The 122666-nt window shown below is 32.7% G+C and overlaps 17 protein-coding genes and 1 long non-coding RNA gene across 27 annotated transcripts; 7 read left to right on the top strand and 11 right to left on the bottom strand.

Annotated features, from left to right (window-relative positions):
- Window positions 1–2746: 2746 nt before the first annotated feature.
- LOC107930200 (uncharacterized) lies at window positions 2747–4276 on the top strand. Its single transcript, XM_016861790.2, has 3 exons — window positions 2747–3458; window positions 3544–3795; window positions 3904–4276. The coding sequence occupies exons 1-3, from the start codon at window positions 3102–3104 to the stop codon at window positions 4180–4182; spliced, it is 888 nt and encodes a 295-aa protein (XP_016717279.1). The 5' UTR covers window positions 2747–3101; the 3' UTR covers window positions 4183–4276.
- Window positions 4277–11827: 7551 nt separating this feature from the next.
- Window positions 11828–18321, top strand: LOC107930288 (ATP-dependent zinc metalloprotease FTSH 11, chloroplastic/mitochondrial). Its single transcript, XM_016861910.2, has 17 exons — window positions 11828–12612; window positions 12713–12866; window positions 13093–13185; window positions 13385–13470; window positions 13588–13711; window positions 14095–14214; window positions 14649–14699; window positions 14922–14983; window positions 15125–15182; window positions 15288–15413; window positions 15524–15604; window positions 15960–16089; window positions 16182–16330; window positions 16694–16975; window positions 17118–17207; window positions 17293–17346; window positions 17799–18321. Exons 1-17 carry the CDS (start codon window positions 12038–12040, stop codon window positions 17949–17951), a joined length of 2388 nt encoding a protein of 795 aa, XP_016717399.2. The 5' UTR covers window positions 11828–12037; the 3' UTR covers window positions 17952–18321.
- Window positions 18322–19463: 1142 nt separating this feature from the next.
- Window positions 19464–21600, bottom strand: LOC107930169 (abscisic acid receptor PYL8). The gene is made up of 3 exons (XM_016861750.2): window positions 21095–21600; window positions 20047–20262; window positions 19464–19891 (listed from the first exon to the last, which is right to left on the bottom strand). The coding sequence occupies exons 1-3, from the start codon at window positions 21212–21214 to the stop codon at window positions 19655–19657; spliced, it is 573 nt and encodes a 190-aa protein (XP_016717239.1). The 5' UTR covers window positions 21215–21600; the 3' UTR covers window positions 19464–19654.
- A 6976-nt stretch (window positions 21601–28576) lies between these two features.
- LOC107930231 (probable trehalose-phosphate phosphatase D) lies at window positions 28577–30818 on the bottom strand. 4 transcript variants are annotated; one of them, XM_016861821.2, is made up of 10 exons: window positions 30578–30818; window positions 30338–30485; window positions 30062–30202; window positions 29858–29929; window positions 29683–29772; window positions 29535–29588; window positions 29350–29451; window positions 29174–29251; window positions 28936–29076; window positions 28577–28834 (listed from the first exon to the last, which is right to left on the bottom strand). In XM_016861821.2, exons 2-10 carry the CDS (start codon window positions 30470–30472, stop codon window positions 28667–28669), a joined length of 981 nt encoding a protein of 326 aa, XP_016717310.2. In that variant the 5' UTR covers window positions 30473–30485; window positions 30578–30818; the 3' UTR covers window positions 28577–28666. The 4 variants fall into 4 exon arrangements, with proteins under 4 accessions (XP_016717310.2, XP_040932912.1, XP_040932913.1 ...); XM_041076978.1 differs by having other exon boundaries at window positions 29671–29772; XM_041076979.1 differs by having other exon boundaries at window positions 29671–29772; window positions 30062–30196; window positions 30578–30745.
- Window positions 30819–37454: 6636 nt separating this feature from the next.
- On the bottom strand, window positions 37455–42447 carry LOC107930259 (uncharacterized). Its single transcript, XM_016861863.2, has 2 exons — window positions 42237–42447; window positions 37455–40091 (listed from the first exon to the last, which is right to left on the bottom strand). Exon 2 carries the CDS (start codon window positions 39954–39956, stop codon window positions 37884–37886), a length of 2073 nt encoding a protein of 690 aa, XP_016717352.2. The 5' UTR covers window positions 39957–40091; window positions 42237–42447; the 3' UTR covers window positions 37455–37883.
- Window positions 42448–45420: 2973 nt separating this feature from the next.
- On the bottom strand, window positions 45421–47448 carry LOC107930197 (protein phosphatase 2C 51). Of its 2 annotated transcripts, XM_016861787.2 has the most exons (4): window positions 47316–47448; window positions 46399–47208; window positions 45914–46019; window positions 45421–45832 (listed from the first exon to the last, which is right to left on the bottom strand). In XM_016861787.2, exons 2-4 carry the CDS (start codon window positions 47149–47151, stop codon window positions 45519–45521), a joined length of 1173 nt encoding a protein of 390 aa, XP_016717276.1. In that variant the 5' UTR covers window positions 47152–47208; window positions 47316–47448; the 3' UTR covers window positions 45421–45518. The 2 variants fall into 2 exon arrangements, with proteins under 2 accessions (XP_016717276.1, XP_016717275.1); XM_016861786.2 differs by lacking the exon at window positions 47316–47448 and having other exon boundaries at window positions 46399–47282.
- Window positions 47449–49204: 1756 nt separating this feature from the next.
- On the top strand, window positions 49205–55650 carry LOC107930276 (splicing factor SF3a60 homolog). 2 transcript variants are annotated; one of them, XM_016861890.2, is made up of 13 exons: window positions 49205–49571; window positions 50004–50212; window positions 50307–50420; window positions 50609–50713; window positions 50829–50971; window positions 51102–51198; window positions 51446–51610; window positions 52213–52284; window positions 52852–53010; window positions 53162–53242; window positions 53853–53981; window positions 54663–54809; window positions 55249–55650. In XM_016861890.2, exons 2-13 carry the CDS (start codon window positions 50039–50041, stop codon window positions 55393–55395), a joined length of 1533 nt encoding a protein of 510 aa, XP_016717379.2. In that variant the 5' UTR covers window positions 49205–49571; window positions 50004–50038; the 3' UTR covers window positions 55396–55650. The 2 variants fall into 2 exon arrangements, with proteins under 2 accessions (XP_016717379.2, XP_016717380.2); XM_016861891.2 differs by having other exon boundaries at window positions 53165–53242.
- Window positions 55651–58234: 2584 nt separating this feature from the next.
- Window positions 58235–61815, bottom strand: LOC107930277 (protein BOBBER 1). The gene is made up of 6 exons (XM_016861892.2): window positions 61195–61815; window positions 59847–60019; window positions 59723–59771; window positions 58866–59032; window positions 58580–58663; window positions 58235–58445 (listed from the first exon to the last, which is right to left on the bottom strand). The coding sequence occupies exons 1-6, from the start codon at window positions 61550–61552 to the stop codon at window positions 58407–58409; spliced, it is 870 nt and encodes a 289-aa protein (XP_016717381.2). The 5' UTR covers window positions 61553–61815; the 3' UTR covers window positions 58235–58406.
- A 3128-nt stretch (window positions 61816–64943) lies between these two features.
- LOC107930222 (E3 ubiquitin-protein ligase SINAT5) lies at window positions 64944–67675 on the bottom strand. Its single transcript, XM_041076981.1, has 3 exons — window positions 67039–67675; window positions 65698–66084; window positions 64944–65481 (listed from the first exon to the last, which is right to left on the bottom strand). Exons 1-3 carry the CDS (start codon window positions 67303–67305, stop codon window positions 65119–65121), a joined length of 1017 nt encoding a protein of 338 aa, XP_040932915.1. The 5' UTR covers window positions 67306–67675; the 3' UTR covers window positions 64944–65118.
- Window positions 67676–69584: 1909 nt separating this feature from the next.
- LOC107930269 (CLP protease regulatory subunit CLPX1, mitochondrial) lies at window positions 69585–76510 on the bottom strand. 2 transcript variants are annotated; one of them, XM_041076982.1, is made up of 16 exons: window positions 75647–76510; window positions 75211–75272; window positions 74738–74838; window positions 73953–74032; window positions 73252–73302; window positions 72838–72912; window positions 72660–72737; window positions 72359–72415; window positions 72059–72129; window positions 71840–71939; window positions 71644–71748; window positions 71243–71305; window positions 71003–71125; window positions 69925–70080; window positions 69766–69829; window positions 69585–69648 (listed from the first exon to the last, which is right to left on the bottom strand). In XM_041076982.1, the coding sequence occupies exons 1-16, from the start codon at window positions 76226–76228 to the stop codon at window positions 69626–69628; spliced, it is 1791 nt and encodes a 596-aa protein (XP_040932916.1). In that variant the 5' UTR covers window positions 76229–76510; the 3' UTR covers window positions 69585–69625. The 2 variants fall into 2 exon arrangements, with proteins under 2 accessions (XP_040932916.1, XP_016717366.2); XM_016861877.2 differs by having other exon boundaries at window positions 69585–69829; window positions 75647–76502.
- Window positions 76511–83132: 6622 nt separating this feature from the next.
- On the top strand, window positions 83133–88418 carry LOC107930206 (starch synthase 1, chloroplastic/amyloplastic). The gene is made up of 15 exons (XM_016861799.2): window positions 83133–83569; window positions 84671–85041; window positions 85175–85252; window positions 85344–85468; window positions 85612–85693; window positions 85818–85991; window positions 86201–86282; window positions 86604–86695; window positions 86794–86856; window positions 86944–87033; window positions 87181–87305; window positions 87399–87507; window positions 87591–87646; window positions 87823–87862; window positions 87971–88418. The coding sequence occupies exons 1-15, from the start codon at window positions 83245–83247 to the stop codon at window positions 88127–88129; spliced, it is 1971 nt and encodes a 656-aa protein (XP_016717288.1). The 5' UTR covers window positions 83133–83244; the 3' UTR covers window positions 88130–88418.
- Window positions 88419–89832: 1414 nt separating this feature from the next.
- Window positions 89833–92536, top strand: LOC107930172 (protein ABIL2). Of its 2 annotated transcripts, none has more exons than XM_016861752.2 (10): window positions 89833–90120; window positions 90223–90359; window positions 90653–90735; window positions 90851–91001; window positions 91086–91185; window positions 91301–91393; window positions 91489–91552; window positions 91629–91717; window positions 91794–91912; window positions 92013–92536. In XM_016861752.2, the coding sequence occupies exons 2-10, from the start codon at window positions 90279–90281 to the stop codon at window positions 92181–92183; spliced, it is 951 nt and encodes a 316-aa protein (XP_016717241.1). In that variant the 5' UTR covers window positions 89833–90120; window positions 90223–90278; the 3' UTR covers window positions 92184–92536. The 2 variants fall into 2 exon arrangements, with proteins under 2 accessions (XP_016717241.1, XP_016717242.1); XM_016861753.2 differs by having other exon boundaries at window positions 89836–90120; window positions 91641–91717.
- A 343-nt stretch (window positions 92537–92879) lies between these two features.
- On the bottom strand, window positions 92880–94634 carry LOC107930173 (uncharacterized). Of its 2 annotated transcripts, XM_016861755.2 has the most exons (5): window positions 94507–94634; window positions 94344–94416; window positions 94109–94181; window positions 93964–94019; window positions 92880–93239 (listed from the first exon to the last, which is right to left on the bottom strand). In XM_016861755.2, the coding sequence occupies exons 2-5, from the start codon at window positions 94394–94396 to the stop codon at window positions 93125–93127; spliced, it is 297 nt and encodes a 98-aa protein (XP_016717244.1). In that variant the 5' UTR covers window positions 94397–94416; window positions 94507–94634; the 3' UTR covers window positions 92880–93124. The 2 variants fall into 2 exon arrangements, with proteins under 2 accessions (XP_016717244.1, XP_016717243.1); XM_016861754.2 differs by having other exon boundaries at window positions 94344–94634.
- Window positions 94635–95180: 546 nt separating this feature from the next.
- LOC107930237 (kinesin light chain 2-like) lies at window positions 95181–99604 on the top strand. The gene is given in 11 exon segments (XM_016861827.2): window positions 95181–95270; window positions 95467–95685; window positions 96069–96220; window positions 96223–96341; window positions 96962–97112; window positions 97202–97424; window positions 97503–97594; window positions 97711–97846; window positions 98193–98373; window positions 98375–98525; window positions 98743–99604. Coding segments are annotated over 11 exon segments (1722 nt in total). The 5' UTR covers window positions 95181–95223; the 3' UTR covers window positions 98994–99604.
- A 249-nt stretch (window positions 99605–99853) lies between these two features.
- Window positions 99854–104828, bottom strand: LOC107930238 (importin subunit beta-1). Its single transcript, XM_016861828.2, has 3 exons — window positions 104466–104828; window positions 101112–103533; window positions 99854–101005 (listed from the first exon to the last, which is right to left on the bottom strand). Exons 2-3 carry the CDS (start codon window positions 103517–103519, stop codon window positions 100807–100809), a joined length of 2607 nt encoding a protein of 868 aa, XP_016717317.2. The 5' UTR covers window positions 103520–103533; window positions 104466–104828; the 3' UTR covers window positions 99854–100806.
- A 615-nt stretch (window positions 104829–105443) lies between these two features.
- LOC107930251 (importin subunit beta-1) lies at window positions 105444–110048 on the bottom strand. 2 transcript variants are annotated; one of them, XM_016861843.2, is made up of 3 exons: window positions 109509–110048; window positions 106524–108935; window positions 105444–106418 (listed from the first exon to the last, which is right to left on the bottom strand). In XM_016861843.2, the coding sequence occupies exons 2-3, from the start codon at window positions 108929–108931 to the stop codon at window positions 106220–106222; spliced, it is 2607 nt and encodes an 868-aa protein (XP_016717332.2). In that variant the 5' UTR covers window positions 108932–108935; window positions 109509–110048; the 3' UTR covers window positions 105444–106219. The 2 variants fall into 2 exon arrangements, with proteins under 2 accessions (XP_016717332.2, XP_016717333.2); XM_016861844.2 differs by lacking the exon at window positions 109509–110048 and adding an exon at window positions 109374–109485.
- On the top strand, window positions 110021–110801 carry LOC107930252 (uncharacterized). The gene is made up of 2 exons (XR_001692994.2): window positions 110021–110385; window positions 110516–110801. It is a non-coding gene; the product is annotated as an uncharacterized lncRNA (long non-coding RNA).
- Window positions 110802–112288: 1487 nt separating this feature from the next.
- Window positions 112289–116026, bottom strand: LOC107930256 (acyl-CoA-binding domain-containing protein 1). The gene is made up of 6 exons (XM_016861860.2): window positions 115206–116026; window positions 114682–114787; window positions 114447–114547; window positions 113425–113516; window positions 113215–113312; window positions 112289–112938 (listed from the first exon to the last, which is right to left on the bottom strand). Exons 1-6 carry the CDS (start codon window positions 115733–115735, stop codon window positions 112762–112764), a joined length of 1104 nt encoding a protein of 367 aa, XP_016717349.2. The 5' UTR covers window positions 115736–116026; the 3' UTR covers window positions 112289–112761.
- Between the last annotated feature and the right edge of the window lie 6640 nt (window positions 116027–122666).

A 122666-nucleotide genomic window follows, 5' to 3' on the forward strand; every position in this document is an offset into this window, starting at 1 on the left:
TATCTAACTTGAGCTTTGTAATGGTGTACATCTCAAACTACTAACTATATAAATATAAGCAGTATCCTTAAAAAAAATGAGTAGAGAAATCAATTTTGAACAAATTAAAGTAAAAGAATTTGTATAATTGGGATTTTATTATACTGAAAGCAGAAAATCTCTGCTACAGATACATTTCACAGTTCATGCAAACCCCAATTCCTATAAAGATTCTTACCAAGAAACTCAAATCTATTAACTTTCTTCCCTATCAATCTAGGCCTGTACACTTTCCTTAACCTTCGCCAGCAAACCATCTCCATTAGCATGAGATATACCAAAAAGGCTGCAATTCCTGATTTCAACTCCCAATTGCTCTTCTGATATCACAAAGCTGAAAAATCAGTCTCCAAAGTTGTTTTGAGAAATCACATTGATCTCAGCTTCGCTGGAACAAAGTAAGCATGTACTTTCTGTATTCATGTCTCTACAAAGTAATCTCTATATCTTTAGTCTGAAGCCTGTTAATCACAACCATCCAAGCAATAATAGAGTGCTTGGGAATATGTAATGGAAACCAAATCATCTTTTGCCAAGTAACCTTCACTCCTTTATCCCTAATTTCCTCCCACAACTTGGTAGTTGAGATAATATTACTACCATCATATAGTCTTGAAATGATAAGAGCAGTCTTCTCTCTCATCTTGACTTGTCTTTTCAATTCCAACTATTTAAAGAATCAATAGTGACATCCCAAAAGCACTTATCTTTCAGAACATACTCCATAATGAATCCTCTCCAGCAAGAATCGCTTTAACATTCTGTAAAATTCAAGCCTTATTCCAATCTTCAAGTTTTTTCAAACCTAATTCACCCTGAGCTTTAGGTGAACAAATCTTATGCCAGCTAACTCTTGCACCAAAATACCTGGAACAGATATGACTAATCTTCTTAAGAACTCCTTTAGGCAAAAGAACCTGTCGGCACCAGTAAGCTTGAATATTGTAAATTACAACTTCAATTAACTGCAATATTCCAGCATAGCTTAGTTTCTCAGAAGACCAACTATTAGTTCTAGCTGTAATTTTCTCTATCAAAGGAGCACAATCTTTAGCAGTTAATTTCCTTGTAACCAACGAAACTCGCAACTATCTCTCAGGAAGCCTACCAAGCTGAAAACCAGTAACTCTTTTGATAATTTCCAACTCCTTTTTCAGAAATACCAGCAGAAAAAAGCTCATTCTTTGCCGCATTCAATTGCAAGCCAGAAAATAATAAAGCTCCTGCAAAATGCACCAAATACCCACCTCAAAATTAGCTGAACCTTTGGCTAAAACACAACAAAAAGTTAAATGAATATACCTGGAATTTCTTATCGCTAATTTCGCTCAATTAGTAATCCCCATACCTACGTCTCCTTTTGCTCAGTTGAGATAGTGAAGAAAATAAGAATGTTGATTGGATTACTAGGAATCTTCCTTAAAGTGACAAGTTTTTAGGTTCGGATAATCCTGTAATTTTCATCATCAAATCCCAAAGCTGAATGGATCTCTAAGCAATCAAGTGCTTTGCAACTAAACTCTTTGTCAATTTCTATGTGGCTTCAATCATTTTGCTTCCCAACACCTGAACAATTCCAAAAAATTCAACCCTATCATTAGAATTCAAGTACATCTCAATCTTTCCAGCTCTTTAATTTGGCCTCTACTAAAAGACAGGGTCCTTAACTGGCCATTGTATTCAAGATCCATTTTCAGTTCGTATCATGTCAGCTCTTCCACACTGTACATTCGCATTGTTCTCTATTCAACCATTATCATCTTCATCCTCTTCTTACTCTTCAATAATGTCAGTTGTTGTTTGGACATCCTTTTCAATGGCACAGTCTTTACCATATATCGTACTAAAAATTTTCAAATATGCAGTGTCCTATTCTTAAATTGGTTGTATTCTTATTACTCTACATACATATTTATATACAAATTATTAGATACCTTAAAGAATTCATTCCAAACTGCTTACTCATCTATCATCAATTTCTTTATGCTATATCATCCAAAACCGTTGGTGTGCTTGACATAGATCATGTCTCGTACAATTGACCACTCCTTATTAAATGCCTTTGACTATTGTCAATGTGAGGCTTAGCCTTGAAACTAACATTCTCTCAAGTAAAAGTAGATATACCATTGTCGAAAGTCAAAATCAACATTGCGACTACTTACACAGTACAATTCAGGAAGGCATTACACTAATATTTTGTCGTCCTCATCTGTCCGGTGTTCCCAAAGTATGGGAACTGTAAGTGCTCTTGTAAGACGGGGGGAGAGAAGCTCTCTCTTTCTCATGGTTCCCCTTTCCCCTCTTGTGTTGAGAACGAATGCCCCTAGTTGGGATATGGAAAAAGACTTACGTAGCTTCCAAGTCTAGTAAAACAAGTGTGGGGCGTGTAAGGATATATAGTACAGATATCTAAAACTATACAGCACTTGACGACAGTATCCCCAAAATTAATCAAAGGAAAGCTATGTACGTGTTGCAAACCTCGGTGAAAACATACACATATATATACATATCTCTTACACGTATAATAGGAGTATATATTCTGCTATTCATCAATGGTAATAGTAATAATATCGTGCGACAGCGTGGAGCACTGAAGCAAGGCTACGTCTGTGAAAATAAATATCTCCAATATCCATATCATTCTTTTAAAAAGGGTAAATAAGACAGATTAATGTTCCTCAATCCTCTCTCCATTTGTTTGCCATGTTTATTCTTTTCTCGGTTATCTCGATTGATTCGAGAGAGCAGCAAGACCAGAAGCAATTGAAACGCGCCATTTAACCAAATAGTTCCCCTTTTCCTACTGCCACGTGTTATAGACGACAAATATTCAGGACACGTATATACTCAGCCACGTCTCCCTCCTACACTTCGACCACTTCTCCTTCTCCTTATTCTCATTTCTCATTTCTTTTTCATTTTGATTTATCGACAAGAAAAGAACCCAAAACAAACTGATTACGCTTTTAATCTGAATAAAATTTTGATTTATCTTTCTTTTTTCTGGGGAAAGGGAAAAAAGAAGAAGAGAAGTTGAAGCGGTTCGTTTCAGAATCATGGTGAAACTAGCCTCAGCAAGAGAGAGTCGAACGTACGGTCCAAGGCTGGCTCAGAGCAGGGCCGAGTACATGAACGCAGGGCTATATTTGTTTTCAACCATTGTGTTAATTTGTGGTTTTGCAGCAGAGTTTTCAAGGGAACCCAGATCGGGTCTTGTTCTAATGCTTATTGCATTGGGTCTTATAATTTTGGTTAACATCCATGACCTTTTGGCTCATCTCGCCGGCATCGATTATCGTTTCACTTTGATGGGTTTCGATCCCCAGCTTGCTCTCGTTGAATTCTCTGTTCCACTGGTTCAAATCTTAGGCTCACTGCTTCTCTTTCTGGGAATTCTCTTCCTCTTCATTCAGGTTCACAAATCATTCCTAAAAAAAAAAAGGGCTACAAAATGGTAGATCATTTTGGAATACGATTGAATGAATTGTTTTGATGCAGGCGGAGAAAGGGTACGGGTTTTTTAAACTGGAGAGGCATGCTTTGGGAATGCTTGTTGCTGGACCGGTTTTATGGGTTGTTGGGTCGATTCATAACTCGTGTCAAATCTATGAGAGAGCCGATGCACATGTTCAAATCTTGCAACAGAGTGTCCACATCCCGTTTTTAATAGGCAGTGTATTGTTCATGGTGGGAGCTATTCTCAACGGCCGCGAGCAAACTGGAGTTATTCATCATGGTTTGCAATTGCTGGTAAGCTGATGTAGATAGTTTTTTATATAAAAAAGAACCAAGGAATGATTCATCATGGTTTAGGTTTTATTTTGCTTTGTAATTTGCAAATTGGGTGTAAAAATGCAGGGAAAAAGATGGGTGTGGTTAGGGATATGTGGGAGCGTAATGTTTATGATAGGGGGGTTGACGAATGTGGTAAAGGTGTTCAAGATGCGGCAAATGAACGGGATTAGGCTTGAGAAATTGCGTGGCGGAGCACAAAACGGGTTGATTGAAGGCAGGGAAGGGCAGGTGCCGCTCATTAGTGACGACGACCTGCGGAGGAAAATGGAAGTTGATGAGGTCAAAGCCGCCACTGCTGCCACGCCCACGCCTTACAAGGATGTGCTTCTTGCTCGGACTTGAATTTGAATTTTACACATACATATATATAATTAATTCAGAATTAGTGATCAGCTCCTTAATTAGTCGCTAAATAAAATATTATTCATTTCTTGTAGACGTTATTGCGAATCTCATCTTTCAAGCTATTTTCCCACAGAAAATATCTCGAAAATAGCACTTACCATTCTTATCATACCTTTTCCAAAATTTGTTTACCATATTTTTAACCCATTAGTTTTATTATAATAATAATAATAATAATAATAATTCTGTCAACAACAATAAAATTAATTTATAATTAAAGATTTAATTGAAAGCAATTAATAATAAAGCACGTGTATTATATTAAGGGATATAGATGCATTGTTGATTGTTTTTGTTATTTAACTTCAATTTTTATAACATTGAAGTCTACGTATGTATGTTTTATTAGTCTTTGATATTTCTTTAATTATCTTTCATTTTATGTTCTATTTTCGGGATTTTTTTATTAAATTCTAATAATGTTTTCTCCATGTTTTCAATATTCCGAGTCTCGTACTTTTTGAGAAGATTTTTTTTAGGAGAAGTTAACTTTTTTTTAAATGTTTTTGGGTCAAAAAGTGTTATTTAGATATTTCAATTTCACTGGTCAGTTGCCCAATAGATTATAATCTAGGAATTTTTAATTATTATTTTATTATATTCATAGTTATTATTTTATTCTAACTTTATCGCCGTTGAGTTGAATTTTATTACTACAATATTTAATTTTATTTTTATATCATCAGAGATAATCTCACAGTGATTTAATTATAATGTATTCTTTAAGGTAAAGTAATCTCAAATGCTCTAAAATTCATAATAAATAAAACCTTCAAATATAACACTTAATAAATACATAATTACACTTATATATAATAAAAAAATTAACCTTATGATTGAACCAATATGATTTGACGTAATTGCGGATTTAATTATTTTTGAAATTGTAAAACTTGTTTTTGTTATTAAAGTTGCACAACTATTGTATTATGGTGTGTTCAGTATTACTTTTAACAAGTATTTTAAATTCACCTATTATGTAATATTTTTTTAACTCATTTTAAGAATTTTTAAGGAAAAAGCTTCGAATCATTTTTATTTATTTAATTTATGTTTTACGATTCAGTGTTTGACTATACCAAATATTAGAGAAAAAGTTCTTAACAAAATTCCGCGTCAAATTTAATCTATTTTTTTTACAGAAAATTTTATTATTTCGTAATTTACTTTTGAAGTAAATATTTAATGATTTTTTAAAAATTTAATGATTTTTTTAGTTCTTTATAAAATACACATTACATGTGATTTTTTTTATAAAAACAAAAAATTAATTAAAATTTGAAAGCGGAGAACAAAAGTAATATAAGAATGATAAATAAATACAAATATGTTATAAAATAAATAGACTGAGAATAAAAAATAAAGTGAATGAGGGAGCAAAAAGAGAGCGTATTTTATTGATTAATTTAAAGTATATCAAAATTTATCTAGATCTTGACGGACATCTACTTAATAATATATTCATAACACTCCCCTTTGAATGTTCGTTGATAAATAGTGTGCCTTGTTAAAACCCTGTGGGATAAAAACTTAATGAAGAAAAAAGAGTACACAATAAGTTGCCTCGTTAAAAACCCAATGGGACAAAACTTTGGTTAAAGTAAAAGATATCACATACTTTCTCATATTCTATGTATTCAATCTTGAATACTAATTTTTCAAATGATTATTTGAATGCGCTTGCTAAGTATATATATCACCAATCTTTTGAAAGTTATGACTAAAGGAAAAACCGGGGGAAATATATTTTGATCTATTTAAGAATTTCAACAATAATTATAACGAACTTTAATCATGATCACTTTATAAAAATACAAATAGGTATTTTGGATTATTTTATAATCTTCTTTTAACTACTATTAACTAAGTCAATTTTACCACATATGTACAATTATTTTAATTTATATAAATGAAAAAATTCCCCATAATTTCAATATGTTTATGACATTCTAAATCCTTCAAGTATTTTAATATAAACTTTAATATATAGTGATTTATAAAAGTTTGTAACAACAACTATTAGACGCAAGTTAAATCTTTTATGAACTTCTAGTTTAATAATATATTTAAAGGTTATTATATCCACCACAAAAAAAAAATTATATCTTTTCATAATCAATGCTAGGGTTTAGCGAAAATTTTTATATTTTTATTCTGTTTTTGCAAAATTACTTTATTTGCAGTCTTACTGGCTTTATACCTTTAAATATTTGGACTATTGGTTCAAAAATTCCACAAATTTAATTACACTTGAGTTGCGTCTTTCTATTTTGACCAATTTATTACATATCTATATTTCTTAATAGATTTATTCAAGATCCTCCTTTTATTTAATTATTTCAACAATAATAATGCATGCAAAACCATTGTCAACCACTTTTATTATCGGTTCGATATTTTCTCAAAATGACATAACTTATCGAGATATCTTATTTTCACTATTTTAATCTTACCTAAATCTCTTCTGGAGTTTTACTTATTAGTTATGTCTTGGGTCTCTTCTAGAGCACTTGCCTCCACTATATGACCATTTAGAAAAAAAATCATTTTTGGAAATAATCAAAATTAAAATATTAGATGGTATATAATACTTGGTTAAGTTTGTAAATACATTTGACAGTTAACTTGTAATCAGTTATCTTTGTTGAACTTTTGGTTCAAATTACTCTCCCCTAACTCATTACAAGTTATTATTTCTCTCCCTCTAATGTCAAGAAAACTATCAAATCAAAATTGTAATTACAAATCATGTCATAATTGAATCTCCAATACATTCAAAACATCTAATAGTACAAAGAAACTTGTGATTAATATATATTCATAACTTTTTTTGAGGATTCACTCATTTTGTACATTGTGGTGGAGTAGTTGGAATATATTCGCACATACAAAAATTCAAATATGAGGAATATTTAGCTCTTAATCAAAAACTAATTGCAATATGGAGTATTTATAATTTATTAGTTTGATGCGTACAACACATAAATAAACATAATCTCATGTCGAAATAGGAAGTTTAGTTATCATAAGTAATGGTTTAGCTATTAGTTGGGGGCATTTGATAAATGATTCAAGTATATTGTTTTATGTGTGAACATGAACTATAGGATGTTCAACTTTTATCTTGATTGACATACAATATGTATTGAAAGCTTGGAACAAAACTCACTAACATAAGCAAGATAAATTGTTTTAATTGTATAATCTGAAATTAATCATTTAAACAAGCAATCTTGCAAACGACAGGTTGCGAGTTAATAATGCATGTGATTATTTTGTAGATGCATATACCAAAATTATATAATGTCAAAATCATCAGCATGGTGGATGAATGAGCCTATATTTATTTCAGAAATGTAAGACATTAAATCTCAACTTTAGCTAGTGAGTTTCTAGCAATCAATTTTTATTTAGAACAAGTAACAAATGATAATATTTTTAAAAAAAATTAAAGAATCATCTGGTTTTTTTAATGAATGTCCATATGAATTCTCAATTAATTTTTACTATCATATATGATCCAAAATGGTCTAACTGGTTACGCCAAGTAGTAAATTCATCTATATCAGTAAACTCCTGGTTTACTTTAACAGGTGTTCAATTATACTAAATTGTAACAAATTAATAATTTTACTATAATTCATTTTACTTTGTATCCACATTGTAATGGCCAATTTTTGACCCAAGCAAAAAATAAAATCCACATAACCAAATTCCAAGTCCATTTACAATGTTAAACAGCCCAAAAATCAAAACTACCCAATTACAATAACTAAACCTACCCAAACCCAATACCCAAAACCAGCCCAAATTAGAACTACCCAAACCTAAGCAATTTTCAGCAAAGAAAAGTGATGATGAACCCTAGCCGTCACCCCACCTTGGCCACCTACGCCACTACCAGTCGTCTACCACCAGCACACCCACTTGCCTCCACCACTCTATACCTGCAAAAGAAGACAAAAAAAAGGACAGCAAAGAAAAACACCAAAAAATAAAATTCTTTGTATTTTTTCTTTGGATTTTGGGCTATATAAAAGCCCTATGTTCCTTGTGCCAGGGGGGGGAATCGATTGTATTTTGGAGAGAAGAGATTGTATTAGAGGGGGTTGTATTACAGAGATTTTTGGGAGAAATCAAAAGGAGAAAACAAGTTCAAAAGGGAAAGAGGGAAGGAACTTACCGGTGTTCAGTTTTCCAACATCGTGGACGACCGAGGAAGCCACCGCCGAAGATCGGTGTCCGGAAACCGAATGGATTCTTGAGTTCTAGGTGCTTCTCATTAATTTTTGAAGGTTTTTGGGTCGTTTTAACCCAAATCCGGGCTCTACTCGAGAAGAGAAGCGAAAAAAAGGCCTCGGAAGATTTTCCGGCCATCGTAGACGGCGACGCGCCGTCGGTGGCCGGTGACCGGCGTGACGGTTGATGGCCGGTCCGATGACCGGAGGAGGGGAAGGGTTGAGAGAGTTGAGAGCCTTCTCTCTATTTTGAAAATTGAATGTAGGGTGGTAGGGTGATGTTTTAGCTCTTTTTTTTTGTTGTTTTTTTTTTAAAAAGGTTTTTTTTTATGATAAAGAAAAAAAAGAAAATAAAGTATGGTTTTAATTAATAATAAAACAAAATAGTATGTGGAAGTAGTTTTAATTAACAATAAAACAAAATAGTATGGGGAAATAGTTTTAATTAACAATAAAACAAAATAGCATGGGGAGTGTTTTTGATTATAATAAAACAAAGTAACATGGGGGGAGTGGAATCAGTTTTTTGCTTAGGACCATGCATGTTACTTTTAATTGGGTAATTTACGCAATTGGTTACCTCCTTTGTGCTAGCCTTCAATCGGGCCATATTTAAGTTTTTTATATTATTTTAAATTGGCCCTGCAGTCTGTGTGCTATTTCGATTTGCCCCATTTGCGCGGTATTTTAAGATTTGGGGCATTTTTAATTTTAGATCTCGGACATTTATACGCAATTAATTTTAGCCCAAAATTCTGTTTCAATAATTTGTTTTACTTGTAAGTTATCTCTTGGATTTTGTTTCTTCTCTCAATTAAGTTTCAGTTATTCTTTTTAGAATAAACATGTTTCTACATATTATTTTGATTTCATATTTTTGTAATTATTATTTTTCCCTTTTCTTTTTTTACGTGCATACCTGTTTATATGAAATACCTTTATATTATTATTACTACTATATGTATATATTTATAATATTACTAATAGTTTATTTTTTACATTATTATGTATATACCATGTAAATATTTTAATATTATATTATGTATACACTTTATATATATATATCTTTTAATATTGTATTTTTATTGTTTTGCATATGCCCTAATATTATATCGTTTATATATATATTTTTATTTCCCATATTATATTACTTTATATATTTTTTAACTATATCATGTATATGCTACTACTATATATCTATTTATGTAGTATTATTAATAGTTGTTTCTAATATTATGATTATTTTTAATATGTATATATTATGTATTTACCTTCAATAATATATATCGTATATTTCTAATACTATTATGTTATTACTACTATTATATTATTATTATATTTTTACCCATTACTCTTAAAATACACTTATTTTACCTTTTACTCTTCACTCACTATATATATTGTTTACTTATCTATATATTCACATACATATATATAATTTCACACATCATTCCAAAATTTTTACTTGTAATATTACTATTAATATTATTATCTTCACTATACAATCGTTCTTTAGTCTTACATAATGATTGTTTATTTATTACTAGTTTTTTTTAATCTCGAATATTTCCTAGCTTATTCGTTATTGTCTTTTTATTCGTTTTATTCATTTATTTGTTACCTCGAAATAAGATTTTTTGCAAAGAAGGCAATGCTTGGTGTTTGGAAATTTCGAGAAAGCAGTGCCCTAACTTATTGGGTTGCCACTTTTCTCGTTGAATTCGAATAATTAAGTACCCTTATAAGTTTTTTTTAGAGATTTTCTAAATGCAAGCCACTATCTTAGAATTTTAAAGCAATATGTTCTAACTTATTGGATATAGCGTTTTGCTGTTTCGAGATAAGAATTTCAAAAAAGGGATAACTTAATGTCAATACTTTAACGCTAGTGAATCCCAATTTTCAAAGTTAAAATATTTTAAAGAGGACTACATCTTAAATTTTTTTCTTTCGACATTAAAGACATTTGATAATCAATTAGGTACCAATTTTTGGGCGTTACGAGGGTGCTAATCCTTCCTCGTATGTAACCGATTCCTGAACCCGTTCTTTTATTTCGTGGACCAAAACTAATGATTTTAAAACAAAATATTTTAAAGGTGATCCAATCACACCTAAAAAGATTGGTGGCGACTCCCGTTTTCGTTTTTAAAATCAATTATCATTTTCCAAAACTCGATTTGAAAATGGTTTCGACACACATATAAGTGCTATTGTGACATTTACTACTGGAAATGTCTAAATCGATGTGAAGATTATAATGCCACTAAGTCAACAAAATAAATATAATTTCTAAATAATTATATGCAATATTCGCTTCAGGAAATATGCAAAAATCTTCAAAGATCTAAAAAAAAAATTACAATTTCAGGTGCATCCAACCATAACGAGCTTTAGATAGAATTATCATATTCTATTACTCATATTTTTCTTTTAAATTATTCCACAATTTAATTAAATATTTTATAGTCAAATATTTTGCTTTCAACCCTTTAACAGGGATGATGATAAAAAAAGATCACAAAGATTATCACAGTCAATTCAATTTAATAACAAGTGTAATCAATAATTCAATCCTCTTTTGATTCATATGAAATATAATTTTCCTCATTCACAATCTCAATACGAAATCCATTATGAATATCTTTTAACAATCATAATATATTAATATATTAGCTCTTTTGGAGCTTTCGACTAATTTTTACTACCAAATATTGAAATAATATTTGTTTGTTTTAGTATCAAATAAGATAAATATTAATAAAAACAAAATATTTAGGCATACGCTACATATGTGACAAATAATCTTTCATATCACATTCATAACATAAGTTATCTTTTATCTTTTAAAGAGTTATCTTGAGAACTTTCATTGTTTTCTTATTTATTATTATGTTCCACCTTTTAGTGGTTTATAATTATATATTTTTTAGTTTCTTTATGTTTGCATTCACTCCGCGGAATGCAATAAATCTAGTAAGACAGACTTCTAAACGTCTCCATTAATTCTTTATTTTATAATCATTATTGCAAACATGCGTGGATTTCAAAACAAAATCTATCTATTTATGTTGTCATGATTAATCTCTAATTATAATAAACATGATATAATAAATAAATTATAGTAAAATATACATGAAAATAGAAGTGATTAAAGGCTTTAATAATTATTCATAGTGTGCAGGCCTTAATTGAATATTAAAATTGTATTAATAACATAACTACTAAAATTTAAAGTATATCAAGATTTATTTATTGAGATTTATCGAGATGTTATGTAGGTAGACATCCTAGCATATTCATAACAAAATATTATTTATTGAGCTTATATTATAAGTATTATTAGTTTGATTTTAGAAATGGAAAAAAGAAAAAAAAATGAAGTTAAATGGTGAATGGAGATAAGGGGTGTAACTTTGAGTTGCACTCGTTCCTTTCCTTCGTCCGAATGATCTGGTGGCCGTGGGTGGCTCTTCTTAACTTGTTTTTGCTTTTGATTCAAGGCTGAAGACGAAGAAGAAGCCCCAAATCTTCTCTCGTTAAACCCTGAAGCAATGATCCTCTCCCTTTCTCTCTTCTGCCCCCATCACCCTTGTCTTTCTTCTCCTCTTCCTATCCCACGCTTTCACCCTCCTCCTCCTTCCCTCTCTTTCAACCCCACTCCCTTTTGCCCTCCTCCACTTTTCCTTTTTTCCCGATTGCATCCCCGTCCTTTTTCAATCCCTTGCTCATTGCACCCCGACAATGTTAACTCCGATTCCAAATTGGATTCTCATCTTGAACCTTCCATCCCTTTGGTTTCGGATGTTGATGGATTTGAGAATGCGGCCGAGGGGTTTGAAGCGAATAACATCAATGAGGAACCTGAGAATGCAGTGGACAACAATGGGCAGAGTGATGAATTGGCGGGAGATAAAGGGCCCAAAACCAAAATCCCTGTCATGGTGTTTTTTATGGGAATTTGGGCTATGATAAAGAATGGAATGGACAAGTTAGCTTTGGATTGGTTCAGTTGGTGGCCGTTTTGGCGTCAGGAGAAACGTCTTGACCGCTTGATTGCCGAAGCCGATGTCAATCCCAAAGATGCCGCTAAACAAAGCGCTTTGCTAGCTGAGCTTAACAAGCACAGGTTTCCTTTCAACTTCTTTATTGTTGATAAATTTCGAAGCATTTTCTTTTTTTTTTTTTTGGATCCCTCTGATTTTTATTATTAAAAAAAAAAAAAACAGTCCCGAGTCCGTGATTAAGCGATTTGAACAAAGGGATCATGCGGTAGACAGTAGAGGAGTTGCCGAATATCTTCGAGCGTTGGTAGTCACTAATGCCATTGCTGAATATCTTCCGGATGAACACGCTGGAAAGCCTTCTTGTCTTCCTACTTTGGTAAGAATGGCGCTACTTCGTGGCTTTGCTTTAATATTTGCATTTTGATTCAGCTTTTCAATTACTTTAATATTGTCAAACTTGGTCGAACAGATGTAATGTCTTTGACATTTGACTTCTGTTGGACGTATCAATTGGTGGATAAGTAGTTCTATACAAGTCTATGCTTTCTTATCACCGAAAGACTTAGAATATCTGATTTGGTCGATTAAAATTTAAAATGCAGTTGCAAGAATTAAAGCAGCGTGCATCTGGGAATGTGGATGAGCCCTTCTTAAGCCCAGGAATTTCTCAGAAGCATCCGTTGCAAGTCGTGATGGTAAGTCTCCTTAGTTTACTGTTTGTGTGGGAGACAATATGGTTTTCATGTTACACTTTTTGGATTAGTTGATGCTTGTACTACAATATGCGGAGTTGTGGACTATATAACTTGTCCACAACTTGGATTCATCTTCTCTCTCTCCTTAGATCCCTTTGTCAACCAATTTGATAGCAGTTCTGTTTTCTTTTTTTGTTAGGTTGATCCTAAAGTTTCAAACAGATCACGATTTGCACAAGAGCTTATTTCAACTATCTTGTTCACGGTTGCTGTTGGATTGGTTTGGTATGGATTCTGTGATTGTTGTTGTACTCCCTCTCTCTACCTTTTTCTTTGTTGAACTGCCCAGTCCTTGCTTTAACTTCCTGTAGTTCATTTTGTTAACATGAAAGCTGTTTTCAGGTTAATGGGTGCTGCTGCACTTCAGAAGTATGTAGGAAGCTTGGGTGGAATAGGAACTTCAGGTGTTGGATCAAGTTCCTCATATGCCCCCAAAGAATTGAACAAAGAAGTGATGCCTGAGAAGGCAAGTATCCTATGCTTCTGCTAGCTGTCTAAATTGAGTAGACTATGACATTGAGTTGCATTTGAAGACTTCATTTCTGTTTTCAGTATGCATAGATGGAATGGTTTAAGTAGATTATATTGGACTAGATGAGTAAGAAATGCAAATTTTGAGCACCGCCTGAATAATTGGAAAGTGTTCATGACTAGTGAGAAAATATTATAATTTGGTATCCTTATTAGATAAATGATGATCAAGAGCCTGTTCTGCTGACTATGCAAGTGAAATGCAGCTTTAGTTTTGGTATGGATGGGCTAGGGTTTAGGTCCCAGGGCCATTTACTGGAAATCTAGTAGATAATCCTGAACCTTGTTTTCTTTTCCTATTTAATACTTTATTTGCAGAATGTTAAAACATTTAAGGATGTCAAAGGCTGTGATGATGCAAAACAAGAGCTTGAGGAAGTAGTGGAGTACCTTAAAAACCCATCAAAGTTCACCCGCCTTGGGGGAAAGCTGCCAAAGGTTTGTGCAAGATAATATGGTTTTCGAAATACATCTCATTCTTTCTGTCTCCATTTGTTGCACTTGCTTGTGGATCTCTGTATTTCAGATTTTACTAAGGGCATCCTATAAAATAGGAATAAAATAGAAAAGATGTCAGTGACATCTATGCTAGGAGAACCAAATATATCAAGAAATTGCCCGAAGTCCTGTCAGCTCGTGTCGTAGGTGGGGAATTATAGATTCTAGGTTCTGCTTCTGAAGCTTTCCTTTATAGAGGAGAGAAAATAACAAGTGATTTAGGTTTTTTTTCCATTGTTTGGTCCATAGTGAATGATTGTGCATCTATTAGAACAACAAATTCTGAAATTAGTATCCTATGATTCATTTACTTCCAGAGTCTAAGGCTTTTTTGCTTTAATCTTAAGGCTGTAACATTCACAACTAAATTGCAGGGAATCCTTTTGACTGGAGCTCCTGGAACTGGAAAAACTTTGCTGGCCAAGGTAATGTTTCGTTTTTTATTCTCACTTATCTTCACTTACATATGTTGGGGTCTTTTTGTGCACTACATCTCAATTTAACCACCACAAAGAAAAGCTTATTTTGCTGCTAGTGGTTCAACACAAAGAAAAACTTATCTTCACTTACATATGTCGGGGTCTTTGAAGTATGTTGCATATGATCATATACATATAATAATGGAATTGGTTTATGTCACCCTGAAGGCTATTGCTGGGGAAGCTGGGGTACCTTTCTTCTATAGAGCAGGATCTGCATTTGAGGAAATGTAAGCCACCCTCTTGTTTCATCTTTGCTTGGCCACCCTTTTCTATAGATTTCCATGTGCTTATTGTATCCCATAAGGTTGGTTCTGGGGATTATGCAGCATTATAGGTATCTTGTCTGACATTCTCTATCTCTATGGCAGGTTTGTTGGTGTTGGTGCTCGGCGTGTGAGATCCCTTTTCCAAGCAGCTAAGCAAAAGGTTGATGCTCATAATTACTAGGTTGTGGGGATTATTTTGTTTGCTTGATACATTGTCCATCATGCCTTCTGGCCATGCCATTCAACAACATTTCATATTTTATAGGCTCCTTGCATCATTTTCATTGATGAAATAGATGCTATTGGATCCACACGAAAACAATGGGAAGGCCACACCAAAAAAACACTGCATCAGCTGCTAGTTGAAATGGATGGTTTTGAACAGAATGAGGTATATTTCAAAAGTTCGTAATAACGTTAATTCTGTATATTTCAAAAGTTTGTAATATCAGTAATTCCTTTTTTCATTTTCAATTTGTTTAATCTCTATCTATCTTATAGGGAATAATTCTGATGGCTGCAACAAATCTACCTGATATTCTTGATCCAGCTTTGACAAGACCTGGTAGATTTGATAGGCATGTAAGTGCTCCAATCATTAGTGTTTTGTTGAGGCTTGGGTGTTTGGTACTATATGCTCAAAGTTGTTCTTAGAGGAACCAACGATGACAAATAGAGTTGGTTCCTTAAGACTTAATCAGAGTATCCTCTGCCCTCACCTTCCTGCATCATGCTGCTGAAGGTTTTTGCTCATTGTTAGAAGTTGTGCTCTGATTTTGTGGATACTTTAGTCACTGAATTGTTCAGTACACAAAATTGCTTTCACAAGGGCTAAGTAATTTGGCTGTGGACTATTGTTAGTCTTGTAGGCTAGATATTTTCTTTTTTCATGTTCTATTCTCTTTTATAGAGAAGACTCATACAGCCCGTCTTTTAGATCGTTGTCCCTAATCCAGATGTAAGAGGCCGTCAAGAGATTTTGGATCTCTACCTACATGATAAACCTTTATCTGATGACGTAGATGTTAAAGCAATTGCTCGTGGTACTCCTGGATTCAATGGAGCAGGTAAGCTTTTCTGCATAAACCAAAACAGGTTTGTGTGAACAAACATTCAGATCTTCTTTATTATAACTTTTTCCCATTATTCTGTCAATCAGATCTAGCAAACTTGGTGAATATTGCTGCAATTAAAGCTGCAGTTGAAGGTGCAAATAAATTGACTGCTTCACAGTTGGAGCATGCTAAAGATAGGATACTCATGGGTACTGAACGTAAAACAATGTTTTTATCAGAAGAGTCAAAGAAGGTATTGACATTTTCTAGTAAAACTTTGGGTGTGGAATTCAGGTTGTGGTTGGTTGTATGAAGTGAATCATTGTGCAAATGAAAATGTAAAAGGACCATAATGATAACAAGATTACCCAAGAAAAATTTCCTAGTTCAGGATATGCAGATAAATGACCAAGAAACTTTAATGTAAGAAGTCCCTTGATGCAATTCACTGCCAGTTGTTTAATAGAGTTAGTTTTTAGCTGCAACTAGGCTGCATTTTGGTTCCTATTTGTGGACTATGTCAGCGTAGAAATTACTTCGTTAGGTTTTCAAGATAATCTTTTTTGTTATCTGAACTGGAGCATCCTTACTTGCTGACATTATTACACAACTTCAGCTCACTGCTTTTCATGAGAGTGGCCATGCAATTGTCGCTTTCAACACTGAAGGTGCACATCCAATCCACAAGGCTACAATCATGCCCCGTGGATCTGCTCTGGGAATGGTAACCCAATTGCCATCAGATGATGAGACGTCAATCAGCAAGAAGCAATTATTAGCTCTTCTTGATGTTTGTATGGGAGGAAGAGTTGCGGAAGAACTCGTTTTCGGCCAGGACCATGTCACAACTGGAGCAAGAAGTGATCTGCAGACGGCTACAGAGCTTGCTAAGTATATGGTATGTTTCAAAGTCTCCTTTTATCCATAATTCCCTGTTTCTGTATGCCTTTCCAGTTCATGGTAAAATATATTTATGGAACAATAAGGAAAGAATTAGCCAAAACTGGGCAATATCTAATGGCTTTCACTTACAATGCCAGGTATCAAATTGTGGGATGAGTGATGCAATTGGACCAGTTAATATTAAAGAGCGACCAAGTTCAGAAATGCAGTCTCGCATTGATGCTGAAGTATGTTTATGCAAGCTAGAGTTCTGATAAGCAAAAATGTCTTTTTCAGTCTTAATTTTTTTCTTTTTTTTAAATTGTTGTGCAGGTTGTAAAGCTTCTAAGAGAAGCATATGATCGTGTGACAACCCTGTTAAAAAAGGTAAGTTCATGAAACCCTCTCTTTTTTTTTGGTCAAGGAATAAGAAACCATATTATAGCAAATAACTATATATGATATTTGGACTAGGGTATGAGCATCTTCATACCCATTTTCGAAATATGTGAGACACTAGGTACTTTGAGAAGAATGAAGAGGTTAGCAACATAGAGAAATAATTACAATGAAACCTGAATCGTAGTCTCCTAGCATCTAAAATTTTAGGAATATGTTTGAAGAAATTCTATTTCAATGGTGTAATTTTTAAAATCACATCTTACCTTGCCAGTAGAAAAGAGAAATGACTCTTGAAAATCAAAATTTCTTTTAAGGGTATTTGAGGTTACTAGAGTTAAACCCAGGTAACTAAAAATCTATCACTCTTGTCAAAAAATCACATGTCTATTAGCTGCAAATACATTAGTTTAACACATTGCTATTTGACATATTTTCAGCACGAGAAGGCATTGCACGCATTAGCAAATGCACTTTTGGAGTACGAAACACTAAGTGCAGAAGAAATAAAGCGCATTCTTCTCCCACATCGGGAAGGAGGCTTTCCCGAACAGCAAGAACAACAGGAAGAGGGGGAGCTAGTATTGGCGTAAACTACAACTTGACAATCTGCATGATTGTAGGGGAAGCTCTGTATAGTGTATTTGAAGCAGCAGAGGTAATTTATTTATATAATTTCTTTCAATTCTTTGCCCCACCATTGTCATAAGATGTGTGTTATGGAAACTCTGGTTAAGAGACCGTGCAAATCCATCATCCTGATTCCCTGTCATAATATGCTAATGCCACTTTTAAATGTCCAGCAACACCTAAGACTACTAATTCAACATAGAACTTGTACCATTTGTGAAATCATGTATTATTTTGACTCTTACCCCCCATTTCCGGGGCCAAATTTTGAACTATGTAGGCATAATTTGACCTTTTCTCACTAATGAGAAAAAGTCCATATTTAGTTCCCAAGTCTCATTCTTCTAAAATTTTGGTACGTTGTATCTAAATATCATGGTGGTCAGTAGCATTCCGATGTCAAAATTGGATTGGACCAGTTAGTTAATCGAAAACCGGAGAAGTGTTGAATGGTTAAAAAACTAATTTAAGAACTGTTTGAAGTTTAAATATTACATTTCGCTGTAATATATGAAATAAATGTTTAAAGTTTTCGTATTATTTATTTGTGCTTATTAATTTTTTCTTTTAAAAGAAAAAGGTATTTTGTAATGGTTGAACCAACCATTCAATTGAACAACTTGAGAACCAATGGCTTGATTGGTTCAGTTTTTACAACATTGTTGATATATAGTTTTGATCTTAAATTGGTCCCAAGTGGTTTAAGCAATATGTTTTGGTACGTTTTAGTCAACTATTAACTTGTACTGCACATTGGTTGGTACAAGTCTTTAACTAATTTTTAATATATTTTCATCTAAATTATTTTTTATTTTTATAAGTATATTTGAAAATAAAATAATTTAATTAAGTTTAATAACTTAACTAATACATTTTTAAAACAATAGTGGGTATGGTAGAGAATGAGTTCGCATAATTTGAACTTGTGATTGAACTAATCAAACTTCTGATTTAGATGTTCTTTAATTACTTATTTTTTTTAATTAAGTTTAATCTAATAAATTGAGAGATTTATGAATAATAACGTATTTTTTGGTCTGACACTAATAGGCATTAATATTGACATATTATTTCTAAGTTTATCATATATTAAAAATATTTTTCATATATTATATATACATGCAATTATACATCTATAAAATTTTAAAAGTACTAATTATCTTGATTTGAATAAAACGTCAAACACGGCGTTAAACAACGTTACAACATCCTCACCCCTAATATTATATAAAAAATAATAATAATCATAATAATGATATTTAATTGAAAACCATTTAAATGTGAAGATTACAAAATAAATCTTTAGTAGAAGAGTTTATTTTATCAAATTTAAAATTAATCTACATTCATGTCAACATTTAGATGGATTTTATTAACATTGTAATTAATTTCATATACATACAAATACTCAATATTTTAGGGCTCTAAATCAGTGGATTCACTTGCTTTTGTAAGGAGTTTGTGAAATCGAAAGCTTAAAATCATAGTTGAATATATATAAAATACGAGCGTCAAAATATTTCAACAAAAATGAAAAACTAAATATGTTCCTTGAAGCAAACGAAACTCCAGCAGATAACAGACTGGGAAACAGAAGGAATGCAATGATATGTGTTGTAAATAGAAGAGGGAAGACCCACAATTGGCACTCCATCTATAGAGCCCTTTATCTTTCAGCTCCCAACTTTCGAATATCGATCCGTTCAGTCCGGTCCTGCATTGCCAGCCCCTCCGACACATCTGCAAGTGATTTGAGATTGCATTTGATCAATGCTTCAACAAAGAAACATGTTTCATCTTTGGTATTACCCTCCGGCACATCCACCACGAAGGATTCGATCACTAGTGTCCCAGGTCTTCCATCTATCATCTCTGGATGGACTGATATGATAGAAGAGTAGTTCTGTATCCAAAAGAATAAATTGAAGATCCAATGACTTAGTTGCAGGCTTTTTAATAATGCTTATACAATCAACAACTATCTTCATCTATAAACACCAAGGGAATGCATTAAATTGCTTACTTCATGTAGGATGAACTAAAATGATAGAGAAAAACCTGAAGTCGGTGATCCCCACCGATAATCCTTATGCTTAGGATATGCTCATTATCATCTAGGAGTTCCAGTCTTTCGGTACTCGTAGTCGCCGGGAGTCCCGACTTGACATCCACTTCTCTAAGACTCCCAATTTCAAGGTTTCCTGGCGCCACACACCGGCTGACAAAGGGTTTATACTTCTGAGGTTCATCAAATCTTCTCACCAAAGACCATACCTGTAATGAAACAAAGCAATTTATGCATATTCTTGAAAATGAAAACTGAAAACACCAAGTATCCGGACATGAATATGATATTAGACCGACCCTTTAAATATACGAAAATGAACTGTATCATACCCGTATTTGAAATGATGATAGATACCAAATTCAAAAGAAAAAGAAAGAGCTAAAATTATGGAAAAATGCATTGTTTGTAATCTACAGGATCAGAATATCCACTATTAGTTATTCTTGCCATTTTTCTGGCATATTCTTCTTCCACTGAACCCCTCTAAAATACAAACCATTCATTTCGTAAGTCCAAATTGGACTAAAATAAAAATCATTTTGTAGACCATTCCTTTTAGTTCAACTAAATCTTAATCCCCATTGTTCCTAAAAGTAGCATCTATGTATACCATCCAAATGAATAACTCAAATCAATCAAAACCCACATACTCGTTCACATGGTTTCAGTCACGAAAGTCTTGTAAAGGGGTTGAAATTTTCTCAGAAAATGTTCTTCTTCTCTTTTGGCCAATAGAAAATGTTGATAATAAGAAGGATCACAAATCCAGGATTTAGCATTACAAAAGCATCTGAGAAGCAAATAAGAGTATTTCTTAATATCAGATTTCAAGATAATTCATATGAAAAATGAAAACGCAGATCAAGAGTTAATCGTACTCAAGAAGAATTCGTCAAAACATTGAAAAACTCAACTCAGCGAAGATGAAAAAACAAACAACTAGAAAAAGAAAATCAATGATCTTTATTTGTAAATAAATCAAAAACAAAATTTAAAAGAAGACGCTTAACGAGAAAAAAAAAAAGGAGAGAGCGTAACCAGAGGAAGAGGAGCTTTGATGAGCTTAACAAGAGCTGAACTACACTGATTCTCTCCAGCCTCATGCCTGTGATGCCTCTTTATATACTCAGTCGCCGCCGCACTGCTACTCACGTTCATTTCCCCCCTCTTCTTCTTATTATCCGTCACTTCTCTCTTTTTACGAAATTTAAGAAAAAAAAAACTCAACCGGTTCTGGTTTGCCGGCGGGAAGCACTCCGATCAGCGACCAAAAACTGTTTTATCTGAGGAGTATTAAAGAAGAGGCTGTAAATCATCGCCATTGAAAAGGAAGAAGAAAAGCTAAGGCTACTCCATATCATCTATCTCATCATCTGACAAATGATAAACATATTTTAATATGATAAAAAAGAATCGAACGAATTTATAAAAATCAAAACAAAATACTTGAATTTTATTTTATTTTTATTTGCTGATCAGCATTCAGCTGAGCTTAGCTTAATGTTATTATTACGAGAGCTGCCATAGCTTTTGTCCGCTTCTGCTTTTGTCGTTTCTGTTACTTCCCTTTGTGTTAAAAACACACCGAAACTAACTTTGCCATGCCGCCTCCAATTCTAAACTAACCTTATTTTCCAGGTCTAATTTTGGTTTTAGTCCTCTATTATTTAAGATTTAATCCTCTACCTTAATTTGACATAATTTGTAGCTCCAAATTAATAATCCCATTTAATAATGTTAAAATATTAACATGAATTTTTTTTACTGTTGTTAGATCATTAAAGTCGCATTTTAATTTTTTTTTGGTAATTTCCTTATTCATCTTATTGTGTATATTTGATATTCATGATTGTCTATATTAACAATACTGTTTTCAATGTTTGAACTCATATTCTCTCATTGAGAGCGCAATGTATCTTACTGTCACATAAACTCTTATTATATTTAGTACAAATTACATTTTTTTTGATAGATTAGTAAAAGTTAGATATTAAATAATATTATTATACACATTGTAATTAATTTCATTATATTATCATTTAAAAAAATTGAAACATTGATATTTATAATTTTTTAATATGTAACCACAAACATAATTTATAATATTTGTAAATTTATTATAATATTTTTTTATAAATTATTGGTAATTTATATATTATATAATATTTAAATATGATGCTTACTAATAACATTGTCCACAAAACTAGCTAAGAACAAATTCAGATAATAAAAACTATTCTTGCTAAACCACTCTAGCCAGTTTGACACCTAAAAATATTTTTAAATTAAAAAAAATGATTCCAAGTTTAAATAAATTAAAAAGGACTAATCAAATTAGAGAAATAATCTAGCTTAACAATTTAATTTTTTATTTAAATCTTTATATATAATTGATATATAGTCTAGTCAAACAAATTTTGGCTCTTCCATAAATCATCCTTAACAAAAGAAAATTTTATTAATACCAAAGAGATTGGATTAATTTCTTTCTTGAGAATAAGATTAAATTATTTCAAATAATTAAAACTTCCTTTTCTCTCAATACAACTGATTTAATTTCAATCTCTAAGGTTGAACCAAAATACATATCCTAAGAGAAATCTTAGCCAAAATATGAGAACTACATGTAGTACAAGCTGTTTGCTATAATCCTCATTTACCAAAGATTATGAAGAATGTTGAATCTAATATAGAGCATGACCAGCTGATTGAATTTTAGTTCGATTAGCTTGGGTATTGTTGTTAATGTAGGAGGATGTGAGTTTAAGTGCGCTAAAGCGTATTATCCTCTTATTCATGAGTTGGAGAGGAGCTATAAATAGTTATAAATATTGTGTCAAAAAGAATATATATGATCAGAACTTATAATCAAATTGTTCGAAAAAAAATAGAGACGGGGAGAGAGAGAGCATCACTTCCTTCCTTTTGGATTGGTTAAACTCTTGGATTTATGTCCTATTTTTCCTTATCTTTTAGGCTTATTTTTATAGCTTGTAATAAGCTGGATGCTTGGTGTTTCAACACATACTCTTTATTTATGTCTTTGGAATGCATGCTTTTTTATCTATATGCTTGACAATTGGAAATGCATATTGATAGGGGAGCATTTAGTCTTTTGAGTTTGTGATTTTTGAAGAAGATTACTGATAGGGATATGTTATTCACTGATATATGCTTATTGATTAATATATGAGATTGTAAGATTTATTTGCTACATAAATTTGTCAAAATATTAAAAAGGGAGAATTGTTGGAATATTGTTTGCCTAATTCAATGTTGCAACATAAATTGTGATAGGAATAGCTTAAATATAGCCTCTATCACACAGGTTGCAACATGAGTTTCAACAGAAAGTATGACAAACAATTTAAGTTTTTAGAGGTTGGCAATTTTGACTTGCATCAATGTAACGAGTAGTTTTGCACTTCGAAATATGCAACAAATGTAAGATTTTGTTGGAAAAAATAATTAGATAAATTTACATAAAATTCATGCGTAAAAGTGTTTTCGGTTTTTTTATGCTTTTGCATACATTATTTCCTTTGTTATTTTCTACTTCAGTTATTACTTAGCACACTTTTGAATACTCAAAATCAACAAAAAGGAAGAAGATAAAGTCAACCATGAAGTTTTAGATTTGAAAATCAAGGCTACTAATTAATCATACCATTGTGGAGAGAGATGCTAGTGATAATGATTTTGTTGTTGAAAGTAAGAGATAGAAATCTTGAAGTAGAGGAAGGTGAAGGAAAAGGAAGATAATAAGAAGGTGGTGGAAGAGAGTAAAGAAAAAAGGAGGAAGGGGAAGAAGAAGAAGAAAGAGGAGGAAAAGAAGCTAATTATGTTATTAGTTTTTGTACTATGCCTAAGTTGTGAATTCAATCGCTATACTTTAATTTGGTTAATTTTAATTCTATATTTTTTTGAGTTTTGAAATTTTAGTCATACAATAACAGTATTTTTGTTAGGTCAAATTCTGTTATTAGTCTCATATTATGCATAACTTGTGGATTTAATCCATATTCTTCAATTTGGTCATTTTTAATTTCTATACTTTTTTGAATTTTATAATTTCAACCACAATTCAAATGGTAGCTATTAAATCCACTATCTAAAATGATAAAACTTTTCTATGAATATTATGTGAAAATAACAAGTTGGCATGGCATTATATGCATATGATAATACATTTGCCACATAATAATTTTAAAATAGCATAATTTAACGGCTGCTGTTTAATTGGGATTGAAATTATAAAATTAAAAAAAGTACACAAGCTAAAGTTGACCAAATTAGAATAAAGAGACTAAATCCACAGTTTGCATACAATACAAGGACTCATAGCAAAATATAACCTAAAAATAATTTTAATTTACTTCCATTATATAATTAATAAAAGTTTTCATCACTACCAACTTAACAAAAATTATAGTATAAATAAGTTTAAAGTTAGATAATTAAATATTTTTCAAAACATATAAAATTTAATATTTTTAACAGTAACTAATATTCTTTACAAATTTTAATTTAGAAGAAAATGCCTATATAATGAAATGTTATCTCACTTATTTTTAATTTACTAATTTCTTATCTACAATACTTTTTACTTTTATTTAATAATTTTTAATATAAAATAGGTTTTTTTTTCCGAATGATCAAAATGATATATTATTTGTGTAATTTACTTTTTTTTTATTTTTTTTATTTTTTGTTTAAATATTGTTACTTTTAATATAATATAAGTTCTTATCATATTTGCGTTTAGAATTGCTTATAGTCTCTCCTTAACCTTTAAATAGGAAGATAATGCGTTTCAGCACACACTTTGTAACAATGTTGATGTCAATCGAATTAAAACTCAATCAGTGGCATATGTAGGGAGGCTGACAGGGGCCTCGGCCCCCTTAAAATGGAAAGTTATCCATTTATGCCATTTAGAAATTTTAAACTTTTAAATTAATAAATATAAAATTACACTTTAACACTTAAAAATGAAAAAAATTCAATTTAATCATTTAAAAATTATAAAAATATAAACTATTAAAAATTACAATTTAATTCTTACCCCTAAATTTTTTTTCTTCAATTAACCTAAATATTGTTTTATTCAACGCTATTGTTATGTGTAGTGAATTCTAGTACAATTTTAATTAATTGATTAAAAGACACCTGGTATTAAATGCAGGATGGTAATAAATAGTTTTCTAATTTACAAGTTTATACAATTAGAGACGCGTTCTGAAAAGCTTTGAAAAAACAGTTCAAACGAAAATGATTGAGGAAAAAAAAAGAGTATATCTCATATTCTCATGTCCCACCTAACTCGATCAACAAGTCAAACAAAAAAATCAATCCAATTCCATTTGATTTAAGTGATTTTGGTTTAATTTAATTATAGATTCTATATTTCAATTTTTTTTATAAAAATAATTAAAAATTTTAATTAAATACAAAAATATATGAGAAATAAATTAAATATGAAATAGGCTGAAAGTTACTATACACGTTCGTTTGATTAATTTGTGGCACAACTCTCACTTTTTGTTACCAATCAATCATGAATTTTTAAATATATTAACTTTTTAGTGATGTTGGTGGTATTGATATAAATTTTTAATAAAATACTCATACTTTCTATTATTCATGAAATAAATAATAATGATTTTTAATGATGCCGTTTAATATATTGACAACACCGATAAATCTTTTTGAAAAAAATAAAGGTCATATAAAAACTGTAAAAAAAAAAAAGAAGAAAATTTACATTAGAGAGCGGTTCATGACCAATCTTCACTTGGACGAAAACATCAGACCCAAAAAAAGGTAAATTTAAATGTGTTTAAATGTGTTTTTTTTGGGTACTATAACCTGTACACCACCGCGTATGAACTCCCAGGTCTCACTTTTATTGCTCCATTCGCATTTATTTTAATCCAAATTTTCTAACCATCTTCTGACTCCTTTGTCGCTCACCTTGATTTGCAGCCTCAATATTCCTCAACCACCCCAAACTATTATCTTCCACACAAATGACACAATAGTTTCCATTTCCAAATAGTACTACGTTCCTCTGTTTCCCTAATTTTCAGCAATACTATTCCAAATCACGCTGAAATCACCTGTCTTACCCTGGTCCATCAACCAAACTTGCAATAAGTCTTAAGTCAAAGAGTGTAGAAATCAACAAAAATAAAAATTCCTACCCATAAATATAAAATTTTGTAATTATCCACTAGTGTGAGAGTAGATTAAGGTTAAATAAAGAGTTATATCGAGTTAATTGTTAAATAAAATTATTCTCTAATAAAGTTCCGTAAATGTAAGATTAATAAATCTTATATGCATTAATAAAATTGTCTTATTCTAACTCTTGCTTTAACAACAAATAGAAAAATTTTCTTCATCATCCATGAAAAAGTAAAGCGAAAGTGAATAAACAACCCCGCCATCTTCCTCCCCAATGCAAACTAATATGTGTTGCTAAATATGGAATCCATCCTTTGGCTGAAGCCAGTTAACTCTTGGGATTTCTTCAACTATTTGTAAACCATACACACTGGTATCACTTCTATGGAGAAGAAAAGAAGCTACCTTTGTTCTTTTGCTAAACTTTGCTATTAGTCCCTGTCCTATATCTAAGTTATGTTTAGTTAATTTTAGCCCCTACATTTCAAATTGGTATGCTTGTACTTTTTCAATTTTAAAATTCTAGTCCTAACACAAGCTGTGGCAATTAATTTTTTTTACTAAATTATATTATTAGTCACGTACTATTATGTATAAAATTGTAGATTTAGTCTATATTATCTAATTTGATCATTCTTAGTTCTTATATATTTTGAAATTTCAATCTTGACATAAATGATAATTGTTAAATCGATTAATTAACTTTTTTGTTAATAATTTGTGGAAATAGCAATCTAACATAGTATTACACGGATGATAATAAGTTACCGCATAAAATGATATAAATAATAGAACTTAGTTTAAATAATTTAATAGCTATAATTTGGTAAGGACTAAAATTTCAAGTTTTGAAAAGTATCAAAATTAAAAATGACCAAATTAAAATATAAAGATTAAATCAATAGTTCATAGAGTAATAGCAAAATTTAACATTTTTCTCAAATTTCTTTAATAGACATAGTAATGGATTGTTTATTGCGTGGAACATGGAACTGAAAAAGTGAACCACTTTGTCTTCCACTTCAGCTCTCATTGTTTCAGATTTGAAACACACCCATTGCTTTATGTTGATGGTGGAAAGCTGGAGACCTTACCTCCATTTAGTTCAACTCAACTCAAGGCCTTCAAATTAATATAAGTTATTTGTTCCTAATAAGTTTTTTTCCAACCAGATTTTGAAAAAGTGGCACATCTTCAGAGCTCAAATTAAGCTAAACATCAATGGCATCTTGCTGATACTATTAGAAATATCTTGGGAAATGACTCCCACCAAAAGAATCTAATGAAAACTGGGATTCTAACAAAGAATAATTTTATTTTTGATATATGTCTAACATAAATAATTAAAGAATTTTTAAAAACTCATATTAATATATATTAGATATCATTGTCATGAAGTTGGGGAGCAATTAATATAGTTTTTTTAAAATATTTAAAAGCAAATTAAAGAGCTGCTTCAGCCAACCTTGAGAAATGGTGAAGACAACAGCAAAAATAAACAAAGAATAAGTTTATTTTATTTATTTATCCAATCTCATCCATATAACACCAACCAAAATCAATATGGAATATATATATATATATTAACATTTCCATTAAAAGTGATATTGAATTTAAGGGTTGATGTAATGAAAATTTATTATTAACTAATAATTTTAATAATTATCTTTTATTAAATTAACTCTAAACCTTAAAAAAGATAACAGTAATTAATTTTCATTAATAAAATCGACGAAATTCAAACTTAATAATATTAGCACTTAACATTCATCAAATTAACTCTAAAATTTGATAAAACAACTTACAATGAGAGTTAAATTGCCATGTATTCTTTTTCAATATTTTTTTCAATAAAATTTTAATGAGGCATATTCATTGATCATTACTAACATATGAGAAGGAATGTTTTAACTCGTAATTTATTATGAATGTCTATAACTCCCAATGAAAGTATTTGTTAATTTGATTCAATGATGCTTAACCTTTAATGAAGTAGTCCCAAATGATTTATTCTCATAAATCATATAATTGGATGCAATCATGTCAACACTAATACATTGAATTCCGTCGAAACTCCGCTGGACTAGGATAGTCATAAAATGGATAATCTCTTGAGAAATTCTTGTATTGCACCCCTAAAGTCTTTATATGCAATCATACAATTATTTTGAATTTTTGGGCGTTTTTATTTTTACACTAACTAATCAATAATAATAATTATTATTATTATTAAATAGTCGAGTTATTATTTTATAACTTTTTCATAGTTTGGTGACAAAAAAAAAATACTAATAATTACATCATCTCCTTGTAACTTTTTATAGTTTGGTGATAATAATAAAAAATTCTTATTTTTTTATTTTATTAATTAATTTATGACGAGAAAACGAAAATGGTTAATTTAATACACAAAGTATTTGTTGTTCAAACATAATCTAGTTGAAGAAAGGAAGCCTGGGATTTGTTCCATTTGGCTAGACGTAATAGGAAAGCTAAGACTTCTGATGGATCGCGTAAGGAGTACCATGCTTTTGTTTCCTTCGGAATGGAAGATACTACGATGGGAAACCCTTCCCTTTTACCTGCTATCACCTGTAAACACCATCTCCATAATTTTAAAAACTCATTTCCAGATATTCATAATTTGAATGGGTTAAGCATACGAATATTTTAATGAAAATGAAAAATGAGACCTTGAATGCATCTTCGTCAGTTTGATCATCTCCAATGTACAAAGAGAGAACATCATTGGCATTGCTGAACCCTAAAGTGTGAAGCAAATAATTGAGGGCATCACCTTTGTTCCACTCCATTGATGGCCGCACTTCTAGTACCTTGTTTATTTTACAATTAAAAGAAATCCTTTTTAACACCAATCTGAAAGAAACTGAAACTTTTTGCAATAATTTTGCTTAGCTTTATTTATCCTACCATTTTACCCTCAGTAAGACGAAATTCGGGACGATTTTCAACCACAGATTTCACTTTCTCCTTTAAATTTCCTTGATCCTTCAAAACATATAATTGTCACTATTCTGAGTTAGCCAGAGCCTTGGGATTTTCTAAAAACATATATGCATCCAACAGTGGGAAGCAAGTAATTTTACCTGCGGTGGAACTTGTCGATAATGTACAGAGATGCAAAACATGTTGTCCTCTATCTTAGCACCTTGTGTTTCTCCAATTTTGTGTTCCAACTCCATTGAGATCTGTCACAAACAAATGGAGTAACCTATTTAATTAAAACAGTTCTAAAAAATCTCAGCTAAAATTTACTCTGCAACCTAATCACCTCTTGAATTGCAGGTAAAAATAACTTAGCGGGTTGAAAGGCGCCTTCATTTCCCTACCAAATCCAAAAAACAAACCCATCTCTAAAGTGGATATTGAATTTACTTTTTGTATATTCTTAAATATTGGATCCTTACCGTCAAACTAACCTTTTTATCACAGGATTTGGGAGGTTGCATAATGTCTAGCCCATGACTTCCAGCATAACATACATTATTTAACTGTACAAATTCTTTAACCTGAAGAAGCAATGGCTTAATCCCATTTATTCTTAGTTCCATAAAACATTTAATCTAAAATTTAACCCTCGTCGGTGGATGTTACCTTGTCTCGGCTCCTACCGCTGATTATAGATGTTGGAAATTGTTTTGCTACTTCACGCAGTGCCGCACGCATCTGACAATGAATAATTTTGTATATGTAGTTTTCTTTTTTGGCAATATATCAATGATTAACATTTAACAGCTGATATGAAGATGACGTTTTTTGTGCGTGCATGCATACATACGTAAAATAATGAATGGGTACCTCAGTAGACATGAAAGCCTTATCAGGGTCTTCAACAATAGGGGAAAGTGTGCCGTCATAGTCTAAAAACACCACCACCTTTTTCCCCTTTGCTTCTTTCATTATGCAATCAAATGAGTTCAATGCAGAAGGGTGCTTCAGCTTATCATAATATTAATAACAAATGTCAGTCAACCAAAACCCTTGTTTGAATATGTGGTAGACACAGTTATCGGACATAAATATTTCGAAAAAAAAAATCGAAATAATATATGAAAGATTAGACAAAAGAATTACCAGCCAGGAAGCATAGGCTTCAACATCAGGTAGCATAGAGTCAGGATCATCATAGAAAGGTTTTAATTTCTGTTTATTGGAATGCGATATTTGAAACCCCATTAAATTAATGTCTCTGCTTAAAAACTTTGCCATGTTTCTCTGACAGCTTTGGTGACCAGAAATGGAATTTCATAAGTAAAATTATATCAGTATGAAAGAAATAAATTTTCTAACAATCACTGATTAGTTTCATAATACCTGTTTATTGCTACTGTTGATCCTCAAAGCTTAAAAAAAAAAAGAGAGGGTTTGTTCTCAAGATTCTGTCCAGTATTTATGAATCACTGTCCACAAAAAAGAAAAGAAAATTGCTTCACCACTAGATTCCCAATAACATAACACTATATATAGATACAAATACTTCATAATCAAGCAAAACAAATGTGTATCCAATGTTAAAAGAAAAAGGTAAAAAACAAATAATCCATGAAAAAAGCTTGACTTTCTTTTGCTGGAAAATACATATATATATATATTCACCAAATTATCAAAAAGGATGTTTGTAGATTAATATGATTATATATGGAGTTTCTTATTGAGTTACTTTTTATGTGTTAAATAATAATTGGATTATTAAAATTAAGAGTATTTATGTTTTTCAATTTTTTTAAAAATTACACCTTGAATTTTTATTTATACTTTTATAAAATAAATATTTTTTTTATAAAAGATAAAAGTAAAAATGACAATGAGACCTTGATCATACTGATAAAAATTAAGTTTTTCTATTTTTTTTTTGGTGAAAAAAGACATTACAAGGCTAAATTACATTAAATATTCAAAAGGTATAGAAATTCCTCTCTTTGTCTGTTTTAAGAGAATTTAACACTTCTTCTAGAGAGATCTCAACCAGTTGCAAATCCTCCTTCCTTTTAAAGACTAATTTAGCTAGATAGTTAGCACATTAATTCTCCTCACTTGAAATATACCTTAAAATCCATTGATTTTCTTGTTACAAATTTCGGACTTTAAAGCATTAAAGTTTGGTGTTTCACTCTTTGAAAATTGTGGGTAAGCTACTTAATTAATTGATAGTCTAACTTGACTTGAATTATTCAATTTAATGTTAATCTTAATTAAAATTGTCGATATAATTAATTAATTAATTAAAAAAATTTTATTTGCCAAAATTATTAACTATAACTCAAAATTTTATGGTTTAAAAAATTGAAGTGCAATTATTCAAAAAAAAAATTAAAAGTAGAATATAATGAGCCCACAAAAACATGATTTGCTGTAAAATAGTTTTGAACTGATTTAAGATTAGAGACGCATCATGAGACTTACTAGAATCCAATGCACTCTTTTTCTTTTTCCTTTTTTTGCATGGAAATAAGTAGTTTTTATATTACAACTTGATTTTGATTAGTGAATGGAAATTTTTTAACAAAATAATACATTAAAAAGGAATATTGTTATTTTTCAAAAGAAAGTAAAAAGTTATTTTTCAAATAAAAAGGTGATTACTTTTTTATATATATAAATAAAAATAAAGAATGGTGCCACTTGATTTTGAGATACTAAACTTTTAAATTTATTAAAATGAAAGTAGTTGCTGTCGAAATAATAATTTGTAATGGAAGGTTAATTGAGTTTTAATTTGATTGGTATTGACATTATTGCTGTTGTAAGAGGATATGAATTTGAGTGCGCTGAAGCGCATTATACTCTTATTTAAGAGTTGGGTATACGGATAATTTTTTATATTGTATATCAAAAAGAGTAGATATTATCAGAAAGAGTAGAACTGCAAAATAGTTTGTACTTTTTTTTCTTAGAAAAGTTAGTAAGCGGAATAGGTTTTCGTCAATTATATTATGATAATTACGTCCTTTTGTGACTGAAAATTGATAACAGAGATGAAGTTATATTTGGAAAGGCCATTTTCATGGAAAACAAAGAAAAGTGTTATGTATTTTTTAAAAGCAAAACTATGAGGGGGTCTAATTCACCAGAATGCATGGTTTTAAGAAAGGTCGCTGTTAAGTGTCTCAGTTGAAAACTTGATGTCGAAAAAGAAACTACATAAAAATATGTTTTTTGAAAAAAATAAAGGGACATTATTATGATTAAAATCATATAAGGTTAGATTTGATGAGTCGACATTGCATGGCTGATGCTTAATGTTAAAAGGGTTTTGTCTCAGTAGTGTTGCCATCAGCTGATTCAGCTGATACTGACTTCTCCTTCAAAGTATTTCCATTTTCAATTTAATCCATTCTATCGGTTATATTATTGGTCCATTATTTATTATTGAAACTCATAATTTAATTAACTTATTCTATATTCTTTTTTGTTTATTTTATATATATATATAATATTTTATTTTTTATATAAAATTATAAAAATAAGTCAATCAACCAGTTAAGCGATTAACATTAAGTTGATTTGGTTAGGTTGGTTGAGTCTAAATTGATCGGTTGGCTTAGCTAATGTTGAAGGTTGTCAATTAAATTAAAAAAATTCAAAAAGAAAAAATCCGAGAATGCTTATTTAAAATGCAATGTGGACACTAGATTTAAAATATATAATAATTTATATATAAAATTCAAAAATTTGAAAATATCAAAGAGATGACCGCCCCCCTGATCCATCTCTACCTCTTTACCATTTTCCTGTTATGACATGTCACACAGGCTGGAGACATCCAATTTTCTTATTAATCTTATTTAATATCGTTTTCATCTTTAATATATATATATATATATATATGTGGAAGAAATTTGAAATAAGGACATGAAACAAATGTGTTCTATCGATATCAGAAAATATTTCAATCAATAATGGAGCTTTATTTATATTCTTATTTCCATTATTTGATTTTGTTGAATTTTAAAAAAATTATAATTTCTAACTTATTTATTAGTGTGATATATAACGGGGGAAATAGTGTCAAAGATTAAGAGTCAATTTGCTCTAAATAAAAAAGTAGGTGTGAAATTGATTAAAAATATAAAGATTTAGAGTTGAATTTATTATTATCTTTTATACATAAAACACCAAAATAAGTACACAATCACATAATTTTAACAAAATAACTATTTTATTAATTCATCTTATACATAAAATCAATGTACTCATTCGTAATAAAATCAGAAATATAATACACCAAATGCATGATGGTTTTAGATATAGATGAGAAAAAGCATGCATGCATATATTTAAATCATTGAATTGGGTTTTTACGTTTAACTATATAAAAATAATTTTTGAATTATTTTGGGGTTAAAATTGTTTAGCCTCCAAAAGTTAATGAAATTAATATTTAAATAGATTTTAATTAGAAAATTTCAGGTTAATTAATTCTAAATTTAAAGCAAATTTGACACTTGGGTCGTTATAAATTAATTTGGATTTAAAAGTAAATTAGGAGTGACAGAAGAAACAGTACGTAGTTTTCCCTTCATGAAAGGTTGTTTCCATGGAAACATGATTTTTATTATAACGCCACTAAGATTGCACCAAATGTAACACATTTCTTGGGTTTTTCACTCTTTTTTCCCTATACCTTCACATGACAAGACAGCCAATTTAAGGTTTGTTTTTTCTCCCGACATTTTTAAAGCCGATATGACATTTTTAATGAATAATATTCGAAAATTTACCCTTTGAAATTTTTGAAGAATATTTAGATGATAACCTAAATTTTCTTTTATTTAGTTCATACTTGAATTACATGTTATCTCAATTTATTAATAGCATTTGTTTTTAAGGGTTAATATATAGGTTGTTCTCTGAATTTCTTCAAAATTATTTAGTTATTACTTAAATTTATTCAGAAAAAAAATATTTTTGAAAATTTTGAAATTCTTTTAATTTATAGTTATCATGTGTCATATTAAAGAGTTATCAAGTGTCACTATAGGATCGCTCATCGATGTCACATTAACATAAACTAATAGTGTTAGTATTGAGGTACTAACCTAAGTAATAGAATACAAGTTTAAGTACTAATTAGATACAAAAAAATTGAAGTACTAACTAAATATTTTTTAACAAGTTGAAAGAGCAAATTTTATATTAACTATTTTTTTCTTCCAAACAAATAATACACACTTAAAGGTGTCCAAAGTCATATCCTTTTACATTAACATAAATAAAATTAAGACTCGATCAATAATTTTTATTTTTTATTAATTTGTTTCTCTGACAGGGACAACCATTAATAGGATGCTTTTGAAGAGAAGCACCAAAATCCCGTCATTGTGCTCCCATAAACATCACATGTTCAAAGAACACACATGTATCCAATGCAGCCATGAATTGACTTGTCCTCTTCCTTTTATTCAACTTGAATCTAACGTTTACAACAATATTACATTCATTTTAAAAAAGTAAAATCAATTAATTGTATAATTTTGTATCATATTAATACATTAATTAATGTAAATTTATATATTTTTGATTGATTAAATAGGTAAAACTATTTTTTAAAAACGACATACCCAACAAAGCATTCACCTTAAATTTTACTTATATTTTCAACCCAACCTAAATAATAACAAAAAATTATTAATACCTCGTCATCAAATAAAAAAATTATTTTATGAAAACCGTAAAAATAACACTGTCACCAAATTTTTATATAAAGAATTAACAAATATAATGGAATTGCAAAGATAATGTAATAAATATATTTATTAAAAATATATAAAAATTGAATAAAACTTTTATTCAAATAATAAAATTAAAAGTTTAAATCCATTATGTCATTAGATTAAATCGCATAATGATCTTTTTGAGTTTATATAAAAATATAAATAAAAATATGTTTATAATAATATAACTTACTTAACATGTTTATCAATAATTATAAATTTTTTAATGTTACAACTATTAAATTTTTGCAAACACTTTTTTGACCTAATGGTAAAAATATTATGTTCTAAACGTTAGAGCTTATTATAGAAAAAAAGAATTATGTTAATTTTTTAGTTTTCCTAATTTATGAAAGTTAATTTCTGAAAAAATTATTAAATTTTTATAAAATACAGAAATGAAATTCAAATTTGTTTTAAATGGTTTCCTTTAGTATAGACAAAGAAACGACCCAATCACTGTCAAGTATTAAAACATGCCTCCAACCGTTTTTCAGGTATCCTTTGTTTCATGGGCCGGCCCTACCCCACCCACAAATAGAAAACAACTGATCAGTGGAACTACAATCTCAACCTTACACGTGGATAATCCGATTAAGACCAGTTGATTGAGGCCTGAGTCGAAGAGACAAACAAAGCAACAAAGTCTAGTGAATAAAGTCAGTCAATCAGTTGGGCGAACAAGAGACTAATTAATTTTAGGGTAAATTATATCTAAGGTGATTTAACTTTAAAAAGTTATAAAATAGTCACTATACTATTTGAAAGTTTTTGTTTTCTAAGTTATTGGGCTATTAATTTTTTTATTTAAAAAAAGGTCTAAATAGCGAGTTCTAAGTAATAATTTGACGAACGATAGATCAATACCTATCGGTGAGTAGAAAAATATACTTTAAATCTAAGTCAATTTGATAATCAGTGTCAAAGATTAAAAAAGAAAGTTGTTTAAATTTTGATTCATAAATTCGTAATATTCGAAGATATTTCATGAATAAATATTGAATTATAGAAGAGAACGAGAGGGAGAACTTTTAATTGGGGCAAAGGGTGTGAATAAAGAAGATCATATAACAATGATTATAAGAGTTCAGTGACTTAAATGAAAACATTTGAATAATTTTATAATTTTTTAAAATCAAATTATTGAAACATAATTTTACTAAGAATTTTATTCACGTTAGTGTAAGTTAGTCCTGATTTGAAGATTCCAATTTTGGTTTATTTTGGTAATCGTAGTTATTCAGTGAATAAGGATATTAATGAAATTTCATTTGTTATTTTTTTTTCTAAGACACGACTAATAGAGAATCTTGGAGAACAATAATATGTTACAGATGGAACTATGTCCACCCATTAAGAAAATTAATTATACTGGAAATGATACGTATAAATAAATACATATGAAATTATGCACTGAAAAAAGAAAAAAAGAGTTCATATTTAATTTTATAGTTTCTTGTTATTATACTTTTAAACTAAAAGTAAATTTACTACTTTATATTTATTTTCTATACTGCTCACCAATTAAAATGAATACAACTTCTTTCAATTCTTCTGCAATGATATCTTCCTTTGCAAACAATTCTATGCATCTGGGGTTTTAGGTACGCTGATAACGTTTACTTGTGTTTTTTTAAATTTTTTAATCGTTCGGTTCAATTTAATTTTTAATTTTTAATTTTGGATTTCTTTTTTAATTTTTTAACAAAACTTTTTATTTTCTTATATTATTTAATAAAATTTTAAAACTTTTCATAAAATTTAAAAATAATAATAATTTTTCAACTACATAAAAAATAATCAATAATTTGATTTTTTTAAAAATTGTTTTTGATATAACACTTCTAATTTATTTTCACTAGTTTAATTATAAACTCTACACTGACGGGAAGATGGTGTTAAGGCTGTAAAATGATGGGGTTAAACCTTCTTAAACTAGGCATTAAATGTAGATCTGAATCAGACCTAACATATAAATTAAATTGTCGACATGTGTTTATTGTTTCACCAACTTGAATCTAATATTGTCAATAAAATTTAAAAAGACTTTTTTTAACACGTTGGATGCAAATTATTTGTTCAATAAAGAAAAACGTGTTTATAATTTGATTATGTGCTTTTAAACATGCTCCAAATTAAATTTGAGCTCACATTTAGTTCTCAAGCTAATGACTAGATTGAATGACTAATACTTAAAGGATTCAATTAAAACATCTGAAGTTTAAAGACAAAATTAAAATATGAACCATAATTTGAGGGTGTTTGATATATGTAAATAAAGTATGTTGATTTCTGTAATGCCGGAAAAAAAACCCTAAGAAAACAGAAAACAAGTTATACCAGAGATCGTTGTCTTCCTAGTCTCCTTTTGCAATGTAGGCCTCCTTAGTACACCCCCCCCATAAAAATGTGAAGGTCCCAATCCCATGGCAATCGGACAGACTCCGATAAAGAGATTTCAAGTTCAGCAGTTCATATTTCACAACAGAATCAACATTTCATTACCATAAAAATTGACCCATCGGATCCCAAGTACTCTAACATTAACATTAACAGACGGGCAATGTGACACAACACTGAAGCAATCATCAGGAATACAGTACAAGCAGCAATTTCTATTAAATTTTGAGTATAGTCATACCATGAGTTTTCAAATGAAGCTTTAATATCAAAGAAGGGGGGAAAATAATGGATTGCAATCGGATCCGACTATGGCACAAAGAAAAAAACAATGCAATTCCTATGTTTGGATCAAGCTTGAAATTTCAAAACTCACTAACCTGGTGTAGTCAGCAGTCTCCAAATTCTATATTCCTTACCTTTTCAGCATCCTATGGCTTCTCTTGGCAGGGACCGTTGGTTAATAATCATCCTTAGCTTGTTTGCTATACTCTACAAACTATCCTTCATGGCTCTTTTAACATCTCTTCCTTAGTTTTGCATAAATTATCTTCCAGGGGTGTTTTATCGGCTTCATTAATTACCTGAAGTAGATCCAACGGGGTAGCTGCAGGGTCTAGCTCACGACATCCCGCTGGAGCATTATCAGCTTCTTGGCCTGTAAGCAAGTAATTAGGCACCTGATGGGAAAAGCGAAACATCTCGTCTTTTGGAATCCTCCTCACTTCCTTGGGGTCCATTTGCTTACAGAAAACTGTCCTAAAACCGGAAACCTTAGTTAGAAGGACCACAGAAACTCCTCCTTCCTCATTATAATCATCAAGCACTTCCACCATGTCATATTTGTGTATCACATCATCTGGTGTATGTTCATTCCAGTCAGGAGACCAGTTCCTGTAAAGAGCCCAGACATCCCCCTTCCTAGGATATATTCTAATTACTCCACGCAAGCCTTTTGTCCACTGAACCTTGTGGGAGAAAGAATTTAACGTTTCACTGATTTCATGTCTGCCACTTCTGAACTCCCCACAAGTTTTGGAGAAACCAGAGCCTACCCAGTCCAGCTCACCAAATTCACTGTTGCTCCTAGAATTGAGCCAACTGATTTTCATCTTAAAAGGCTTCAAGGAGATCACCTTGTGAACTCGAGCATAGAAACGGGGCATCCCATCATCAGCATCATAAGCAGCCCAGACCTGGTCATCTTCAAAAGAACTTTCACCTCGATCCAAGTCAAAATTATGAAAATCGGGATCAGGAACATTTATAGACAATGGTGCAGTCCCTCTACCAGATTCATCATGAGAAGAGGCAGGCACAGACTGCTTGCCTTGATGATCTTTATTGGTATCACATCCATTTCCATTTGCCATGCTCCTTTGTTTCCTATTTTCTTTCTCTCTGGCCTTCCCTTTAACTTTGTCACCATTTTTAGCTTCAGTTACAGAGCTCAAGTCTTTAAGCTTTTTACGAATGACACGCAGGGCCTTATCCATCAGCATGTTACGAATTTCAGGTAATGACAATTCCCTCTGACTGATGTGCTTCTGATAGTTACCAGAAAACCCATAGGTGTTTCCGATTCCGAAAAGACCCCTAGATTCAGATGTACTCCCCAAGCAAGGTCCGTTTCCCATGGGCATTTGAGTTGCCAGTTTACCTGCATAACCATTAACATAAATGTCATCTTTTCTCTTTTTCGAGAGTCTCTCTGCTTTAAGAGCTTCTTCACGTTCCCTTTTCACTTTCTCTTGAGCCAATCTATCATGTTCTGAAATTTGAGATCTAGAAGAATTTGTTCCATAATTAAATGGATTGTTATTTGCATCATGATGGCCAGAAGCCCGCTGCTGCTGGCTAGACCAATTTGTTGACTGGTAAACATTTTGAGGCGGGGCCTTTTCTAAAGCCAAAAAGGCCACATGACAATTAGGGCATAGAAGTGTGTGATTCAAGTAAACCCTGAGGTATTCATACTGTGTCTTGCATCTATTGCAAACAGTCCAAAAGGTTTCAGGCTTTTTATTAGGAGGAGGAGCAAATGAGGCTTGACCTACCTGGTTGTTACCATTTTGAGTCCTAGCATTTGACTTTATGTTAGAACTAGAACTGTGAGAGCCATTTGTTGCAGGATGCATTGATGAAACATCACTTTGAGTATGAAACTTTTGTTGTGTTTCTCTCAAATTTATCCTCTGGTTATAAGCTAATCTCTTAGCCTGATCTGATAACAAGCTCCAGGCCTCTGAAACAAGCTTAAAAGCACCATCTGCGCCTACAAGCTTGTTTTTATCAGGGTGAAGCATCAGAGCCAGCTTCCTGTATTGTCTTCTTACCACCTCATCATCAGCAGATGGGGTCACACCAAGCACACCATACCAATCTGCTTCCCCACTTACTTTTTTCTCGGCAGAAATATAAACATCAAGTATTGTCAACATCTGGGTGATACCATCAAGGCCAGGATACAAATTTTGAGCCTTCATAGCAAACTTTTTAGCTCCAGCAAAATCCTTCTCTCTAACTTTCCTTTCAGCAATTTCTTTGGCCCTATATGCCTCATCTTTGTTGCACTCCATAATTTCAGCCGTTAATGTGTTTCTTCCTCACCTAGGTATTACAAATATGATGAAACTACAACCAAAACACACAATTTGCAGCTTAAAGCTCTTTCATGCCTTAAGCCAGAGGTAATAGCTCCAAGTTATTTATACCTGATCCAAAGGAAGAGAAGATTCTTAAATAAATATACGCACATAAAGTAGAGAATTAATTGAGAAGCAAATGTTACCAATTGGATATTATACCATAAGCTTATACTTCGTAAAAAACAAACAAAACAAAACAAATCTTTATTAAAACTCGAGTTTTGCTTGCTTTCTAGAGAAACCGATATTCTTAAATAGAGATTGCATGTTTCTGTATCTTACACTAGAATCTTATCTTAACCAGAAGCAAGTTTCACCATTATTTAAGCAGAAGCATGAGTAAAAATTCTTATAAAATTTCAACATCAATCCAGACACATCTAACTACCCATTACCATCACAATACTTTCTCAAAGAATAATAATACCAAATCATTCATTTTCTCAAAAAGCTCAACACATTCCATTTTTATCTCAGACGGTGACAATTTCGCAATACAAATTGAGGTGGAATAATTAATGATATAAGACCATCCTTCCAAGAAACATATCATTGCGCATTTACAAATCAGCTCTCTTGAGCCTGTAAGCATGAGAAAAAGAGTTTTATGTGGATTTAACGGCATTCATCTTACGCTCAGAAGTAAATGTGACCAGGAACCCAACCAACACAAGGAAACCAGGTACTTATAAGCAAAAGAGCATACAGAAGATACTGTATATGGTTATCTATGAACATAGTCATAAATGCCATAGTTAGATTCATGCATAAGGAAAGATACAACTATCATCTAACGTCTATGCATTGACAAAGAACTGAGGTTACCGATCCAGCCAGAAAATACATCAATGGCTAAAACCTGTAGCAATTTTTCTCAAGATATTCCATTTGATATTAACCATGGTAGGCACATGCCGCATGACACAGTAGCTATTTATATTATTTTATTATTTCATTTTTATTCAGTAATTAGTAGAAATAGATAGATGAGTAGAATTATAAGTTATCTTTAGGGTTTAAATCTAGGGCTAGGATTAAAACTTCATTACAAGTCTAGTATAAACAAGCTGTAAAATAGATTTACAGCCACGTTACAATTTCTCCCAAGAAATAGGCTTCGGAAACTAGACACTTTTATAAAGTTCTTTTTTCAAGAGTTTCAACTTCTATCTTACTCATTTGTCAGCCTCATTTCTTTTGACTGCTGCTTTTCTCCCCCTAAACCGCACAGCACATACCAAGTCCTACTACTCGCCTCACATATACCCACAGCATTGACCAAACATGTTTAGTTCTTGCTATCCAGATAACAGCTGTCACAGATGAGAGCTTTCTACTTTGCAGACCTAATCAGCAGTTCTCGTGTGGCTTAGGGAGAATTTAGCAATGAACCAAGGCAAAGAAGATGAACAGTTTTCCATCATAATTCTAATGCAGGCTAACCTTCACCAAGAACAACTAACATACCAAATGTAGAAAAGCCAGAAGTTTCTTACAGGGCAACAATATGACTCATAAATATATGAAACACAACAATTTAATATTTGGTGAGATCACAATTTCACCAACTTGTTACGAGCAGAAATAAAACGTGCTTGGATTTTACACCTCACCACCATTTCCTCTTAAGAGAACAAACTCAATTTCTCAATCTTAAGAATATTAACAGTTCGATTCCTTTTCTACTTTATGAAACAGCCCAAAACCTCAAAACATTGTTTGTTCAAGATAAAAGAATTGCTAAGAAATTTCAAAAAACTCCAATAGTCTCCATTAAAAATTAGATTAATTAACTTCAAAAGATTTAACAAAAAAAAAATCAACCTCGACTAACTTTCCTCGGTGTTTCTTAGTCTTTACTCGTAAACCAGAAACAAAAAAAACAAAAAAAAAAGAAAAAAAAAGAAAAAGGAAAAAGACGATGATGAAATTTAGGTTACATTGAATAACAAAAACTAGAAACCCAAATGTAAGGGAAACTACAAGGAAAGGACACTGAAGAGTAAATTGAAATTTCCAGGTCTCCATGGACCTAAAGTTAAACCGTATTCCAACAAGGGTTATAACGATCAAATTAACCTTCCCAAATTCTATCACCCGCTAGAAATTTGAAAACCCTAGATTCTACAAACGTTTGACGAAAATTACAAGCCACGGAGAATTACGCGTCTTAAAAATGAGAAGAAATGAAAGTGGAAATAGAAAATATACCTTTCTAAAGAAAGTCTGCGAAGAAATTTTTGAATCTGAGACGAACAGCAATCAGAGCGTACAATGACCCATTTGTCAAAAAGCCCTTGAGAACCTGAGGAAATTTGTTTTTTTTGGGAGATTTTTTATAATTATTTTTTCTTTTTCTTTTTTCCCCCGCTCAAGTTGGCCCAAAGAAATGAAAAATAAGTAACTTTTCTGTGTTAACCCTCACACACAGCTCTTTTATTGTGTTTTTTTTATACAAAGGACTTAACCATGGTTAACTTTTAACTCTTGTAATGGGTTTGCAAGATTCCAAAGTTAGGTGAAATATTTAAGAAAAATTATTAGTGTAAATATAAGGGATAAATCTTAAAATTATATATCAACTTTAATTTAATCTGTAATTATACACGTAAAATTTTAATTGTGATTTAAATATATACTTACAAATTTAGTTTTGATTTAATCATATACATTTAAATAAATAAATATATTAAGTTATTTTTATATTAGATAAATATAATTATGTATTATTGTAATATATAAACATAAAATGATGTTATATAAATAATTATGTTAATAATTTACAAGAATTTGATCAAATCAATTTTTCATGTATAAAATTACACCAAGTTAAAGTTCATGTGTACAATTGCACATTAAATCATAGTTCATGTATAGTTTTAATATTTATCCCTAAATATAAATATTTTTATGAAATATGTATTTTTATTATTTTTAGTTCTTAACCATTAGATATTAAAAATATAATACTTTTTTATTAATATGATAAAAATATCAAATTTATTTAAAATTTTACGCTTACAATAAATATAATTATATTACTAAATTAATCATCATTCATTGAAATATTAATTATATAAAAATAATTAAAATAAGTTAATTTAAATTAATACAAAGAGATTTTTCCTTAAAAGTAAGCTTGATCCTAAGTTGTTTGAGAATATAGCCATCTAAGATCCAAAATTTTTTTTTTCAGCTTTTAAAGTGAGAAAAAAAATCAAACTAAAATAAATTAATTAAATGTTTAAAGTTTTCAAATTTTCACCATAAATGTTTCATTTCCTAGTGCTCTAAAAAAGTTTTTAACTTTTATTTATTACATTTTATAATTTTTCTTAAAAGGAACTTAATTTATTATTTCGCCTAATACTTCAAAAATATTAAAAAAAACCTACTTAAAAGTAAATATATTTAATCTTTATTCGTCATAAAAATTAAAATCAGAGTGATTTTTTTTTTTGTCATATAATGAGTATTTGTAAATTAGCAACCTACCATATTTGTGACAACCTTGGTTTTTGAAAAAGGTTATAAAATAATGGATCATTAGAAATACAAAAACAAATTACAGTCATAACAGAAATTAGTCGAATGGGGTAAGAAAATTATTTATTGGTCGAGCTAAAGCATGTACAAACTTATACCTCTCCATAAAAAAATTGAAAGATACGAAATCTAGCAAGGCTAAAAAATTGACAATATTTCATATCAAATTTTTGTAAGATACTGTCAAATTTGTTAAGTATTGCATTACTTTCTATCATGTGATATTTTAATGTTATTTAGTATTACGTTTTTGAAAACCTTGTTTTTCTTAGATTACTTAAGTTAGAATTATGATATTATTTTTTATTATATGGTTATTTTTCTTGTATTCCAATTTTAGTTTTATATTTTAAATTATTTTATTCGAATTTTTTTTTTCATTTTAATTTTTTGGTTGCAACGTTTCGCACATAAAAATAATAAGATATAATATATTGAGAAAAGAAATTAACGATGGTGAAATGTTTTTGACAACAGTTTAAATATTATCTTTTATATAATTTATCTGATTCGCAGTGAAATATTGTTGTTAATAATATGAATAGTTTGAAATTTTATATTGATTTCTTTTTATTTTAATAATATTTACTATTTACTATTTACTATTTACTATTTCAATCCTCGTTTCGATTCATCAATTTTATGAAAACTTTAAGATTTGCTAGAAAGCGCTTTACAATTAAATTCAAATATAGTTAATTTACTTCTAACATACTAGATTTGTCATTACCAATATCATATAATATTTTAAACTATAAAATAGCATTAATTTTGCCAATTGAGTTTTAGGTGAGATGAAATCAATATTGTTATTAATGGATGAGGGAGTGAATTTAAGTACGTTGAAACGCATTATACTCCTACTTAAAGATTAGGAAAAAATTATGAGTAATTTTAAATATTATATAAAAAAATAAATATAATTTAAGTTATAAAATCAGACTTAGATAAAGCTATGAAGTCGTTTGGGTGCTACCTCCAATAACCCGTTCACTCTGTGTTCGGGTGCCATCTCCAGTAGCACCCTCACTCTTCCTATACATACTCAGTGTGGCTATATTAACGTCCCCTTCCCTATTCATTTTGGGATCTGATCAGAGAACTATAATAACCACTAAGAACTAACAACCACAACAACAATACCATTTGGGTACTATTTTCAATAACCCCCTCACTTGCTATACCATTCAAGTGCTATCTCCATAGTCCCCTCACTCGCCTTGGACTAATAGGGTAAGATAGGTCAACGCACCTGGTCGCTAATTGATAATATGAGAAGTGACCAAAGAAACACCTAGAGTATGTATAGCATAGTCCCGCCCAGGCCATGTTATTCTACTTGTTGCACAAGTCCCTTAATTCATATGAAGGCCGAAAAGTTGAGGTAGACTGTTTTAACAAAGGACTTGGTACTCTTAGTAGGGTTACCTGTTTTAGACTTTAGTGTAACGCTTCGCTATTGGTAGCTATATCTTAGTGAGTGTAGCTCAACAGTACTGTTTTTGGAGAGAAGGTAACAAGAAAGATGATAATGAAATTAATATTTAAAAAAATAATTTAACCCAAAAAAACACTCAAATTGAGCTAAAAATCTACCTTATCCAAACACATAATATCATTTAAAAAAATTATTATTAATACTTGTATAATTTTATAATGAAAATGAATCAAATATTATTTATGACTAATGTCTCAAATCTCAAAACACGAAAATAAATCCTCTTTTAAAAAGTTTGTTATTAATAAAAAATTATTTGAATACCATATAATTATATAATATAAAATAATTAAAATATGACATTAAAAAAACTCATTATATGAATCAAATTTCTACTTCAAAACCCAAAAATTAAAATTCCAAACATGTACAATTATTTTATTCCCGAATTTCTATGCCTCCTTTGTACAAATTTATCAATAATAATACACAGATAGATTTACTGGAGATTAGTGATAGGTTGAGTTTCTGAAGTCAACCACTATGACACTAATGTTGTCTTGGCTACCTCGAGCAATGGCAAGCTCAACCAACATCGCCGCGGCTGCTTCGGCACGTCGGTTTCCGTCGACGAACTGAAGCGATGATTTCCTCTTCGTCATTTGGCTGTTCAAACATCGCCTCACTACTCCACAAGCCACTTCATTAGATACCACATCCCACAGCCCATCACTCGCCAGTATCAGGAATTCATCTCCATTGGTAAGCTCGCTTACCGTCACTTCTGGTGTGGATGTAACAAATGGTTTGAGGCACCCATCGCCTGCAAATGCACATTCAAAAATGTTAACTCTCCTGTTACAAAACCATCTCCTTATAAATGAGAAGCTTTTGGTTATTTTACCTATGGATCTTGAAGTGGCGAGTACTCCAAGCACGCGATGTCCATTCCATTTTATCACCCATCCGCCGCCGGCTTCAATTCTCTCCAACTCATCTGCTCTCTCAGGCTTCAATACATATTGATAACAACAAAGTCGATAATTATTACCACATTGAATTTATAGTCATTCGTCATATTAAAATGTTAAATCGATTAAGATATACAATTATTTTACTTAATTTTCAATAATAATTTTTATATCACTAACTAATTTATCCACCAATCACTTAAAAAGGGAGTGCTGGGTTTGAAATAAACGATTTTTATCAAAATTTTTAACTCAACTTAAATATCTTTTAGCGAATTTTTACCAAAAATACCGAAAATGTTATATTTAGCTAAATTTTTTAAAAGAAATTATAGCAAATTATGTCGAAATATATAACCACGTTTTTAAAAAGAATGAAAATAAAATAATATATTTTTATTAAAAAAATAAAAGTCACCTTATGATCAGAAGATAAAGCCACAGCAACGCCACATCTGGAGAGGACAGCTCTAGAATCCCCACAATTCGCCACCACTAACTTTCCATTTCCAACCACCGCAACAACCGCCGTCGATCCCACCATCTCCTCTCCCAACTTCCCTCTGTTCACCTCTTCATCCATCTTTTCAAAACCTCTCTCCATCGTTCTTCCCCAATTAATCCCACATCCTCCCTTACTATCCTCAATTATTTCCTCCTTCAACACCTTATGCAACCTTTCCTTACACTCCTCTGCCACCCTGGACCCGCCGTGCCCGTCATAAACTCCATAAAAATCAAACTCTAACCCATTTTTCATCATAAACCCTAACTCCACTGTCACGGCATCTTCCATCTCTCTTCTCCTACCGATAATTGATAGTAACCCGTGTGTCGACGTCTTGCACTTTAAATTTTGAACATCATCATTTTTTATGCAAGTCTTCTTCGCTGAAACGATGTCGTTCTCCTCTGATGATGATTGCTTTGACGACGATGACGAAGAAGAAGAAGTAGACGATGAGAGCGATAATTCCGTTAAACCGTCGCTTGATTTTGATTCATGAAGAAGACCGTTGTCACTGTCACCATCGCTTCCGTTTTTTGTGATGGTTATATTCATCATCGTCTCACACGTGCACTTTAATCTTCTTATTTCCATTCTTCTCCGGCGAGCATTCCTGGCTCTGATGACTGTAAATCTGCCAAATTTACCGTGATCTAACGGCATATTTCGAGGATCTTTCGTGATGGAAACTGAAGATTCAGTATCTTTCCCTCCTTTTTTCTGCATTAAATGAAATTGAAATGAAAAGCAAGAACCGAAAAATGCAAAGTTAACGATTTTTTTAGTAAGAATAACACGAGTTTAACACTTGATATATATATACATACATATAGGGGCAGAGTGAAAACGCATTTGAATTAGGGCCGTTGGTTTTCAGCGAATGAGATCACGTGTTGAGGACGCATGGGCTTTTATGTGCCACCGACTATGATTTCCAAGAGGAGACGTGGACGGCACTTGATTAGGTTAAGAAACACGTGGAGCTTGGATAGAGCGTCGAGTGATTCGAGGCCGGGTAAGGGGAACGATGATCTTTTAAATCATATTACGTGGCGAGTCGTGCTTGTTTAGCGCTTTTTTTAATAGAAACAGTGTTTTTCTTGGACAAGGAAAGATCAGACTTGGACTTGAGAAAATAGGCTAATATGACACTTGTCCGATATTACTGGGTGGCGTGTAAGATTAGGACCTCTTACATGGCCATATTTCGTTTCCAAAAACTTCAGCTGCGTCACATCAATGATTCACAACTTTATGTAATATTTTTTAATTTGTTTTATTTGAATTAGAGAAATATTAAACAAAACAAATATCAGTAGATTTTTTATCGGATTACCTCGGATAAAGTTTTGGCCATCAAATCTGATTGGTCAACCCAACAGAATAAAGCTTGTTGACTGTTGGGAGACTATAACTCGAAATAAAAATCTTCTGGATATAAAACTAAAAGGTCATAAAAAGAGTATGTCCGTAAACTTCTTCTGGCCACCGTTCTACAACTGCAAGAAAGCATGAACTGTCAAAGGGATTTTTTGGGTGGGAAATTAATTTGTATATTTTTATTATTTGTAATTTTATTGTTTTAGTAATTTATATTTTTATAAATTTTATAATTAATTAAATATTTATAATTCGCGAAGTTAAAAGTATAATTTTATTGTTATTAATTTAAAATTTTATAAATTATAAAAAAATAAAAAATTTTCCATTGTGTATTGTATACAGTAGGCATGTGAATTTTTTATGATTTAAATTTTAGGGTAAATCATATAGTTTGTCACAATTTTTATTAATTTAGCCATAAAAATAAAAAAGAATTGTAAATTAGGCACTGTTGTTAACAATAGTTTTCAATTTAGTCGCCTAATTTTAATAAGTTTTTATTTTAATCAGCTACGGCTAATTTAATGTTATTATGCACTCATGTTAGTCACTCAAATTTAATAAAATTTCATTTTGGTCACTAATTTTATATTTTTAAAAATTAATTTTAATTTTTTCTTTTTTTAAAAATTAATTTAATTTCTCCAATAAAAAAGGAAAAACTTAAGGTTTTCTATGGAATTATCTAGATTTTTATGAACAATCTTCGATCTTTACTGAGAAAATCATTTTATATTTTTAATTTCAGTTATTTTTTTAAATTAATTTTAGTTTTTTTAGTATAAAAAAGGGAAAACCCTAAGGTTTTAGAAAATATTACTTGAGTTTTTATATGGAATAATCATTCTATATTTTTTATTTAATTTAATTTTTTATACTTAATTTTTAGATTTTTAGGGAAAAACTTGGTTTTTTATTTTTTTACACATAATTGAATTATAGGAAATAACTTGGGTATATTCTCCATAACTAAATAATTCAATTTCCTATAAAAACCCCTTTATTAATTTAATTTTTAAAATAATAATAAATTATTAAAATAAAAATTTATTAAATCAGATTTTTAAATATTTTTTAATGGATTGGCCGAATCAATTAATTACACACTTTTATTTAGAAATATAAATCATAATCGGGTACTTGTGATTTACATAAATTTAATTCAAAAATATTTAAACTCAATTTAATAATTATCGAACTAAGATCAAGCTCCATTCGAATTCTGTAAAACCCAAAACCAACGAATCACTAATCTTATAGAGCTTTTATATTATTAGATCACAGTAATGCCCTTACTATATATAATTTTAAACCTAAGCCCACCCAAAACCCTATCTCACCCGTGCCTCTCCCCATTCCCAACCCAGCCCATACACCAAAACTCCATCTCCAATCTCCTCATTCCTAGCCCCTTAACTGCCACTCATAACCAGATCCCGTATACACAACCCCGATATTCGAAAAGAATTCAAACTCCCTCGACCCATTTCATTTTGGTACTTGAATCACTGTGAATGATGGCTAGACCTAGACGGTGACCTTTGGCAGTGGTCGAAATTTTCACTGGAGTCAAAATCTGGAAAGCTTTTATCTTCCCGGCAGAGAAAGCAAAGAGAATTTGGGAAGCTCATTTGGATTCCATCAGCATTGGCTGCTTACTCACTCTAATTTTGCCCCAAGTCTCCAAATTTGATGTGCTGGTAACCCTACATTTCTATTTGTTTTTTTTTTCTATTTAATGATAAAATATTTGTCATTTTTATTGTTTTCATTGCGTGTTTTCCTGCCATGATATCACTTTATATTGAGTATGATGATTATGTTTTTATTATATCATGACATTGATCTGGTGGAAGTATCTATGCTACTTATGATTTCAAACTATTTGGATTTGGTTATTGAAAAAGTCGTATTTTGTTATTATTTTGTGTGAAACAGTACTTTTTTTTCAATCGAGCTGAGTATGATAATTGGTAAACGAGCTTGAGCTCGATTGTATCTCGAGCTGAGTATTGAGCTCCAAATTCGAGTCGAGCTCAAGCTTGCCAGTATTTGGACTCGGCTCAATTACATCCCTACCCTTACGCTTACCCTTGCTACTGCAATTATTAACTGAGATAAACAATCCCTAGACTGGTTGAATCGGCTAACCCAACCGGAAGCCGATATGTCCTCAACTCTGCTAGAGGTGACTCGGGCTGCTCACGAAGATGTGGAACGGCTTGAGCGGCTCATAGTGAAGGACTTGCAAAATGATCCACCTACCACAAAAGACGGATTGTATCAAAGCCACCGTGTCCGCAATAATATCGACACCATCATCTCCACCACGGAGAAGCTAGTAATACTTCCCTATCCCATACGAAATTGAGATATGGTTAAAGATTTTGTTTTATTTTGTGTTAATTTTTGTATTTATTTTTGAATGGCTTTAGGTTGAAATATATGACGATAAAGACAATGCTAGGAAAGACGAAATCGCTGCTCTTGGAGGTCAAACGGCTACTGGAGTTAATGTCTTTAGTGCTTTTTATGATAGATTGAAGGAGGTAACTTTTTAGTTTGTTTTTAACCTTGAGCTGAAAATGCTAAGCTGGAAATTTATACAAATCCTGCTTTTTCTTAGAAGCATGAATAAATCCCAGCTATTTTGATTTTCACAATTACTGTTTTAGCAAAGGAGGATAAATTTAATCCAAAATCGATGTTCAGTGAAGTAATTGTTACTTAATTGCAGATTCGTGAGTACCACAGAAAGCACCCGGCTGCTCGTGTTGTCGATGCTAATGAAGAGTATGAGGATTTACTTAAGGAAGAACCAGTCATTGAGTTCAGCGGCGAGGTCTCTCTGTCCCACACTCGCATACAATTAAGCTCCTTTTGTTGTAGTAATTTCCTATTTTACGTTATGTTTTCCTTTCTGCTGTCTGGTCTTACTTGTTAGCAATACATTTCAGGAAGCCTTTGGTCGGTACCTGGACCTGCACGAATTGTTCAATCAGTACATTAATTCTAAATTTGGAGCCAAAATTGAATACTCGGCTTACCTCGATGTCTTTTCACAGCCACACAATATCCCTTGGAAATTGAAGTCAACAAGGTAAAATTTCCTCAATCCTGCTTTTATTCTGGCTTTTCATAAGGTGATTTGCCACAGTTTAATTGCTTTCTGTTTTTCTACCTATTTGGCATGCATCTTATACTGGATTTGCAAATATTGTTATTTGTAGGCAATACAGGAAGTACATGGAGAATCTTCTGGAGTATCTTATTTACTTCTTTCAGAGGACTGAACCACTGCAAGATCTTGACAGAATCTTTTCCAAGGTTTCACATTATTTACTTAAAAGTTAATTGAATATCTTTATCCAAAAAGAGGTTCTTAACCTTGAGGATGCAAAGATGCTAATCTTTAGCCTTTTTTGTAACATGGGGTTATAGATTTTTTAGGAAAAAAACTTGACATGAGTGACAAGTCTGACTTGTGCTATATAAATATAAGATGGATTTTTTTTTTTTTTTGAAATACTATGGTTCTGATAAATTGAAATACTTCTATGGTGGTTTGTGATAGCTCGAGGCTGAGTTTGAGGAGCAGTGGGCTAATGGCCAGGTACAAGGATGGGAGAAGCAAGGTCAAGAAAATGAAGATGATCCTGCCCAGCATACCATGATTGATCTTGATTATTACAGCACAGTTGAAGAGCTGATGGAAGTTGGTCCAGAAAAGTTGAAGGAGGTAATTTTGGTCCTCTTTGATTATGTCATCATTGCTAGCCAGTTTGTTGTAGTGACTCCAATCTCTTCAGTGCTGAGAAATGTGGGTTTCCATTCTTTTTAGGCAAATGCATGATCAAGTTGTATTAAATAGTGAAAAATGAAGAAACATGTTGCTATTGTATTATCTGATCTTCTTGTTGTAAACATCTTATCTTGCTGATTACTTTCAGTTTAATTAGTTATTTTGAGAGTGAAAAAGATTATGTGGAGAAGGCTATAACTTCTCATTCTGTTATATATTGTGTTCGTATGTGCTATCTTTGGAAACATAAATTTGGAATTCATTTATTATGTGAACTGTGGGAATGAAATGCAACCTCGGAGTAGTTTTCTTCTGTTTAATTGCTCTAATATGGGTTTTAAGATCCATCTCAATCGCATCTCAAGCTTTGTCACTTTGCCAGAACCCAAACGCATTATTGTTTGAGATGTTCAAGTCAATTATCTGATATGCACTTAAAAAAAACTTTGCTAACAGCTTAAAAGTGAAAAAAATGAATTAGCTCTTTTTTGGCTTCCTTCTTAATTAATGATGAGTGAATCGTCTATTTATCCTTGCAGGCATTGGCAGTCTTAGGACTAAAAACTGGTGGTACTGTCCAGCAGCGGGCAGAGAGGCTTTTGCTCACCAAGGTAATACGTGCTCCAACTTTTCACTTTGCTTGAAATACCCATGTTTATTGCTTATCTATGCATGTATTTGGGGATATTACCTTCCAAGATTCTTCCAAATACATGGATCATATAAGTTGAACATACTTGCGTCAGACAACATAGCTGTATTTGACACACACACCTGAGATTCAGTAACCTAGGCTAATAACTCTCTCTCTCTCTTTTGGTGTTGTAATTTTGGTAATCGTGATTATATTAGGATGGCAACTGGAGTTGTACCATTATTTTGAAATTTAAAATGGTTTTTGAGAAATCTGCATATCAGACTCTTTTGCTAGAATTTGCTTTAATGAATTTGGAATATATCATTTGGAGTCATGTAGATAGGAAACAGGTTAAAGGACTTGTAGACTGGAATTAGAGGATGAAACCTGATACAGCTATGAAATAATAAGATACTAGGTTTTTATGTTTCGAAATGTTGATGGGATAACTATGGGCTGGTTTAATGGTAATTGTGTTCTGGTAATGTGATATCAAATAAATTTGACAAATGTATATTCAATGTCTATATATTTTTCACAGCACACACCGCTGGAAAAGCTGGACAAGAAACATTTTGCAAAAGGCTCACATGGACCTCGACAAAATGGGTCTACTGCAGTTTCACAAGACATTAACAGTCTGAAACAGATTGCATTAGTGGAGGCCAAGATGAAGAAACTCTGTGATTTACTGAGTAAGGTTAGTTGGTTGCTTACTTTGCCCTTAACTATCTTTGAGAAAAATGTGAAATATCAGAGAAAGCCTTTGCAAAAGTATGCTGCTGCTATTTGTAGTCCAGATATGGTAATTATAGGGGTTGATTTTTAACTAGTATTTCTGTGATCTTTAGCAGACGATTGAACAAACAAAAGAAAATGTAGTAAAGAAGCAAGCGTTGACATATGAGGAAATGGAACAAGAACGGGAGGAGGTAAGTTAATCTCTTATGGCATGGTAATTCAAGTGTTTCTAATACTAGAACAAAATTTCATTGCTTATATTGTGATGGTATGATTATAGTTCACTAATCTCTGCCCTCAACACCCTGTAAGGATGGCTGTAGGTAGAGTTTTAAATGTGGGGGCCTGTATGAACCAACTCACTAGGTATCAGCCTTGTTTCAGGTCTTCAGCTCAGTTTTGGGTGTAACTCGGCTATTTTTTTTCTGAGTTTTTTACTTAAATCTGAAGGGCACATTTTAAACGGGAGGAATTAGGAATTTTAGTATTTTACACAATTCCTATATATATCAGGCAAAACAAATATAGGGGATGAAATATCTTTGATCGAATTTACTGATTAATAGAGGAGAAACAACCATTGACTTCTATTGTTCACTGAATGAGTGTTGTATTGATTGGACGTTTTTTTTTTCATCCTAATATGGCACTAACGATTGGGCAACTGTCATGGTTAACCAGTGCCTTTTGAATTATCAATCCTGTTATAGATTTTAAGAAAATAAAGTAAACAAATGCAGAAACTTTTTCTTGAAAATTTTAGGGTGGTTTTCTTACTAGAAATTGTTGCTCCCTTAACAGGAAGAGACACAAGTTGACACTGAAAGTGATGATGAAGATCAACAGATCTATAATCCTCTTAAATTGCCAATGGGTTGGGATGGGAAGCCTATCCCTTACTGGCTTTACAAACTTCATGGTCTCGGTCAGGTAATTTATCCTACTAATTCTTTACGTGATGTAGATTTCGGCATGTGCAATTATGTTGTCAAGTTTCAGATAACAACTTAAGAAGCTGTCAAAGCTCGAATGAATATGACATTCATCTTTTTTTTATTGTTGTGTTTTCTTAAATCTATAAGTATATTTTCCTTGATGTTTTATGACTAATCCTAATAAAAAGGTTGATGTTTTTTTCTTCCACATTTTCTTCTAATTCAAGGAGGAGGAGGAAGTACAGGTGTTAAAGTCTTAAAGAGACATCTGTACTTCACGGATTTGGCTCAATCATTGTTGAGTCAAGGTCAAGGTCAATTTATCAAGCAAGCTAAATTCAAATATCCTAATACTTGACAGATTAACTTGCGAGCCTAATCGAGCTTTTCCATTGTTAAATAATATTGAAAAATCTCAATTTGAAAACTCAAGCTTGAGCATAAATAATCAAGTTTGAAATTAAGCATGAGAATGATTCTTATATTTTACTAGATAAAACAAGCTTAATTGAATCTAGTTGGGTGAACTCAGCTCGATAAGAACCACCCTAGGAGGAAGGATGGAGTGGCTGCACAGGGGCTTTTGAATTTTTCTTCACTCTTTGATTGCCTAGTTTTTGTTCCCAAGTCACTGTATCTCATATAGTTCTGTCGCCATTTCATTTCTATTCTTCAGGAGTTTAAGTGTGAGATTTGTGGGAACTACAGCTACTGGGGTCGTCGGGCCTTCGAGAGGCATTTCAAAGAATGGCGGCATCAACATGGCATGCGATGCCTTGGTATCCCTAACACTAAGAACTTCAATGAAATAACCAATATTCAGGTATGGGATGCTTATTTTTCAGATACTGTGCAATGATTTACGTTCTTTCTGCTTCATTTGCCTATATGTGGTCTATTTAATGATTTGAGTTTATGTGCCATTGCCATTGGTTTTCGGTTTCACCGCTTGTGGCATTGTTTGTCCACATAAAGCAAAAAGATAGCTAGACAAAACTTTTGTTTTCTTGATAATTATTAGCTAAAATACTAAGTCCATGAACTGTTTTATTTTTATTAAAGAAGGCTTTATACTTGTTCTTATACACAAACGAGCCCGTATGAACTTTGATAAGTTTTTATTTCAAATCTAAGTTTATTTAGGTATAAATTAGTAGTGGTGGGCTTTATTATTATTTTTTTGGGGGGGGGGGTTATCTCTTATCTGTGGGGTCATTTAGTGATTAACCTGGAAGCATTAAATCAAAAAATTGGTTGCGCAGGAAGCACAAGAACTGTGGGAGAAGATAAGAGAACGGCAAGGAGTGAACAAGTGGCGTCCAGATCTTGAAGAAGAATACGAAGATAAAGAGGGCAACATCTATAACAAGAAGACTTATACCGATCTGCAGCGGCAAGGACTGATTTAAAGACGCGTCCGTTAAGAAACGGAGTGTTTTGTGTTTGACATGGTGCATATCGCTGCTATGGTTTCCTTGATCATCATATATGTATGATTAATGCTTTTGTGGGAAGCCTGAGGGGTAGAAGTTGGAATAGTTTAATTGTCTCAATTTGTAGCTGAACTAAACTCAAATACTAGTTAGTTCAAAGTGAGTTAAAACCTGGAAGTTTCATTTGCACAAGACCTTGTGAATACGAAAGCTGAGCCATTGACGCCTTAATTTGGTTTCGTATGCTTTTCCACGTTTATCCGCCAAAAGGACGTTGTCTTCCTTATTCAAACCCCCCAAAAGACCAAAGTCTTAGGTGCAGCAGGCACTTAACCCTCTACTCTAACTCTAGTTATACTGTTGGGGATGGTTGCGGATTTTGAAAGAAATAATTTTTATTCATCATAAAATGGATATGATATTGGATAATTCAAGAAAAAAGGACAAAGATCAAAACCAAATCTGTGCATAATAATTTTCCTGTGTTCAAATTGAGGATGTTATGTAAATTATTTGTTTTTATACAGTTAATATTTTATTAATCTAACTGTTGAAATTATCAATTTAATTGTATTTGTTATGTATGTCAATTTTCGAATAAATTTGATCTCTGTCATATTTATCTATGATACTCAATATATTACTCAATATATTAATGTATATATTTAATAGTTGAATATTTTTTAATAAAATAAATAGTTGTAAAATATTAATAGTATAAAAAAATACGAAAAAGAATTTTAGTGTTACACAATGTAAATGAATATCTTCCTATATATACAATATTTATAGGGCTTATTAAGTTAGTTTCACTTATCAATTGGGCAATTATCAAAAGCACATTTATTGTATAAAGTAACCGATATTAATTTGGAGTATTTATGTTTTTTTTATCCCGATAAATCTAGAAATATATATGCACATAATAACAGGGGAGTAAGTCAGAGGTGTTCATGGGCTAGGTCGGGCCGGGCTCAACTAAAAAATTATGCCCATTTATTGGGTCCGGGCCGGGCCGTGCCTAAAAAATAGGCCTAAATTTTTGTCCAAACTCGACCCAGATAAAAATACTAAAATCCAGGCACGGCACGGCCTGCCAGTATTAATTTTTTATATAATTTTTAAATATATAATACATCAAAAATACTAAAAACATCAAAATAAATATTTCCCAACAAATTGAAAATAAATTTTAAAAAATATGTAGACTTAAATAACACTAAGATATATGCAATTTAACAAGTAAATGCCTCTAAAATAATAACAAAATTAACAAATATCTTTAAAATAATAACAAAATTAATAAGAAAATAAGTTTTATACAATATCCAAACAATAACAACAAAATAGTAGCAACATAATAGTAAAATAGTAGCAAAATAGGGAGAAAATAAGAAAATAACATTCAAAAATAAAAATAAAAAATACAGAATTTTTTATCCTTTAGTGAATTCGGGCCTGGCCCGGGCTAAAAATACCTTACCTGAGGCTCGGCCTATTTTTTAAACGGACCTTTTTTTTGTCAAAGCCCATTTTTCGAGCCTATATTTTTGCCCAAACCCTCTCACATTTTGGGCTGGCCTTCGGGCCGGGCCAAATAACTCGGCCCATGAACACCTCTAGGTGTAACTAGGGGTTAGTAGGACCTGCCTTCTAAAATGATTTTTTTTAGGGGTTAGTAGGACCTGCCTTCTAAAATGATTTTTTTTTATTTAGGCATTTTAAAATTTTTAAAATTTTAAATTAGTAAAGATAGAAATTATACTTTGGTCCCTTAAAAATAATAAAAATTTGACTCGATCCTTTAAAAATTATAAAGATATAAATTATTAAAATGATAAAATTATATTTTTACCATCACATAAATTACAATCACATAAATTACAATTTAATTTTGTCCCCTTAAAAAGATTTTTTGGTTTTGCCCTCCAGCCACAACTAATCAATTTTATTACTTTAACCAAATCTACATCTAATTATTATTTTAATTTGTTTATAAATTTATTACATAAATGTTTTCATCCAATGTTTGACATAATTTTATTTTTTTTCCATAATTTTTTACTTTATATTTTTAATTTTTTCATTACATTAAATTAAAATATAATGAGTTAAATTAAGTCACTAAATTTGATTAGTATTTTCATATAATTGAAATATACACAAATTACATTATTAATATATCTTCATATTATTTTGTTTAGTTCCAATAAGATATAAATTTTTCAAGAATTTTAGTTTGTACTACTCTAATCAAATAAATAAAAATTTGGACTTAAAAAGAAATCAAATTTCTTTTTCAACTTTCCCATACTGTGATGGAAGAAACTAAAAATCATATTATTTCCCAAATGTATGGCATTGAAATAAGAGAGTTAAAAATGGCAATAATATACCATATTTAAAAGAAAAAAGAAGCATTTATTTAACTTGGAGAAAAGAAATAATAAATACTTTTTAAGCTAAAATGTGTTTTTAGGTTAAACTATTAATACCATTAACAGTTAAATTTACTGAAATGATTTTTAACATAAAAAGTTAACAATCAAATTTACATTTTTAAATTCAAATTATTATCTCTGATCCTTTTTAGTGTTTTATTAGTTAATTCTGATATAATCACCACGATAATACCATATGTACCGAATTTATAATAGTGATAGCTGAAAAAAAAGTTTCTGACACTACATTGGGTCATAGGATACGGGGTGGGAAATATTTTTTAGAGCTTCTCACGATAATACTTAGCCGGTTGTAGTAAAATGTAAACATCCACATCCAGACATACCCATACATAGGCTCATATGTGTGTATATAGGGCAACTAAAACTCTTGAATTACTCTTAAATTCAAGTCTTAACAAAAACCTGATGTCTACAAGAGTATAATATCCAATATCAACACTGTTCAAACCGTTCATCATTTCATTTTCTGCCCAAAACAAAAGGGATCATAGGACAAAAGCTAAAACTGGGGTACACTCACATTTACATGAGCTTTGCCCTTGAAAAGTCCATCTCAGGGTGCTGCAAACACACAAGCAAATTTTATTATTATCAGCTAAAGCTCCATATGGTGATCAAAAAAGTTGGGAGGAAGAAGAAAAAGAGTAACCCATAGGTGTATCTTGGATGAAAGAGTTTGGAAGAGAATAGTTTACCTCGGACATGAATTTCTTTAGAATTTCCTGCTTCTGAAGCTCATCACTGGTTGGAAGGCCCATGGCCTTCTGTCTCTGGTCAAACTGCAACAAAGAGCACAATTTGTGACAAGTATCAATTATGGTTTATGATGAATCTGAAATTTACAAATGTAAACAAGTAAAATTAAAACTGGAAATAAAAGAAAAATAATAAGCAATTTGGCATGTTCCGGGATGAGAGATCCTTTGGCAGAGAGAACTATATCCAGAGGCAAAATATAATGGAAAGGGCAGAACTAATTACCATCATCTTCTCTACAGTTTGCCGTGTTTCAGGATCCAAGTCAGATAGTTTGCTGTTCTCTGGCTCAACTTTCTGAGAGTCAATTTCAGGATCTCCTTTCACCAATGATTTCCACCACTCCATTTGGTTGTGCTTGGTCAAAAGGATAGACAGTGCACAACTATCCTCTACAAGAAGTGTGGGAAGATTTTTATAGTACCGATAAAAGAGAATGTTGCAGAATTAAACATGGTTTCATTTTCACAAAAAAGTATAGGAGTTTCAAGATCACAACTGCAATGCGATTATATAGACAATCCTAATAATAATGAAACAACTATTTGGTTGGTCAACAATGCTAAAATATTACTCAATGTAAAATTTAACCAGAACATGAATTTTTCTCTTTGACAAAATAAAAGACAGATTCAAAAGCATTTCCGTATAAAGTTCAAGTAAATTGCATAGAATGAAAGAAAATAAACAAGGAGAGAAGACAAGAACCAACTATAAAATTGATTTCGGAAAAGTCAAGATTTAGTAGGTTGGAATTTAAATATATATTGCTAGTCCTCTTTATTTTTTCTTTTAAGTACTTATATCTGACACCCATGTCAGGCACACTTTTTAGTAATGGGTACAGAGACATAACTCCCCAAAGATCTCAAAAATATATGGAAATTTTTTGGAATATATCACCGTCGGATACATAACCGTAAACATCACTCACACCTCCGTCCAGGTGACATAGGTTGTTGAAATACTTGCAAACCTAATAATTGCGAACTTGTAAACTCTAGCTGAAGGAAGAAAAGAAAAGTAGAAAATGAAGTTCAATTTGCAGTACTTCAACTCTTATTTTCATTGAGATAACATACCTATGCTCCAGTAACAGTCATCAGGTCTGACAGTTTGGAAAAGCTCCCCCTGAAAATATAAAGAAGTATGTGACTAGGATACAAACAAACTAAGATTTGCTCAAAAACACATGGACTAACTTACATCAATAATAGGAGGCTGGCCCTTAAGTCCAACTTTTAGATGATTCTTCTTTATCTCACATACAACAAACCTTGATTTTGTTCCATTCGGAACTGGAACATTGACAGTGACCTCTTGAAGGGACTGTGTCCAAGAGTACTTATCCAGATCAAGTCCATTGCCTTTGTTTGGAACTGTCCAAGATTTAGAGAAGTGTAAATAATACAGTGAGTAATATAATTAGTCTTTGAGTTTCATTTTCATTAGCCTCTAACAATACCAAATTCAAAATATCAGATGCAAAGCTTAATCATAAACCTCCCCATCCCCATCCCACTAACCAATAAAAAGAAGACACCCATACAAACAAAAGTAAAGAAGTCCCTTCTATTACAAGCATTCCAACAGGGTGCACATCTTTGTAGCCAACTTATGAAATTAACAAACATAACCATGTGTAATAAAATCTTACCTACCATTAGCCCCGATTGTGAGAATGCACATCTAAATTGGCTAACAAATGAACAAAAAGATAGATGGATGGATGGATGGATGGAGAGAGAGACAGAGAGAGTGAGTAATTGAACAAGAAGTTTCGGGTGAATGCAAGCTCAGGACAAGGAAATCAAATCCCAATTTGCACCAAAACTATCATCAAGCTCAGGCAATCAAACCTCCCTGCTTCAACCAAATCCCAAAAAATATTGAGGCAATAGAATTCTATCCAACATGTTCCCATATTTTCTATACAGAATAAAACGAGCATTTAAAAAGCCCTCACACCGTGGACACTTACTAACTTAATTTTTAGTAAAAGACATTCACTTATCACACCATCATGACACTAAGTGGGAGACAAGAGGATGGAGGACCAGCATAACATTACTAGGGGTGTAATTGAGCTTGAGTCAAATCCAGAGACAGCACAAAGCTCAAGCTTGATTATGTAACTCAACTCTTGAAACTTGCTCGAGCTTGCTTACTATAAGGTCCCTTTCCATAACCAAAATACAAGAGCCCCTGCTCAAGTTTCAGGACAGGGAAAGAAAAAGCATGGTGTTGTCCATCATTTCATACCTTACAACTACTAGCAAACGTGATATAAATACAAATTTAAACCCTAAATAATCTAGTAAGTAACAAGTATCTTTATCCTTTAAACGCTTTTCATCATCTGAAATTCAAAACACAAAGCAAACATTTAACAATGCAGACATCAGATAATTTTCCTGTTAAACAAAGACCCAAATGCCCATAAAATAGCCTTGCATTCAAAATAAAATTTACAATAATAACAATAATAAAAGGAGAAATTTAGCCAAAAAAAATATAATAAGAAGAGAATTAATAGAAATTAAGAAATAGGAACCTTTCAAACCAGAGCTAGACTGGTCTTCGTTTTTATCGACCTCCATTGCCTCCCTCTTCACTTCTACCTTGATCTCCTTCTCTTTCTTCACTTCCTCCTTCTTTATCTCCACCTTCGGAGCCACCTCTTCAACCTTCTGCTTATGTTTCTCCTTAGCAACTCTCACGACCGCTGCAATCTCCTTATCGAAGTTCTCTTTCCCAAGAAAATCAGTTTCTTTGGCCAGAAAATCGAAAACTTTCTCCAGAAACCCAACAGGGTCCGATGGATCCAAGCTGGCGTTAAACGGCACCGCTTTCGGCGATGAAGAAGCGGAAGGTCTGGCCTCTTCTTCTTGGAACTCGGAGATAATTGCCATGTTTTGACTCAGGAGAGTTGAGCTGCGTGGGAAGTGTTGAGTATGTGATCGGGTGTTGAAAGAGTGCGGTTAGGGTTTTATATAAGGAGACCTGGTGTCGATGGTGGGAGTCGGATGGAATTTTCAAGCTTCTTTGTGGAGTTAAAAATGAAGAAAGAGTGGGTAATTTAAGCAAACTTAAAGGGTATTTTCGAATGGATATGGAAACTATGGAATGTTTGAGAATAATTCTAACTCAAATTTTCTTTTCCAAGTATAATTTACAAGTATCCTAGGTAAATAATAATAATATAATTTTTTTTCCATTAGCTTCCAACTATTTCCATTTGGTACTTGAATTTCATAATTAAATTCATTTTGATTTATAAATTTAGATTATATCAAGATTTGATAATATTGTCTGTGTTACTGGAACAAGATCGAATCGAATGGACCAAGAATTGATCAATATAATTGTCCTATGAAAGAGATTGAACCGATTGACTTGAAAATTGTTTGAAATTGATAAAAATTAAAAATCAAGACAAAAATCGACACTTGAACAAGTTTAACAAATTTTTTTAAATTTTCTTTTAGATTTTTTTGAATTTTTAATTATTGTTATTTGGTATTCGAATCGATAAAACTAGTTGAAATGAGAACCACTGATCTAACATGTTTTACCACCGGTCTGGTTATTAAAACATTGAATCAGATACTTTAAAATTGTACCACATCATCAGAAAATTTATATAAAATTTTTAGTTTTTAAGTGATGATGTGACACAATCTTAAATGTTACATCATTAAACTTTTATTTTTTTAAGTTCATGGATAAAAATGGACGTAATTGTCAAGTGTAAGTGCCAAAGTAGACAAAAAAAAGTATAGGTAAAACTTTTTGACGGGTGTATTGTATTGGAATCACCACTGTTGATTTGCAAAATATTAACCGTTTGGTAGCTAGGTGTATTGTATTGAAATTACCATTTATTTGCAAAATCTTAGAACCATCATGGTTAATGTATCGGTCGCAAAATATTATTGTTTTGTTGAAATCACCATGAAAATTATATTAGAATTATCTTTCATTTACAAAATTTTATTAGGTTGAAATGATATCTCCAAGATATCTTAAATAGCACAAGAATGCAGGACAACAAAGAAATTCTTACTCTTATGAGCTCATCTCACCGCTACAAGCTTTAAGATGAGTCTAACCCTACTAATGCCACTATATACTGAGAAACTATTGGTAAACTCCAATGTCTTTCATTTACAAGACATGATATTTTGCCGGTTGTGAACAAACTTTTTTAATTTATGTATGCTTCATCATTCATAGATTGGAGAGCACTGAAACATATTCTTCGATACTTGAAACAAATATCCAACTATGCTCTTTGATTCACTCATCATATGAATTCAAACTTTTATATGTACTCAGACGTTGATTGAGCAAGTGATCACATTGATTGCAATTTGACAAATAATTTTAATCTTTATTTTGTCCAAATCCAATAAGTTGGTCCTCAAAGAAACAATATACCGTTGGCCACTCCTCCGCTGAAGCTCAGTATCAAGCAATTGCAACTGCTGCCTCCGAACTACTTGGGTTAGAGCATGTTAAAAGAGTTCCAACTTTCACTATCTCATGCTCCAAAATTTTTTTGTGACAATCAATGTGTGACATCTCTCAATTAACACTCAGTTTTGCATAAAAAATGAAACATCTCAAAGATAAATTTACATTCTATTTGTGATCATGTTCAAAAAAAAAAAATTAGACGTCACTCATATTTTTGCGGCCGATCAAATTATTGGCAAAATTACAAAAGCACTACCTAAAGCAGCCCTCATACATAGTCTTAACAAGTTAGGTGTTGTTTCTTAACCCCAAACTTGAGGGGGTGTATTGACTTATATTATTATTATATATATTATTATTTCTATTTTTTGTATACATTATATACAATTCAAAAAAATAAAGTATGGATATTTATCCAATTCATCTCATTAATATTTGTAGTACAATCCTTTAATCGATTTCGTTTCATTTAGTTCAAATATAATTTCGGTTTATGAAACTTCAATAAAATTCAAATTAAGAAGGAGTCTTTATGTCACGTTACCAAGGGCCTCGATTAAAAAAAATACGCCGTCCTGGGGCTTTACCGGGACTAACTAGTAAAAAGCCTAGAGCCGGAAGCGATCTTAGAAACCAATCGCGCCCTAGTAAAAATTCTCAATACCGTATTCGTTTAGAAGAAAAACAAAAATTGTATTTTCATTATGACCATATAGAATGACAATTACTTAAATACGTTCGTATTGCAAAAAAACCCAAAGGGTCAACAGGTCAAGTTTTACTATAATTACTTGAAATGCGGTTGGATAACATCCTTTTTCGATTGGGTATGGCTTCGACTATACCTCAAGCCCATCAATTAGTTAACCATAGACATATTTTAGTTAATGGGCATACAATAGATATACTAAGTTATCGCTGCAAATCTCAAAATATTTTTTTAGCGAGGGATGAACAAAAATCTAGAACTCTGATTCAAAATTATTTTGATTCATCCACCAATGAAGAATTACCAAAACATTTGATCTTTCACACATTACAATATAAAGGATTAGTCAATCAAATGATAGATAGGAAATGAGTTGGTTTGAAAATAAATGAATTGTTTGTCGTAGAATATTATTCTTGTCAGACTTAAACCTAACTAAAACAACAAAACAAGGGTTATATGTAACACTTCGATTTGTTTTTGAATTTAAAAAGTTAAATTTATTTAAATTAACTCTTTTCATCTAAAAGTTTTGTTGATAATTTGTGTATAAATAGATGCTCATTTCAATAATAAAATTCAGCTCATTTTCATCTTTTCATAAACTTCTTTACTTCATTACATTTTCTGGTTCAAGCCATTTCTTCCATTTCCAATTTACCACGAAGTAGCTGCAATTCCCTGTCGCAGCCTGAATATCAAACAAAATTTGATGCTAAACTAGTTTTGCAAATTCCCTATATGTGAAAGGAAGAAAAGAAAAGGAGAAGGGAGAAACATGGGGAGATAAAGTTTAAAACAAGAGATTATTGGGGAGAGGGAAAAGGAAATAGAAAAAATATTAAATTTAATTAAAAAAATTTACACCATGTTAAGATTTCATTCATCCATATGATTTCAGGGATTACACCCAAAGAATATTTTAAGAGCCAATTAAGGATTGGATTTATTGGTAATTTTATAAATAGTTTTCTAATTCATCTATGATAAGTGATATCAAAATCAACCTTAGTTTGATTTCACATCTAATGTCCCAATAGGTGAGATAGATAAAATGAACCAATCATGATTTCAGGCCATACCTTTGAGGACGCGTAGACAAAATCACAAAAAAATTGGCCATAAATGGACTATATGCATTCGAGACATCAGTTAATGATCACAAACAAAAGGTTATGGAAGAAAATCATGTTTATTACACATTTCATAACGCTAAAAACTTCCCGTCCGTTACGACACATCCCAAAGCGTTCCAACAAATCAAGAATAAGTTATCAAGAATAAATTCTTTCAACTACACAAATTTTGAATGCACGGTCCGGCGTCGGGATTTTGTTGTTCCTTCCATACCCTTCCGGTGACCCTCAGCTTTAGCTCCTTCCGGTCCCCGCCAGAGAAGAAAAGTGCCATGTTTCGCTGGATAATCAGACCATCATGGCTGTCCCTGACTTTCCGGTGACTATCACGGATGCTACGTGGGGTACCTTCCCATGTAAGTTTTCGGCCATTTGCTCCAACCTCAAGGCTGTAGCTATAGTTCCTAGCCTCGGCCTCATCGCCCATGAAACGAAGAAATGCCATGTAGACTGGGGCCATGCCGAGCTGGAATGCTTCAAAGTGAAGGCAGAAATACTGACCAAAAGAATGGAAGACCTGATAAAGAGCAAATAAGCCAGCAGATTAAGGCTCATATTAGGAAGATTATTACGTCATTTATTCAGGTAGTTGCAATGTGCCAGACCATAATTGATCCCCTCCAAGTAACTCAACAAAAGATGGCATGAAAGAAACAAAGGGCACATCTTACTATATTGTTCTAAAACATCGTGTGGCCTATTTAAAAGATAGTAATAAAATCGTAAAACTTACTGTTAGCATCCAAGTAGCATTTTCGACTTCTCGGGGATTGGACTTCACATAACGATGGTTAAATGTGCATCCAGTGTGCATGTCCACTTTGTGATCATCTCTCAGATGGGCAACCAGGAAGGGAATATCCCCAACAACTGAACACTCTGATCCGGCATACGGGCAATTGTATGGTCTAAAATTGCAAGCTGCCTCATGTTTGAGTTTGCTGTAATAGGGAAAGATTTCAGGGCATCCCAAATTGTAGTATTTGCATGGCAATTCAAGGGACTCAGCCACCTTCTCCAACGCTAAACATCTAATGTCACCCAGTTCTGATCTACATGTGGGGCACTGGTTGTGTACTCTTGCTTTACAGGTAGAACAAAGTGTATGTCCATTTTGGCACTGCAAAAAACTGTTGTGTTAAAGCGAGCAATTTATCCTCTATTATTTACAAATACCCTTGCAATTTAATAGTGGCATCTATCATTGCTATATATTCAATCAAAATTCAGATATCTCCAACTTCCATTACAACATTCTCCTGTATAAAAGCAAGCAAAAAGAGAAAATTTCAAATTATCCTAATCTTTCTAGTCTCTTATCTTAGCTAGAGGGCAACAATTAACAAACAAACCTCCAAGTCCAAGAAATCTGAGAAAACATTCCTCTACCAATCTTTAACAGTTCTAATTAGAAAAGACTCTCAATATGAATAAGTAGCCATTCCCTCCTTCAGAATGGAAGCTGAAGTTGCAGTTTTTCTCATCTATTTCGATGAAGATTTCAGGGCAAAACAAGAACTACCCCAGAGGTTTTCCCAGCAAAATCTTATTTCTTTTTTTTCTTAGAAAACTTGAATTGAGTGCATTAGGAATTGGACTACAACAATGTCAATACAGTATCCAATACAAAGAATCACCTCGGTTAAACCCAAACAAGAAAACCAGTTCCGAATCACAATCATCTATCTGCATATGTTGCATCACAAGTGTTTATAGGCATCAACACAAAAGTTCATTTCGATCTTATTTATTTGACAACAAATTCATAAAAACATTATTGAAGAACTCTAATTTCTGACACAGCATTTCTAAAGCAAAGTGTAAGTTGAACCCAAAAGAAAAAAAATCCAGCAATTCATTCCAAATTTGAAAATAAACCATAAAATAGACAATTGAGCTTAAAAATCCTAAACCTAGATCCAACCAAGAAACAATCTCAAATCAAAGCATAATGAAATCCCATTTAAATGCAAAGCAAATCTATTCAAGCCCATCAACCAAAATCAACAAAAATAGCAAAATTAATAACAATACACAAAATGCAAATTAAAATTGGAAAGAAAAAGAGAGAGACCTGATGGATTGGTGGGTACATAGAATTGGTACAAACAGGGCATTCTAACAATTCATGAACGCTGGTAGCGGGAGTGATCCCGGTAGCACCCACAATATTGTTGACCATATTACTATTGTTGGCGTTGTTGGTGGCATTGTGAGGCTTTGAAGATGAGAATGGATGGTGACCATGATGAGGATTCGGATGATGCAGATTATGGTGATGGATCTCATCCTCATTCAATCCATCTATGGATGACACACATTCTATATTATCGTACTCCATTCATACACAGAGACAGACACCACCTTGGCAATCTCAGATTCTAATTATTTGTTTGAATCAGATACAAAAATTCAAAGAAAATTTACAATATAAAGCCCCATCCCAAAACTTTATATAAAAAAGAAAAAGAAAAAGAAGCTCTCCCTTGTTCTCTTCTCCTCAAAATTCTTTTACTTTTCCTTCCTATTTTACCATTTTTAATAATATTTTACCTTCTTGAAATGAGAATTAGAGGAAGAATAAGAGAAAGGATTATGAGAGAGAGAAAAAAAATGGAGTCCCATGAATCCAACTGCCCTCTTTCCTCTCGTCTTAAGCAACTCTTTTCTTAGTTGGTTTTCCTTTTTATTGTTTTTTTTCTTCATTTATTGCTTTATTCATTGTTAAGTAATGATTTTATCTTCACCTGCCAGTATTACACGTCACACCATTACACTCTTTTAAGCAAATTATTACAACTTTTTTTTCTTATTTTTTCCATTAACAGAATAAAAATATTTTAGTTCATAAAAAAAGTCATCTTAATAAAATGTTAAAATTTTCAAACTATTCTCATAATTCAATTCTTGATTTGATTGGGATTTTAATATATTTGAATTTATTTTTTTACATTAATAATAATGTCAATCGAATTAAAATTTAATTCATAATAAAATTTTAATTTTAAAAAAAAAATTATTTTTCAAATAAATGAAAAGTGATTATTAATTTTTATATGATATGTTCTAAAAATATAATTTTTATATGGAAATTTAAAGTTATTTTTACTATTTTAAAAATAAAATGATAAAAAATAAAATTAACTGAAAATTAAATTAAAAAATAACATTCAATTGGAATATCCACAATCTTTTACCTTATATATTATATTTATAAATTCGTTCAAATATTTCAATTTACTTTTTCAATTTTTCTTACTCAACCCAACCGCCAACAATATAAAAGAATCTAGCATGCAAAACTATATAATTTTTTTTCTTACTATATCAACAATAAAAGTACAATAATTTTGTTTTGACCCTCTAATTTTATTTTTAAAAAAAGTTATTTTAACTCTCAATTTAATTATTCGTCTCTTTTAGTCATTTAACTTGCATTATTTATTAAAATTGCTCCAAAATGAATAGAAAAGTTAAGGTTTGTTAACTTTACTAATGTGACATGCACATGAATTGCCATGTGTATACCACATTAGCAATTATTTAATTTTTTTAAAATTTTTAAAATATTAAAAATATATTTTTTATATTTCTGTATTTTTAAATAAATTTTTATTTTTTATATTTAAAAAAATAAATAATTACTGACATGATATTCACATGGCAATTCAAGTGTATATTATGACATCAAAATTAACAAAATTTAAAGGCAAAGAGAGACGAAAAATTAAATGAATAGCTAAAATAATTTTCTTTTATAAAGTTGAAAGTCAAAATACGTTATTATGACAATAATAAATTATATTTATTTTATTTTTCAACAATTTTCTATTTAGTTTATTTCATTCAATTTCAATCGAGTCTGATTAGACATAATACACAATTTTCTATTCACTTTTGTTTTTTTAAAAACCGATGTTTAGGGGTACTAACTTTAATTACGGGTAAGAGTGTTCAAACGGTTAATCGATCGGTTAACCGAACTGAATTAGTATTAACCAAGTTTTTTAATCTTTTAACAGTTAACCTAACTGAAATTTTTCAAAAAAAAATTAACTAAACTAAACCTAATTAATCAAAATTTTTTTGTTAAAACAAGTATAAAATATATAAAAATAAGTAAATTTATAATGTTCATTTGATTGGATTAACCGAATTAACTGGACTGGTAATAACCTAATACATATAAAATATACTATTATTTATTAAATTCGATTAATTCAATTAATTATCCGATTTTGAACTGAATTAACCGTTAACTGAAATTCCAAAAAACTTTTAACCAACCTCCAACCAAACTAGACCGGTTAACCGACAGATTAACCAAATTAAATCAATTCAGTCTGCTCATTCAATTTCAAATATATAATAAGAAAAACATTATTCTCAATTAACTTGATAAAGATATATCTCGAGTTATAATTTTACAATAAATTATATTGTTAAATCTAATAAGTAAAATTATATGGTTAAATCCAGCCATTACAGTTTTAACCAATAAAGATCATGAAAATGAGTAAACCAAGTTTTACACTAATGTGAATCACTCCTCTCTCTCTCTCTCTCTCTCTCTCTCTCTCTCTCACACACACACACAAACAAACACAAACATATGTAATATTTATCAAAGGGCTGAGATTTGGTTTGCCTGCTCCATGCTGCTATGCAGAATACAACTGAAGAACTGCATGTTTATCATAAAATTGTTTATGCATATTGTACAATCTATTTTAAAACAATGTGAGCTTATTATGTACAATCAAGTTACATCTACAATTTCATCAATATATGTATCACATACTGGCAACAACAGAACGAAGCTCTGCTTCCACCTCCGTCTCCCCGTCCAATCCGTCCACAGTTGTCTGCGATACAGTGTTTTAATTATTAGCTATTGACATTTCATGATTCCAGATATTTGCAAAATCATATAACTGATTGAGACTTAAGTCATACACACCTCCGAGTCCCTCAATTTTTGTTGTGAAAGGTAACGGTCTAATGCACCTTTACCATAAAGAATCTTAGCTCCTTGTCTATTGCCTTCAGATCCAATGGCTTCCTCATCAACTACTACAGCACTTATTACATCATCACCGGTCCTAACATCTGGTATCTGCAAGAAAAGACGTACCAAAATCCATGAAACTAAAGTAGCATGGAATAAGAAGCTAAGGTTTAGCCTTGTTGATTCATGCAAGGACCAATAAGAGGCGACATTTAGCAGATTTGATCTTAGCCAATTGAGTTTGTTTAACCACAAAGCCAAAAGTCTCTGGAACTTTCTGTTGTATTTCGCAAGATCTGTACATCAAGCTGAGGTAGAACAAGGTGCCAGAGCTTTGATTTGGATGGCAAAAAAAGTTCAACAGGGGGTAGGTGCTAGAGATTGGGGATAGAAAGAGATCACAAAACAGTTATGGTCTCACCAGACCAGGGCCAATTGAAGGATGAACCAGAAATGGTGCTTCCACTAGGAGGACTTACTATAGTGGTGCTCAATTCCTTAGACTTCACTGTGAATGTCAGAAACAAATATGTCCAGTGCAGGTATGCTTTATTTTTTCTCATTTTTCTATATATTTGTAGGGTCAGATTACCATACCACGTTTGGATATGTGTCAGACAGAAGTCTTAGATACGAGTACTTTTAAGAAAAATGGAAAGTTAAAGCAACATAGGTTCAAACTGTACAAGGCACATTTCTCTAGATGTAGGGTCCGTAGCGAGAGAAGCAAAGAAGTTCTATAAAGAAAGGCCCTCTTAGTTCTACTAAGACAAGGTTAAAATATAATTCTAGTCAGAAACTTGGTTCTAATAGACACCACAGTCTCCTAATTTAATATGCGAGATTAGTTGGAGAGGCGCCAAATTTAAGCATCCAGAAATTTTGAATAGCATAGTCTATATCGAGCAGGAAACCAACTTTGGATATAATTTTGTTCACTTAAATCACAAAGCCCACCGGCATTGGCTTCCAACAAGAAACACCATCACCCTGGGGTCTTAAAAGTTGGTTTAATAGCTGGTCAACATACCTCATACATGGCATCCATCAAGATATTCTCCAAGATGGCTCTTAAGCCGCGAGCGCCTGTATTTTTATTTATTGCTTTTCTGGCAATTAATTTCAAAGCATTTTCAGTGATATGCAGTTTGACCTGCAAGAAAGACGATTAAAGTGAAATAAATTACCTATACATAATTGCAGACAAGTTAAATGGATTGAATACCAAATGGAATTAACATTTCAAAGTAGGGACATATATAGAACTTACGCCATTAATTTGGAACATCTTTTTGTATTGCTTGCCTAGTGCATTTTTTGGCTCCGTTAGGACCTAAAAAGGTATTGGTGTCAGTAAGAGCTGCATTGGAAGTTGAATAACTCGTAGAACTTGTGCAAGAAAGGAATATTTTAAAATAACAATAGTAGCAAGTTCAAAAACTACAAGTAAGTTGATAAATTGCATTCCAGTACAGTTTTTCCAATACACATCTAGAGATAAAGGATAAAGGTAAGACAAGTATGGTTTTCATTCGTGAAACTTAATGAAAGAATTTAAGATTATGATTTCAATTATGTTATCAATCACTTGTCCATTCTTCATCATCCCATTAGTAAACTGATACTAGAAGAAATAAATTGCACACTCATGAAAAAAGGTAAAGCATCCACCTGAACAAGTTGTTCTTCTGTTAGAGCCAACAAACTGACAAGAACAGGGAATCGTCCAACAAATTCTGGTATCAAACCATATGCAATTAGATCACTACTTTCAACCTGCCAAACATGCAGGGGATGTGAGTATCTAAAATGGTATGTCTAAGCTATATATGGATAACAATCATCTTGAATGCTACAAAGAATTTACAGTCTCCATTAAAGATGAAGCCACAACAGCATTTGTAACACCACCAGCTCTTATGTTTGCACGCACTGGGGCTCCAAAACCGATAGAAGAATCTTGGCGTCTGAAATGAGGTCAAGAAACTTTCAATTGACATCAAGTAAAATAAAAAATAAAAAATAAAAAAGCTAGCTTTATGTTAAAAGTATTGGACAAAAATTTTAATTTCTATATCTGTATAACCTTTCAGAGATCGTTTTCTCTATGTCAATAAAGGCACCCCCACATATGAAGAGTATATTTTTGGTGTCAATCTGTGAAAAAAGTGGAAAAAGAATTCAACATTAACAAAATGGTTAAGAGATGGAAATTCCATTAAAAGCATGAACTAGCAAAATCAGTATAATATTTTTCCATCGTGAAGTCCAGGTCTAATCTTTAGAAAAGAAAAAAATAACATGAATATCTTCTCGATGTGCTTCACATGGTGGATTATGTAAATAAGTAACACCCATGAGACACGGTTACGACTCGTGTGCATACCTGAATATTTTCACCTCTGGGATGCTTTCTAGCTCCCTTCTCAGGAACATTAACAATCTGGATCATCAAGAAAGATCCAAGGATAAGAATAGTGAACCACTTATCATAAAAAAATGAACCTGATTAAATACTAATTGTAACTAGTGCTTAGTTAGCTTATAAGTTGACAAGAACTGGCAATTTCATCTGATCCAGAGTTGATTCATAACCAGAGACAATCCTAAAATCCAGTGCCACAAGCCATAAATCTTCTTGTGATCAACGATATAATACACCCACAATAAGTGAACCATGCACTTACTGTTCCTTCCAGCATCTTCAACAATGCCTGCTGAACACCCTCCCCTGACACATCCCTGCTGATGTTAAGGCTCTCGGCCTGCATAGCAATAAGTAAGAGATGAAGAAAGAGAAGTTAAAGAAAAAAAATAAAAATTAAAAAACTGAATTTTGCAATGGTGAAGGAAAGGTTAAGGAACCTTTTTGGTAATCTTATCAACTTCGTCAATGTAAACAATGCCCTGCTGTGCAGCTGCAACATTATAGTCAGCAACCTGAAAATATGTATAAATGAAAATTCATAAAGGAGTTATTAATCAATAACATGCGAAAGTGTACAAGCCCAACAAATGTCTCATGGATAAAAGAAGTTGCATTTGTATTATGCTGGCTTCACAGCAATTGAGTTCCATATGCTACTCCAAAACATTTCACTTTAAAGAAATGCTACTTTAAAGTTCCTAATGCAAATACTATATTCTTCCATTAAATAAAGCTGACTTCACTGAAGATAGAAAATGCATGCCATTAAAGGGTATCATGGAATGAATAATAGTTGCACTTCAAAGCTTTTTTTAAAATTCATATAGAGTACATAAGACTCTCGAATTTACCACAAGGAGCTTGTATAATATCGATTCAACATCTTCACCTACATATCCTGCCTGCACATAGCATATGAAAGACAGAACTTAGATTCATGTAGCATGGATGTAAATAACAAAATTCCAAATGATGTGGCATAATCAATGACAAATTATAATTTTAAAACACATGAAGAATAATAGAAGTGAATTAAATAACATCATATATTCACTGTTAATTTCATCAAACAAAACATGCCAAAGTATTTCAATTTTTATTATGAGTCCATCTGATGCATGGCCAAGAGATGCAACCCCAAAGGAAACTGACAGACAGGACATCAAACTCAGGTATTAAACAGTACACTGAAAAGATCCATTCACTAGGGGGTGGGGGAGACGGTAAAATTGAAGGGAAACTCTAGTTTACTTTTGATGTTCTTATGTTCCATTGGAAAAATTGATCATCTTTGTAAACTAAGCTTCATCTAAATGATGCTCATCTACACTGTGAAGATTAAAAAAAAAATCCTAGAAGCACATCAGAAAAAGAGAAAACAGAACAAAATTCCATGACCTATGAAGGTTCTTTACACTCAAGGAAACATGACTATTTCATTGATTGCACAGCTAGTTAAATGAGACAAAAACATCAGAAGATGAAATAAATTCATTTAAGCAGGAAAGTAACAAGGACAATTAATCACAACAATCAAGAGTCAGCAGCTTGCCTGAGTCAAGGAAGTTGCATCTGCGATAACAAAAGGAACATTCACAAAGCGAGCCAAGGTTTTGGCAAGTAATGTTTTCCCTGTCCTTGAAACAAGGTCAAAAGGGAACATGTGAGACTAGCAACAGCAAAAACAGATGATTTTAGTAAAATGAATATTGAAATAACCTAAGATAATCTAGAATTGGCTATAAAACAAGAAAAGATAATAAGGACATAATTGATGTTGAATGGAATTAATTGCTGTTTTGCTTCTATGTTCTTGGAGCCATGAGCGATGCTTAAGTGCTAAGGGCAGGGTGTGGGGATTCACCTTTGACCATGGAGATTATGATTTCTTTAACATAACTGAAGGGTAGGTGATGATTTAAAGTAGCGTTGGTTTGTTGAATAGGGTAATAGGTTGGTGGTTTTTAAGTTTAATTATCTCAAAATTTTCTTTTAGGGGGATTTGATTGCAGTGAGATGAAAATAGGAGATCTGTTTTGTAAGAGGTGCATTGTGTATGCTTTTGAGTTTCGTTATGAAATAAAAAATCCTTTTTAGCTGAGCAAAAAAGAAAATACAAGGGTGGTAAAAAGAATAAGCAAAAGCAGAGGTCAAAGAATCCTCACCCCCCAGTTTAAATGTTAAAACAAAGAGAAACAGATTGTGATAAGGTAAGAAAACTGCAACTCCATCAAAAAGAACCTCTCTTCAAAAGAACCTAGGAGAAACAACTATCGACAAAGTGGAAACAGAGAAGTAAAAAACTCCATTTTCACACCAAGTATTTTGAAAAATTACCTGACCCTGTTGGCCCCATTAAAAGAATGTTACTTTTCTCCAGTTCCACTATATCATCATCTAATACATCCGCTATATTGCTACCTGAATCTCCTGCAGGCCTAGCTTACCAAGGAAACATGTTAATAACTGATTCCCTTTAAGAAACACAACAGGATTTGCAAATACAGAGACATCCAAAAATGCGCACATGAAAAGAAAATGCAGCAACCATCTTTTTCAATGCTGCAACTCAGCTTCTTTGATAATGCTAAACGTTCATGTCTACTTCTTTGAAAATTTCCTTCTCTTTTCCTAATTATGTCAAAGTTTCTAAACATTTCATTATGTAATATGAATCATAATTCTTCTAGACATATCTAAACCTCCATGTCTAACAACTACCTACCTCAGCCATATATCATTACAAATTTAAGTGATGAAAAGAAACAGATTCAAACAAGGACTGCATATCACGGAAGTAACAAACTAACCGTTTCTGCATCGACTCATGGTAGATTCGCATATAGTGGTTGTAAACTGCCACAGATAGAACCTGAATTCATGGAATAACATTACACCAAAAGAAAAAATGTACAAGGATGTTTACATCCTAATTAACTTCAAGAACAATTTTATTATTCAGTTTTTACCACCTCATAAAAGATAAAAGCTATACCCCAGAAGTGGCAAAGTGTACCATCAAACGTTCGACAAATGCATAACATAATTCAGCTTCTAAATGTCAACACAAATTAAGACAATGATATGCATACGACTTCAAACCAGTCAGCAGCTATTAAAGAACTAATCAAATCATTGTAGTTTCTAATTTCTAAGTGCTTTTATTGCTTTCAATAGCCCAAACCAATGTCCTTTTTGTCAAATGGAGTATTTATGATAGTAAGAACAACAACAATGATAAATCACCTTTTTTGCCCTCTCCTGCCCAATCACAAACTTATCCAATCCTTTACAAATCTCCTTGGGAGTCGGAAAATTATGCCCCAAACTAGATCCTCCCCAACAATCATCCTTTGAACCCGCGCTAAAATCACCTCCAGGGCCCGGTCTAGGTCCTCCTCCTCCTCCACCGCCGCCACGGCCCAAATTCACCCCACTAACCCGAATAGCAACCCCATCCCCAGGTGGCTGCCAAACCTCCGGTGGGTCCCCATAAGAACTCAAAACCGTACAATTGTTATAACTCAATTTATCTCTCAATTCTTTGTCGAAATCCTTATTCGTACCGCGGGAATTCCTCCTAATATCCAATAACTGGGAGCCCTTGTCGACGAGTTCCCCGCTCAGCGAGACGGGCTTGAAAGAAGTGAAGTAATAAGGAGTGTTGACCGAGTGGTTGTCCCATTTGGTACGGTTGGTGGTACAGTGAGAGGAACTAGCCACGCGACCATAGTGCATGAAATTAGATAGGAAGTGCCTGAACTGTGAGACCGTTAAAGAGGCTTTTTCGACGGGAGGTTTGGATCTGAGTGCGGCAGCAGCAGCCATCGGAAAGGAAAAAAGAAAAAAGATAAACAATTCAACACAATTTTGAGGGTAAACAAGATTGGTAGATTTTAAGCGTTCATAAACAAGGGTTCTTCAAGATGAGATTTTTCTAAAAGCTGTTTGAAAATTTGAGGGTCGAATTGAATTGGGTTTTTATTGGAACATGCGATTATCATGTCTATGAAAGAGAAATCATTGTTAGAAGGAGATAAAATCGTGAAGAGAGCCGACGAAAGTCGAAGAACGGAAAATATTTCAATCGAAGGATAAATAAAAGATGAGAATATGAAGAAAATAAAATATTCATAAAATATGTAATTACAGAAGAGGACAGATGGGCTTAGTGAATATCTGTCTATATGTCGGGATAAAATCGGTAATAGCTAGATGCAAATATTGAGCATAGAAATTCCTTTGGCACGACTGATGAAGGCTTCATCGCTGTTTTACCACTAAGTAAAATTTCTTTGACTTTTTTTTTATTTTTATTTTTATTCCTTCTATTTTCATTCTATCATCATCAAGTCTAATAGATTTTGAATGAATGCGTTTTGAAAGAATAATTTTTTTCTTTAAAAAGTAGATGAAAGACAAAGATGAATTTTTTTTCTTTTAAGTAGTCAGTGGTGTGGTTATGATAATTATTTAATCCCTACTCCTTCTATTATATGTTCTTAGATGTATAAACTATCGAAAAGTAAAAATATAATAATAATACAGAAAAAATTATATATTTTATGTTTAAATATTTTTTCTAATAATTATGTTTAAATATGTAGTTGACTTAAAAAAATTAAAAATATTAAAGATAAATAGCCAAATTTAAATTGAAATGGAACAGTATGGGTAGGGATGGATGTATAATACATCCATGGAGATGATAATGATTCATTATTAATAGCTGTAGGACCAAATTAATGCCCGGGCTCAAAGCTCCCAAATCCAAGACTCATTTACATCTAAAACACAGGCCCAAAAATAAACCCAAACAAGGCCCAAACAAACAGAAACCTAAAGCTGTTGCTTGAGCCCTTGCGCCGCACGCCTCTCACCAGCGTCCCACTCCACCATCCACCGCACCTCCGAGACGTGCGCTACCAGCAGTCCCTCTTTGTCACGCCTCGTGCTTCCGAGATATCCGCAACAACACCTGTAACAGGAAGCAAACAGATAGCAACCAATAGAAGATTTTATTTGTTTTTCTAAGCTATAAAAGTCATTCTAAACAATGTAAAGCGGTCGGTTTTTTTTACTACAAAAATCAGAGAAAAATATACGAAAACAGCAAGTTTTGAGTAAAAGCTTTCATACATTCGAATAGAATAAGGTGCTTACAATCTTTTCTTTTAGTTTTTTAATCTTTAGAGCTTTTTGTGGATCTATCTTGTATTTTTGAAAAACAAAGTTTAAAAAAATAAAAAGATTTTAGGAGGGCCTTACCTGGTTTCCGACGGTCGCCGATGAGCACGCAGGGGAGGGGAAGCGCTACGATGATGGGCGCTGCGCCCTAGCAGAAAGAGAAAGGGGGCCGAACCCCTTGGTTTTCTTTTTTGAATTCGACAGAATGGGATTAAAGAAATGGGGGGTTTCTTTAATTTTAGTGTTAAGTTTCTTTTTTTGTTTTAATTACAAAGAGAGTGGACCATTTAATTTTTTTGGGCTTATGGCGCACCTAGTCCCTCATTTGCGTGTGGCCACTAGATTGGGTCCTTTTATGCTACTTTTTTGTTTTTTAAAAATTGGCCCCAAATATTTGCGTGCCTCTTCGTTTTAGTCCTGTATTAAATGCTGGGCAAAAGAGAATTTTCCATTTTTGGTCCCTCTAGTTCACATGCGCGTCCAATGTGGTCCCCCTAACCTTTTTTAATTCCTATTTTGGCCCAAAAACTCCCATTTTAATTTCAATTAAGCCCCATTTTGATTATTTAAATACTTTTAACATAAAATTAATTGTTTTTTGTTTGTAATATTTATTATTTTTATTCTATTATATCCTACTGTTTTGTTAGTTTTTTCTATCCCACTATTTATTATACTGTTTTTATACTATTGCCTATTATACTTATTATATTATTAATTTTTTTTAAATTTTGTTTTATATCATTTTTATTTAACTTAATCAATTTGAGTTGTTTCACATTATTATATTATTTACTTATTTACATATTTGTTATATGCTTATTATATATGTATATTTTAAAAGTAAAACTAATTATTTTATGTATAAATTTTTATTATATTTATTATATTATCTGTTATATTAATTTTTTTTAAAAAATCATTTTTTGTATTCTTTATCTTATATATTTTATATATATATATTATTAAAGGTTAATAATTTTAAATATAGATTGTTATACTTACTATATTTTGCTTGTTATACTTTATTTATTTTTACTATTTACTAATACTACTACTTTATTATTATTTATAACTTTTTATATTTATTTTTCACTAAAAATTTTTTTCAAATATAATTATCAATAGACCTATTATGATATTTTTATTTATTTATTTTTATATATACCATTGTTCTTATCGGTCACTATTTTTATACTAAACTATTATTATTTATTATTTTACACTACTACTAATTTACTATAATTATTATCTTTATTTTACTTGCATCACTATATCTAACATCATCATTGGCTTATTATCTTCCTTTCCATTGTGCATTTGTTTTAATAATTGCTGTATTTATCATGTTATTACATTCATCACTTCTGTTATTACTACTGTTCTTAATTTTCTTTATGCTTGCTATATTTTAGGTATTAATATATGTTATTAGGGTTATTATATTGCTATTTTCATATTGCATGTTATTATTTTTTTTTGTTAAGTTTCAACCGCCCAAATTCATTTTATTTAAAGATTTATCCTCGATTGTTTTCAAAATAAAGGCAATGTTCGATATTTAGGATCCTAGGGAAGATTGTGCCCTAACTTACTGGGTTCCAATTTTCCTCGTTAAACCTAAATAACCGAGTACCCTTCTTAAATCTAATTGTATGAAGTTCGAATAAAAAACTATTCTTGGAATTTAGGATGTTGCACCCTAACTTACTGGGTGTGGCATTGCGGTTTTGAGGATAGGGATTTCTAAAATCAAGGCAATACCTAGCACTTGGGAGTTTTGAAAGATTGAGCTCTAACTTATTGAGTTCTAATTTTTCATGAGTCCCGAATGACCAAATACCCTTCTCTTGAACCTTCATACATGAATTTTAAAAAAATCAAAGACTAACTTAGTTCCGAAGGTCTGAAGTGTTAGACCCTAACTTACTGAATATGACATATTTCTCCTTCGAAATGAGTGGGTCTTTACATTTTATCCAATTTATGTTTTTTTAAGTAAGAAGATTGTACTCTAAAATCTTTTTAAGTTTCGACATTAAGACATTAACTAATCAAATAAGGTACCAATTTTTGGGCGTTGCGAGGGTGCTAACCCTTCCTCGTACATAATCGACTCCCGAGCCCATTTTCTCAAATTTAGCAGACCAAAAATCATTGTTTTAATAAGCAGAAATGTTTTATTAAAACGATCAATTTTAGGGTGGCCCAATCACACCTCAAAAAAGATTGGTGACGACTCCATTCATATTTTTAAAATCGATCCCCGTTTTTCAAATTTTAAAAATGATTTGGACAATTAATATTAGACATCTATAGAGAAGTGGGACAGGTAGTGAAGCAGGATGAATAATAGAGTAAAGCATGCCAATTTTGGAGTAGTGATGAATTTAACAATATCGCTATTGTCCTTTTCCATTACCATACCGACATTAATCTCTATTTTCATTAAAATGAATCCCGCATAATTGTTGAACCTAATCAAATGTGAATACGTAGACCACTAATCCAAATCACCAAATAACTACGTAAGGTTATTTTTTTAATAAAAATGTTTAAGAGGTTAAAGTGATATATAGAAAATTAAGGGTCTCATTGTATGGGTGTTTATTTTTAGTGTGGTGTGTTTGGTTTTTTTTGTCTCACATTATTATATTAATCTCATCGTCACAGTTGTATTTACACTAACCACACATAAATGCACCGCTCATCTAAAAGTACCCTTAGTTATGCCTCTGGAACCACTACCACTCTGTATATACTGAATCCGTTCACCTTGCCTCACATCACTCACCTTAAAATTTAAATATAATTTTTCAAAATAAATTATTTAAACATAAAATAGTTTTATCTTTTTTTGCAATGATTTTATATAAGACATTTTTACAAATTTAATTATAATTTCATATAGTGGATAAAACAGAGTGAAATAAACAATTGTTATAATAGCTATTTTTATCTGATTTGATTTAAAAAAAATTATCTCAAATCAACCCAAAATAACTTAAAAGAACATTTCATTATGAAACCGATCCATTAAATTATTTAAATTTTATTATTTTTAATAAATATTAAAATTTTAAATGTATAATAAAAAACTAAAATATTTGCAACAATAATACATGTGGAATTAAAAATATATCTTAATTAAAGTTGGTATTTTTAAAATCCTTTAACCAAATTTTTTCTCAAGCATAACTAACTATAACTTGTCTTGATGAAAATATTGAAAGTTGAGAATTGAGGCTTCAAAAATTTTGAAATGTATGTTCTATTTAAATTTATTCTGGTCGAAATTACACTATATATGGATCATATTTAAATTTATTTTAGTTTAGGTTTAAATATATTCTGGTTATTAATATGTTTTCTTTCTTTTGTAACATTTGATTTTGGTTATGATTATATGTTTCTTATTTATATTTGTAATTGTGGTTGTATTTGTATTTATACATATAAAAAAAATATTATGGCTTAATGATAAATTTGATCACTAATGTTTGTATGTTTTATCAAAATGACTCTAATTGTATTTTTGAGTCTTTTTTGGCCATTAACCTTTATTATTTTTTTCAATCTATTTTTTTCTAACAGATTTAATGAATAAATTTAATGTTTTAGTTTTTTTTTATTTTTATAAAAGATTTCAATCTTTCATATGTTTGTTTACTGAGAAGTTTTTCTACTGAGTTAGTTTTTTCTACTGATTTTAATTTAATGTATTATTTATTTTGTTATTTTTCCACATGTAATTATCTTATCGGATTATCTTAGAAATAAATTACATCTCATTAAAAAAATTCTACATATGAAATTTCATATCATCCCCGTTAACTTTTTTAATGGTACTTTATTAAATCTATTAAAAAAATAGATTGAAAAAAAAAGGTTGATGGTATAAAAAAGACTCAAAAATACAATTAGAATAATTTTGACAAAGCATGCAAATGTTAGTAACCACATTTATCATTAAGCCAAACATTATTTACAAAAAAATTATATGTTTTTAAATTTCAAAACTTACATAATTATAATTTTTAATTTTTAATGTCACATGTATTACACATGATTTTTTTTAATTTATTAAATTATATATTTAAAATATATTAACATTTTAAAATAATAATAACAACTTCCAATCATAGTTAAACTCTGAATGAAAATAATAATCAAATTTAAACATATCTCTTTACAAGTTTTTAACTATTCATGGAATGAAAATTCCTATATTCGATTTGCATACATAATATTGTTTTTTCTTGGCTTTGTATATATTTAAAAATATATGTTAGGATTTTTTTTTCATGTCAGCACTTTAACAATTCCTAACACATCGAGTTTTGATAAAAAGAAGAAGGTTAGATAACAAGGGCTGGGTAGGACAAGAGAAGCTGAGACGCTCTGAGAAGCCAGAACGCACCCCAATCGATGAAGAAGTAGCCTGCAATCAGCTCTATCCCTTCTCGTAGACGAAGGAAAAAAAAATTCAAATCGATATGTGTCATAATGAAATTACTGTAAATCAAAATTAAAATTATTATAGTGAAAATAATAACATTTATTTATATCATAATTATTTTTTAGTAAATATTGAAAATTTATATGATCATTCTTTATAAAGAAATCTAGAGAAACTCCTTACTCACGTCGGTCCAATGCTTATTAGCCTTTGCAATCTTTGGATCACCTAAGTGCCCCGCTTGTGTTACAAACCTGAGCTATCAAGTTCCGCAATTAAATCCTTCACTATCATTTTATTAAACAGCACAGTTGCGCAGGCATCATTCCTTAAAATAAAATTTTCATTTAAACTCTTTATAGTTTATAAAAATTTAAATTAATAATAAAATTACATTTTAACCTCAAAAGATAATAAAAAATTAATTTAAATTTTTAAAAATTATAAAAATATAAATTATTAAAATAATAAAATTTATATTTTTACTATCATAAAAATATATAATTTAATTATTACTCTCAAAAAAATTTTCTACCGCCAATGAAACAGCATATCTTTAGTTTACGTTAACCATATGGGATACGAATATAGTCAAAAACAAAAAATCAAATTAAAACATATTCTTTATATATTTGACACACAAAATCAAATCAGACCGAAATTGGGTCCCGAAAAAGTTACAAAACCTGATAGTGGATGGCAGGGTTCACGTGACACACAGCATGAACATTGGATCTTCTCAAGAAAGGAAAGACAATGAAACCAAAAAATGCTGTCTTACCTTATATGGCCATAAATCGACCTTTCCAACTGTCATATCTATAATTGCCACGTCAGGAATGTCGGATTTTTTTATAGATGAGGTGGCCAAAACCCATAACTTAAGCAAAAGCTTCAGCCGTAATGGGACTCCCACAGCCAACAGGGCATCCCAAAATGTCGGCTTTGGCGCTTTTTCTGGATCTCACGTCACCCTCTTTAAAACCCAAGTACCAAAAAAAGAAAGAAACCTACGAGTGTAATTTACCGATTTTGTTCTTGTTATTTCTCTCATCCTTTTTTGTCTTTAGTATAAGACCCACAAGTAGTGTATATTTTTCTCCTTTCTTCTTTCGGTTCTTTCTGAAATTCCTTTCGTACTCTGCTAGATTATTTACTCTCTCAAAACTTTTTTTTTTGCTGAACTCCCTGTTTGTCAATGGAGTCTCTGCAAGTAACTCGTCTAATGTCTTGCAAATTATCAGCCAACATATCGCATAAAGCTTGCAGTTTTAGACCGAGTAGGCAACTGGGTTTTAGTTCTTTGTCGAGAAGGAGCTTCCAGAACGGAAAGTTGACGGTTGCGAGATCGGATATAACTGAAAATGGAGGTGGGTTTGGCGGTTTAGACGATAGCTCTAACTCCAATTCCATTGAAGAAGAAGATGACGATGAAGAAGAAGAAGAAAAGAATGGTCTTATGCTAGGTTTAGACAGGGATGACTGTGGTTCTGTTATTGCCTTGCAATTGATTCCTCCTTCTGGTATTTTTTTTTTCTCGTTCTGAATTACTCTATTTTTTCCTTGCCATTCGATTAATAACGAAAACCAAATATGAGTCTATAAGTTTTTAAAGTGTTGTTAATTGTTTATAATATAATGACACCCTTAGATGATTATGCAAAATCAATGCTTCTGTTTTGGTCAAGATGATTTTGATTGGTAAAACACTTTAGTTTATTGACTTTTCACTTTTTCCTCTTTTGGAAAGAGAAATTGGGTTATTTTATGTTGATAATTTGATATTCTCCCGTCTTTTTTTTTCTTCTGTTTTCGAAAATATGGGCTCCATTCGTTCATTAATAATAAAAAACTAATCAAGATAATCCGATTTTTAGAACAAATTCGTTAGTCGTGGTGGAAAATTTAAAAATCAATCACATGCCATAACTCTAACTGGCGATGGAACATTTAAATGCTGCCGATCCGCTAAACTGATTGCCCTTTCATCAGGCAAAGCAATACTTATGCCTTTGCCTGCATGGTTTGGTCAACTGGCCCGCCATCTATGAAACAGAAGTTGACCACTTTGTCAATACAATATTCTTCATTAATTTATGTCTCAAAACAGAGTTTAGTGAGACATTTGATTTTATTCTATGGTTATTAAACTATAACTATTCTCTGTTGATTTTTCACTGTCTTTTCTCTTATTTCATCAATTATCTATATCACTGTACAATGGACTCGAGATTTATGCAGTGAAAGTTACCCAGTAAACGTAGGCTACTATCTCAACCTCGCCTTGTGAACTATGTTGCTGGAACTTGATTACGCTAGGATATGTGTTTGATATTAATATATTTGATCATGGAAAAGTTTTTTTTTAATTTATTTAAAGAGTATTTAGAAAATTATATTTCTATATTCAAATATATATAAAAAGTATATACTTCACTCATTGTAAAAGTAGGGATTGTCATCTGAAATCTTATGATTATTTGGAAAATCATTTTTTCAATTGTCATTGCTGGTTCTTTACATTTCATTTCTTTTTCTAGATAATAACAGACTTAAAATCTTCACCGGTATCTTTGTTCTTAATGATTAATGGGTTAACTCCAGCATATTAACTTGAATCATAGGTGAAGTCGCCATTGACTCTCATCAAGATGAGGCTGCCGATACTAAAGGCGAAGATGAGGGAATTGAAGAAGAAAAAGGAGGAGAAGAAGAAATCCGAAGCAGAGTAACCTATAACATCGTGTTTGTTACTGCTGAAGCTGCACCGTATTCAAAGACTGGTGGATTAGGAGATGTTTGCGGTTCTTTGCCGGGCGTGCTGGCTGGCCGTGGACATCGAGTCATGGTTGTCTCTCCTAGATACCTCAACGGAACATCCGCCGACAAAAATTTCACTGGTGCTTATGATGTTGATCGCCGCATTAAGGTACCTTGCTTCGGAGGGGAGCAAGAGGTCGCATTCTTCCATGAGTATAAGAAGGGTGTTGATTGGGTAAGAATTTCCTCATAGAGCATCCTCATTTGCCATCTCTATATAAGTTTATTAGATCCATGCATGTATTTCTCAAGTTAGTGGAGTGGGAGATAATTTTAATAATGTTTTAAGTGGTTTGCCTCCATTCAAGGTATTTGTGGACCATCCTTCATACCATAGACCTGGAAATCTATATGGTGATAGTCATGGTGCTTTTGGTGATAATCAGGTAAACTTGTATTTGTCCTGCTTGTCATTCGATGTTACTTTTTCGATACATTAAAATGACCTTTTTTTTGTCTCGTTTTTTGGCTTTACAGTTTCGGTTTACTTTACTTTGCCATGCAGCATGTGAAGCTCCCTTAGTGCTTCCATTGGGAGGGTATACCTATGGCGAGAAGTGTCTCTTCCTTGTCAATGATTGGCATGCCGGTCTAGTCCCTGTGTAAGTTGTTGCCTGCTTGCTTATTATTGCAATTGTTTTCTGTTTTGATCTCATTAACCAAATATTTTTCCTATTATAGTTTTTTGAGATGTATCATCTTTGCAAATTTTGTGGACTGTTGATTTTATATGTTAAATTTTCAGGCTTTTGGCTTCCAAATACCGTCCTTTCGGAATTTATAAGGATGCTCGGAGCATCCTTGTAATTCATAACCTTGCACATCAGGTAAATGCTTTTTTCTTTGTTCTTGATTCTCTCATTTTCCGGCACATTGAGACTAGTAAACCCAACTCTTATGAATCAAATTTCTGCAACAATGATTTTAAGCATATTGTTTTCCATGTGCTAGGGAGTGGAACCTGCAGCAAGCTATAAGAACTTGGGACTGCCGTCGGAGTGGTATGGGGCATTGGAATGGGTGTTTCCTACATGGGCAAGGACACATGCTCTCGACACAGGGGAAGCCGTCAATATTTTAAAGGGTGCAATCGTGACAGCAGATCGAATACTTACCGTTAGCAAGGTGATTTGTTTTGCACATGTTCTATTTTTTATGTTATATTTACATCTTAAATGTGACACTTAAATATTACGTTGCTTCGGCTCTTTGTTTATCTTAAAGTACCTGTGCTCAACACATGTATATGACATATTCAGGCATGGATATTTGAAAAATGTGAACATCAGTAATCTTAAAAGATTGATTTAGTCTACTATATTTGTTAATTGTAGGGGTATGCATGGGAAATAACAACGGTTGAAGGCGGATATGGTTTAAACGAGCTATTAAGCAGTCGAAGGATTGTTCTTAATGGTAAGTGTCCTCTACTTTATAAATAAACTGTGTCCGTTATGTTATACTGGTACAAATCCAAAAGCTTTTAGGCCATGCACATACAATTATTGTGAAGGTTAAGTTTTGTGCCCAAGTTTCCCCATGACACCCCATTTCTGATGGGTACGACGTTTAGTAAGACCTTTATCTAGGTCTTAGCTTTGTCTGTAAGCCCCACTAAGGTAAAAAACAGACCATTTTAGAGAAAATGCATGCATCAATCATGGGTCATGCTTATTGCCTCAGATGAGATTAGATGTTTTATAACTGGATATTTTTTAAGCATTCAATGATGATCAGGAATTGTGAACGGCATTGATGTTACGGAATGGGATCCGTCTTCAGATGAGCACGTCAGTTTCCATTATTCCGCTGATGATCTCTCCGGCAAGGTTATTTCTCTCTTGCTTCTACTGTTAGATAGTCATTCATAACCGAAAAAGTTGATGTTCTAATTCTTGTCCAAACCTGAATCGATTGTAAACTTCAGGCTCGATGCAAGACTGCTCTTCAACAGGAACTAGGCCTTCCAATTAGGCCTGAATGCCCCTTGGTAAGATTTTACTTCTTGTTGGGGTAAACTTGGTAGTGAAGAAACTATTCTCCTTTCATTCATTGCTCGCTAAGTTGGGCTTTACAGATTGGATTTATAGGGAGACTGGACTATCAGAAAGGCATTGACCTAATCCGTTGGGCGATTCCCGAGCTTATGGAAGACAATGTACAATTCGTAAGTGAGTTTTCCATTTACTTAATAACCTCGGTACTTTTGACTTAGAATTACTCTTAATCCGCTTATGGATGGTAAAGCTAGATTTATCTTTGTTGAGGACCATGACTTATATAGTCATTATTGGTTGATCCGAACTTCCTTCAGGTAATGCTTGGCTCTGGGGACCCCCTCTATGAAGACTGGATGAGAGCAGCAGAGAAAACTTACAGAGATAAATTTCGCGGTTGGGTCGGATTTAATGTTCCCATTTCTCATCGGATTACTGCGGGGTAATCAAACCATTTTTTTTTATTGTTAACACGTTACTAGAGAATTGAGATAACCATTAACACAGCATTTTTCAATTTTTCTGGAATGGGCAGCTGTGACATACTGTTGATGCCTTCAAGATTCGAACCTTGCGGATTAAATCAATTGTATGCAATGAGATATGGTACTGTACCAGTAGTTCATACCACAGGAGGACTTAGAGTGAGTTAAAAACAATAACGTGTTCTAAGCCGTTCCATTTTTATCACATTGCGTTTCATGCATCAAAATTTTTTCTTTTTCAGGACACTGTAGAGAATTTCAATCCGTATGCTGGAGATGGTAGCGGGGAAGGCACAGGGTATGCAATACACTTAGACTGATATTCTCAACAACTTGACTGTATGTATAGAAGGCTGTAAATTAACAGAAGACTGTGTTCCAGATTTTGTGCATGCTTGTCATAGACGAAATCACAAAGGGATGAAACTGTTAAATTGTATATAGTATTGAAATGGTTGTGGCATGTGGTTGCAGGTGGACTTTTTCTCCCCTTACAAAAGAGAGTATGCTGGAGGTATGTTAATTCCATGCATATAAGATTAAATTTCAATTTCTCGTCTCCTTTTTTACTCCCTTCGAGCTTGCCCTTGGAAATCGAAATAAGATTGATCTTACTGCGCAGGCATTAAGAACAGCTATAATGACATACCGAGACCACAAGTCAACATGGGAAGCATTGATGAGAAGAGGTATGCAAAGAGACTTCACCTGGGAAACTGCTGCCATTCATTACGAGCAGGTTTTCGAATGGGCTTGTATCGATCCGCCATATATTACTTGATCGGGAAACAGAAGACTTAATCATAGAAATGGGGAAAAACCCCTTTAAAAGTTCCAAGACATTAGAAATACTCAAGCTCTTGCTGCTAATAATTGTGGTGAATGAATCAGTGGGAAGATATTTACATGGTTCAGTGCATTGGTTATTCTTTCTTCTGTTTAGATTATAGTTTAGCTTGCAAATGTACTTTTTTCTTTTCTTTTTAATTCTACAGAACTAATATCTTAATGTTAGAAAAATCATTTTACTTAATAAGTATTATTATCCAAATAAGAGAAAAATTCAACTCTCTTGCTTCATTTTCTTTTCTCTTCGTCTAATCAAATAAACATAACTGTTTGTAGAAATTCATATATCGTAAGTTGATTAGTAATATTTATATTAATCCATTCTCTTCCAATCCTAAACGGAAATCATGCAAACCCAGCAATCACGGCACTGATTACACACTATCAAGGGCTTTGTATCGCATGTTCAAAGGAAATTAACTAACACCGCTATGAGCCACGATTTCAAACCCGCAAAAAGTCCCCTTCCACGTTCAAACGAAATTAAAAAATATATATATTTTCATTCAATAATTACGCTATCAAGGGCTTTGCATTGAATTGCATTTTCATAGTATAATACATGAAAATTAAACTCTCTTTTCTATTTTTCTATTTTTTTCCCTAAATTTAAATCTCTAATTGCAATATTTGAATTTCATTTTATTACATGTGTATATCATGTTTGACTTTTGTTTAATTTTTTTCCGAATTGATCTAGTTTTATTCGATTATTCATTTGTTATGCTTTATAATGGAATCACAATATAGCTTAAATTGAATAAAACATTTAATTTCTAAACTGAGAACTTATTGAGTTGGGACAAGAAGGAATCATTACTAAAAATATAGAATAGGTTAAAATCTCAAGCATGGAATCCATTTAGAGGACTTTGATTGAAGAAGACAGCACAATACTAGCCTCGCTTGCCTTCCAAGAGCATACAATGTGTAGCACAGCTTTGCCCTCTTCAGTCCACCAAAAATGGTGGTGGGGTTCGCGATGGCAGCCTTGCAACTAACACTTCACTTTAAAATGGGATATGGTTGGTTCCCGAAAAAGGGGATAGAGATAGTTGATATGTTCAATCAGGCTGAGCTCCGGAAAATTAGACCATCATTTCCCCCGCAACAGGTGGGGAGAAATAGAGAAATGGGACCAGTGACGAATATCGATAAGATTCTCTTTGGAAAACTGAGGTAAGAAAGGTGGCGGAAAAAAATTTGATTCGCTTTTTAATGTTGATTTCATTGCAGTTTAGAAGTGATTTGAATATATCGGATTGGTTGTCCATTCGTAAGTTTATAAAATCTAATTAAATTAAATCATTTTAACTCTGTTATGAGCTAATATGAAATTACTTGGTAACTAAAAGAATAAATAAGAAGGAAAGAAGAAGAAAAGATTTTAGAGAAGAAATTAGAACATACATAAAGCTTCCAAAGCATCATTGTATATACATAAACCAATTATTATACAAGATACTTAAAACAATAAATTTCCTGATCTAATGTCAAAAACAGGGACATACACATACCAAAAAAAGGGTCAGTAAGTCATCTGTATCAGACAGGGATCTATTTGTAAATAAATGGACAAGTTTCCTAATGATCTGCTCAAAATTCTCCAAAATGAAATACAAAAGGTAACACATGAAAAGAGGATTAAGTTTTTAAGTAAATACTGCACTGAATGGCAAATAATGCGAAACTGGGGTTACAGATTCAGATCATCATGATAACATCGGTTGTGTGAGTTGGTGTTGGAATATAAGTATTAATACTATTGTGAGACGGTTATTTATGGACAAAATCAAGAGACTCAACGGACCGAAGCAGACAGTAATAGTAACAGTAACAGCAACAGATTTTAAGGTTATAAATGGGGAGTGGATCCTTGCTTAAAAGTTCCAGCTGCACAACAAGTGGAAAGACAATAACAAGGTTGTCTAAATGAAGGCTAGGTTTTTTCATTTTTGGTTTTGGTTAGTTTCAGGTTACCCCTCTGCTTTAAATTTTAATCTGGTAATCTCGACTGGTTCACAGATTAAGGCACATTCTGTCCGATCCACTGCACACATTTAACAGCTAAAGCTGCTGCGATGCCTCCTATGTCTCGAGAAACATCCAGTTCCGATGAGGTTCTTATGCAGCAAAGCTTGTTGTTCTCTGAAAGTCTCAAGGTACAGTAGTGCTTGTATTTCTATATATTACTCAACATTTAGCTCTTCTTTATTGTAGGCTTCAGCATTTTGAAGGCTGAGCAGCTTTTCTAATGGCTTGTTACCAGCATTCAAGCTTTGGTTATAAGCAAATCTAGTTATGTTTGAAACTGTATGCAGGACATACTTTGCAGTTTGATGCTAAATATATGGGAAAAATTACAAAAATCAAACATACTCGCATCGGGCTTAGACCCATATAGACATTTAAACCCGAGTCCGAATAACATAGGTTTTCTGTTACTGTGTTTCAGGGTTTGAAGAATCTGAGAACACAGCTATACTCAGCAGCTGAGTATTTTGAGGTATCTTACACCAATGATGATCAAAAGCAGATGTGAGTTAATTCATATTCCTCAAAGCTCATACGTTCAATCGTTGGTGTTGGAGTTTTTATTTTTGTTCATCATATTGTTGTTTAACAAGTAATTAGAACTCATATATATTTGCAGGGTGGTAGAAACATTGAAAGATTATGCCATCAAAGCTCTTGTGAACACTGTAGATCATTTGGGTTCAATGACATACAAGGTTAATGATCTTTTGGACGAAAATCTCGAACAGGTTTCAGGAACAGAGCTCCGAGTATCTTGTATCGAACAGGTAAGGTAGGATTATTTTTCAGCACATAGTGAAATAACACATGGTAATTGGACTCGGGTTTGAGCTTCGGATACGGTATTATAGAGGCTAGAGACATGCCGAGCCTTAATCGATCGTGAAGGGCTTTCCCAACAGTCGCTGGTCATTAATATGCCAAAGTACCATAAACGGTACATCTTGCCAGGCAAATTACCTTTCTTTGTTACTCGTAACTCTTCATCTTTTTTCCAATTTAAGCAATTATGAAGATAAGGGTATCTGTTCTTTTTTCTTTTTTTTTTTCTTTCAACGTCTTTCAGCTGGGGAAAGCATTAATGGTGCAAACAGAACAAAGTTGAAATTCGTAGGATGTGGCCTAGACGATGAAGATGACTGGCATCAGTTAAGGAATGGTAGTTGATCTCTCAATCCTTTTATATCAGTTCTTATATATCGAATTCTGACAAGATTCTAATGTAACTTCCTACTTGTACTGTTTCCTTCTAAGCTGTCCGCGCTACAATTCAAGAAACCCCGACATCTTCAGTCTCCAGAACCCCGATGTCGTTCCGGTAAAGGCTAACAAACATTACATTTGTAGTGCAATGCATTAGTAAACCGTAGCTACTTATCTGATACTTATTCTAGTGATCATTGCAGGAAAGGCCATTCTCCAACACTTTCTCCGCCGCCTCTGCAGCAATCCGCAATCTTTTCCTTTATGGACACCATGCGAGGTTGGGATACAATTTCTTTTTCTTCTTTTACTTCAATAGTTATGAACTCATTGATGATGTTAAAATGCATGACCAGAGAAGCAAACAGTATCACCACATCGATTTCCGCTTTCACGGTCTGAATCCATCAGCAGGCCTACAACCCAAAATAAGAGCCAGCCGACTACTCCGAATTCAGCCAGTGTGATGCAGCGGGTGAGCATATAATAATTAACTAGTCTCTCAATGAAGCATTGCTCTCTTTTTTTCTTTTTCTTTTTTTTTCTAACATGAATTTGATTTTTTTATTTTTTAGTATCCATCAGGGACTCGAAAATCAGCCTCGATGCGTCTTCAATCGGAGAAAGGTAGCCCCAAAGACATTGATCAGTATCCGAGCAAAAGTAAGAGACTCCTCAAAGCATTGCTTAGTCGTCCAAAATCAAAGAAAGATGAGATGCTATATACTTATCTGAACGAATATTGAGAAAAAAATCTTCAAGGATGATGATGATAGAGGGCCTATAAAATAGCCAGCGACGGTGGCAAAGAAACTAAGAGAGGGAATCCAGTGAGGAAAGCCTCTACACTTGCACCTCTTCGTTCTTTATTTTTGTTCACGGAAGGCCAAAAAGTTCAGATATAAAAGAAGGAAAGTCTCTAGATTGAATCCTGGGTTCGGTTACCTTCTCTTCTATCCACAACCAATGTATATTTTTTCTGCAGTATTTCAAAGTTGGCCTGCAATGATGTGTGTTTATGCATATATCATTGTTAACCAGACATTGCATGCAATATTGATGGAAGCCTTTTGAAGTTTAATTGAGTTAGTTTTTACTATTTAAAGTTCTACCTAACATGGTCACAGTTATTTCATCATGTCCTATATTTTAACCAATGTTGCAAATAACTATTTCACATCCGGGTTTAATTTTATAAGACTTGGTTTAGCTTCATTTTGGAAAAATCTTTTTCTTCGGGGTTTGGGGCTAAAGTATTAGATAAAATCCCGGTCAATGAGTTCGGAAATGAGCAAAAACAGCCACCTGTCTCTGCCCTTTAAACAGCTTACAGGTTAAAGCAACCATCAGTTGATATTAATTATTTCTGGTTTTAAATCGCTAACAGATATACCTGTATCTAAAAATGTATTGAACATAAGTATCAAACACACAAGATGAAATGAAGAGTCGTAAAAGGAGAAGAATTCGGCATAACTTAGTGATAGTTCCACATGTTTAAACCTGATCAACATACATAAAGAAAAAAACCTGGAAGATAACGGTGAGCTAGAAGCTAAGCTTACATCCTAATTTAAATTACATGTGTATCATTAAGAATACAAAAGATGAAGAACAGAATAACGAAAAAGAATGCATTAATGCCAGAATCCCACAGCATTTATTGTAAAATTGCAATAATCAAAGATCACAATACCATTCCTGGGCCAAGTTCTTCGATGGTTTTCGAGGCAAGTGTGAGTACATCAACGAAAGCTGAAAATGATGCACGGAGAAACCTAGCTTCAACTGCTTCAAAGTGCCTGATTGTTTACAAAGTGTGGTTAGGAAATGGCATTGGAAAGAACAAAGCATTCAAACAGAGAAAGTAAAATATTAGCACCTATGTTGCTCAGATTCTTCCAGGTACATATTGGGACATGAGTATTAAGATATGGCCCTCCAAGGACTTACCAAATACATGGAAAAACTTGTATAAATTTGAGCATGCCCATATAGTATGCAAATCAGTTTATGATACTCACAAGTAACATAAATTACTACATTGGAGTGAGAACATTTCACCCCTGAAGTTCCTTGTCCCCCACGTTTTGGATATCATTTGTTGGATTATGCGACAAGAGATAAGCGTTTCTCATCACTTCACACATCCTAAACTCTAATGCCTAAAACTCGAGCTTAAGGTACCAACAAAGGGTGAGAAAGTGTTGATGGTTGGGGCAGTGGGTTTTTTCAAACATTATGTAAACATGGAATGGAACCACAAGCTAAACTACGTCTATGTCAAATCAATCAAAAAACATAACACTATGTTTCTCCGATTCCAAGTGACGGTCCAATGTGTATGCTAAATCTTTTTAATATTTTCCCAGCACTGGTATAATCCGGTATCTATATCCGAACATGTGGCATGTAACATAATAATATAGGATACAAGCCATGCAATTCCTATAAAAGATGAATTTGAAAGTAATAACCAGAGAAAAACATTTTTGTTCAATTTAAAGAAGATAGTAAGTAATTTACACAGAAAGTTTCCCATCAGAGATCGACATTTGCCTCTTCACTTTATCTGGTTGCAACTGCATTACAACATAAACCAGATTTAAGAACTGCACGTAACAATTACTATAATTCTCATCAACATCATTCCAAGTTAAAAGTACATTACCTCTTTATCAACACCCAATGCAGCATAGACTATTGAAGCATTCTCTTCAGACTCAAAATCTACCTCCAAATCACTGCATATAGTAGAAGAGACATTACAATTGACTTCAAAGTCCCCCCCAAAAAAAAAAACCCAGAAAACAAAGGGCAAAGCAACTTGTTAACTTTAAGAAGTAACCAAAGGATACCCATAGAATTTTGAGAGCACAAAAGGGGGAAAAAAGTGAGAAAATTACCAGCTGAATTCCCACTGGTTCGGGGCATCTGACAAGTCAGCGATAGCAGCCATGTGAGGTCTTCCAACTGGAACTGCGTTACAAGAAGTTAAGAATCAGCCGAAGACGACGAAATGAAATAGGGTTGAGGACTTAAATAGATACAAAGAAAAAAAGGCTTAACTACAAAATTGATCTCTGAACTATACTACTTTTCCTTTTAGGTAAGGAACATTTTCTTTTTGTCGAAAGTGGTATTTTAATTATCAATTACGTGAATTTTTACCCAAAATGTGTATTTCAAAGTGAAATGAAACAAAATTGATAACTTATATATCCTTTTTAATATAAAATTGAAATACCTAAATAAAAATGATAATACAATTAAACCATAAATGAAGGGATTTAAAAACAAGACATCATTTTCACTCTTTAATATCTTATTTTACCATTTTAAAATGCATTTAATATTTATGTTAATTATTTATAAAGTTGTTATTAATGAATGCGTGATGTTGTAGTATAAATTAAAAGATATTAGAGTTTATTTTTTATGTAATTTTATATTATCATATAAACATAAAAGTAAGATGATAAATTCACATATCAAAACAAGCGAAATATAAGTAATTATCAAAATTACTTAGATTTATTTAAAGATCCGGCTACAGGCAGCACAATATGATAAAGTCGGTTTTATTTTATGTTGGACTTGAATAAAGTGAATTTTAATTTGAGCTAACTAAATTTATAATTCAAATATAATTATAAAAATATAAAAATATTAATGTAAAAGTATTTATAATTTTTAGAGAATAATCTAAATAATAATAAAATGGGTTGTTAAACAAATGAAAACAAAAAGCAATCAAATTCACTGCTGCTTCTCACTGCAACTTCGATGGCAGCTCCTATTTTTCTCCCCTCTCCCACTTTCACCACTTACAGGTGCATTCTTTATATCTATATGTTATACATGCAATTTCCTTTTTCGAATTACTTTGGGTTTCCTTTATCTGGCTTCTCTAGCATCAAGAACTGTCTCGTCAGCGCTCGCTTATTGAATTCTAATCTTTTCATTGTTTGGGCTAAAGAGAAGAACCCTTTTGGAATCAGTGTTCTTAGCTTTTAAAAAATGTTTCAGGACAATCCAAGCCTCTCTAAACTTGAATTCACGGTGTTGGCTTCGAAACCAGAAACCCAAGCTCCTGCTTTACATGGTACCTGCTACTCCAACTCCAACTGTGAGCAGCCGCAAATTCATGTTCAAACCTTATTCTGCAGTTAACTCATTAGAAACCCATGTCTCTACTCATCAAGATAAGGTCGCTTCTGGTGTTTCATCACAAAATGGCTTCCACAGGTGGGAACTTTATCTTAATTACCCATTTTTAGTTTTGTCATTATTTTTTTATGTTACTGTTTGTTAATTTACCTTTTGGGAATGTCGAATTCTTTGCTTATGTTGCTCCTTTTGATTGAGTTATTGTCAAAATTGAGACATATACTTGTATTCAACTCTCAAGTTCGAGTAACATAGGGCTTTGCCTTTAAGTGATGTACTGTTGGATTGGACCCTTGGTTTCAAGTCTCGCTAATTAAATGATCATTAGTTGTTTATTTGTATAATTTCTCTAGCATATCTCTAGCTAAAGAATCTACAAAAGTTTTAAGGAGCTGGATAACATTGGCAATATTTTGAAATTTTCTTTAGAAACATTATATCCTAGTATCTACTATTAGCAGGTCTAAAACATTGTTTGACAAAGCAAGTGACTCCTCTGATGGCACGAGTGACTTTGAGAGGCAGCTTCAAGAGCTATTTAATGAAGTCAAAACTTTAATTACGACGGGGAGCGAGAAGGAAGCTGTAGACCTACTTCAAGCAAATTATGAAGCTGTAAAGAACAGATGAATGACGGTTCTAAAGGCATTGAAGAAGCTGCTATTCTCGATGTCATTGCTTTGGGTTACATGGCTGTTGGAGAATTTAAGTCTGTACGGTCTCTGCTCGATGCGGTAACTTTCTTTTCCCTTGTAAGCTTAATTTTCAAGTTTTCAAGTGCTTCTTTGTTGTACAGACATGGTATTGCACTTGGCTACTATTAACTTACTGATGTGATTATAGATTGCCAAATCATACATTTTGCAAATGATAATAAGTTTTTGGTGTAGCTTCTTGTATCCTATCTCGGTTAATCCGGTGTTGAATTTCTTAAAATGACTGAATTGGATGATGCTAATGACCAACATATACAAACTGTTTGTGAACTATAACACATCCTAGAGGTTTTTCATGCTTCAAAAGAGAGAATTCACAATAATGGAAATAAGGCATTGAAAGTTTAGTCTTCTATTCATTATATAGTCGAGGACCTTCATTTCTTTCCCTCATTTAAAATTTGCAAGCTTAGTACTTGAAGATGCTTCCTTTTTACTCTTTTTAAGTTCCTTGATTGCCTGCATGGCTAATAGGTTTTAAAGGTTAAGTTCCAATGGCACAAGCAATAGATAAAACATTAAAGAGCTCTGAATGTAATAACAATGCCTCATTGATGTAAGAATCACTCATCAAGAGAGAATTAAAACCATTTCTTCTCTTTCCACTTTTCATGTTGTACATATTTTCTTGATCGCAGATTAGTGAAGTTATAGATGATCTAAATAATGATGAACCCCTTCTCGACTCAATACTTGTGCATATGGGAAGCATGTATTCAAATTTGGGGGAGTTTGAGAAATCCTTGCCTGTTAATGAAAGAGCTACCGATATTCTAGAGAACAGACACGGTACATGCCTAAATCGTTTTTGCCTATTTTTTCCACTGTTGACATTGTTCATTGTTGATGATTATCTCAAAATGCACGTCTTTTCCTAGGTAAAAATAGTGCTGTTCTTGTCACACCATTGTTGGGAATCGCAAAAGTCCTTAGTTCTACTGGAAAAGCTGCAAAAGCAGTTGATATTTATCATCGTGTAATTCGCATCTTGGAACTAAATAGAGGTGTCGAAACTGAGGATCTTGTTGTACCTCTGTTTGGTCTTGGAAGTCTTTTAATAAAGGAGGGCAAAGTTACAGGTGCAGAAAACTCTTTTATTAGGTTAGTGAGGATTCCATTCATATTGTTTTGGTTGTGGGTTTTCTGTTTATTTTTCACTTTTTATTTTTCCTTTTTCAGAATTCTAAATATATATACCAAGTTATATGGACAGAACGATGGAAGAGTCGGACTTGCTATGTGTTCCCTAGCCCATGCAAAGTGTGCAAAAGGTAGCTTCTACGATAGCACTTTCCACAGGCCTATCCCATTTTCAATCATTAAATGTTCTCCAGTATTTTGAAAGCTTAATTGCAAGTATGGTTCATTGTGCCACATTTCTTTACAGGGAATGCAAATGAAGCCATTGATTTATACAAGAAGGCTCTCCAGATTATAAAAGATTCGAGTTATATGCTGTTAGATGATAGCATGATGGAGAATATGCGAATAGATTTGGCAGAACTACTTCATGCTGTGGGAAGGTACGTTCGATGTGTGATTAAGACAAAAAATCTGCATGCTTTGGTAGATTTTAATGCATGGTTTTCTCAAACCTTAATGATAAATCCACTACCAATATCTCTGAATATTTCTCGGATGGGAGCACTGTTCATATTGGATAGCTTGTAAAAAGATCAAGTTGATGTTCTTGTCCGGCACAAATATTGGAACATTGATCAAATACATGAAAAACTAAGAAAAAAGTGAATATATATAACCATATCCGGTACTCATACTCAAATCGTAGTAACATTGGCTTGATCTTCGTATAATACAGCTTTGGTAAAAGCATAGTCTTAACTTCTGTTGTAATTTGTCTGCTGGCAGAGGAAGAGAAGGTCGCGAGCTGCTGGAGGAATGTTTATTGATCAGTGAGAAACGTAAAGGAAAAGAAGATCCCAGCTTAGTTACACATTACCTAAATCTTGCAGCATCGTATTCACAGTCAAAAGATTTTGTAACGGCTGAGCGCTTGTTGAGAACTAGTTTAGAAATCATGAAAAGGGCTGACGGGCCTTGAAAATCCTTCCATCACTTTCCCAATGTTGCATCTTGCTGTGACCCTTTACCATTTAAAGCAGGATGAAGAAGCTGAAAAAATAGCACTTGAGGCTTTACACATCCGCAAGAAGGCATTCGGAAAAGACTCCCTCCCTGTTGGTAAATATTACTAATCTCATTTATTTCTGAAAGTTATTTTTTCAGATAGGCATTGTTTGTTTGGAGTTTGGTTATCCTGAGTAAGGTCTCATCTGAGCCAGTTTGGCAATTTAGCATTATCTTGATGATTAGTATCACATATAGACCCAAGTTGTGGCCAAGAGTGAATCATGATTGTGCTCTTATAAAGTTCTAATGTCTGTCGATGTTATCACAGGGGAGGCTTTGGATTGTTTGGTGTCTATTCAGAGTCGATTAGGGAAAGGTGAGGCTGAGTTACTAGAGCAGCTTGAGAGAGTTTTGAAGATTCAAGAGAGAGAGTTTGGCAGTGAGAGTGAGGAAGTTATGGTAACCCTAAATAAGGTTGTATTCTACTTGGATAAATTAGGGAAGAAGGACGAGAAATTTGCACTACAAAAAAGACTATCCAGACTTCAGATGAAATACAAACAAAGTGTTTGCTATTAATACAACATATAGAGCATCATTTTCCAAAGTAAACGGCATATTCTTGCTCGAGTGTTTGTTTTTACAGAGGCTTCTCTCGGATTTTCAGCTAACCTGAGTTGCTTTGTGGTAAAGGGAAATCTTCAGATCGAAGATTAGTGCTGCAGTTGTGGATAGGAGGTGGAAAACATTATGTTTACGTTTTAATTGTTCTTGAAGTAAAGAATATGGAGTTTAGTGCTACAACCTATGCTATTTGCACTAGGGGTTTTGTATCAGAGACGGTTGTGTCCAACATTGGTATGACCATTTTTTGTTTTTGACGTTTTTATGCATTTTGAAGGGTATTTAGAGTGTCGTAAAATGTCCAAAATTGTGTATTCCACGGATATGTTGAAAGTAAAATGAAGCGTTAGGTTACTGGCTGTACAACCCAGGATGATGTTCATAGATATAGTATGAAAGAGGTTAAGAGTATGTTTTAAGATCAATGGGATTAATGTTGAGATACTGGATGAAACATATTTTTATCTACAAGTTCTGTAATTATGACATTGTCCTTCAATCTGAACATTAGTCTTAAATTGTTGTTAGTTAATGTTTTATCAATATACAACGGAAATTGAGCTCAACATAGGATATCATAAAAGTATTTGCAAGTTCAGATACGGTATTAGATCAAATATTTATTATAATTTTTAAAATATTTTGAATTTTTGCGTCGTTTGATTATTAATTTTCAATCCTAATTCATTTAAAGAGCAATATTTGTCATATTTGCTAGAACATTAGAATTTATTTTCAAATATAGAATTAAATATTCAAATTAACAACAATAGAAAATCAAATAATAAAAGAAGGGAAGCAAAAACAGAAGAAAGTGCAAATGAAGATTTTAATCAAAATAGAGGCAACCCCAGAAATACTGCCAGTCAGCGCTTGCTCGGATTTTTTCTACAACCAAAAATAGAATCGACCAAATGGGAAACCAGAGCAATATATATATAACTTTTTTTTGTTTTGGGGGGGGGGGGGAGGGATGAGAGTTTACAACTCTTAAGAACAGAAACTACATTGGACAAAGTCTACCAAAGATAGTCTCCATTGCATCCTCCCAAAGTATGCCTTCGATATCACGAATGTTGGAACCAACTAAAGCAATTTCCAAACAGAATTTTTATGAATGCATGATATTTGAACAATTGAATCTTTCAAAAAGGAAAAGAAAAAAACCAACAATTCAATGCTGAATGCAATGCTCCCAATAGCATGCAGTATATATGGTTAATCCTAGACCCCACCAAAGCCAAATTATACAAAAGATGCAGACTTTAACTATTAAAATAAAGGAGTGAGGAAAACTCAGAACCAGAACTCAGAGATGGGGAAGCTATGGAGATGCGAAGCATATGAGATGTCTTCATCTGCTGCAGCACTTTCATTCTCATCATTAGTCATCTTTTTTGAGTAACCTACAATTTCACCGCAGAAAACCACTCCCATGGCAGAAAATGATGCTTCTATTCAAACATAGCCCTTATACAAACTGCAAGTCACCGGGTTACCTGACTAGCAATCTCTCCCAATGACAAGCAGAGGTTTACGAACTTCTCCATCTCCATTGACTTCCTCCATGATCAGTGATGGAATCCGACCCGATGATGATGATGATGATGATGATGCAAGAGTTAGTGACAACTTGAAGATGGACAATTTCTGTTGTCGGACAACGGCTATGACTTGACACATGCAATCCCAGACCCTCAACTCAACACACCCAGATGCATGGACTTCCGTAAGAAAATAAACATGCTGAAGCTGAATGGCAACCTCATCAAACAGAAATGGCACGGCTAATGGCCAACTTAGCCCATTCAGCTGATTCTTTAATCATAACGTCTTCTGAAGACAAACATTCATTTAAAAAGTCTTTGCTTGAGACAGATTGCTGTATCAGAGATGCGGCATGACTGCCTAATGTATCAGCGAGATCTCCAAGGACACCAATGGCAGTCTTCATGACCACATCATCCCTAGAGGCAAGAGAGTAGAAAAAGAAAATGTAAAATAACCACACATCAAAAGAGAAGCCATTCAATAGAATAAAAGCTTAAAAGAGTATCTCTTAGTAGAACTCACATGTCTTTCTCCATGTATATGCCATCCAAGAACTGGAGGATATGAGGTGCATATGGAATCAAAAGCTGGGTCTTAGGAGAGTTCTTAAACCCTTGGAATATACCAGAATATGCCTCCAGAATTCCGTTTCTTAGGGTATTTATGTACTCAATCAATTCATCATCACCTGTTGTATGGGTAGACAACTCTGCAGCACTCTGAAGGGCAGACATAGCCCACATTAAGTACTTTTCGAAATACTCCCCTACTGCCAATGCAATGTCGCCAAAGCATGAAAATATGGGAGGCTTCACAGAACGATGCAACTGATTGCTTGATAAATTCTTGAGAAGTTGTGTCATGATCCCATCACAATAAGGAACAACTTTTTCCTCTAATGCCCTGCAAATATCACCCACAACACCAACTGTGACAGCACAAACTTGGTACTCTTCGAAATTCTGAAGACCCATTTCCAAGTACCTATAGAACTCAGGCATGTACTTCACAAAATCTGGCCCAGTAGCATAAGCAAGGGCTCCGATTGCAAGCATGGCCTCCTCGTGCACAGTCGCACTCCTACAAGCAAAAACACTTAGGAAAAGCCCCATTATCTGATCTGCATACTGCAAGAACAGATACTTGGTTGACTCTGATGAACCAAGCTTCTGAATAATCACCTGTAAACACCCACAAAGAAGGCCTTGCAATTCACTCTGCTTCTCCCTCTCATCAGATGACAGCTTCTGCCCCTCAACAGTGTTATGAAGCTCCATTATAATGACGGGCACCAATTGCAACACCAATGGAGCTGTCTCATCTGTAGAACATCTCACCACTTCATTCAATGTCTCATACGCAGCTGTCCTCAACCGAGATTCCCTAGCATCTTCTCGGTGAGTGACAGTGAGAAGAGACTGCACAATTTCCTGGAAGAAAGGAGTTAAAGGAGATGATGGACCCACCTCCTCATAACCTTGAGCAAGAAAATAGAGAGCACCACAGGCCTTCTCAGCAACATTAGGAGTGTCCTTCATACTCTGTAGCAGAACTACGACTATCTGTTGGCAATTTGCCTGAGTGATGATGGGTGAATCAACAGCTGAGCCATGAAGGAATTCAAAGATTCGTCCAAGGGTCCATGCAGTAGTGTCTTTCACGTGGCTATTGGGGTCCTTTGTCAAAGCACTTAACATGAAGTTTAAGGCAACATTCACGAGAGGTATTAACTTTGCAGGGGAAGGACCCTCCAAGATTGAACCAAAAGCATAAGTTGCCGCCTCTCTCTGCCTCCAATCTTGTTTTGTTATATTCTCTTCAATAAATGGCACAACAAGTGGAACAATATCGTCTCCTACAGTACGTGCAACCAAACCAAGACAAGTTCCCCCAGCCATTGCAATATTCCAAGCCCCTTCATCTTGATCCTGATCCTCCTCCTGCTTCAAGAGTGTCTCCAATAACATAGGAACAAGAGCAGGGATTGCTTGCTTGATAAAGTAAAAGCAAGGAATATCAGAGTCTCCAGTAAAATCACCTCCATATTCTTCCAAAATATCTATCTCCTCATCACAAATAGAACTCCAAAACTCAATGGCTTGAAGGGCCACAGGTTCCTCATCTTCTCTCACAGCCTTTGCCGTAATGTTAAAAATATCCTGGATGTAAGGAGCTAGTTTCTCATAATAAGTTGATGAAATAGAGACCAAACATTCGAAAGCTGCTTGCCTTATTCTCACTTCTGGAGACAAGGTTGCTTCACAGACAACTCTCATGAGGTAATCACGCTCCATGTCATTGCTGAAATTAGCCTGAGCAAATCCTAGAGCATTGTAAAGTGCTCTTGTAGCAGCAAGCCTTACATCAGCGTTTCCTTCAGAAGCACTCATGCCTTGAACTACAGCCGTAAGTATTTTATTTACCTGATCCTGATCGATAACATCAGGAGACACCTCCTCACACAAATAGCCAAGAGTCTCCAATGTGGCTTGCTTAGCATGAACTGGTAGCTGATGAACATTTGATAAAAGTGAACCCACCAACTCAGGCCACTGTTTATGTGGCAACTCAATGCCAGCAACCTTGGCAATAACTTGAGATGCAGTTGACCGAGCATCAGATACTGGAGAAGACAGAGTCTTTAATAGGCCTGCCTTAATCTGGCTCTTGGCATTACCATCCAACGACAGCCATCTTTGAACAAGCTCAACCTTCCTCTGCTGATCCTTAGCATCCAATGCATTCTTAAGTATCAAACCTGCTAACTTACGAGTTTCCACAGGCTTTTCCTCACTTACCAACTCCCCAGAAAGTAACAGCAAGAAACCTGTAAGGTTCTGCTCCTGAAAGTGTTTCAAACTTTCTTCAGCATTCTTTCGCACGGCTCCATCTATTGATTGTGCATTCAAAAGCACCTGTGTAACTTCCATTGGCTCTAATTTTTCTAAAGCACAAACAGTTTAATCAATTAGACGAACAGAAATTCAGTGCCAAACAGCATGAATATTGCAGCACCTCAATCCTAAACATATATTAAGACTTTTCTTGATAAGGTGAAAAGAAGATTAGAAAGAGGAAAAAGAATAGAAAGAACTTATATGTTTTCTTTCGGTTGTACTTAGTAGGAAAGATGGGAAAATGGAAAGAAAATATCATTATTGTCTATCTTTCCTTCAAAGAGGAGAGTGATTTGCTTTTAAACGTTAAATAATAAAAGGTGTTTTTTTATATTTCCTTTCCTCTCACTTTCACTTCCTACCAAGCACGCTCAAAATTTATTTCTTTGCACTTTCTCACTCTCCTCTTTCCATCCTTCCAGTTTTTCACTCAATCAAGCAAATCCAAAACTAAAGGGTAAGGAGACTGCATAGTGACAAAAATGAATGGAAGCAAAACTAACATAAAACAGTTCCCTTAAATTTCATGTAAGGAAAGTAACCGATCGTAACACGAATATAACCATAAATGGATCCATCAAATCCAAATTATCATCTCCACTTGCATACTTAACAGCTGAGAGGAACACTTAAATATTCAAAATCAATTGAGGCAATTTAGACATTAAAAACTTAATCTGAAATTTAACAAAGCAAAGAAAAAAATCTCGCAGATCAAATCAGATTTAATTTAAACAAGAATAAATCAGATCACTTAAATATTTCCAACAAAAATCTAATACTCGGATTTGTCTTCAAATAAAAAGAACCTTAGGAATATAAACCATAAAAAAAATAGCAGATCAATGCATTCAGTACCAAATACACAAAACTCACTATTCAAAACCCTAACTACAAACAAGGAATAGAACTTTCAGAAATGAAATCGACCAATAGTATAACTTAAAAAAAGTGAAAAGAAATACGATGCAGACTTTACCTTTCACCGATCGGAGAATCGGAGAAGAAGGATTAGGAGCTGAAATGAAACCCTAATAATTGGAGAGAAAACAAAATAGAAAAAGAAAAAAAATAATAAAAGGAGATGAAGAAGGAAGAGACGCGGATTTGAAGCTGGACTCAAATAATTTATACAAAATTATTTTTTTAATAGTTGCTCTGCACACTGGTTAAAATTTTAAAAGGTAAATTTGTGACTAAATTATTAGTAATTTTATATTTTAATTATTTAATTTAAAAAAATTACAAAATAATAACTGAATAATTTAAAACTATTCAATAAAATTTAAGTTACTTAATTGTAGAGCTTTCCATGGAACAACCCCACCTGCCCATAAAATTCATTTTACTGTTAAAAATAATAAAATATATATTTTTAATTGATATTTTATATATTTTATAATTAAATTTAAATTTTAAAAATAAATTTTTTTATTATTTAAATTAAATTCAAAGTACAAATGTCTTTGTCCAAGGATATTAAGTTTTCTATTAAATGTTTAATGAATATAACTTACCATTTCTCAAATTTTTAGAACTTCAAATTTGTTGGAAATATTTAAGGATATTAAGTTCACTCCAACTCACACTTCAATAAACCAAATTTGAATATCTTAATCTTTTAGCAAGCCTAATTAAAATTTCTTTTAAGTGTTGAAAGCTATACTTTATGAATTATCATTGAAGATTTTGAATTCAAGCTCAATCTCAAACATAAACAACCAAGTTTAAAATCAAATATATTTGAATAAACTAAAAAAGATTCAGTTTTTTTTTTTAATCTCAAACTGAGTTCAAATTAAAAATGAGCTCAAACAAAATCAAACCTAGCTTCAAGTGGAATCGAGCTCAAACTCAACCTCAATTAAACCACAACAACCCCTACTCAGGGATATCCGAACTGAACTAAAACATTTTAACGGCTTGATTTTGATCTCTAACAGAATTCACAATCTAGTATTTGAACATGTATTCATTCCAATTGTATGATAAAAAAAATGTATACAGAAAAGAAGGGCAAAACAGATAAACTTATGAATGCATGATAATTGAACAAATTGACTCCAAAATGGGTAACAAACAATTATACAAAAAGCAGCAGCTGAGAGACTAAATGCAACCCAGCCACTGAATGATATGTATATGCTTAAAGATATATATGCCAACTTATGCTGACCAAAAAAAAAAAAAGTGAGGAACACTAAGGAAATCAAAACTAGGTGATGGAAAGGACAGTGGTGAAAAATGAAATGCAGCATTTTGAGACTGTTTCCAAAGTGCTGCACATCTTTCAACCCTAGCCTCGGTCATCCATTCCAATGATGGATATTTACTTGGAGAAAAACAAACCAAGGGCAAAAATGATGTTTGTCTTGAAACAAGAGCAGTACGAACACTGAAGGGACTGAAGCTACCGGACTAGTTAGCCACCGGTTTGATGTCACAGTTACTGAACCCTCTCTTAATTAATGCTCCTCCACGATTTCATTGTGATTTTCATCAACTTCTCTGAAACCACCCCGACCCACCTCATGTAATAAAAAAATGGAATCTGACCCCATGATGCTGATGATGATGATGATGCAAGAGTTAACGACAACTTGGAAGGCCAATAACAACTTCTGTTGTTTCAAAATGGTGACGACTTGAAACATGCAATCCCAGACCCTCAACACAACACACCCAAATGCATGGACTTCCAACAGAAAATAAATGCACTGAATGGCAATACTATCAAACAGAAATAGCACGACTAATGGCCAACTTGGCCCATTCAGCAGATTCTTTAATCATAAGGTCTTCTGAAGACAAGCATTCATTTAAAAAATCTTTGCTTGAAAGAGATTGCTGAATCAAAGAACCGGCATGACTTCCCAATGTATCAGCGAGATCTCCAAGGACACCAATGGCAGTCTTCATGACCACATCATCCCTACAGGCAAATAAGTAGCATAAAAATGATTGTCAATAACCACATATCAAAAGACAAGCTATTAAATAGAGTAAGAGCTGAGAAGAGTCTTTTAATATAACTCACATGTCTTTCTCCATGTATATGCCATCCAAGAACTGGAGGATGTGAGGTGCATAAGGAATCAAGAGCTGGGTTTTTGCAGAGTTTTTAAACCCTTGGAATATCCCAGAATATGCCTCCAGAATTCCATTTCTCAACGAATTTGTGTACTCTATCAATTCATCATCTCCTGCTACATGGGTGGATAACTCTGCTGCTCTTTGAAGAGCAGACATGGCCCACATTAAATACTTCTCGAAATACTCTCCTACTGCCAATGCAATGTCACCAAAGCATGAAAATATGGGAGGCTTCACAGAACGATTCAACTGATTGCTTGATAAATTCTTGAGAAGTTGTGTCATAATCCCATCACAGTAAGGAACAATTTTTTCCTCTAATGCCCTGCAAATATCACCCACAACACCAACTGTGACAGCACAGACTTGGTACTCCTCGAAATTCTGAAGACCCATTTCCAAGTACCTATAAAACTCTGGCATGTACTTCGCAAAATCTGGCCCAGTTGCATAAGCAAGGGCTCCGATTGCAAGCATAGCCTCCTCGTGTACAGTCGCACTCCTACAAGCAAAAACCCTTAGGAAAAGCCCCATTACCTGATCTGCAAACTGCATGAACACATACTTGGTTGATTCTGATGAACCAAGCTTCTGGATAATGACCTGTAAGCACCCACAAAGAAGCCCTTGCAATTCACTTTGCTTCTCCCTCCCATCAGATGACAGATTCTGCCCCTCAAGAGTGTTATGAAGCTCCATCATGATGACAGGCACCAACTGCAACACTAATGGAGCTGTCTCATCTGTTGAACACCTCACCACTTCATTCAAAGTCTCATAGGCAGCCGTCCTCAGCCGGGATTCCCCAGCATCTTCTCGATGAGTGACAGTGAGAAGGGACTGCACAATTTCCTGGAAAAAAGGAGTTAAAGGAGATGATGGGCCCACCTCCTCATAACCTTGAGCAAGAAAATAGAGAGCACCACAAGCCTTCTCAGCAACATTTGGAGTGTCGTTCATGCTTTGCAGCAGAACTGTGACTAACTGTTGGCAATTTTCCTGAGTGATGACAGTTGAACCTACGGCTGATCCATGAAGAAATTCAAAGATTCGTCCAAGGGCCCAGGCAGTAGTGTCTTTGACGTGGCTACTAGGGTCCTTTGTCAAAGCACTTAGCATGAAGTTTAGGGCAACATTCACAAGAGGTATCAACTTTTCAGGAGAAGGGCCCTCCAAGATTGAACCAAAGGCATAAGTTGCTGCCTCTCTCTGCCTCCAATCTGATTTTTGTATATTCTCCTCAATAAAAGGCACAACAAAAGGAACAATATCATCTCCTACAGTACGTGCAACCAGACCAAGACAAGTTCCCCCAGCCATTGCAATATTCCAAGCCCCTTCATCTTGATCCTGATCCTCTTCCTGCTTCAGCAACGTCTCCAAAAGCATAGGAACAAGAGCAGGAAGAGCCTGCTTGATAAAGTAAAAGCAAGTAATATCAGAATCCCCAGTGAAATCAACTCCAAATTCCTCCAAAATATCTATCTCCTCATCACATATTGAACTCCAGAATTCAATAGCTTGAAGGGCAACAGGTTCCTCGTCTTCCCTCACAGCCTTTACCGTAATATTAAAAATATCCTGAATATAAGCAGCCAGTTTCTCATAGTAAGTTGATGAAATGGAGACCAAACACTCAAAAGCTGCTTGCCGTATCCTCGATTCTGGGGACAAGGTTGCCTCACAAACAACTCTCATAAGATAATCACGCTCCATGTCATTGATGAAATTCGCTTGAGCAAATCCGATTGCATTGTAAAGTGCTCTTGTGGCTGCAAGCCTCACATCAGTGTTTACTTCCGAGGCACTCATACCTTGAACTACAGCTGTAAGTATTTTATTTACTTGATCTTGATCAATAACATTAGGAGGGACCTCCTCACACAAATATCCAAGAGTTCCCAAAGTGGCTTGCTTAGCATGAGCTGGTTGCTGATTAACATTTGATAAAAGTGAACCTATCAACTCAGGCCACTGCTTTTGTGGCAGCTCAATGCCAGCGACCTTGGCAATTGCTTGCGATGCAGTTGATCGAGCATCAGACACAATAGAAGATAGGGTCGTAAGTAAAGAAGCCTTAATTTGGCTCTTTGCATTGCCATCCAACGACAACCATCTTTGAACAAGCTCAAACTTTCTGTGTTCTTCCTTAGCATCCAATGCATTCTTAAGTATCAAACCCGCTAATTTGCGTGTTTCCACAGGCTTCTCCTCATTAGCCAACTCTCCAGAAAGCGAAAGCAAAAAACCAGGAAGGTTCTGCTCTTGAAACTGTTTCAAACTTTCTTCAGCATTCTTTCGTACTGTTCCATCTATTGATTGTGCATTCAAAAGCACCTGTGTAACTTCCATCACCCTAATATAAAAGAAAACATGGACAATTTAATCAATGAAATACACACACTAAATAGTTAAATGCAGTATAGAAGATTAAGAAACCATATAAAAAGAAAGATATATCATTGGAAAAGTGAAAACATCTGCAACAAACAAAACAAAAACCCTAATCTTAACTCTATTTAGATACTTCCAACTATACACTTAAATATTAAATATTCGAGATCCATTGTGCCAATTCGATATTAAAAATTTTGAAACTTTGAAATTAAAAATGAACCAAGCATACCAGGTCAAATTAGATTTAAATTAAATATAATATCGCTGTACAAATACAATAAATATCTAATACTGCAAACAAGAAGACAACAAATATTATAAAAACAAAATAAAAGCCTCAAGTTATTCAACATCAAATATTAAGAATCACTATCAAAACACTAATTACATTACATACAAAAACAAAACTTTCAGGGTAGAATTCAGCAAAACCACTTCAAAAATCACTATCCAAAACCCTAATCATATAAAAAAAACAAAGTAGAATTCGTCAAAACTACTTCAAAAACTCGAAACTGAATGCAGACTTTACCTTTAGCCGGCTGCGCTGAATAAAACCCTAGGGGAAAAGGGCAAATTGTAAAAGCAAAAAGCAGGAAAAGAATAGAGGTAAATCCCTTTTACTTTTTTTAAATTTTCAATTTATTTTCCTTCCTTTTTAAATACGAGCTTTTATCTTATTTGTTTGCAAGCTCGATTTAGGTTCTTCAAAATAACAAGTAGCTTTTTTTAATTGTGTTGGTTATATTTATTGATTGGACTTTTTTCTTGTGTTGGATTTTGTTTATGAATGATTGTTTAAAGTTTGGGTTTCGAGTCTTTTACTTTAGTGGTTCAAGTTGTGGATGCTTCTAGGTCTAATGGTGAATGAGGTGGAGGTAATAATGATGAGGGTAGGAGTGTTGGATGGTGATGTTGTGTAAGAGATGGTGGTGTGGAAGGGTGATAAGGTGTTGAGTGGCTAAAGGTTGTGTAGAATATAACGATGATCGTAAGGGATTGTAAGCCAAGAGAAAGGGCTAGAAGTAGAGAGCTATGTGAGTTGGCGATAGACCTAATCATGGGTCAGGTCACTTGTTTAGGTCTGAAGGTTTGTACAAAATATAAGTTTAAAAAATGAGCTTAAACAAAAATTGAGGCCGGTTTTTTAAACAAGTCAAACCTCAAGTAAAATTTTTTGTCAGGGCCCAGCCCAAATCAACATATTTACACAACCCTCTCCTCCCCCACGGCCTACCTCACGCCAAAGCCTAAAAGAAAAATGACCCAAACTGAAAAGTGAAAACCCTTTTGTCTTATGCATCCAAATAACCCAAACTTAAAAACTGAAAAGTAAAAACCCAACTACTACTTTCAAATGTCAGCGGAAACTTTCAGTGGAGTCAACATTTCAACATTTCCCTAATCAGGTCTAAATCCTTCCTTTTCTTTTTCTTTCTTCAACATTTCAGCCTTCTTTCCTTTTCTAAATCCCTAACTAAATCCTTCTTTATTTTTCTTCTTTTTTCTAAATCTTTAATTTCTTTATTCACAATATAGAAAGGGTTATAACCGTGGGAATGAGGAAGAACATAAAGAACTCTCAAAAATTACTCTAAAAGGAAGTGGAGAAGAAAGGGAGAAAGTTGAACCGAGAATTAAAGAGAAAAGAGACTCTTTGTGTTTTAGTAGGTATTGTATCGATGTATCTAAATTCTTAATTTCTTTGAAACAAAGTTGTTCGTAGGTTGAATCTTTGTTTCATGATGTATTTTGGTGAGAAATATGTTTGACTTGTTAATCTCACGAAAGCAATGTTTTCTTTAATACACTTGTTCCCACGAAAGCAATGGCTGTAGACTTAAAAGTATTGAAGAAAGGTCATGTACATATAGATATGTCATATGTGTGAATATGGAAAAAAAAAAAAAAAAGATGGATCGGGTCTATTCGAACTTAAAAACGGACTTTAGCATGACCCATAATCAGCTCTGGTTAGTTATGGAGAGGAGAGAGGAGAGAGAATATAAAGAAAAATGAATCATGAAAAAAGAATAAGGAAAAAAGAAGGGAGGGGGAAGAGAGAAAATGAATAAAAAATGTTCTTAATAATAGAATAGATTTAATAGTAGAGTGACTAATTTGGTTAACTTTTTTAATAGCGGTAACTAAATAAATCTTTTAAAAAATTAAGATGATTAAAATAGGAATAAGTAATATTTATAACTGACTAATTGTGTAGTTTAGTAAAAAAAGTTAATCAATTATGTACGTGAATAAATTTAATTGGTTTTTTCGATTTATTCAATTTAGGTGATTGATTTTATTAGGTTAAATTTTAATTTCGAGTTTATAAATCGAACAAATTGAATAAATTGACTTATTTCTTAATTAATAAAAGCCTAAAGCTATACTCTTATTCAAGCTTAAATAATCAAACATTTAATATTTTAGTCACTCAACTATTAGATGCTTTTTTTTAATCATCCAAATTTATTTTTTTATTTTAGTTAACAATATATCAAAATTTAATAATTTGATCACTCATCCATTAAATTACTAATAGAATGCTAATATGATTATTTTTCATTGACATAATAACAAATTTAGTTCTCTAATATTTACAAATTCTATTAGTCTGGTCCTAATTTAAAAAAATTCAACAAATTTAACCTTCAATTTTGCGCATTATATCAATTTAGCCTTTATTCTTAAAATTCAAAAAACTAAAAAAATTTAAACATTTATTTTTCGATGAAAATACATACAAAATTATAAAAATATTTATAAATAAATGAATATCTATTTTTCTATTTTTTAATATGACATTTATTTATTAGAATAATAAATTTATAAATAAAACAATTTAAGGAGAAAAAGCAATGAAAAAAAATTAGACAAATTTAAAAAAAATATTAAACATTAACGCCCACCAAGCTTAATTTTGATAAAAAAATACAATCTAACATTGAAAAAGATAAAGTTGACGTCCTTAGGTTGTTGGCCCAAAAAGCCAAATTTATTGCATTCGACGTTCTGCATGATTGGAACTACGAGATAAAAGTAAAGTCCTGAAATTCCAGTAAATGAAAGCCATGCCGACACCTAATCCGATTGCATGATAACAAAAGATGCAAATATCAAAGAGGTTGTTGTTAGGGTACAACAAAGATCGGTAAAATTCCGACCACTATGGTTTAGAGACCCAATGGGACAAAGATAAAATAAAATTTTAGACCAAATCATGATATAATCTTTATAAAGATAAGAGGCAAAGTTTTGATCATGACATCTTGATCAGACAGTAGAAACTTTTTAGTGAAGCAGGATAAGTAATCTTAAGCAGTTTGCCCATTTATATTGTGAAATTACATCAGTTTTTGGGGTGACGGAGTCTCCGTTTGATGGGAACAGATTTAGGGTGATGGAATCTACGGTTTATCATATCTACCATCAGATCAAACAACTAATTAGGTTCACTGCACTGCCCGCATTGGATCCCTTTGAAGAGTAACATCCAACTTCTCTGGCCATGTCCGGCTACATACCTCTAGACTCTATCCAAACAAATGATGGTATCAGAATTCCATTTCACCGGCTAAAGCCACCTTCCAATTCTTTTCCATCTACTTATGGTGGTAAAGAAAGCAGTACTTAAGGAGGTGAGGCCAATGAACATCAGAGTACCCCACATTAGCATATAACTAAGGAAAGAAGTGCAAAAGGTTACTTATACCCATATACATCCATGAGAAATTTTTTCAAGTACTTTTTAACTGAAACCAAACTTGGGAATAAAACACAGGTCATTCCACTTTGCCTGCACGTTGCAACCAAGGCCAACCTGAGTCACACAGGTCGACTGGAGAGTTGCCGTCGTTATCCTTCGTATCTTTGTCTGCATTTTGTTTTACAAGAAATTTGGCAATGTCTTCCCTCTCACACATAACAGCATAGTGCAATGGGGTTTGACCTTCATTGTCCTTCCAATAGAAAAAAAAAAAACAAAGATTTTAATAACAATGCTTACAATACCAGAAAGAGAAAAGAGAAATATAGTGCATTGTGCACCATTTAAGATAAAAAAATTATTATTTACTTTGGTATGCTTTTGAAAACGGTTCAAAAACACTCTAAAGACAGTTATTTCATATTTGTTTTTGTGCATTACAGGTACGTCAGACACGGATAGTTTCAGCACACACAAATAGGTTAGAAGGTGAATACCAGTAAAACCGCAACAGCGATACAATAATTACCTTAGCATTCACATTAGCATTCCTGCTAAGAAGTGCTTCGGCAATTTTAAGATGGCCACGATCTACAGCCCAATGCATTGGGGTCCTCCCTTCACTGTCTGCAAGCATCAAATGCAAACAAGTTACTTGATTAAACAAAGTCTTTCAGACCCATGCATGCAAGTCTAGTTTTTTCTTTAAAGGAGGAAAAACAACTAAATTGAAACAAACCTTGCAAATGCACAGAAACACCACTTTCAATGCATTTAAGCAAATTATCCAGTTCTCCTTCTCTGGCAAAAGTGTGGATAGCATCCATTTTCCTGAAAAACAATAAGCATTCCCATCAAATGTCTTGGATACTAGAAAACAATAAGCTCAGTTAGTAAGCAATAAAGAATATTTTGTTTAGATGACAAGAGGGAAGTCTAATTCATTAATGAAACACTTATAATTATGCACTCCTTCGTGCTAATAGGAACCATTCCATAGTCGAGCATACCAACAATCAGAAACAGAAAATAATATAATATCCAAGGCAACACCAATGTTCGTGAAGAGAATTCAGAATTACGAACAGCCAAAAACAAAACTTGAAAATATAGATCATAAATCATGGAACGGGCACATTCCATATTCATAGTCCGAAGTTAAATGGTCTTTGATTTTGGAGGATTTAATTTTTTGATGGCACCATAATTATATTGGATAAGATACGCAAGTGGTGAGAATAACTGCAAAATAGTACAACAGAAGAAATTTTTACTATCACAGGTAGAATTGCATATGGTTGACTTATAGCTTAAGAAAGGAAGTTTTTTCCTATTCAAATTTACATACTAAACTTCCATGCTTAAAACCAATTACGCCATCACAAACAATAGCAATTTCAAAGACCTAGGTTTTGCTCAAGAAAACATGCAAAGCCCTATAACATCCAAATATACAACAAAACGTCCAGTTCATGTTACTCGGAAACAAGTATTGAGTTTCAGACATTGGTATATGTTGCAAAGAAGTATATTCAACTTTTTTGCAAGTTTTTATATGCATTCGGAGGGTCATATCCCTAAACCCATGTTAGGATATGCGTCAAACATGAGTGCTGTACATGGGTACTTCAAGAAAAACGAAGAGTTAGAGAAACATAGTACCCAAAGAACGACTCAATTAATTATCTCTTACCTGGTTAACCTTAATAAGACATAAGTAGACCCAGTCAATAGCAGTTAGATAAGTTTAAAGAACCTTACAAATCATTTTCAGATTCCTCTTCATACACAAAAGAGCTGAAAACCGGTCCCATTGGTCCTTTGACATCTTTACTTGAAGCATTATCAGCCCCACCTTTGCCCTTCCAGGAACAAAGGTTAAAAAACCAGTTAATCAGCAAAATATCGAAAAACAAAAAGAAAGTAGATAGAAACAAAACAGTATCCTCAAAAAAGGAAGTTAGCAGATAGAAGTGCAATAAGATTAAAACCACACCATAGCTGAACCAGCAGCCCAAGATGGATATAGCTCTGTCACAACATCAATGTATTTCTGCATTGCATCCTCTGGAGGCATAGCACCCAATTTGTGCCATGCTTGCCTAAGAATGAACGAATAATCAAATTCAATAACCAGGGATATAAATTTCTCAATCAATTTTCAATCATTCAAGTCTTGAATTATGTAGTAGAAACAATTCTCAAGCTAAATTGAAGTGACATGCAATGAGGAACAATCAAATATTGAAGATTGAATAAGAAACTAATTAAATGATCATCAAATTTACCCAAATTTCTACTCATAATAAGAGCTTCAAGTAAAACAAGTTCAGCTTTGAATCGAAAAAAAAAAGTTTAGTCAGCGAATTAACTAAATTATACTCAGTAAGCTCATCTATGGTGTTCACATTTCCCAAAATAAGAAATAACCCGAAATCAAACAAAACAAAACAAAACCCGAATAAATTAGGGAGAGAGAGAGAGAGAGAGAGCAGAAAACGCCAAGAAACGCCGCGTTACCACTTAGCACGAGCCGTCATTTTCAAAGCGGAAGGCTGCGGAGCAGTGCAAGGCCCTTCGGTGGCAATCTTGTACAAACCGTAAAGCTGCAACTGCACCTCGTTCGGAACCTTCTGCGACAACCGATCAGCCGCGGCAGCCGCCACGAACGCCGTTGCCGCACTGAACGCATCATCCAGTTCCGTACACTCCACCCCTTCCCAATCGTCGTCGTCATCATCCACGCCATCACCATCGCCATCACTCTCGGCCCTAATACTTCCCAATTCTGCGACTACCGAATCCGACTTGTGCAGTCCCAAGTGCTCAGTACTTCCAATCGGTTCGGATCCGGAAACCGAATCGTCGATTTTCTCGTAGCCCTGGACATTGCTGCTTCGGGCTCGGGTTATCGAAAGGTTATCGTCTTTGAAAGAAACGACTAAGGAGATTAGCTTCGCTAGAAGATAAGAGAATATAAGACCTAAGAAAATCGATTGCAAAAGCTGTTGCCAGTCAGCCATGGAATCAATCAACCAAAACCCAGACATAAAATCAAAATCCAACCCTAAAAAACACAAACACTAGAAATGAAGCATCTTTGCATCGTAGTTAAGCTAAAACCCTATAAATCTTGTCGGAAATTGAAGAAGACAAAAATTTCCTCTTTTTCCCTTTAATTTTGTATATTATTGTTTAGAAAACATTGGCGCCGGAGAAACCAAACCAAAGGTGTAGTAATCTCTTTATACAACTCGTTTTTTTAATGGGTCTTTATACTCTAATAAAAATAGAACAAGAAGAAGGAACCAAGTGTGGGCGTAGTGCGCACCCATGGAATGCGATCAGCTATTTCGCGGACTACGATTAACTATTATTGTGACACAGGTGGCTCTTTTCTTGTTGTTGACCTCAGATTTATCTTGACAATGATTAGTTTCTGGTTTTCATTTTCTATGTCACGTGTTAAACACGTGACATACAGAACTTTAGGAAGTCTTTCCTTCAGTCAAATTTTGTGAGTGTTTTTGGGATAAATATTAAAATTATACATAAATTTTAATTTAATGTATAATTATATATATGAATTTTAACTTAGTGAAATTATATATGTAAAATTTTAATTGCAGTTCAAATATATACTTGAAACGTAAATTTTAATTTAATCATACATAATTTGTGAAAAAAATAAAAATAAAATACATAACACAGATTTTTACGTGGAAACCCTTTCGGAAAAAAAATCACGGATAGAGGAGAAGAAAATTCACTATGTCGAATTTGAAAATATTAACAAGAGGAATAGACTAGGTCTATTTATAGGCTTATAAAGTCATATTCTAATAAGACTGAAACACCTTATTCTAATCAATATAAAATAGATGAAGTTTAATAATGTTTAAAAAACCTTATTCTAAAATAAAATAAAAGAAGTATAATTCTATATGGATTCTTCTTTTATTTTATTTTACCACTGTATTTTATTTAAATAAGGATTCGGGTCACTTAATTCTAACAATCTCCACATTGACACGAATTCTCAATGAACAAGTTCTTCATCGTGAACACTCAACGAACAAGTTCTCCACCTCTTCCATAAAACCTCTTAAAGGTTTAACTTCAACAATGAACACCAACCAAGTTTGAGCAATGCTCAAACTTGGTTATAGGAAGTGACTTAGTCATCATATCTACAAGATTTTCATGAGTACTAATTTTACTCACAACAATATCACCACAAGCAATAATATCATGAACAAAATGATACCGAACATCAATGTGTTTTGTTCTCTCATGAAACATTTGATCTTTTGTAAGAAATGTGACACTCTAACTATCACAAAATACTGTGTTAATTTGAAGGTCTTCATTGAGTTTACTAAAGAGTCCCTTAAACTAAACAGCTTCTTTACAAGCCTCAGTAATCGCCATGTACTCAGCTTCAGTGGTAGACAAAGCAACTGTAGATTGCAAAGTGGCTTTTTAACTGATTGCACAACTTCCGATTGTAAAGACATAACCTGTGAGAGATCTTCTTCTATCAAGGTCTCCAACAAAATCAGCATCAACATACCCAATGACTCCATCTCTAGTTCTTCCAAACTGTAAGCAAACATCAGTAGTACCTAGTAAGTATCTTAAAACCCACTAAACTGCTTTCCAGTATTATTTACCGGGATTTGCCATGTATCTGCTAACTGCACTGACTGCACATAATAAATCTGGACATGAACAAACCATAGCATACATTAGAGATCCCACTACACTAGAGTATGGAACATGTGACATGTACTCAATATCATCATCTGATTGTGGAGACAAAACCGATAAAAGTCTGAAATGGGTTACTAAAGGAGTACTAATAGGCTTAGCACCCTGTATATTGAACCTGCAAAGAACTTTCTCAATGTACCCCTTCTAACTTAGGTACAATTTACTTGCTTTTCTATCTCTGAGAATCTTCATTCCAAGTACCTTCTTTGCTGGTCCTAAATCTTTCATCTCAAATTCTTTACTTAGTTGGGCTTTGACCTTTCTTATCTCTCTTTTATTTTTTGCTGCTATCAACATGTCATCAACATAAAGAAGTAGATACACAAAAGAACCATCACTGTTTTTCTTAAAGTAAACACAATTGTCAAAACTACTTCTTTTAAAATCATGAGAAGTCATAAAGGAATCAAACCTCTTGTACCACTGTCTTAGTGACTGTTTCAAACCGTAAAGGGACTTTGTCAGCAAGCAAACATAATCCTCCTTTTCTGAGACTATAAAACCCTCTAGTTGTTACATGTAAATATTCTTCTCAAGTTCTCTATGCAAAAATGCAGTTTTTACATCTATCTGCTCAAGCTCCAAATTATGCATGACCACAATACCAAGCAAAGCTCTAATCGAACTATGCTTCACAATCGGGAGAACACATCTTTCAAGTCCACTTCTGGAATTTGACTGTAACCCTTTGCAACAAGCTTTGCTTTATATCTGGGTTCTTCAACTCCTGGAGTCCCTTCTTTCTTTTTAAACACCCATTTACAACGAACAGTCTTCTTACCATTAGGAAGTTTCACAAGATCCCATGTTTTGTTTTTATGGAGTGATTCCATCTCCCATTGCATAGCAAACATCCATTTTTTTTTGAGTCTTTACAGTTAACCGCCTCAAAATAATTAGATGGCTCTTAATTCGCATCTATATCTTCAGCCACATTTAAAGCATAAGCAACTAGATCAGCCTCAGCATATTTCTTTGGAGGTTTAATTTCTCTTCTAGTTTTTTTTTTAGCGACAGAGTATTGTGGTGAAGACGCAACTCTATTCTCAATTTTTGTACTGGCTTGAGGAGTTGACTTTATATTAATCTGATGCTCCACCTACTTTTGATTTTCTTTATTGGAAAAGTCTTTAAAAGATAAGTTAAGTAGTATAGCAGTTTCATAAAAAACAACATCTCTACTAATCACAACTTTTCTATTTTCAGGACACTATAATTTATACCCTTTTACACCAGCTTTATAACCAAGAAAGACACATTTAATGGATATCGGTTTCAATTGTCCATTATCAACATGAGTATACGCAAGACACCCAAAGATTTTTAAATCAGAATAATTAGCAGGATTACCAGACCATACCTATTGTGGAGTCTTTTTCTCAATGGCAACAGATGAAGATCGATTGATCAAAAAATATGCAGTAGAGGTTGCTTCTGCCCAAAACGACTTCGGTAAGTTGGCATTTGACGACATACATTGAACCTTCTCTATGATCGTTCTGTTCATTCGTTCTGCAACGCCGTTTTGCTGTGGAGTATGACGAACTGTCAAGTGTCTCACGATCCCTTCTGACTTGCACAGTCTATTAAACTCATCAAAACAGAACTCTAAGCCATTGTCTGTGCGAAGGTATTTTATCTATTTTCCCGTCTGTTTTTCAATCATAATTTTTTAAGACTTAAATGCGGAGAACACATTACTTTTCTGTTTCAGGAAGAACACCCAAACTTTTCTGGAAAAATCATCAATAAAGGTTAGCATATAATTAGCTCCACCTCTCGAAGGCACTCTGGATGGCCTCCACAGATCGGAATGAATATACTCCAACATTCCCTTCGTGTTATGGATTCCTCTAGTGAATCGAACTCTCTTTTGCTTCCCAAAAACACAGTGCTCATAGAAATTTAGTTTGCAAATTCCTTGCCCATCAAGAAGTCCTCTTTTGCTTAATTCTATCATGTCATTCTCACTCATATGCCCTAGGCGCATATGCCAAATTTTAGTAATATCATCATCTGATAAGGAAGAGGAAGCGACAGTTGCATCACCAGTAACAGTAAAACCCTGCAAAACATATAACTTGGCAGTTTTTCTTTGCCCTTTCATCACAACAAGGGAACCTTTGGAAATCTTTAAAACCCCACTTTCAGCTGTGTATCTGTACCTTTTTTGAATCAAGAGTACTCAACGAAATTAAATTTCTTTTCAATTCTGTAACATGTTGTACCTCACTAAGTGTTCCAACAACTCCCTCAAACATCTTAACTTTAATTGTTCCAACACCTGCGATTTTACACGAAGCATTATATCTCATTAAAACAACACCTTCAGACACTGTTTCGTAAGTTATAAACCAATCCCGATTGGAACTCACGTGGAAGGTGCAGCCTAAATCAGGTATTCACTCATCGTTTACTTTAGAATCATTGACAGAAGCGACTAGAAGTTCACCATCGCTGTAGTCTTTTACAACATCAGCTTCATCGGAATTTTCTGGTTGTTTTTTTTTTGGTTCGCAGCCTCCCTTTTAATCTCATTCTGTAGCTTATAGCACTCAGATTTAATGTGCCATTTCTTCTTGCAAAAGTTGCAAGTTTTACCTCTGTTTGAATACTTTGATCTACCCTTAGATTTACCGCGAGGATTTTGTTCCTGTGTCCTTCTACGATTATCATCAGCATTCCGATCTTGTCTCCCACGAAGAATAAGACCATATCTCTGAGAGTCGGGTTTAACCATAAGATGCTTCATATTAACATATGAGGTCAAAGAATCATAGACCTCATCAACTGTGAGAGACTCGCAGCTATATAAAATCGTGTCTCTAAAGGTTGAATAAGACGGGGGCAACGAACAAAATAGAATCAATCCTAAATCTTCCTTATCACACTGAACCTCCATGGCCTCCAAGTTTGAGAGAATTTCTTTAAATACTGTTAAGTGTTCGTGTGTAGACGGACCTTCCTCAAAACGATGAGCATAAAGATGCTGCTTCATATGCAACTTGCTTGTTAGAGTTTTCGACATACATATTTGTTCTAGCCACTTCTATAATACAGCGGCGGTCTTCTCTTTCATCACTTCCTGCAAAATTTCGTTGGACAAATGTAGATGTAATTGTGTTAACGCCTTTCGATCCTTACGCTTCTTCTCTTCATCTGTTAATGTCGAAGGCATCTTATCTATCCCTAGCAAGGCATCCTCCAGATCTATCTGCGCAAGAACTGCTTGCATCTTAATCTGTCACAATGCAGAACTAGTGTTGCGATCCAACAACTAAATTTCATACTTCAAAGACGCCATTACCGTGATCGAGATAAACAACACGAAAGCTCTGATACCACTTTGTGAAAAAAATAAAAATAAAATAAAATAAAATAATTAAATAAAGAACACACAGATTTTTACGTGGAAACCCTTTGGGGAAAAAAAACCACGGGCAAAGGAGAAGAAAATTCATTATGTCGAATTCGAAAATATTAACAAGAGGAATAGACTATTTCTATTTATAGGCTTGTAAAGTCATATTCTAGTAAGACTGAAACACCTTATTCTAATCAATAAAAAATAGATGAAGTTTAATAAGGTTTAAAAAACTTTTTTCTAAAATAAAATAAAATAAGTGTAATTCTATATGGATTCTTCTTTTATTTTATTTTACCGCTGTATTTTATTTAAATAAAGATTCGGGTCACTTAATTCTAACACAATTAAATAAATAAATACATCAATTTATTTTTATATTAGATAAATATAATTATTTTTGTGTGTAATATATTAACATAAAATGATGTTATATTAATAATTGTATTAATAATTTAGAAGAATCTTTAAAATCAATTTTTTTTATATATAATTACACATTAAATTATTATTTATATATAATTTTGAGATTTTTTTTAATTGTTCTAAAGAGAACTTTGAGAGATCTTATTAACTAATATAATGCTTTTAATTTAATTTAAGTTCATTTAATGCAATTAGATGATGATAATAAGTATTCCCACTAATCTCCTTTTTTTGAAGGAAAAGAATTATATTAATTAAAAAGGATAAATATTAAATTTATATAACGCTATTTCAATGTGTAATTTTATGTATTAACTTTAATTTAGTATAATTTTACATATAAAATTTGAGTTGTGATTCAAATGTATGTATAAAATTTTTATTTTAATTCAATTGTACACATTTAAATAAATGAATACATATATTTAATTTCATATTAGATTAGTATAATTGTTTGTGTATGTAATATATCAACATAAGATGATTCTAATTCGATGACATTGTTAGTGATTTATGAATCAAATTAAAATTTAATGTACAAAATTGTCACAAAATCAAAGTTCATATAAGTTCTGATATTTATCCGTAATTAAAATAAGAAAAAAATTAAAACAAATAGATACCTAGGTGATTATACAAATACAATGCATTTGTTGATAACCAGTGATATTAACAATGGGGAAGAGATAGTGATTATGATGGTGGTTCACCATTAGTCGATATGGAGAGCCACTAAATATGGGATTTGGCAAGGTTGTATGATAAGTAGTTTTTTTTTTTTGCCAAAGTATGATAAGGTAGGTTTAAATGAATGGAAATGAGAGAAAAAAGATGAGGATATTTCTCTTTATTAGTTCCCTCCTAGAGGTGTTATGATAAATTTATATATAGGTGTTATGATGAATTTATATATGGGGATAAGGGAGTCTATGCATTAAGAGCTCATTGACAGTAGAGTTATATATTGTCTCTTTGCAATGACAGTGACATGACATTTTAATGTACGGTCTCCCAAAACAACTAGATAATCAATAGGTTTGAATCCTTACGTGCCTCAAACAAAGATGACATTATGAAAGTTCGCTTGTTTATTATGGTTCAAGTTTCACTAAGCTCGCATGGTTAGAGATTCGTTCGGTATAGATACCTTAACTCATGGTTTATCAGTTGATAACACGTGAAAGAGACATAATAAACATTAAAAAAATTAAATTACATTTTTTTTATAATAGAGGTAGAAGGGAGTTACTAAGAGTTTAATCTAAATTCTCATACCACATCATAAATATACTTAAGTTATTAGCAAAAATCAAATTAATTGACTCGTCTCAATAATATTTTTGGCACCATTATATTCCAATCATTTTTATATAATTTAAATTTTAACAAAATAATCTTATTTATTATAATTGTCTTGT

This window comes from Gossypium hirsutum, chromosome A09, assembly GCF_007990345.1.
Source record: "Gossypium hirsutum isolate 1008001.06 chromosome A09, Gossypium_hirsutum_v2.1, whole genome shotgun sequence".
NCBI classification, from domain to species: Eukaryota; Viridiplantae; Streptophyta; class Magnoliopsida; order Malvales; family Malvaceae; genus Gossypium; species Gossypium hirsutum.

Coding starts and splice junctions, on each gene's coding strand:
- LOC107930231 (XM_041076978.1), bottom strand. CDS start 30,472: ATGGCAAAGTTTTTAAGCAGAGACATTAATTTAATGGGGTTTCAAATA. Junction 30,203..30,337: donor AAGCCTATGCTTCCTGGCTG/GTAATTCTTTTG, acceptor TATTATGATAAG/CTGAAGCACCCTTCTGCATT. Junction 29,452..29,534: donor TTTTACCTGCAATTCAAGAG/GTGATTAGGTTG, acceptor TGTTTGTGACAG/ATCTCAATGGAGTTGGAACA.
- LOC107930200 (XM_016861790.2), top strand. CDS start 3,102: ATGGTGAAACTAGCCTCAGCAAGAGAGAGTCGAACGTACGGTCCAAGG. Junction 3,459..3,543: donor TTCTCTTCCTCTTCATTCAG/GTTCACAAATCA, acceptor GTTTTGATGCAG/GCGGAGAAAGGGTACGGGTT. Junction 3,796..3,903: donor ATCATGGTTTGCAATTGCTG/GTAAGCTGATGT, acceptor GTAAAAATGCAG/GGAAAAAGATGGGTGTGGTT.
- LOC107930276 (XM_016861890.2), top strand. CDS start 50,039: ATGTCCTCAACTCTGCTAGAGGTGACTCGGGCTGCTCACGAAGATGTG. Junction 50,972..51,101: donor TGGAAATTGAAGTCAACAAG/GTAAAATTTCCT, acceptor TGTTATTTGTAG/GCAATACAGGAAGTACATGG. Junction 51,199..51,445: donor TTGACAGAATCTTTTCCAAG/GTTTCACATTAT, acceptor GGTTTGTGATAG/CTCGAGGCTGAGTTTGAGGA.
- LOC107930256 (XM_016861860.2), bottom strand. CDS start 115,735: ATGTCTGGGTTTTGGTTGATTGATTCCATGGCTGACTGGCAACAGCTT. Junction 113,313..113,424: donor TGTTTCTGTGCATTTGCAAG/GTTTGTTTCAAT, acceptor TGATGCTTGCAG/ACAGTGAAGGGAGGACCCCA. Junction 112,939..113,214: donor ATGCTAATGTGAATGCTAAG/GTAATTATTGTA, acceptor TTCTATTGGAAG/GACAATGAAGGTCAAACCCC.
- LOC107930169 (XM_016861750.2), bottom strand. CDS start 21,214: ATGAACGTGAGTAGCAGTGCGGCGGCGACTGAGTATATAAAGAGGCAT. Junction 20,263..21,094: donor TCAAAGCTCCTCTTCCTCTG/GTTACGCTCTCT, acceptor GTTTCATTACAG/GTATGGTCTTTGGTGAGAAG. Junction 19,892..20,046: donor GTGGGGATCACCGACTTCAG/GTTTTTCTCTAT, acceptor TTTTGGATACAG/AACTACTCTTCTATCATATC.
- LOC107930238 (XM_016861828.2), bottom strand. CDS start 103,519: ATGGAAGTTACACAGGTGCTTTTGAATGCACAATCAATAGATGGAGCC. Junction 101,006..101,111: donor ATATACATGGAGAAAGACAT/GTGAGTTCTACT, acceptor TCTTGCCTCTAG/GGATGATGTGGTCATGAAGA.
- LOC107930259 (XM_016861863.2), bottom strand. CDS start 39,956: ATGGAGTGCAACAAAGATGAGGCATATAGGGCCAAAGAAATTGCTGAA.
- LOC107930197 (XM_016861786.2), bottom strand. CDS start 47,214: ATGCAGAAAAAAGGAGGGAAAGATACTGAATCTTCAGTTTCCATCACG. Junction 46,020..46,398: donor CTTTATCTTCTGATCATAAG/GTGACTTTTATT, acceptor TATGTATTGAAG/CCTGAGAGAGCAGATGAGTT. Junction 45,833..45,913: donor CGCCACTTCAAGATCCATAG/GTAAAATAACCA, acceptor GTGCATTTGCAG/GCGATGGGTGCCTCAAACCA.
- LOC107930173 (XM_016861755.2), bottom strand. CDS start 94,396: ATGGCTGCTATCGCTGACTTGTCAGATGCCCCGAACCAGTGGGAATTC. Junction 94,182..94,343: donor AACCAGTGGGAATTCAGCTG/GTAATTTTCTCA, acceptor TACTATATGCAG/TGATTTGGAGGTAGATTTTG. Junction 94,020..94,108: donor CATTGGGTGTTGATAAAGAG/GTAATGTACTTT, acceptor GTTGTAATGCAG/TTGCAACCAGATAAAGTGAA.
- LOC107930277 (XM_016861892.2), bottom strand. CDS start 61,552: ATGGCAATTATCTCCGAGTTCCAAGAAGAAGAGGCCAGACCTTCCGCT. Junction 58,664..58,865: donor AAACTGTAGAGAAGATGATG/GTAATTAGTTCT, acceptor TCTTTGTTGCAG/TTTGACCAGAGACAGAAGGC. Junction 58,446..58,579: donor TAAAGAAATTCATGTCCGAG/GTAAACTATTCT, acceptor GTGTGTTTGCAG/CACCCTGAGATGGACTTTTC.
- LOC107930206 (XM_016861799.2), top strand. CDS start 83,245: ATGGAGTCTCTGCAAGTAACTCGTCTAATGTCTTGCAAATTATCAGCC. Junction 85,992..86,200: donor GAATACTTACCGTTAGCAAG/GTGATTTGTTTT, acceptor TGTTAATTGTAG/GGGTATGCATGGGAAATAAC. Junction 86,696..86,793: donor CTGATGATCTCTCCGGCAAG/GTTATTTCTCTC, acceptor TGTAAACTTCAG/GCTCGATGCAAGACTGCTCT.
- LOC107930251 (XM_016861843.2), bottom strand. CDS start 108,931: ATGGAAGTTACACAGGTGCTTTTGAATGCACAATCAATAGATGGAACA. Junction 106,419..106,523: donor ATATACATGGAGAAAGACAT/GTGAGTTATATT, acceptor ATTTGCCTGTAG/GGATGATGTGGTCATGAAGA.
- LOC107930222 (XM_041076981.1), bottom strand. CDS start 67,305: ATGGAGTACGATAATATAGAATGTGTGTCATCCATAGATGGATTGAAT. Junction 66,085..67,038: donor TGTACCCACCAATCCATCAG/GTCTCTCTCTTT, acceptor AGTTTTTTGCAG/TGCCAAAATGGACATACACT. Junction 65,482..65,697: donor ATGCTACTTGGATGCTAACA/GTAAGTTTTACG, acceptor GCTCTTTATCAG/GTCTTCCATTCTTTTGGTCA.
- LOC107930269 (XM_041076982.1), bottom strand. CDS start 76,228: ATGGCTGCTGCTGCCGCACTCAGATCCAAACCTCCCGTCGAAAAAGCC. Junction 72,913..73,251: donor TATTATACAAGCTCCTTGTG/GTAAATTCGAGA, acceptor ACATATTTTCAG/GTTGCTGACTATAATGTTGC. Junction 69,649..69,765: donor GCTTCGTTCTGTTGTTGCCA/GTATGTGATACA, acceptor ATAAACATGCAG/TTCTTCAGTTGTATTCTGCA.
- LOC107930288 (XM_016861910.2), top strand. CDS start 12,038: ATGATCCTCTCCCTTTCTCTCTTCTGCCCCCATCACCCTTGTCTTTCT. Junction 16,090..16,181: donor TCCTGGATTCAATGGAGCAG/GTAAGCTTTTCT, acceptor TCTGTCAATCAG/ATCTAGCAAACTTGGTGAAT. Junction 16,331..16,693: donor TATCAGAAGAGTCAAAGAAG/GTATTGACATTT, acceptor ACACAACTTCAG/CTCACTGCTTTTCATGAGAG.
- LOC107930172 (XM_016861752.2), top strand. CDS start 90,279: ATGCCTCCTATGTCTCGAGAAACATCCAGTTCCGATGAGGTTCTTATG. Junction 91,186..91,300: donor TAAACGGTACATCTTGCCAG/GCAAATTACCTT, acceptor AACGTCTTTCAG/CTGGGGAAAGCATTAATGGT. Junction 91,718..91,793: donor CTTTATGGACACCATGCGAG/GTTGGGATACAA, acceptor ATGCATGACCAG/AGAAGCAAACAGTATCACCA.